The sequence below is a fragment of the Canis aureus genome, chromosome 33 (assembly GCF_053574225.1).
Source record: "Canis aureus isolate CA01 chromosome 33, VMU_Caureus_v.1.0, whole genome shotgun sequence".
Taxonomy (NCBI): Eukaryota; Metazoa; Chordata; class Mammalia; order Carnivora; family Canidae; genus Canis; species Canis aureus.
In genome coordinates this window covers 4669132-4813310 of record NC_135643.1, presented here as the reverse complement: position 1 = coordinate 4813310, position 144179 = coordinate 4669132, and the positions used below count along the sequence as shown (strand labels likewise).

The 144179-nt window shown below is 40.8% G+C and overlaps 3 protein-coding genes, 1 long non-coding RNA gene and 1 pseudogene across 8 annotated transcripts; 1 reads left to right on the top strand and 4 right to left on the bottom strand.

Moving 5' to 3' along the window:
* Positions 1–4806: 4806 nt before the first annotated feature.
* FGF5 (fibroblast growth factor 5) lies at positions 4807–27840 on the bottom strand. 2 transcript variants are annotated; one of them, XM_077882638.1, is made up of 3 exons: positions 27161–27838; positions 19232–19335; positions 4807–8069 (listed from the first exon to the last, which is right to left on the bottom strand). In XM_077882638.1, the coding sequence occupies exons 1-3, from the start codon at positions 27519–27521 to the stop codon at positions 7722–7724; spliced, it is 813 nt and encodes a 270-aa protein (XP_077738764.1). In that variant the 5' UTR covers positions 27522–27838; the 3' UTR covers positions 4807–7721. The 2 variants fall into 2 exon arrangements, with proteins under 2 accessions (XP_077738764.1, XP_077738765.1); XM_077882639.1 differs by lacking the exon at positions 19232–19335 and having other exon boundaries at positions 7915–8069; positions 27161–27840.
* A 57539-nt stretch (positions 27841–85379) lies between these two features.
* On the bottom strand, positions 85380–101243 carry PRDM8 (PR/SET domain 8). Of its 3 annotated transcripts, XM_077882635.1 has the most exons (7): positions 99938–101243; positions 93327–93569; positions 92737–92844; positions 92135–92270; positions 89636–89856; positions 88219–88450; positions 85380–87784 (listed from the first exon to the last, which is right to left on the bottom strand). In XM_077882635.1, exons 5-7 carry the CDS (start codon positions 89852–89854, stop codon positions 86142–86144), a joined length of 2094 nt encoding a protein of 697 aa, XP_077738761.1. In that variant the 5' UTR covers positions 89855–89856; positions 92135–92270; positions 92737–92844; positions 93327–93569; positions 99938–101243; the 3' UTR covers positions 85380–86141. The 3 variants fall into 3 exon arrangements, with proteins under 3 accessions (XP_077738761.1, XP_077738759.1, XP_077738760.1); XM_077882633.1 differs by lacking the exon at positions 92737–92844; XM_077882634.1 differs by lacking the exons at positions 92737–92844; positions 93327–93569; positions 99938–101243 and having other exon boundaries at positions 92135–92655.
* Positions 93037–143647, top strand: LOC144304172 (uncharacterized). 2 transcript variants are annotated; one of them, XR_013371123.1, is made up of 5 exons: positions 93037–93757; positions 94028–94181; positions 96035–97503; positions 106749–106921; positions 141508–143647. It is a non-coding gene; the product is annotated as an uncharacterized LOC144304172 (long non-coding RNA). The 2 variants fall into 2 exon arrangements; XR_013371122.1 differs by lacking the exon at positions 141508–143647 and adding an exon at positions 119113–121022.
* Positions 103332–106713, bottom strand: LOC144303909 (uncharacterized). The gene is made up of 5 exons (XM_077882321.1): positions 106671–106713; positions 106200–106577; positions 105571–105664; positions 104430–104512; positions 103332–103590 (listed from the first exon to the last, which is right to left on the bottom strand). The coding sequence occupies exons 1-5, from the start codon at positions 106711–106713 to the stop codon at positions 103457–103459; spliced, it is 732 nt and encodes a 243-aa protein (XP_077738447.1). The 3' UTR covers positions 103332–103456.
* Positions 135894–141461, bottom strand: LOC144304253 (small nuclear ribonucleoprotein F pseudogene; annotated as a pseudogene).
* Positions 143648–144179: the final 532 nt, after the last annotated feature.

The window sequence follows — 144179 nt, the reverse complement described above, 5'->3', positions numbered from 1 at the left end:
CTGCCTCTGGCTCAACACCCACCTTTACGCCCACAGTATGAAGCTGTGACCACAGAGGCAGATACTTGCAGGGTGGTCCTCTGAGCACAGCCTCAGGGCAAGAGACATGAAATATTTATTGACTGCAGGCCAACGTTAGAGGCACGCTGTCTGAAACCACTGCAAGGGTACCTCTGGAGCACTGAAGGTAGACAGCAACATTTGCCAAACCCCTCTCATTTGTCCTGGGGGCAGTTCGTTTGCACTAATCTAGCAGCCCCAAAAGCAGCAGCTGTTCTCAAAGGGGTCTGATATACTCCTTTGTTTAAGAGGAACAGTGGGGAGTAGTGTTTTCATTTTTTTTTAAGTGCTAAATTGTTAACAATTTTCCAGCTTCTTGCATACAGGTAGAAAGACAGCTGAAAAGGTAGGGCAGACTCAAGGCCACATTCGCTCCTTCATTGTGTAATCCACACACTTGTTCTAGCCTGTGTACATCTTTGTCTTGGGAAATAAATCAGACTCTGGCAAGCACAAGTCAGTGTTTCCCATTTTTGAGAAATCCCGAAATGAGATGGTCACTGACCTTCCAATCTTAGCTATCAAGCGAGGGTTGCTCATAGACCATTGAAATTTGAGGTCTCCCTAGAAAAGCCTACATTCCATTTTCATATGTTCTATCAGACTCCTAATTATCTTATTATGAACATAGAATAATCTTCATCTTTGTCAATAACCAGTGGAAAACATCCTATAAATTCTCAAAGGAGAGCCGAAGAAATTGGTGAAATACTTCCAAATTATGTAATATAACCTATAGCTTAAGCTTTTGAGTCCATTGTGGTAAGTGGTACTGTAGTGTATTAAATTCCTTTAACAAGAATAAGTGCCATTTAACTTAGAACTGGATATAATGCACAGAAGATATGACTCATTGCTCTGATAATATAAGCAAGAATATAAGTTTCCCCATCCACACACACACAGGTCCTTTATTTTAGTTTTAGCCCTGGAATCCAGAACAATGCCAGCGTACTGTAAGGGGTTAAATGAACATTGAATGTTTTTATTAGAGATGTTTTAGAGATTAGAGATTTCTGCCATAAATTATTAGCGACCAAGAAATCATTATTCTTTTAGTTTGAGTATGTAAGCTCCTTTGGACTGGGGAGTTTGCTAGACGGAGTTGATTTTCGCATCATTAAACATTAAACTCCCTTGACTGGTAGAGAGATCTTGTGGTCTGTGCTCTGGGCCAGCAAGCTGGGATGTGTGTCTCCTTCTCCTTTGGTCTCTTGCTCTCCAGGTAGTAAAGGCTAAGAATCTCAGACATGATTTCTAAAGAGAAAACTGACTCTCTCGGAGCTGACCCAATTTTATTATCCAGTGAAACAACTAATGTGGCAACACCAATGGGCATGACTTTCCCTCCTAATCCTAATTGACAAGTACTGCAGGTCTGGGGGGTGGGGGGATGGTGGTTGTGGCTATGACTGCTATTCTGCTATTCTGTCATTATTTTAAAACATGTTTTCACCTCTTTGTAATGCATCCTTTATGCACAAAACAGAATAGGCTGAGAACATACAACTTTCATGCTACTTTTCATTTCTAAAATTTAAACTTATTCTGTCCTATGCTTCATTAGGATGTGACCATTAGGGAGGTCTTTGTATACCCTTCTGGTCCATTTAATATTCTAGTAGGCAGTTACACCTACTCTCTGGGGCCCATTATTGAGGAGAATGTAGGACAACCAGCAAACTTTAAAATGTAAATATATAACTTGTGTCAAACTATGGAAACAGGTTACGGAATACACACATCCTACAAAGAGAACCCTATGATAAAATGAAATATTGCTGTGGAAGCAGAGACATAATTGCACTCCAGAGAGTAAAAAACATTGTGTTGCCTCCTCAGCAGAAATTTACCTCCTTTTATGAAAATCTAATGAATTTCCGGGTTTCCCACAGAGAAAACGACAGAGAATTAAATGAGAAACACGTTGGAACCAGACCTGTCACACAGTGATTATGTATTCGCTAATCTCTCTGTAGGGTACAGAGAAAGTCATTCTTCTCTGAGAGAGTTTATCTGAGTTAAGAGAAAAAACACATCTAGAAACAAATTACCAAAAACAAATGTCTTCACTCTCCCACTGATACCTACTGACACCTCACCGGACTGCTTGTTTGGCCTCCAAATAGCAAAACAGCAGGATTTGCACAGCAACATATTTGTAGGCTTACCAATGAAACTGAAGTTTTATACAATGAGTAATTCATTGTTACTTAAATGCAGCTTGCAAGTGCATATTTTTAGTTTGGACTCAGGATTTGTGTTTGAGAAGTACAAGTACAGTGAGAGGTGTAGCAGGGGTTCTTACTCTTGTAGGAGTATGTGACATTTCCTACGCCACATGAGCTTCTGTCGTCATTACCTTCATCAAATCTCAGTACCTATATTCATCCTACAAGCATTTCTGAGCACCTGACATGTGCCAGGAACCTATATGTAAACGCAATTATATACCAAGTTCTGGAATAAGTAGAATATCTCATAGGCTTCACGAAGTCATTAAGTCAGAGGGACATGTCATTCAAAATTGCTATCAGCTGAGAGCATTTCCTAAGTTCTTTTTATTAGCCTGAACTTGGGTTGGGCAATGTGCAAATGAGGGCAGATATATTTCCTCCAGAAATTCAAACCCAGAGTGTACACTGATGTTAACATTCACAAAAGAACATGCTGAACAAGTATTGAGCAAATAAAGGAATGTCTCACTAGTGTAGTGCTTTGTGCAAAGCAGGATCTCAGATTATGTTTACAGAATAATTGGGAAAGTAAGGGAATGATGAGGGAAGTTATGTCATGAGCTATATTTATTTGGAGGAGTTGTGTCAAGATGAGATTACATCATGAATTTCTAGAAGGCTTCATGGAGAAAGTGGGATCTTAGTCAAAACAGATATGTTCAAAAATTACATGTTTAATAAGGTCCTAAAACTATTGATTATCAATGAACGGTGATACTACTCTGACCACTCCCCCATGGAATAATTCAAACTTGCAAAATCCATAAAATGCATACCCAAAGTTGATCCCCATTTTGTAAATCTCTTGATCTAATCTCACACTTTGTTATTTATTTTTTAAATCAAAGCCAAGGCTTTTCAAAAATATCTATGTTTGGGGCATCTGGGTGGCTCAGTTGGTTGAGCCTCTGCCTTTGGCTCAGGTCATGATCCTGAGGTCCTGGAATCGAGCCCCGAGTTGGCTCCCTGCTCAGCGAGGAGTCTGCTTCTCCCTCTCCCTCTGCCCCTCACCTCACTCATGCTTGATCTCTCTCTCTCTCTCTCAAAATAAAATATTAAAAAATAATAAGCATCTATGTTTATCACCTTACTGACAATTTTTTTCATGTGGTTTTCTGGTATAATCTGGACATAGATTTTTAGTTTTATCTGAGAAGGAACCATGTCCTTTTTTTCCTACCTCAACGTTTTAAGACTCATCCAATCAATGATGACAAAGCTGGAAATGATGTTAAAGATTATATGATGGACAATGAAACAAGGGCTAGACAGTGACTTGTGGTAAATATATGGCAGAGTCAGAAAAAAAGATAATTTAATAAATAAAAAGTGTGTAAGAGCTCTTGATTTCTAATCCACTATTTTTACTACATAAAATTACATACTGATGGATGATTTGTAGGTCAATTGTCTCATGGTATATCTGAATGTTTGTGGTTCTTAAATGTAAAAGCGCCTGTATCAGCTCAGCTGGGGTTGGGTTCTCCTCCCTTCCCTCACCTGAGACTTTCCAACAGGCAAAGTCAGATGGAGGAGCTAAGTCTTTTCTTTGACTAATAAATTATATGATAATCTTATCTCAAAAACTGGCTAGTACAATTGGACTGACTACTAAAAGACAAAAGCTGATGAGTCATGTTTATTTAGCCAGAAGTTTCCTTCTCTCAAAACTTTTAAAAAAAGATTTCATATGATCAAAATTTAGATGTAGCAATGAAATAAATCTTAAAGGAAGTGTAGAATTCCTTTGATAGGGATCCCTGGGTGGCGCAGCAGTTTAGTGCCTGCCTTTGGCCCGGGGCGCGATCCTGGAGACCCGGGATCGAATCCCACGTCGGGCTCCCGGTGCATGGAGCCTGCTTCTCCCTCTGCCTGTGTCTCTGCCTCTCTCTCTCTCTCTCTCTCTGTGACTATCATAAATAAATAAAAAACAAAAAAACTTTAAAAAAAAAAAAAAAGAACTCCTTTGATAAATTATTTTTGTCTCTCAATGCAGCCATGCCAGCAATATTTTTATTTTTAAAATTAACTGTACAGGGGAACCGGGGTGGCTTAGTCAGTTAAGTGTCTGCCTTTGGCTCAGGTCATGATCCCATGGTCCTGTTCAGTGGGGAGTCTGCTTCTCCCTCTCTCTCCGTCTGCCACTCTCCCTCTCTCTCTCTCTCTCTCTCTCATAAATAAATAAATAAATAAATAAATAAATAAATAAATAAATAAATAAAATTTAAAAAGTTAAATGTACAAGCAATTTTCTGCAACTGTAAAAGTGGTGCCATAATTCAAGGTTTCAGTTTGTGCAATATTTTCATTCTGTTATTAAAAATGTGGGAAGCCGCAGCTTAGTCTCTCTGTCTTTTGGAAGGGTAAAAAATGTTAATTTAAGAAAATTATTTAATTTTCTATTTCAAGATCAGTTTTATAGAAAATTTACCTATCAGATTTATGGTGTTTTATTTTCACTTTCAAGGAGCAAAGTCATCTAAAACAATAGAATTATTATATTCAGAAATAACTTTTGTCGTTATCCTTTATTGTCATCACATGATTTTGAACTGCTGGCCCACTATAACTCAGCAAAAGAACGAAGATAATTTATATACACCCACACTCTCAAATTAGTTTCTTTAGAAGGAAGTGACAGTATCATTTGTGAAATAAAAACCACAGTGTTATTACATCTTATTGTTAACCTCTATTTATCTCTATAGATGTTCCAAATAAAGAATATCTTAAATTAAATTAAGCATAATATAATTAGTAAAACTGAATTGTCAATAGGAAGGTATTTGCCATCTCTCTCCTAGGCCCATTAGGTCCCTAAATTTTAATGCCAAATCACTGATGTTTTTAGATAAACATAATCATGATTAAACAACTTCATTTGATGTTAGGTGGGCCAAGTTACTTAAAAATTATCAAAAACAACATAAGCAAGGACCCCTCATCAAAAGTTCTAGGTAGTAGTAAGGAGTTATATTTATACATGTTTTCTGTACCTGAGTTCCTTCAATTAATTAATTTAGGTAACTTTAAGCTTCGGTGAGCATTAATTAAATGTACTTGTGTATGGCCAGTAAACTGAAGATACGTGTAACTTAGATTTTTAAAAAAATTTTAGCTTGCCTTTAAATTTTGAAATTAATGAGTCCTGACTTGCATAACATATATTTAGTAACTATCCTACTTTGAGTTTCATATACTAATCAAATCAAACTAGGACTACAAGATAAGCTATTATTTTATGGTTTAAACTACCAGCAGCATTAGCCTAATATAATATATGCATTAATTTAGTTTGTTGTTAATCATCATTAATACCATCTTTTCCTTGCCCATTTAGGAACTCATGTCTACTGTTCTGTTTTACGATTTTAATTTTTCCTGTGTACTAAGAACTTGATACATGGTGCACAATTCTTAACATATTAGAATAAACTAAAGGCTATTTTCAGCTTTGTACTGTGCATTTAGGTGATATGCCAGTTGGATAACAGTTGGACATATTCGTCTCCAAAATCTTATTTCATTTAACCCAAGAGAATTGTATAAAGAAAATTTTTGTAGTATTTCATTTTATATTTTTAAAAATCATGCATTAAATGCAAACAATGTTTAGTCAGATTATTGACTTTATAATAAAATATGATACTAGAGTATAGGCGTGATGTTTTTGCTGATCGGTGATTTCATATTATACGTGTATAGTTGGTTTCCATTTAAAAAAAAAGCAATCTGTGTAAGTAGTAGTTGGTTCAATTGTGATAAATTTCTACTGCACATTTATGCACCGAAATAAACCATACCTTAAAAAAATTTGTCAGGATCTTTTAAAAGAAGCGTCCTTAAATAGAAAACACAAGCTTTCTGTGAACTCTTGTTCTTCCTGTGAAAGACATACTTCTAAGCTTTAACTGTACTTTTTTTTATTGGCACATTTCTGAACGTAAACACTCACATTTTATAGAACTTCATAGAAATGATTGCCCAAGAAAACATATAAATTATGTAAATTCTCTCAAGTTAAATTTTCCGTGATTCATGCCCAATATTCAGTATGCGGGTTGAGAATTAAGTGCCACTTTCAATGATCAAGTTCCCAAATTAAATTCCCCATACCGCATGGCCAGCTTTTAAAAAAATCTACATCAGAAAGTATCTATCCTAAAGGGCTGTCTATTCACTGGAACGATTACCTTTAGGATAGCAAACTCAAAGGGCTCTAGTCTGAGTAATAAGAATATTTTTGACAATGGGACTCGATGTGCATAGCTGTGGCATGATTCATCTCCTACAGGTCTTCACGTTTTTCTGCTAAGTGGGTTGCTACCCGTGGATCTCTACAGTGGGGATAGCAGAGGGTCACACAAGAGGTATTTTAAAGCACTCTGGTTTCATAGTGTGTGCTTGATGGACAGAATAAAATGTATTCCTCCAGCTGTTCAAGAATGAGGGCAGGGTGGGTAGATAAAAGGAGAAATACAGGCAAGGCAGAATTAGATCCCAATAAATGCTGCAAACGTAGTGTACTTGTGCCTAGAATCCTTTTCCTTACCTCCAGATTGTAATTCCATCAAAAATCCTAATATCTTCTCCTTAACCCTAACCCGTTGCAGCCCAGCCACCAAAGGGGTAGGATTCTACATACTGTCATGAATTCACACACACACACACACACACACACGCGCGCGCGCGCGCGCGCAAGCGCGCACGTGCACACATGCATAGACCTAAGCCTTTGGTGCCGTTGAAGAGGATTTAAGCATTTTTAAGATGAAGAACTAAACTTACATTATCTGCGGTACGGTAAAAAAAAAAAATTATAATAATAATAATCAAAAGTGCAATAAATAAGAAAAATGAAAAAATCCACTTGTTACAAATGGGCTATAAACACATTTATATTCATAAACTGCATTCAAATGGTTATGTCATATTAATTAAAATAATAAAAGTAAGAAAATATGCTCAATGCAGAGGTACTTTAAAAAAACCAAAAAACAAAAAAAGTTAATAAAATATTTTATCTGCATCAAAATATTCTTTGGAAACCAAAAATAGAAATGTATTCATGTATGTTCTTTCGTGTTGATCTGTAAAAGCCAGAAAATCACATAGTCCGCGCTGTTTAACTTTCTGAAAATACAGAGCGTGCACTAAACCTAAAGCGAAACGTCTTGGCGCTCCCGGCATCAAACGCACAATTCCAGTGCAGTCCCCGTCAGAGGACGTTTTTGTTTCAGCCGCAGTGAAACGAACGGCCTGACTTCAATGCAGGGTAGTAGGTAGAGCTTGCGGCTGCATCCAAACGGTTCTTTGTGTTTTGTGTTGTGTTGTGTTGTGTTGTTTTTGCTCTTCTGGGAGCTGTAAAGACCCATGCAGCCTCCCGAGGGCAAGGCATGGTTTCTCACCAGGCCACGCGGAGTCTCACCCAAAGCGAAACTTGAGTCTGTATTTCACTGTGTTGGGACTTTTCCGAGGAGCAGACAGGGGAACCTTTGGCTTGACGTGGCTGGGTGGCTTCTTCTTCTCAGGGACAGTAACTGTGAAAGAAAGTTCTGGGTGCTCCAGCTGCTTGAACCTTGGCAGGAAGTGGGTGGAGACGTGCTGGGGTTTGACCCTCGGGCTGCAGCCCCGCTTAGCCTTGCCCCGCTTGTTGAGCGCCACGTACCACTCCCGGCCTGCGGGCTCACTTCGGTGTATTGCGGAGGCGTAGGTGTTATAGCTGTTTTCTTGAAATCGCTCCCTGAACTTGCAGTCATCTGTAAACTTGGCCTGGGGGGGAGAGAAGAAGAAGCTGAGGTCGTACCAATATTTCAGCATCTAATAAAATGAGGTCTTCTGCGGTAAAAGGAAACCCAAAAACTGTTCACCAAAGCCTTCCTCCCAGGCCTCCCCCCACCGCCTCCCTGTTCTCTTTTGCAAAGACGTTTGCTTCTTTCAAAAGGTTGCTTTAAAATACCGTGTGCATTTCTGTCCTCCTACTTTATTCATCCTGGTAATGCCGATTTCGGTTTACTATGTACTTAGTGAAATAGTATCAATAATTATATAAAAATGATAACAGGAACTGTGTTATATTGAAATTCTGTTATGGTTCTAAATTACTTTGAGATTGGCAGTAAAAAAAAATTGACTTTTAATATTTTAAGATTTTTTTCCCCCCTCTTAAGCCATCGAGAAAATAAATAGAACTGAATTACTAAGGAACAATTGCCTCGTAAAACAGGAATTCATGTTCGGAGAAATGGGGTCATATTATTCCTTTGAAACAAGAATACATTTTTCAGTGTTAGCAGTGTGATTCATGGTGCTGAGAGAGGGGTAGCATATGGCCCTATTAATATTGCATGTGTTAGAGTTCTTTAGGAAAAAATACATCTTCACACAGTGATACAGGAGAGAATATTGATGCCAAGAAGAAAAAATTTACTTTTGGAGTCACTAGCAATACCTCATCCAGATCTCTCTCTCTCTCTCTCCCTCTGCAGACACACACACACACACACACACACACACACACACACGCAATGTCTGCCCTTGAGGTAGCATAGAGGAAGGGAATCTAAGAGGATGGAAGTGACCAGGCAGAGGGTAGGGAAATCTCTCTAGAAAAGGTGACATCTGAGCTACGTTTTCAAGTACAACAAGATACTAGCAAGGCAGGTGACATAAGAAAGTGTTCTCAGAGCAGGAACAGTGTGTCCACAGGTCAGCACGACCCTGCTACAGGTGTTGACTTCCATATAGGATGTGTGGTGGGAGGAAGAAGAAGTAGGGCTGACCACGTGGGCCAGGAAGGGCTCTGAAAATCCGTAGTTTACCGTGCTTGCAATGCTGATGATTTTCTGTTTACTGTGTACTTAGTGAAATAACATCAATGTACATAAAAACAAGAGGAACTTTTAATATATTTGAATTCTGTTACTGTTTTTAAGTTACTTCGAAATTTCTAATTAAATTTTTAACAGACAATTTTGTTGAGGAATTAAAGGAAAATGTATGGAGGAAGAATATGAGCACGGAATCAGACCTACGATTCTGCCAATCAAGGTCTTAGCTTTAGGCTCCTTAACCACATCCTTATCCATAGGGCTCCTGTGAGTACCAAAATATTTTTCTAAGGAAAATATGGGTAGCTTTCATCAAATGCAAAAGAGGCCAAAACTCCCAAAGAATGAGAATTCCTATCCTAGGCCAGACCACCATGTTTCACAATTTCAAGGAGCACCATTGCCTAGAATTCCCGGGTTTGTGAATACCAAATATGTTGATGTCTACAGAGAAAAACACTAAATATATAGATGATATCCTTTTCATATCAGACCAAAAGGTACTGTACTGGAATTAAGATTTCTTTTTTTATCTTGGTTTTTCTAATTAAGCCAATCTTTTCTCCGCACAACGCTGTCATCTGAAAGTCAGAATGCTGGAAGGCAGTCTATGTAAATCTACTGTTGATGGTCACATTAATTTTTTGACTTGTGCAAAGTACTGACAATACTGGTAGACAACCAATTTCAGAGCGCTTCCAACAGCACGTTTACATTATATATGACAGTTTACCCAATTTATTTACATTCAAGTATAGTTCAATCAATAAAGCTCTTTACTTGAAGGCTATGGAGTTATATATATCTAGAACTTCCACAAGCGTACTGGTGATTTGCTGGATTTGATCTCTAGCAGCTGGAAGCGGATGTTTTAAAGAACCACCACCATGGCATCCCTCTCTTCCTAGCATACCCTACCAGCCTATGGCTAGGCCAAGGGTGCTGTGCTGACGTCATTATAGTAGAGTATACATTTACTATTCCTATTTTTTATTGAAAAGACTTCCTGTCAAATGTAGATGTTTTTATGGTTGCTTAGGTTTTAAAAGGACTTAAATGCTCTCCCACTTCATTCAATAATACTGAAGTTTTATTTTAAAATAAAACTTATAGTCATCTGTAATGTTTTCTGCTACATAAAACAATAAGCATTTTAGAAAAGGTATAGGAGGTTTCATCAGAGAGTAGCAGGTATATTTACCCTGCCTCATATTTTTTTTCCTCAAATGTACTTGAAAAATATTTTTAAAGATATATAATACATTATACCTTGACCTGACCTCTACTCTTGTTTTGCAAAAATCCATTTTCCTGAAAAAAGGATAGCAGTGATTTCTTTATTCAGTTTTGACAGGTTTTTTTTTTAAGTATACTACATTATTTAACCATTTCTTTACTGACACACACACACCATGGCAATGTAAACCTATAGCAATTCTATCTTAGAGTCTTCATACGGGTGAAAGTCCACCAACTCCACCTCCTAAAATTATTCCATCTAAAACCTTACTCTTTTCCTCCTTAAGATTTGTGTTAAGTTCTTTCTTAAGATTCAGGCTCTAGGGACGCCTGGGTGGCTCAGTGTTTGAGCGTCTGCCTTCAGGTCAGGGCCTGATACCAGGGGTCCTGCAATCGAGTCCCACATCGGGCTCCCTGTGGGGAGCCTACTTCTCCCTCTGCCTGTGTGTCTCTGCCTCTCTCTGTGTGTCTCTCATGAATAAATAAATAAAATCTTAAAAAAAAAAAAGAAATAGATTTTAGCTCTAGATTTTTCAAGGGTCACCTGTTACTGGGGGCAGAGATGTCCAGAACCTGAGGACCCGTGCATTACTGGCAGCCCCGCAGCCTTTCCAGCTCCTTCATTAGAATAGGAGTAAAGGCAGTCAGACTATTTTGGCTTTCTTAATTGACTTCTAAATTAATGTTTTGTCTGAAAAATTTGCCCAGCTGTGATGGAACAGAACTATTTGAAACAAACATTTCAATGAATTTTTTCATCAGGAGATCTAGTTTCTTCTTGAGGGATTGACTGCTTCTGTCACTATTCCTGCCCTTGTTCAGACAAGATGGTGACTCTAAGCAATGAATTTCTGTCCCTAATATCATGCATGAACCATTTTTGTAGCAGAGAGTCAGTAAGCAATATAGGTCTTAAATATACAGTTATTTAAATATATATACATTTACCATTACTCAGTTTTGGATAATACATTTTCCAAGCTACTTTTAATTTTTTAAATCTCCTGTGAATTGGGGCATCTGGATGGCTTAGTTGACTTAGCGTCTGCCCTCTGCTCAGGTCATGATCCCAGAGTCCTGAGATAGAGCCCAAAGTCAGGATCCCTGCTCAGCAGGGAGTCTGCTTCTCCCACTTCCTCTGGCACTCCCCACCCTGCTCATGCTCTTTCTCTCCTCTCTCTCTCAAATAAATAAATAAAATCTTAAAAAATAAAAAAATAAATCTGTGAATTGTAAGAAGTGCTTTGGCAAAATACATATTTTTAAATAATAGAACTACGTTATTTTTCTAGAAAAAGTGAGGTTGCCATGAAGACTTTTTCTGTTGTTAAGGTGTGAAGTAGAGAGGTGAATGAAATTTCAAATAAGCTACTGAATTCAGAACCCCCATCACCTCTTCCTGCTAGCACCATTGGCCACTATGAGACCAAACACTAAAATGTTCTTAAAGAAACCATACCTTTGTTTCAAATTTGTAGTTTACAAGTCTAATGACAGCTGCTTATTGATTATGTATCCCATGTCAGGGACTGTGCTAGTTGCCACTTTTACAATGAGAAACAATACAGACATGGCGCTGTCCATGTTCTTTGTTGAGTTAAATTATATGTTTTTCTCTTAATTTCTCCTTGATCTTGCAAGTGTAAAAACAAGTTACATTCAACAAATAATAATTGCAAAATTAAAATGAAATATCAGCTAACTTTTAGGTAATTTCACATAGTCCTGATGTAATTTAATATAGTCCTCATGGACCAAATAAATAAAACTTAAAACTATTTTTGCTTGGAGAGCCTAATTCTTCAGAGGAGGGAAAAGAATGCAATTAAGGAAAACAAGAAATTTTGGATTAGAAGGACACTGTGCCTTGATTGTACTCATCTCTTCACACAGTGAGAACTCACAATGGATGTTTAGAAGAAAGGTCAAATTCAGTTCAAAGAAACTTTGATTAACTGGGATATTTTAGAAAGGACTAATTCTGCTTAATTGAAATCTGAGGTTCAAGTAAGGCAAACAGAAAATTCTTTCTGAAACATTATTTTTTAGAAGCTTTCTAAAACCTCTTAACATAGTTTTGTTCCTTAGTAAATATCCTGTTGTGTGATGATTGAGGATCTTGTAGTGAATGAGTTAGGCTATGCAAGCAAGCAGCAATTCTCACTTGGTGCAACAACAGAAGTAGATAGGTAGTATATGCAAGGGGTATGGGGATAGGAGGGAATCTGGACCAACACCGGTACAATGCTTGGAGTTTGTGGGATAAATAAAAAAATTAAAATCAATTTCCATTCTTCATTTCACTTTGTTTTCTTTGATTTGCCTCCCTTTTTTGAAAAACCTTATGAAGAAATAATTAACCAAATACAAATAATTAAAATGTTATTGTGGGCTGTGATATTATTAAATAATTAAAATAAACTGTAATAAAAAAAACAATTATAAACCAAACTGTACTTTAAGCAAAGTTCCCTTACTGCACGCACACCTGCCTCCTTTCAGTGCTTCTTCCATCCCATCCCGACTCCCACATATGGGGCTGCCCCGCCAAGGTGCCTGTATCCTAGGCTGCTTTGTATCATTGTGGTGGATGTTCCCCCAAACAAAAACATCCTCCTTTGGTGGTGATTAAAAGCTAAAAGGCAGACCCTGCTCCAACAGCTTCCACACAGAATACCCCAATGCAGGGCAGCATGCGCCCAAAGGGGTGCCTTTTACTCTTGATTGCATAGGCTCCTTCTAGGGGTTGCAGCCATACTATGCTATCTTCAGGGCAGAGCCTACTTCCTGTTTGGCACTGGACATCTGTCCATTCTATGTCTCGATTCTTCATCCTGAGTGACCAAGGGAATATGCAAGCTGGATTTAATAATAAACCGACCTGAGGTAATGTAACGAAGAATACGAACCACAGGATTTCTCACCCTCCAAACTTTATGAATTGACTTAAAAGTACTCCAGGAACCAGTGCAAAATGCAGATTCCCCAGGCCCTACCTCCAGAGATTGTGTCTTAGTAAATCAAAGGCGGAGTCCTTGGAATTGCCTCATTAACCAGCATCCTGTGTGATCTGATGCAGGCAAGCTAAGAGTTTTCTCTCTGATGTTCTTCATAACTCAAAAAACTGAGCTACTGGGGGCTCCTATAGGCCAGGGATTTTACATCTCTTATTTCACCCTCACAATAATCTCATGACGAGCAAGGCACTATTATCTAATTCTCCAAGGCAGAGAAGTAAAGAAAACGATCCACGAAAGCCCGATGTTTACCAAGTGCCAGGTTGGGCACCTGTGACCTAAAGCTCCAATTTCCCAGTTTCCTAGGTTCCAGCTCTTTAACACCACACAAACCCAAGGGCATCTCCTAGACTTGTCTTAAAGTTGATCCATGTTAAAATACTGATGAAGAACAATACCATTCCCCCAAACCAATGAAGAACAAGAACACCATCCCTCATGTTGGGCTAAAATGGATCTCTGAAGCTACAAGTCAATGCATCACATCCAGATTTCCTCAATAAAACAGGCTCTCTAGCTAGATTAACATACTGTGAAATTAAGGGAAAACTGACATTTACTGTAAAGGCAGGGCCCTGAGCCCGTTTTTTTAGCCTACATTGCTGGACATTTGGTTTTACTATGTAAATTGAAAGCCCTTAGAGGGCAGGTAGAATTTCTACTCAAATGTCTTTATAGAACTCCTGGGCTCGACTGGGAGAGTGTAGTGCTTAATACCTTATTTTTTTAGAATGATGGTAAATATTGCTCAAGTCTCCATTTCCCCTTTCAGTAAACATGCCTAGCTATTAAGGCTGCATACTCTTCCTCACACTGCCCCCAGCGCAGGAAGTCCAGTCCAGACTCCCATTCTGGGCAAGCCAGCTGGCACCCTCTGAAACCAGGAAAGGAAGACGTTCTAGTCCTTGCTTAGGGCTGATCAAGCACACATTCCATGCCTGTTTCGTAAACTCTGCAATTAGCTTTCCTTCCAAACATGATCCCCTAAAACCCTGAGAAACAAAAATAATTCCACCACATGCTTCTCTCTGGACCTTTAAAATAAGCTAGAATGTTTTTTCCCAATAGGCAATGAGCTATCATGCATACTTTGTTAAAAGGCTGAAAAATGCATTATAACCATCTTGTCCAGGATTTACATTTTCTTTAGGGAAAAACAAAATGCACCAGGGCTTTAAAAGAATTATGAGATTATGATTGAAGAAATCTTTGCCTCTTTAAGAGCTTGCGCCTGGGAATTTTGCTTTCAAATTAGGCTCCTTGAAAAAAAGGAAAACTCTGGAGATAAGGGACTTCGTAGGCACAAAAAATTTGGACCTACACAAAAAAAGGTCAATGATAAAAAAGGATTTGGGGCTGGTCTAAATATCTGAGGGGTCACAGCTGTCCAACCCCCAAATCACAAAGTCTTGTTCTGAGAGAGGAGACTGGATCATTATACAGCTGCCTGAGAGCAAATTAAGGAAGATCTTTTTAAAATGAAATGCTGAATACTTTCCAGGCACTATGCTGAGTGTTTTATATGTATTATCTCATTTAAACCACTCAACTGGGCAGCCCCGATGGCGCAGAGGTTTAGCGCCGCCTGCAGCCCAGGGCCTGATCCTGGAGACCTAGAATCGAGTCCCACGTCAGGCTCCTGCATGGAGCCTGCTTCTCCCTCCTCCAGTGTCTCTGCCTCTCTCTCTCTCTCTCTCTCTCTCTCTCTCTGTCTATCATAAATAAATAAATAAATCTTTAAAAATAAATAAATTAATTAATTAATAAACCGCTCAACTATCACAATAGATTGCTCCTTTAGTTTTCCTTCTTTTTATAGTTGATAAAACCAAGGAAGAGAAAGATTAAGTAAAATGACTAGGTTTAATTTAACTAGATTGACGCAATCTGTGTTCATAACCACTACACTCAAGGTGTCTCACTCCTACATCTGAACCTACCTCAGATAAATCCAGAAAGGCTTTCTAGGGGGATTTTGATAGATAAAACAAACCTGAGGAGAGAGTAGGAACAGGGTGAGGAAGGAACAGGAACAGACAAGCAGGCAGAGAGACAGTGACAAAGAGAAGTAAGCTCATTTCCACAAGTACCTCAGCCCAGAAAATTGAGAAGGAGAGTGTAGGTCACAGCGAAGGCTCTGACGAACCCTCACAGCAATCAGGGAGGCATCTACTCCCACTCTCATTGATTCCCAGTACATCTTGAGAAGACCAGACACCTTCTTCCTCATAAAGAATGCTGAAAAAACCTGTTCGGTAGGAATCTGGCTGCCCTGTATATTTGGAGGATATTGGTAAAGACTGTAAGGAGAGCTGCATGTGGGTTGCTAGATTCTGTAGGCTGAATGAGTGCCGGAAGAAGCACACACAGAGATGAAGTTCTAATACAATTTCTCTTACTGAATTACAGACAGAAATCAGCACGAATGTTGCCTAAGTGTAATCATTCCGGGCTCTTATTTCTATCCACCATCTTTGCGTCTGCGAATAATGAAGCGTTTTCTAAATGAAAAATCTCAGTGAACAAAACAGAGCTCTCTTCTGCTTTGAAAGTTCATCTTGAAAGGTGTTCCCTATGCAACGTATCATCATATTGAATGACCAACGTGTAAAAGTCTGTGAAAAGTTCTGTGGCAAACAATCCCTCTGCTTCTCTAGACTTTAAAGTCAAATACCAGAGACACAGAAATAAATGGGAAAAAAAGAGTCCCAACAGAGCTTGGGTAAGGGGGTCCACAGCACAAGAAAAATACTGTAAGGACATACCCCAATATTTATTCTTTAACATGTAGTATGAAAATATTATTAAACTATGTGATTATTAATTCCTAGAAAACAATGTACCTGGTTCCAAACAAAACTTAGTGTCTTCTTTCAACTAGCTTTTCCCTAAAAAGCATTATAGCATTTACAGAGAAAGAGAAATTTAAAAGGATGGTTCTGGTTCAGTCACTTGTTAACTGTGTTAACTTGGGAAATGAGTTAACATATCTAAGACTCTTTCCTCACCTAATCATGTAATGAGATAATGTGAGTAAAAGAGCTTTTAAAGAACTGTGCAAATACATTGTCTGTGCCTAGCAACTAATTTTTAGCATTCTAATCATTACTATAAAACCGAGTTGAAAATCTACAATTATCCATTAATATTCTTCAATATACTGTGGGAATTACTTTCCCCAGAATTCTGGTTCATAATTACTTTTATAAATAAAATCCTATTTACCTTTATAAATAAACTCTATTAATTTCAAATGTTTCCAGTTTTGTTAAGATACAGTTGGCATATAACACTGTGTAAGCTTCAGATGTACAACATGATTTGTATATATATATATATATATATGTATATGTATATATATATATATGCTTGTATATACAGCAAAATGATTATAAAGTACCCTTTAAATGCCTCTGCACATATTAATTTATTAATTTAAAGCAGCTCATGGATTACACATTTAATCCTAAGAATATAAAGGTTTTCAGCCTTTTAAGTGACAATGCAATTTAGTGAAGATCAAAACTAAATCAAATAATTATATCTAAAGTTACAAGAACAATTTTTCAATGTGTTTAACTAAAAGAAAACAAGAAAGAAACCATCTGGGCATAAAACTGATAATTGCTAGGATTAATACTATTTCTAAATTAAACTTTATTAAAAATAAATCACTTCATAATTTAATTAGGTTTCCATCTAAAGAAAAAGTGATAATAAAAGCTCAGATAGGAGAAAGTGGGCTTGGACAATTGATTTAAAAAGAATCCACATAATTGTAGGGCTTTATTTTTTATCTACAATTCAGCTCAAAGTCATTAGAATGACTTTTATATCAAAGAGCTTCAGTGAGTGACAAGAGCAAGACTTGCTTTGTACTGTTTAAAAGTCATTATTCCATGAAATAACTTTAGCCTGCCAAGATGAGAAAGAATAACAGATGCTGTTTTTTCATTATCTGCATTATTTCAGCCAGCCATCCTTAAACATTTGGGTCAAATTTCTGAAAATTTGTTACTTGCATTTGACAGGGGAATCATGTATCCTCACCTCTCGGTGTGACCTTTCTAATTGGCATCCATTTGTAATACTTTGAGTAGTGTGGCAATTATCCTTAAGATGGCTCAAGTTTAGTCTATTTTTTGCATGTACTAGAGCATAAATCAGAACAATTTAAAAGTTAAGGTACTCACCCTAAACAAACCAATAAAAGAGTTTCTTTACAGTGCACTGCACTTTATGATGATGCTTAGGTTCTGAAAGTGTTTCAATTTTCTACAACCTTAAAGTAGGCTGTGGAAAAGCGATTGTGTTTAGATGTGTTTGATCATTGTCTTCTATTTTGCATGCTGATTTTTTTAAATCAAATTTTTTTAATAAAATGGCATGTCCTACTTTTGCGCAGTGATGCAGAACTTTGCCCCTTAAAATAAATAAATGAGGAGTGATTACCTTATGAAAACAATATTATAGTTTGCTGAATTACAATAACCACCTCAGAAGATAAAGCAGGTAAATCTTTTTATAATTCTTTTGATTGGTGATTAAAGAGGTTAGCAACGGTTCTTCATTTATCTCAATCAACTGAGATTTTAGTATCTATTATATTTAGATTACCAAATAATAGATAGTATATATTGAGCGCTTACAATGTACCAAATACTGTTTTAAAAGTTTTAAAGTTTTATCTAATTTAGTCCTCATATAATTATAGAAATAGCTTGAATTCTGCTACCCCCTCCATGAGATATTAACAAGTCACCTTTAGAAAAAGGGAAATTGAATGCTAGAAAAAGGAAAACTGAAATTCCTACACACTGAAGCAAGTGAAATTCTCAATGAATTTTTTTAAAGATCTGTAAGTAAAAATCATAAATAGTAAGTTTCAACTGATTACACTCTTAATTAAAAGTTCCTATATACTTCAAAAACCAGAAAAGTGATTATTTCTCCAATTCATTTAGTAAAAATCAAAGAGAATAAGAGTTAAATAATAATTGCTTGAAAAAATGATGTAATGTGACAAATCTTAGTACACTACAGAAAAAGCATACATCACTTTTTAAGTGCTGGGCATATGTACTAAATCAAATCTGTAAGTCATATCTGTGAGTAGCAAAACTAATCTGACATAGTTTATTATCTTTCAAATGTTTTAATGCTTCTCAACTAATGAGCATGTTCAGACAAAAATAGAAATCTGTAGTTTGTAAATTGATTTAAAAATGTAAAATAGCTTGAAGAAATTTTTGAGTGCAAAATTGTCTTCATAATTTTAAGAAGTATCGTTTTTGATGCAACAAAAATACAAAATGAGTCTTCAAATGGATAAATTGAATTTCCCTAAGAAAGATCAAAATCTTCTCATTATTGGTTTCTCTCCATACTTATTGTTGTGAAAATATATTACTTACACCTAATTTTTGAAATCATGAATCGCTTGTAAAATTGAACAAGAACCTGATCTACTAAGTATGCACAATCACGAGAAAAATGCACATTTTAATTGTTATGTAGTGTTATTAGTATTCTCATATTTCCCTCAGTTGGACCAATTTTAAGAAATAAATAATGGCGATCACTTTGAGAGTGCTATTTTCAAAATCATTTATTCTTAAGTTTTTTGTGGACTCTTATTTTTTCAAGTAAATGAAATATGAATATGATTACTTATAAAAACATGTATAATTAATTTGGTTAAGTGTACACATACTTTTTAAAAACCCAAGAAATCATTAAGTCCTCTGAGCCAATTGTTCATCTAACAATGTGGAAAATCATTTCATTCCATTCTACAAATGTAAAATCTCCATAACACCTTTAACAAATAGAAAGTGGTTCTACTTACACTTGCATGGAGTTTTCCTTTTTTTGACATCGCTAAAAATTTGTTGCTGAAAACTCCTCGTATTCCTACAATCCCCTGAGACACAGCAAATATTTCCAAAATACCTAGGATGACAGAAATCCCAAAATAAAACACAGACTCCTCTATAAATCATGGTGAATTCAATTTCTACATAGATTCTTTTCATTCTTTATAGCTGTAATTTAAAAAAAAAAACCCATAGTATTTAACATCCTTATTTTTCATGACCTTCATTAATGTTAAAAAAAAACAACCTAGAACACAAGTGTTCCCTTAAAATAACAAATTTTAAAATTCAAAAATTTAGTTCTGATTCATTAGTAATCCTTTTTTGTTACAAGTGATAAGTCACTTTTAGTAAACAATTTTTAAAAAGATTTTATGTATTTATTCATGAGAGATACTGAGAGAGAGGCAGAAATATAGGCAGAGGGAGAAGCAGGCTCCCTGCAGGGAGCTTGATGCGGGACTCGATCCCAGGACCCTGGGATCACGACCTGAGCTGAAGGCAGATGCTCAACCACTGAGCCACCCAGGTGTCCCAACAATATTTAACCATAGAATTTTTTCAAGTTGTAAAGGAATCTAAAAGAATTTCTTTAAATACTTTTCAAAATAATTCTCATCCATTGTTTTCTATCATCGAGATAATATACTGCTTTTAATATTAAAGCTCATAAAGTCTGACCCAAGACTAATATAAACCATTGAAAGCCAGAGACAAATTCTTTATTTATTTACATGAAATAAATCCCTCTTTCCAAATTATAATACCTACACAAGTACAAATCAATATACACCATATTCAATCATTCAATGAGTAGTTCATTTAAAGATTACACATAAAAAGATGTTGAAAGCATTATAAATAATTTTGGATTATTGGCTCAATGAGCATTTAACGCATTATGCTTTGAGACATCTTGCATTTTAAATGGCTTTCCTGGCAAAAAAAAAAAAAATAATGAGGTATTTCATTACATTATTGCTTATATTTAGTATTTCATAGTTAGCAATATCAAATCAATATCCTCTGTCTCCTATAATAATTTGAAAGTCCATCAACTGTGTCAGGAGAATCACACACCATAGTTCATGAGGTATGTGGGGGGGGGAAGAGAACAAAATAATGTACTTTACTAAAGCTATAAAGAGACTTATCTTAGGAAGAAAGGAAGGAAAGAAGAAAGGATGGAAGAAGGGAAGTAAATCTCAACCTTTCAATATACAATATTCTGAATATATATACTAATTAGGATATCTCAACAGTATTCTGTTGAATAGAGAAATTTACCAGAATTTTTAAAAATAGTAACCTCACCCTGCAATATTTGAAGTACATATAAAATTATTCAGTTAACAAAAAAGTAGTTCTGTGGATATACATGTATATGATATATATAAATACTTATATATGAATATTTTTATTAAGCACTTTTTTGTACAATGTGAGCTAGTACCTATAATCATAGCAAATACTGCTGCTTATTCAACCTGATTTCTTAAACACTTTGTCAGGAAGTTCATGGGGGGAAGGGGTAGCTGAAGAACTATTGTCTTTGTTAAAAGTTATTTAGTCCAGACTAGATAAAACACATTTCAAGGAAACTGCCACTACCACTTTCTTAGTGTATGTTTCTTGAAAATAAAACAAAAAATCCCAAAAAACTATTAGAAAGGAACTACTCTTGCTTTTAAGAAGAAACTCTGAAAGAAACATTTCCTCAAAATGTTTTCAAAATGCTCTTTTCAATATATTTGGATGTACAAATTATTTGGGTGTGTGATGCATACCCAAGGATTTAGAAGCATTATCATTTAATCAAATAGTGACAAAGCATACAGAATGCTTTGTAAAGTTAGATACAATAAACGATGTGTATATCACGATGCTGTGATCATGTTATTAATAAAGCATAAATAGAACATGATACAAAGTTATATTTCTATCACAATTACAGTATGATATTAAAACAGCATTAATGATTTTAGATATTTGGAAGATGGGGGACGTGATTATGAATGCTGTGTAAACGTGTTAAAAAACGAGACACAGAAATATGAGAAATTGTCTATGTGTGGAATAAGAGAAACACAAAAGGGACAATATGGAATTGGTAGAAAAGAAAAGTTGGTTGTATGTTTTCCCCCAACTTACTCATGATTCTACATTGCTAAAGAGTTTTTATTCCATTCTTTGGAAAATTACTTGGTTTGGCAAACGCAAACCTGTACAGACGTGTAAGTGAAAAAATACATGGTAGCATAAAAGATAAAATTCTTATTAAATATATCTTTTTACAGGTTAACATTTGAGAGGTCAAGACAAAGTCCCTTACAAATATAAATATTTGTTCAATGGGAGCACGACTTTGCCCATGTAAACTATAGCTTCTGACAAGTAACATATTCTATTTTTAAAAAACACATTTTGAGTCACTTGTTTGCTAGCACACTGTATATACATTCTGTGTGTATATGCTATGTAAAATTTGCATCATAACAAATTATATGAAGAAGAAATCATACATGGAAAGTGTTATTATTTTATTATACACTGCTTGGTTTCTTTTCTTGCAAGTTCCAGCATAAAAATGATATATTGCCTGGGAATTAATGGATTTTATAATTTTTTTTGGATTTTATAATTTTTAAAAATTAGGGGATCCCTGGGTGGTTCAGTGGTTTAGCACCGCCTTCGGCCCGGGGTGTGGTCCTGGAGACCCGGGATCGAGTCCCGCATCCGGCTCCCTGCATGGAGCCTGCTTCTCCCTCTGCCTGTGTCTCTGCCTCTCTCTCTCTCTCTGTCTCTCATGAACAAATAAATTAAATCCTTAAAAAAATGAAATAAAAATTATATTTAAGTGAAAACTTAAAAACATGCTTTTACATATATTATTCTATTTAAAATCATGAGGGATGCAGGAAAGATAAAGATGAGATCAGATGAAATAATTATTTTTTACATAGGCAATTTTGCTATGATCTTCTAAATCATGTAATTATGATGTAATATTGAGAACGGTATTAAGATCGTAATTTCCAAAGTAATTTCAACGGTAATTTCACAGTGTCTTTTTTACTAGAATGTTGGAGCAGATTCTACAAGCCCTACAATTCAACCTCCTGACTGCACCTCCAAGACATCATGCAATTATTGATTTTACCATGCCAAATCTCAGTAACTCACTAAAGAATTCTATACAGTATCTTATATCCACATGCATTAAATCACAAATACATAAATCCCAGAAAACATTTCTGTAAAACTAAATTTTTCTTAATTTCAATAATTTCCTGACTCTCATTAGAATCAGTAATAATAAACCTTATGAGAATTCACAATTCACATTATGGATGCCAAGATGGTATTCCTAAGCAAAATTGTGGAAGGCCAAAGTGTATCTCACAGATCAGACAGATAGTCAATGAATATTTGCTAAACTGGATTGTTTTCTTTGACCTTCTCACTACCTCTCTTTTGTCTTTCAGTACACCCTATGCAGCTTTGGCCCTCTCTCGCTTGGGGGATGGGGCATGGGGAGAGGATCAGTGTAATTGTTTCCTATTACAGTGCTAGTGACAATGTGTTATCTCTCCTAGGGTGTTAACCTGTAAGAGGATCAAAAGAAAAAACCAGCACTTAACAGAAAGAGCTATTTTCTCTTGGTAGAATTTGGGGGTTGACTTCCAGATTGAAGGAGGCAAGAATTTATACACAGGTTGTTTAATCCACCTACTTACAAGCATAGGCATGCATTACAAAGTAAGTTTTTTTCAGTAAGAAAATATATATCTAGGTGTTTACCTTAGTCCTTTCCATATTTTTTAATACAAGAATCTATTTATGATGGTCGATAAAATTATATAGGTGTCCCCCTTTTTTCAGTGAATAACATGATAACAGGTAATCAGAAACTCTCATCAGCTCATCTGAAAATCCTCAAAGAAAAATAATTTAAAACTGAAATTTCTCTACTAGCATTCACACAGCAACAGATATGCTGCATCTTTATCAAATCTGAGTCTTGAAATATCCAGTTTAGCAGTTTTCAGTGATTAAATTAGTAACAGAAATCTTCCATTTGATGTTTTCTATTCAGTTACAGATTCTGGTTTAGCTAGGCATGGGGGACTATATAAAGGTTGAATTTACATGACATCAACATTGATAGTGAATTTTGATTTTTAAAACTTGGTAAAATTGGGATCCCTGGGTGGCTCAGCGGTTTAGCACTGCCTTCAGCCCAGGGCCTGATCCTGGAGACCCAGGATCGAGTCCCGCGTCGGGCTCCCTGCATGGAGCCTGCTTCTCCCTCTGCCTGTGTCTCTGCCTCTCTATCTGTGTCTCTCATGAATAAATAAATAAAATCTTAAAAATAAATAAATAAAAATAAAAATTGGTAAAATTGAGGGTTCAGTTTAGTCAGAATATATGTCAGAATTTTCATATTTTATGTGAACACTTTGACTTGTGTAGCCATAGCTTCAACTTCTGTTCCCTGAACTGATAATTACTTGACTTCCTATTCATCAGTGGCCCCACGTAAGTCAACAGAAGCTCTGAAACTAAACATGAAAGCATATAAATTAAAATCTTTGTTTCAATTTAATAATTGGATTTTATTATCCATCTTGTCCATTTTTCTTCATCTTTCAGTAGTATTTTTTCATAATACGAGTGTATCTGCAATGAGCTTGACTATCTTTTCTGTCTCCAAAACTTGGGATAACTACTGTATAAGAGAAGCGAAGAACACATTGAGTGGTATGCCTTAACTAAATAAATTGTGTTTCGAAATCTATGACCAGGGTGTGCTTCTGATGGCGAAACTTAGAAAATATTCACAGTTTGCAGAAATTTTAATGTCAAATGATAGTTCTGAAACATATGAGTGTGTGTTTATCTTCTGACAAACATTACAGAAAATTACTGAGTTTAAAAGAACCTGTTAGAAGACAGTTTGATGCAAAGTTTTTATTCTTTTCTGAAGTAGCATCCTGAGCCCAAAGAGATGTAAGTTTTCTATTACTGCTAACTCATAGAAAGTAAAATGAGATGATAAGGTAAAACTTTTGGTGTATCCTCTATGGTCCTCTTTGGTCCCAGCTTTCAGCATCTCTTGTGAGACTTAAACAGCAAATGTTTCCTTCTGTCCTCTAACCAACAGCCCATGACCAATGCCTTAGTTTATGTATGTGTTGGGAAACTGTCAAGTGCTGCTTTCAAAGAGTTATATGACCACCCAATAATTAGCAGGCTTCTGTTTCTCTTTCACAGCTATTTAGGGCAGAAACTTATTTTAAATTTCCAAATTACATGCTTTCCCACTAAACATGACATATTTCATAAATTCTTTATCCATCCATGGTAATGAAATCGTAGTTAGTAGTATTGGACACTCCAGACATCACAAAGCAGAAAATCACCATAATTTAAATACTTAAGCTATGGTTTCCTCTGTGAGAAAAATCTATGGAAGGCAAAACAAACTAAAAAATCCTCCAACTCTCAAAAGTAATCAAAATGTCAAGCTTGATGATGATGCAGGTAGCCTGTTATGGATGCATGAATGAATGAGTGAATGATGGCAAGCCATATGAAAGATACAAACCAAACTCTGAAAGGCTATTCTAAACTGGAATGAACTGGGGACGGTTAAGGAGGTTTTACTTAGATGCTGTTTAGTAAACATCCCTATTCTTTTTTAGGTATCTTTCGAAGTGGATTTTAAAATAAAGTATACCTTGGAAATAGCAGATATTGGTCAATGCCTCCTTTAGCTGAATGTACTCTTTGTTGATCTGTTCTCATTTTCCTTCCTATGCTTTTCTATAACTTCCCTCTATGGCAAGGCCTAAGCTGCAAAAATCTTTGCCTTTTCCAAGAGGAGAAGGTAAATATCTTGGGAATGAGTCTGGTGTTCCGAGATCCCCAGTATACCTAAACCCACCCTAGATACATTCCTTTATCCTCCCCACCCCACCCCACCCCACCCCCGCCCTTACCCAGAGATCCAACCTGCAGCTTTTGCATCTAACTTTGGGTCCTCCCTTGGGAACACAGAACTTATCTAGTGCTGGTGCTGATTACCTGGATAAACTACAAGAACAGCACAGAAACAGTTCTCCTGTAAAAGAAAGGTGGAAAGAAGAAGAAGTGGGGAATGAGCTCTGGTGTCTGATGGAGTAAAGAGGTGGTGGTGGGGGGTGGGGGGGATGAGAAAGGCCAATGGAAACACTGAAGTGCAGGTGCCTCGCTGCGCCTGAAATCTCAGCAAACTCCCCTTCACCCTACCAGGCTTTGCCCTTCAACCCCAAAGACGGCGAGCTGTTTGAAAAGAGTGAAATGAACCTTGAAACCTGGAGAGAGGCTCCTCCGGGCGGCGCGGGAGGCCCCGGGACTCGCAGGGGGTCCCCGATGGGGCTCCAGGCCTCCCGAACCCGCGCAGGCGGCCGGCAAGCGGCCCGGCTCGAGGGCCCCGACTAGGCAGGGAGGCAGGGGCGGCGCGGACCGCGGGCCTCCTGCACCCCCGGAGGGGCCCGCCCGCCGCCCGCCGCCCCCCGCCCCAGGACGCGCGCGCCTCCAGCCCCGCTGTGGTGCCCGCGCTCCTCCCCAGCGTGGGGCAGCGAACGCTCGGTGGCCCGTGGGGCCGGTTTGAAGCGAAGCAAGTCAAGTACACCTGGGGCTACCAGGCTGACACACGACGGCCAGGTGACCCAACGCCGCCGCGCAACCTCCCCGCCACCTTCGCGCTCTTCCGGGACACCTGGCAGGCCTGTCTCCAGGACACCTGGAGGTCTGTCTGCTGGATCAACCCCTGCTGCATGAGCGGCCCGGCCCCGGCCCTACCGAGGGAAAGCCCCCAAGGTCGCCCCAGGGCCGCGCGCGCCCCCAGATCGTCTCCCCATCAGCTGCCTAGAGGCAGTGAGAGCAATCAGGGCGGCGTGATAGGCCGGGAAGACTAGGCAGATGGGGCGGAGGGAAAGAGGCCGTGGGCAGAGGGGAGAAGAGAGAGAGCTAAAGAGAAAGCTCCGAAAGAACATTTAAAGCTTAGCATTAAAAAAAAAAAAAAAAAAAGTACACAATACACCTGGAGGGAACTGAACCTCCTCTGAGTTCCTTCCAAAATAAAGAACTTTTCCTTGATTGTCCTTGGGGACCAAAGGCTGGCCGCTTCCTAACGAGGTAGGTGTTGCCATGGTCTCAACATACTAAACGTTGCTGAACCCAACTCGGAAATCAGTCACCCGAATGTCCATCCCGTATCCTTCCCCAAACGTGTCGGGTTTTCCAGATCACTGCCTTCCTCTACGCAGGGGATGTCTGGTCTCCCCTCGAATATACATACATGTTCTCTATGTATACAATGTGCAAATATGTATATGCAATAGACATAAACACGGATAAATATATGTATAATATATATTACTTTGGGGTTTCTGGTGGCCTTTGTGGGGGGCAGCATGTGAGACTTGATTCTTCTAAAAAAAAAAAAACTGTTCAGTTATGGACAAGGAAAAGGGATGCACTTTGATGCCTCAAGAGAAAATGCTAGTCTCAGTAAACAGAAGCAGGAGATGAACAGAAACCAAAGAGGCAGATTTTTGTTTCTTTGCTCCAGACACAGACAGGCTGGAGGCCCCTCGTGGGGACCCCGGGAACCTGGAGACAAGGTGCCCGTGTCGCGCTCCAGCCCCTGGCAGCGCACACGCCGGGAATCGCCTTTCCTCTTACCCGCGATGGGGAGACGCAGCCCCCCCTCCCCCCGCGCGGCGGTTTCGAGGGCCGGCGGGGTCCCAGGGCCAGGGCGGCCAGGGCGGCCAGGGTGCAAAACAACCGCGGTCCCTCCCGGGTCCCCCGCCGTCCGCTTAGGACGCGCTCTGCCGGGAGCGCGAGCAACTTACTTAACATATTGGCTTCGTGGGAGCCATTGACTTTGCCATCCGGGTAGATCTGCAGATGGAAACCGATGCCCACTCTGCAGTAGAGGCTGCCGGTCCGGCGCCCCGAGGGGCTCCACTGGAAGCTGCCCTGCTCCGAGCCGCTTCCTCGGATGCCCGGCGAAGCCCCGGGGGCGGAGGAGACGGAGGAAGAAGAGGAAGACGTCGTGCCCCCGCTGGTGCTGCTGCCGCCCGCGCCGCCCGGGTTCCGGCCGGTGGCAGCGGGTCCGGGTTGCCCTTTGGGGGCGAGGTGCTTCTCCCCGTGAGCCCAGGCGCTGAGGATCAGGTGGCTGAGGAAGAGGAGGAGGAGGAGGGACAGGCTCATTCTTCCAGCCGCGGGGGCTCTAAGCGCATCTTGTAGGGCCGGTTCTGGGCTCGGCAGCCCCCGCGCGGCTGCGTGCCTCTGGCGCTGCCCCCCTCGCCGCCCCGGGTGGACATAGCCTCGGGGAGGAGAGGGAGGGGGAGCGAGCGGGGAGGCCACTCGAACGGGGCTCGGCGCGGGTCCTGGGATATTTATACCGCCGGTGACCTCACCGCTCCGTGCACGCCTGCGAAGCTTCCCCTCACCCGCCGCTTTGTGTACTCTCCGGCCGGGGCCGGGAGGGAGCCCGGCGGCCCCGGGGGCGGGGGTGTGCAGGCGGGAGGGGATGGGAGACGGCGAGTGGGAGGGGAAGCGGGGAGGGCGCGAGCTGCACCCCGACGCCGGGCACGCGCAGACCCGGCCACGCACCCCGGCCGCCCTCCCGCGCCGCCCCGCGCCCCTCCCGCTGGGGCCAAGGCTGCGCGGCGCTCGGCTCCGCTCGAGCGTACGAATCCCCGGGCAGCAGCACCCGCAACGGGCCGGGCCGGGCCGGGCCGGGGTGGGGGGTGGGGGGTCCAAACGGGGAAGGGAGCTCGCGTCCTCGCCCACCTCGCCCACCCGCGTCCCAGCAACGCACTCCGCCCACCCAGCACCCAAGGTCCAGGTCCCCTCCGGTCGCCGAGCAGACAGCGCCTGCACAAGCCCTCCCCGGGAACCCCTCGGGAACAAGTCGGGCCGGGAGACTCCCAGCACTTCAGAGTGCTTGCAGCGGGGACCCCCCCCCCGCCCCGCCCCCGGGACTCGCAGTCCAACTTGGGAAGCCTTTAGTGCGCGCGGCAGGAGGAGGCTGCTGTGGCTGCTGGTCTCTGCTTTATTCAGCAGCTAAGGCACGGGTTTATTCGGCAGTGGGGGAGCCACTTTGAGTCTCTAGGCCACGATTCGAGCTACTTTCCTATTGGAAACGCCGGGTCGTGCTCAACGTTTTGCCGAATTTGCTTTTCCTTACGGGAAGCTCTCGGTCCGCTCTCGGCGCGCTCGGGAGCCGGGCAGGAGAGGCCGGTCTGGGCACCAGCACACGGGGTGACCGCCCGGTTGTCCTCTCTCCCCCCAGGATCCCCTTGGCAGGAAGGATTAGCCAAGGGCTCGCTCGGGCTGACTCTGAGCTGCAGTTGACTGAAGGACCGACCCCAATGAATGATTAATGATGCGCGCGCCGGGTTTCAGGAAACCTGAGAACCCGAGAATTTCCGCGTGTGCGGTGCCTCTACTGTCAATTATCTGAGAAATATACCTGACTTGCATTCTTGGAATGTTTGTCTGCAAACATATTTGGAGCTTTAAACTGCACTCTGATACATTATTCATTGGTCATTTTAATGAAAAGACTGTAACAGTGACCTATAAGGTCGATTCACATAAGCTGAAGTTGATGCTAAGATGTAGCTTTATCCATTATTGGATTCCCATTTAAGGGTTCCTATCTCACTAATGAAAAGCTTATAAGAGGCATTTAGGTTTTCCAGGATTGGAAATATTCCATGACTACAATATCTAACATCAAAGCAGCTGTAAAACAGAAAATCACCTGTACGGTCCAGTGAAGCCACTGTGGGGAAGAAAGGTCATATCACACACGACGTGCATAGCTTGGGCACATGCCCCTATTACACTATGTAAGATGCTGTCCTGGACTGAACACCCCTTCTCTTTCTACTCTAGACTTCTGGCTTTAGCTAGTGCGGGCAAGCAGAGCCTTACAAGGCAATCCTGAAAGTGGATATTTGAGAACAGACAGCAGTCCCTCAGAGCAGTATACTTGCCTGAAGTCTCTTTCCTGAGTGAATGATTGTGGGATGCTGACCTGGGCACTGTGCCTTCTGCAGGTGATGCCCTTGGTTCTGTGACAAAGCTGTCAGAGTTAAAGGCCCATAGGTAGGTGCCACTGGATGCCATTAATAAGTTCCCTTTCCTGTCACACAGTCTATCCCATGCCTCAGGGGGCAAAGATTTTCCAAACAAATCCGGTTGTTTATTTCTCTTCCTCTTCTCCCTCAGGAGTCCGCTGAAAGAGCAGAAGTACTTCCAGCCTCAGCCTCTTCCCCAAACCTGGGAAGCTGAAGACCACTTGGCTAAGCTTCTGGAGGCTGAGATTTGGCCTCTTGTCTTCAGCTTTTCAAGTCACACCCCCATTGAAACAACCGTTTTTTGTGTCCCTCTCTTCAGCTGCAAGAGTCCAGTAGAGGACCATACTTTTGTCTAGAGATGACCTAGGAAGGCCACAATATCAGCCTGGGCTTTAGTCCACCTCATCCTGGAGGCTGGCGAGGTGCACTCAGACTTCCTCTGGGATCCGAGGGCAAGATTTTAGGAAATGCCTTGTGTTCGCTAAGACAAGAGAAGTGACCAGCTCTCGCCGGCAGGGATTGAATTGGAACCCAGACCCTAGGTTCCTTTTCAACTCTCTTGGATACTGGGGCAGAGGCGGGGTTGGAGGGTGGTGAGTAGTGCGTGCTTGGAACAGAATCCTCCTGGTGTGCGCAAGCAAGCAGGGTGGGGCCCACTAAACTTTTAAAATCTGTAAGGAGAGTTAAACATGTGTGTGGCTATTTAAAAAAAAAAAAAAAAGACCTGCAGAAGCTGAACAGTGAAAGAAGACGACACTTCACGGGGTTCGCCTGCAAGCCCCTGGCACCGCAGCTTAGCAGAGCTGGGACCGCCCTGTGCCCCGCGGCGCGCCCGCCCTGTCCCGAGCCTGGTCCAACCCACCGAGCCGCCGACCCCGCTGAGCCTCTGTTCACCGCAGATGTGCGGCCGGAAGAATTCCCCTTTCCGCGTGGGGGCCACCCCAGGCTCTTTACTCCCCTAAACTCCACTCAGAGAGTGCCGACCACTTCTCCTCTGGTTACTTCTGGGATCATCGGAAGCCCCCTGGCTGGAGACGTCCCTGAGGCCCACCCCCAAGCCTCCGCAGAGCCGGGCCAAGGTCCCTGGGCGCAGGCTGACACCCACGCAGGGCCCGGGCGCGGTGCTGGTCTTAATTCCCCGCAGTCTCCCGGCGAGGACGCGAGGACCCGGAGAAGGTGCGTGCCACTGGCCACCTGCGGAGGCAAAGCAAAGGGTCCTCCAGGGCTAGTTTCCACTCATCGCCACCCGACAAGGAACCAGGAACCCGGAAAACGAATCCACAGATTAGTGGCCACCAGCCACCTAGGCGCCAGGTTCCAAGGGCAGGTGCGTCACGTCGCCCCCAACCCCCGCCACCCCCCTCCCGCGCGTGTACACACACACACACACACACACACACACACACACACACACACTCCCGGGTATACCTGCCGCCGCCCCCACCACCTCAGGCTCACCTCGCCTAACACCAGCACCTGCCTACTTCCTAGGCCTCTTCTAGTTCTGCCTGGGAAACCAGATGGCAAATTTCTCTCATGTCTTCAGTAGCTATGAGCCGGTCACTAGCGACAGGACTCCCAAAAGTCCAGGGAGAAAGAAGTCAGGGCCAAAAAAAAGTCAGTGACCACGCTTCCCTTCGCGGAAGGGAGATGTTCATGACTAACAACCTTCTCCTGATTGTAAACAGAGGCCAGAGGTTCCAGAGGCCAGCCGTGGGTCAGGCGGTAAGGCCAGTGCCTGGTCCATCCTATGTGCCTGGTGCAGGGACAGAGGGAAGGTAAGGAGGTAAATCGTGGGATAGGGTGAGCAACCCTGGGCAGTGCCAGCGGGAGGCTGCTGGGAGTCCCCGGAGGCTCTCCAATCTAGAAACCAGGCTGCTACTGAACCAGCAGATCTTGCCCAGGCTTTGTTCAGAGAGCCTTAGTGGAGCCAAATCTCTGGGGGATTTGGGGGTGCTCACATTCTGCGAGGTTTGCCCAGTCTGAGGTTTCTTTCTTTTTTTTTTTTTTTTACATTTTTTTATTTATTTATGATAGTCACACAGAGAGAGAGAGAGAGTCAGAGACACAGGCAGAGGGAGAAGCAGGCTCCATGCACCGGGACCCGATGTGGGATTCGATCCTGGGTCTCCAGGATCCTGCCCTGGGCCAAAGGCAGGCGCCAAACCGCTGCGCCACCCAGGGATCCCTAGTCTGAGGTTTCTTACACTTGAAAACAAGAACTGATTTTCATTGTTTGATCCAAGCACACAAGAGCCCAGAGGTTTTCAGAATGTTTTCCTGAGTGAGCTGCTTGAACCTGGCCCTATGGCCAGCCCTCCCTTTGCATTCCTGCCACCCCTTCACACACTGAGAGGTGGTATCCAGGTAGCAGGATCACTTTTTGCTAACCAGGTCCCTGATGACTTGTCAGTGAGGTCTTCTTCCATAGTTTGTAATGGAGGCACAGTTGTCTTGTGGGAGGAGGCAGGAGTAGACCCTGTTGGGGCCTTAAGTCCATGTTCTTTCCAGGACCCTCTATTTCCTCCAGGCCTGACTTCTCACCAGCCAAATTGGCAGCAACTACATAACAAATACCCTGTGGCTGAAAGAAGGCTGAATAGGCTGAGAAGGATGGGGAGAGACTGTGTGAGAAGGAAACAAAGACAATGCACAGACCGCATGGCAGTGTGTGATCAGAAATTCTGCGGGTCCTGAGGTTATAGAGCTCTTCCTCTGTCTCTAGCATCCGTTTCTTCCCTCTGAGGAGGCACTTATTTTGAAATGGCCAAAGGCAGCTGGTTTTCTCTATTTCATGTGGAGTCAGAAAGCAAAGCAACTTTTGCCAGTAGAAGTGGGTCTTTTGTGACTTGAATTGACTCAATGAAATCAGTGATCTTTTCTTTAAAAGTAACTCAAAGCTCAATTAAAGCTCAAATATATACCTCAACGATAAAGCTCATTTGGGTGCTTTTCAACTAACCTAGCAGCTATTTTGGTTTTCACTTCTGATAAATCTGTGCACTGAGTCCCAAAGCACTACAGGCTCCCAGGTACCTTAGCATGCAGTTTCCAATTCTAGGGGAATCACTGTTCTGAGAGTACTGGAAGCCTCTTATATAGTCTATGACTAGTCATAGAATATGAAGGGTGTGATTCCTAATGCTTATTATACATGAGTACAAAAAAATAGGTATATTTTTAAAGATCATGTCACCCTCCCTTCCCCAAACAGCCCTTTCTGCCCTTTGTAACAGGTTGTTCCTGGCACATTCTGTATCTAAGCATGTTTAGAGAGGTCATTTTGAGCATACGTGGAAAGATGTAGGTACTTCTGGTCTTAATTCCCCATTCGAAGTGTGTTCAGTGGTAAGAGTGGGGAATCAGAGACTTTTCTTGACTGTGAGAGGAAAAATGGTTGAATTAGAAATACTGCCATTGGAATAGCTCTAGCATTCTGGATGTTTGGTTTGTATCCAGAGAGGCCATAAGCAAATGGGCACTCATTCAAGAAAAATGAGGGCGGGGGGATAGAGAGAATGGAGGCACAGTGTCCTCTTCTAGGACATCCCTCTTGTGCCAAATGAGATAGGAGAGAAGAGAACAGAAGTGAGACCAAGTCTACTACCAGTGATAAACAGATAGGAAGCTGCTGAAACCCAGGGTACATGGGCTATCCATTCACCACCCCAGTCAAAGACCATTTGTTCCAAAAGTTATTTGATCAAAACTGATTTCTCAAAGTCTGAAAGCCAGTCCACGCAGACTAAGTTTTTCTTTCTAATAACAAGATGCTTATTTTTTTTTTCCAGTGTTAAAGGGACAGGGGGGCCAAAATCGGAGATGCAACTGTTGTCAGGGAAATACACAAAACCGTAAAGATATCTTTAGCAATAGCAAGTGGATGTTTTGCTTTTGTTTCGATTTTTTTTTTCCAAGAAAAGCATAGGTATCACATTCTAGAGAAATACTCCTTACATACTTTTCTAAAATCTGGAACTTTCTGAGAAGTCCAAAAAGTGATTTCAGCTTCACCAAAAGCTGTTTTAAAAAGACAAAGCAAAGGGCACCTGGGGAGCCAGTCTGTTAAGGGTCTGCCGTCAGCTTAGGTCATGATCCTGGGATATCCTTAGTGGGGAGTCTGCTTCTCCTTCTGCCCCTCCCCCTGCTCCTACTCTCTCTCTCTCTCAAGTAAATAAATAAAATCATAAAATCTTTTTAAAAAACACAAAGCAAATAAATAAATATAAATATAAATAAAACAAAGCAATGACAATGACAAAAAAATTTGTAAAATAGTATCCCATTTCTGTGACATCTAGGAGAATTATTTGTGAAAGGCCTTTTTTGTTCCTCTTATTTTTTTTTTTCCACATTGCAAAACTGCTAGCTCAAAAATCCTGGACCATTCTTTTGGTAACCACAGTATAAAAGCATTCAGTAATCACAGTATGTCACAGATAAAATTGAACTACTCACATGACTACCCCGAGTTCCCATGTAAACAAATACAAATGAGATTTAAATGAAGCCAAAGGACCTAACACAGATAATTTATTTTGAATATTGTGATTGTATATATATAATATAAAAATCATGTTGATAAAGTCCATGACTTTTTCTAATCTATCTGTGTCTTTACCATTGGCCCATACCAGACCAGAGCAGTGACAGGATCTTTAGCTCCTGAAAAAAAAAAAAAAAAGACTAATTCATATTCACAGTTTTTTTTTTAATTTGCATTATGCAAACTACTTTGCTATCTGCTCCCTCTTTGAAACTCCTGCATGATCCTTAAGTAAGAGGTTGAGGAACACATACTATATTATTATCAAGACTTTTCTTGGTTGTAGATGAAGCAGTTTCTTGCTGGAACCCAGAGGGGCATACAATGGAACTCGGTGCTGTGATGAAGGCCATGACCAAATGTATTGTGACTCAATTATTGCTTAGCTGTTTCACTTTTCTTATGGGTATAAATGGTCTCCAATAAATCATAAGTTCCTCAAAGGCAGCCTCCTTTCAGCATACACTGCCTTGTAATCCCCCAAAGACACAATAATGTGAATCCAGAATGAGGATCCTTATCAGAAAAGATGGCTTACTAATCATTTCCATTTATCATCAAAAGAGGCAGGAACATTAGTATTTTTTAAAGATTTTATTTATTTATTCATGGGAAACACAGAGAGAGAGAGAAGAGGCAGAGACATAGTTCAGAGGGAAAGCAGGCGCCTCACAGGATGCTGGATATGGGACTTGATCCCCAGACCCCAGGATCATGCCCTGAGCTGCCGAAGGCAAATGTTCAACTGCTGAGTCACCCAATAGTCCCAAGAACATTAGCTTTTAAAAGTACATTGTAGAGCAGCCCAGGGCAGCAGGGGTGGCTCAGCGGTTTAGCACCTGCCTTTGGCCCAGGGCGTGATCCTGGAGTGCCAGGATCCAGTCCGACGTGAGGCTCCCAGCATGAAACCTGCCTCTCCCTCTGACTCTTTCTCTCTCTAAAAAATAAATAAATAAAATCTTTTTAAAAAGTACATTGTATGTCCATTTGGTTTATTTTATAGATTCCACATATAGGTGAAATCATGTGGTATTTACCTTTCTCTGTCTGGCATATTTCATTTAGCATAATACCCTTCAGGTCCACCCATGTGGTTGTGAATGACAAGATTTCATTCCGTTTTGCGGCTGAGTGATATTCCACTGTGTATATATACCATCTTTTCTTTTTAAGATTTTATTTATTTATCTATTTTGGAGAGAGAAAGAGTGCAAAAGTCAGGAGAGAAGCAGCGGGAGAAGGAGAAGCAGACTTTGTGCCAAGAGTGGAGCCTGACTTGGGCTCAGTCCTACCACCTGAGATTATGACCAGAGCCAACACCAAGAGTCAGACGCTCAACCAACTGAGCCACCCAGGCACCCCATACCTCATTTTCTTCATCCATTCATCGAACAGTGGGCACTTTTAGGTTGCTTCCATATCTTGGCTATTGTAGATAAGCACTGTAATAAATATAGGGGTGCATATACCTTTCCAGATTGAAGTTTTCATTTCATTTGGATAAATACCCAGAAGTAGAATTACTTGATTGTATGGTATTTATATTTTTAGTTTATTATGGAAACTCCATACTGTTTTCCATAGTGACTGCACCAGTTTGCATTCCTACCAACAGTTCATGTTGGTAGGAAATAACAAGATGTAGAGAAAATTTTATTTTTTTAGTGGTTTCCTTCATTGTACAAAAGGTTTTTATTTCGATGTAGTCCCAATTGTTTATTTTCACTTGCTTCCCTTGTCTGAGGAGATAGATCCAGAAAAATATTGCCAAGGATGATGTCCAAGAAATTACTGCCTATGTTTTCTTATAGGAGTTTTATGCTTTCAAACAAACAACCAAGAGAAAAACAGACCCATAAATGTGGAGAACAAATTCATGGTTGTGAAAGGAGAGAGAGGAGAGGGGATGGGCAAAATGAGTGATGGGAATTAAGAAAGGAAAAACATCAGGGAAACAATAAATAAAGCTTAAAAAGTTTTTTAAAGTACATTGTAATGCTGGGAGATGTGGTCTGTGATTTCCTCTATCAAGAGGATGAAGGACTTGGGAAAGTGTAAGTGTGAATGTATGCATTTTTATTGTTTGCATCACTATAGCTCTTAATTACACTAATCATTTTCACAAATGGGCTTTGTTTTCTAGCTGGCTCCTTGGCTTTTGGCAGGCGGCACCAGGGAAACACCTGTTGTCTGGTTATACAGAGAAACACCTGTCGGTGGAGCCACTAAGTACTGACATAGGGGCTGTCATCCATAGTCTTGGGAACCTTTGCAATTGTCAGCAGAAAGGAAGGAGCACCTGCTTAGGGCCCAGGAGGACTGAATGATTGCTCATTGACTTTTGACAGAAGATGTTGATGAATCCAGTCCCCTTCCTCTGCCTACTCCCAAGAAATGCAGCCTGTGGCTGCAACATCTGTTAATTAGTAAATGAAGGTGGTCAGATTCAAGGAAAATTCTTTTAAAAAGGGACCTGGAGTTTAACACATATGAGGGCTTTGAAGCATCAAACTCTAAGTGGCTTCCATGGACAAATATCCAGTTGATAAGAATGGAGGAAGGGAAGCAAGAAAAAAAGAGAAGATAGAAAGAAACAATGGGGGATCCCTGGGTGGCTCAGCAGTTTTGCGCCTGCCTTCGGCCCAGGGCATAGTCCTGGAGTCCCGGGATTGAGTCCCACATTGGGCTTCTGCATGGAGCCTGCTTCTCCCTCTGCCTATGTTTCTGCCTTTCTCTCTCTCTCTTTCTCTCTCTGTCTCTCTCTCTCTCTGTGTATGTGTCTCTCATGAATAAATAAATAAAATTTAAAAACAACAAAGAAAAAATGGGGCAAAGAAGATTTTTTCCATATGATAATCTACTTCAAAAAAAAAATTACCATTTTGAGAGGCACCCAGGTGGTTCAGTTGGTTAAGTGTCTGACTTTTGATTTCTGCTCAGGTCATGATTTCAGGGTTATGAGAAGGCACACTGGACTTCCTGCTCAGCAGGAGTTGGCTTGAGATTCTCTCTTTCTTTCCTCTGCCCCTCCCCCTGTTCTCTCTCTCTCTCTCAAATAAACAAACAAACAAACAAATAAATAAATAAATAAATAAATAAATAAAGTCTTTTCTAAAAGAATACCACCACTTTGAGTACATTGGTGGTATGAGCCTGGCTCTATGTAGAAATTGGTATATCTAGTCTAATAGGATTTACTGGAAAAGTCAGTGCCAGTTCCTGAAGTAATCAGTTGTTCTTTGATAGTTAAGATATTTATATATGGCTTATACCCATACATGGAGAGGAATAGGAAAAAAAGTGATGAAAAGGTCTGGGAAGAAGAGAGGGAGAAAGAGAAAGAGAGAGAGATTGGAGATTTAAATCCTACATTTTTCAAAGATAGATTTTTAGCATCAATATTTATTTTTAAATTTCCTAACCTTCTGTTCCCCATGTCCAAGATATATAGAAATCCATACCAGCTCAGAAAGATATCTTGATCCTGATTCATCCCATAGAAGATTACCCACAGAGCTGGGCATTCTATGGATGGGGCCATTGAGCCTCTCTATTTGTATCTCTTTCTAGCTGGGGCTGTTACCCAGGATACTCCGTGTGAGGAGTTGCCAGTCTGAATTCCTCCTCCAGATGGAGTTTGTTTCTCTCTTCTACCCCACTGTCTCTCACAAAACCACCTCCTTTCCTTACGTTATGATTTTTCCTAGACTTAGGAGCTCTCTTGGCATGAGATAAATAATGCTGGAGAGAAGAGCAGAGGAGGGGGATGGATACAATTGTAGGTAGGAAGGAGGACAGATGGGAGAAGTCATTATGAGGACTTTTAATCTTGGATTCATTTTTTTTTTCTTTTTTTCCTGTCCTACACCCACCATATGCAATTTACCAAGGAACTCCTTTGGGTTTCATCTTCAAAATGTGTGCAGAATCCAAACATTTCTTATGACCTCCATTGCAACCACCCAGGTTTAAGCCATCATCACCTCTCATCCAGATGGCTCGTCTCCCTGCTTTTGTCCTTGCCTCCCTACACTTCATTTTCAGTATAGCATTGTAATCTTTCTAAAGATAAAAGTCAGTTTATGCCACCCGTCTTCTTATAATTACCAATCACTTCTCACTTCTCACCTAAAATAAAAGCTAAAAACCAGCCTTACGTGATCTCCAGGCTACCTCTGTTCAGACCCCATTGGCTTCTTTGCAGTTTTCCCAACTCAGCAGCCACATGCTCAGCTTAGGACTTTTACAAAGGTTACTCCCTCTGTTGGGATTGCTCTTCCGCAGCATATTTGGCTGACTGACTCCTTCAAGGCTTCCTTGTATATTTTTTCTCAAATGTCACCTGGCCAACCTGTATAAAACTACACCCTCTATGCACTCCCTAACACCCACATGCTTTTCTTTTCTTTTCTTTTCTTTTCTTTTCTTTTTTTTTAGATCTTATTTATTTATTCAGTGATGCTGCTTTTATTTCCCTCTGAATTTTTGCCACCCTAAGTTCCCCTTACAATTCCATCTACCCTCTCCACCCCGTATTTGGAATAGGTAGATGTGGGAGGGGGTGAACATGCAAAGGAGCAGGAGGCTCACTCTTGTTCTTACACACACATACTAAACACCAGCTAACCTTTTCAACTTTGTTTCCTGTAAGAATTTTGTAGTAATGGCAACTCACAGATAGAGAGGTTTGGAAGCAGCAAATGGGGACTATGTGACAGAAATGTGGCTGGTTCTTTGTGGTACCCACACTTAACAAAACAAAGCAAACCTTATACATCCAAATTTCTTAAAATCTCAGCACCATAGAGGGGAAACCTGTGGTGCTTCAAAACCTAGTTCATATTGTAAAGACACTGGGGAGGTGGTGGAAAAGACACTCTAATGAGAATCAATGTCTATGAATTCTGATTCTGCAGCTCACTTCTGCATATAAACACACACGCATGCAGAGTAACAGGGTAGCATTAGTTAAACCTGGGAGCCTCATTTTCATTCTCTGTAAAAATAGGGGTGATCATTTCTGTTTGATGTTCTTTGTTTTGAGAAGGAAATAAGAATACATGTGTGACTATGAATGTGAAATCATTACACAAATTTAATTTTTAAAAGATTTTATGTATTTATGTATGTATGTATTTATTTATTTATTTATTTATTTATTTATTTATTTATTTATTTATGAGACACAGAGAGCGAGGCAGAGACATAGGCCAGGGGAGAAGCAGGCTTCCTGCGGGGAGCCTAATGAGGGACTTGATCCCAGGACACCGGCATTATGACCTGAGCCAAAGGCCGATGCCCAACCAGTGAGCCACCCAGGCATCCCTACGCAAGTTCAATTTATAATTAAAATTACATAATCATAAAAATTGCAATTGTTTATGTTAAATTTGTCAATATAATGCATTTCCTTAGTATACCAAAAAAAAAGTCTGACTAATGTATGAGTATAAAAATATTTTAATTGTGGGCATCTGGGTGGCTCACTAGGGTAAGCATCGGGTTGTTGATTTTGTTGCAGGTCCTAATCTCAGGATTGGAAGACTGAGCCTTCTTTCCCAGCTCCAGCTCCACACTGGGGGTGAAGGCTGCTTAAGATTCTCTCTCTCTCCCTCTGCTCTTCCCCTTGCTTGCATGCTCTCTCTCTCTAAAATAGATGAATCTTTAAAAAAAATGTAATGAGGGGAGTCTGGGTGGCTCAGTGGGTTAAGCATCTGCTTTCGGCTCAGATCATGATCCCAGGACCCTGGGATCATCTCCTCCTCAAGCTCCCTGCTCAGTGGGAGTCTGCTTCTCTCTCTCCCTCTGTCCCTCCCCCTGCTCATGCTTTCTCTCTCAAATAAATAATAAATTAAATCTTAAAAAAATAAAAAAAATTAATGAGTTCATCTTGCCTTTGAAAAATGCAGATAGTAAAATAAATAAAATTAATGGTGCATATATCATACCTTGTGGCAGAAAAGCATGGTTTGGTCTGTGTTTACAAGGTTGGATTATGACTGCTGACAGGTTTTTCAGCAGCTGAAAGGCAATTTCAGTGAACATTTGTGAATTATAGGAGGAAGGAGGTTTATCTGCTTTATCCTGAAGAACACTAAAGGTAGATATCAAAGTGCAGAAGCCCATCTGCATTTTCAGCTCTCTTCCTCAAATAATAGTAATCCCTTTTATTGCTAGAATGATATGAAAGCAGCAAGAGCCCCTAGTGTGTCATCTTCTCTGACTGTGAGGCCTCCGGCCACTACAATGCAAGTTACAGGATGTAAGGATCTGTTCAAATAACTTGCCTCCCGCTTAACAGGAAAGCAATTTTGCTTCAGATTTCCATATCAGAATACCTTGGTAGCAGCCACCTGTTGCCATAGTGGTCAAAGCTATGGGTTTTAAAATCAAGCAAATAATCTCACAATGACTGAATCAAATAACCTCACAGTAGCTGAGGTGCTAGAAATCACTTAGAACAAACTCCAACCCATTTCCATTTCTTTTTCTCCATTAGGAAATCTGAGATACAAACTTGTTAGCCTAAAGATGGTTTCTCATACATGATTACATTTTAAATAGGAAAAAAAAAGTATTTTATGGCTTCTTAACTCCATTAAGTTTCATCTGTAATGTGCTTTGTTTGGAGAAAGATGAGCAACAAGATTGTATGCTTAATATAACAAAGCATTATAATCAAAGTTTTGGGAAATGTCTAAGATTAAAAATTTTAAAGGTCAATGTATCATAAGGTAAATAAAATCATAAAAGAATCATCTATTTCAAAGGCAAATAGATGCTTTGTTGCTTTGTAACCAAAGCGAGTAAAGCATCTTGAAACATTTGAAATTGTAATTAAAATATTGGTTTTATATGAATTAGTAAGGAAGGAAACTCTTGCCACTTCCCATTGTAATTGTTTCATACCTAACCTTGTGGCCTTTTCAATGGCAACACTGAAAGCCAGAAGAGAGATTGGTAACTAATCAAAACCCTGGGGGCTCTTATAGCTGCTGCTGCTTCTTCTTCTTTTTCTTCTTCTTCTTCTTCTTCTTCTTCTTCTTCTTCTTCTTCTTCTTCTTCTTTTTTACATTTTATTTATTTATTCATGATAGACACAGAGAGGGGCAGAGACAAAGGCAGAGGGAGAAGCAGGCTCTCTGTGGGGAGCCTAATTCAGTACTTGATCCCAGGACCCAGGGATCCTGCCCGGAGCCTGAGCTGAAGGTGGGGGCTCAAACACTGAGCCACCCAGGCACTCCCTCTTATAGCTTCTTAAAGGGAATCACAGGAAACCACCTTCAATGTAAATGTTAGGAACCAGATCTGAAGTTTCTTTTTTCTTTTCTTTTCTTTTTTAAGATTTTATTTATTTATTCATGAGAGAGAGAGACAGAGAGACAGAGACACAGGCCGAGGGAGAAGCAGGCTCCCTGCAGGTAGATCCTGGGTCTCCAGGATCACATCCTGGGACGAAGGCGGCGCTAAACCGCTGACCCACCCGGGCTGCCCAGATCTGAGGTTTCAATAAGAATTGAAACAAGACACAGGCATCTAACAGTAAGAAATCAGCATGGACCTAAACATGAGAATTAGAAGATGCTCTAGTGAATTACTCAGCATTATTCCTCTCTATGAGCACACTTGACCTTGGCACATAAAACACACAATCAACCTTCCACAACCAGAGCAAGGCTCAGAGCACTTCCTAGCTCTGCAACCTGGAGCAAGTTTCTAAACCTCTCAGGGCCTCACTCTCCTCATTTGTACAATAGTCATAATAATCTCTTCTGTTTTAATGATTGCTGTGAAAATCAAGAAATTACTGCATATAAAATTATCCATTCCTGGCACATTGGGTGCCTCCAGACCATTAACCATCAAAATACAATCTCCTTTTCTCCTCTTACAGAATCTGGAGAAAAATCATTTTGGAGGAGAGGTGGATTTACATTTTGGTGCTAGTCAACAAATGCATCTAAATGAACTTTTCTGAATCAGACTTCTTCAATTCTGTAAAAGGGAGAGAAAATGAGTGGTAAAAAAAAAATCACAAGAAGTTTCTTTTGTCATAAATATCAGAGACAATGTCATCAGATGACACGTGGAGAAATGACAGGCCTCCGATTGCACAACAATGGTACAAAAGTTTTGCAGACTATGAAATATGATCTTACATGTCTCCCCATTACTGGAGTGATGACATTCAGGCACCTATATCATGTGTTCTACCAGTGAGTGAAGCTGCATCTCTTCTAGATAACAAAGACACCTGTCATGTAATGCCAGAATAAAGCCTTCAAATGACACTCCATTTGTCAGATCATTATGTTACAAAACACATTTTTCTTCTAGGGATTTTTCAAAATGAAGGCCATATTAAAGAGTCCTTCTTGTGCTAAAAACAAAATATTCAGACAAAGACAAACAAAAACAAACATTCCAATCGCAAGGGGAAGATTACAATTGCCAGGAAGCACACATAATCCTGTGCACAATTGTGTGTTACTTTTGCTACTTAGCATGAAACCAAAGCAATTGTACAACAGTAGTCAATGCTCTATTTAATTTGTATTTTGTTTTCGTTTCTTTTTAAAAATCTACATACAGTAAAATTCATTCTTTTTGTGTACCGATCTAAGTTTTGACAAATGAACAAACATGTAACTATCACCACAGTCAAGATCTTAATTAGGTTTTAATTGGCCCTACGATAAATGCAATGTAATGTCATATACATGACAAGGTGTAAGTGATTCTGTCCTTTAAATGGAAAACACAAAGAAGGAGAGGGGGATGGTTCCTTCCACTTCCCACAATTTTCCTTGTCTAACTTCTTTTTTATTCCTTTATTTATTTTTAAAAATATCTCAGCTTCGTGTGAGCTGCTTTCTCACAAGGGCCTTCCCTGACTTATCTCCCAACCCAGATCCAAGTTAGGCCCTTCCATGATGTGTTTTCAAAGTATTCTATTCCTTTTAAAGTTTCCCTGTATGGACACAATGCTGTCCATGCAGCTTTTTTTCTACATAGCTTTTTATGAGTCTGATGTCTGTCTCCTAAACTGGGTAAGCTAAAAAAGTACTTGAGTGTGTGATTGGTCCTGCTAGTCTCTCCAAAAACAGCATTCATTTCAAAAAACATTCCAGGCACTAGCCTCATTCTTTCACCAAGGTCTAAACTACACTGTACAAACCTCCCTCCAGGGGTTAGGTAAAAGCTGTGAAAGTGAAGAAAGGTCAATGTGTACAACTGAAAATCAGCAGTTTGATTTATATGTGCATAAGCAAAGTTAAATTTGGAAGCTTTCTTGTATGGACTTGTTTCCAATCAGCAAATGGCACAAAAGTTGCCACCTGTTTCACTTCTCCTAGGATAAGGAGTTAGCCACACTTGGGAGGAGTTTTTGCTGGACAATAAACTGTAAGCCAGGATAGTCCACAAAGGTTAATCTGGGTTCAAATACTGGAAAGAAAGCCAATATGGATGCTAACAAAGGCAGCTTTTACTTTGTTTTACTAAAAAACAAGCAATCAAGGTAAGTAAAGATCATATACCATGAAAGTTTACAAGGGAGTGTATGTGACTGATCATTTCTGCTGAATTCCTCATGCTAGTGTGTGCAAAGGGGTTTGGTTTATTCAGTCCCTTAAGGAACCAGTCAGGTAAGAGGACCCCCAAAAAACATAAGCCTATTTCTGCCTTTTATACTTCCAGTCTGGGGGAATGGGCTACATAAGCAGCCAAGATCCTATCAACTAGGAATTCTTGCTATTCCACAATTAAATGTTCCCAAGTTCTCTTTCTTATGTCATCAACAGATATATAGCAACCCAGCTATGGACTACCATGAGCTCCATGAGGGCAGGAACTGTTTGTTTTAGTCGCTATTAGAATTTGCATGCATTTCCTAGCATGATGCCCGCAACTGAGAATACACTCAGGAAATATGTATTACACGAGCAAAGAAATGAATGAATGAATGAATGAATGAATGGGTTCTGGTTCTAGCCCTGCCATTTATTAACCTGTGGTTAGCCAAATTACTTACTTTATCAATGTTTCAGGCTTTCCTCAGCCATATGATGTAAAATCTGTAAAAGTGATTAGATTAGATAGTTACCAAGATTCTTATAAAAACAAGGCAAATGTCATAAACAAGATCAATAGGAAGTCACTTATCTCTATTCTTAATCTTGAGCTTTACTGACCATGAAGCTTATCTCAACTAAATTACATTAAAGGGCAGGAAGAGTATGTTTTAGTCCTGACGATGCTGATTATTAGACTGTGTCTCTGAACATATCACTTAAACTTCATAGACCTCCGTTTTCTTTTTTTTTTCATTTTCTTATATATGTTTATATATAAGAAGGATGAGAACATTTCTGACCTTCTTTAAAATCGCCAACATTTGATTAGTTTATTTATTTATTTTTAAATATTTTATTTATTTATTCATGAGAGACAGAGAGAGAGAGAGAGAGAGGCAGAGACACAGGCAGAGGGAGAAGCAGGCCCCATGCAGGGAGCCAAACGTGGGACTCGATCCCGGGACTCCAGGATCACACCCTGGGCTGAAGGCAGGCACCAAACCACTGAGCCACCCAGGGATCCCCTGATTAGTTTATTTAATATGTTTTGTTTAAAGTTGTTCCTTTTCGTGTGAAAATCCTTGAATTAATGTCTTTTGAATGCCCGATTTCCGATGATTTTCTTTAAACTTAAGTCAAATGAACAAGTCCTCTAAAACTCATGAAAAGGATATATATTATGGGAAAAAGTTACTTCTGAAAAAGACAATAGAAAGTAGGCATAAAACTGCGAGAAACAAAGCATAGAGGTATATGATACCCTAGGAGATACCCTGGGGATCATTGTGCCTGCAGAAGGATTAGGGGAAGGAAACATGATCAGAGCATCCTTGGGACAGGAAGAGGAAGAGTGCTCTCTAACTTACAAGAGTGGGTTAATCATCATTTCATCTCCCAAACTTTCCATTTTTTGTTCTCTTTGAGACAAGGATTTTCTACTTTCAGGCTGGGGGAATTCAAGCAGATTCAACGATTCAAGTGGAACAATTTTACTTCTCCTAGGACAAATAGCTTTCATTTCTGCAAGGATTTCTTTTAGTCTTTGGAAAAGTGCTAAAGATCCAGGATTTCTCCAGATTTCAATCACATTTCTGACACTGTACATCCAATAAGATAGGGCGTATGGACATAATGGTTTCCTAAAGGTATTTTTTTAAAAAGAAAGGAAATGAAACGTCTTTGTTACAACTCTTGGAGATTGACAAAACCAGGCAGGATCAAACTATCTTTTATTGTATATCTTTCACACTTTTTTTTAAAGAATGTTAGTTTGCATTTGATGAAAGAAAGACACAGAGAAGGTAAAGGAACATGCCCTTACTCAGTGCAATTAGATTGGGAAAAAGATTAGATGTGGTCTTAAGGCTAGAAACTCAAGAGGGACAGAGATTCTCTGAAAAGAAGCTAGACCTGTATATAGTTACATATAATCCATTTGAGGAAGAAAAAGATGAAGCATTTTAAACAACCTTCCTCTTCCATGAACTCAGGCTCTAAAAAAAATAGTAAAATAGGAGAAGGGGCATAGAACAAAACAAAAAGTAAATGAGTGACAGAAAGAACAATTTTTGGAAGGATAAAAAGCTAAGTAGATCAAGACAATGGAAGTTATTTATGAAATGACACTAATTTCTAGCTTTCTGGGGCACCTGGGTGGCTCAGTGGTTGAGTGTCTGCCTTTGGCTCAGGTCATGATCCCACAGTCCCGGAATGGAGTCCCGCATTGGGCTCCCTGCATGGACCCTGCTTCTCCCTCTGCCTCTGTCTCTGCCTCTCTCTGGTGTGTCTCTCATGAATAAATAAATAAAATCCTAAACAATTTATAGCTTTCTAAGGGACATCTTCAACTAACCTTTTCAAGAATTCTAAAGTTTTACATGTCCTAGATATCATTCAACATCTTTTTTATTTTTTATTTTTTAGAGTGAGGGAAGAGGAGAGAAAGAGAGAATTTTAAACAGCTCCATGCCCAGCATGGAGCCAGGTATGGGCTAGATCTCACAACCCTGAGATCATGACCTGAGCCTAAATCAAGAGTTGGCCACTTAACTGACTGAGCCACCCAGGTGCCTCTGATTCATTATCTTTATCTTAGATTTGATCAGAGCCTGAGACAAGGATTGGGTCTAGATAGTTTATTTGAAAGATGATCCTAGAAAGCAGAAAAGAGTCAAGAGAATGAAACCAGAAATGGAGAAAAGGCCAAAGAAAGGGAGGGGGTGGATTATTAAACTGGTTACCAGCATCAGTGGCTGGGGTTCAGACCCACTGGGGACATGATGAGCTTCCTTTGGAACCTACAACAAAATTGTCTCACACAAGTATGGGTAAGATGGAGCAATCATTCACTGATTCCACTTCCTCTTCCTTCCAGGCTGCATCTGTGTGCTGTGTGCTGTGTGCTGCCCATCCCTTAGAAGAAACACCTGAGATAGAAACACAGACAGGTATAATAGTTCCTATTTGGGATAAGACCCTGGCAATACACAAGAACTGCTTCTTCCAGCAGTGCTGAAATCATCTGGGCAAAGAAAAGATGGTGCAAAGTATCTTTTCTATTAGTATCTTCACTCCAAATTACTCCACCTCATATTCACTTTTTCCACTAAATTCAATCACCTTGTACTGAGTTATCCAAAGCAGAATGCTTTGCATAACATCATACATCTCCCATCTCCCATACTTAGTTTTGAGAAGTTTTGCTCTTTCCATACTTAAAAAAATTATGCTAAAACACACATAAAACTTACCATCTTAACCATGTTAAAGTAATATTAGTTCAGTAGTGTTGAATATAGTTACATTGCTGTGAAATAGACTTCCCAAAAATTTTAATCTTGCAAAACGAAACTTTATCCCCATAAAACAACAACATTTGCCTTTTATACCAAAGGTGGGGGAACAGGCCATATCAGTAGCCAAGATCCTTTCAGCTAGGAATTCTTGCCATTCCACAATTAAATGTTTCTTTTTTTTTAAGATTGTATTTTTTTAAAGATTTATTTATTTATTTATTTATTCATGATATATATATATATATATATATATATATATATATAGAGAGAGAGAGAGAGAGAGAGGCAGAGACACAGGAGGAGGGAGAAGCAGGCTCCATGCAGGGAGCCCGACATGGGACTCAATCCCCGGTCTCCAGGATCACGCCCTGGGCTGAAAGGCAGATGCTCAACTGCTGAGCCACCCAGGCGTCCCCACAATAACTATTTCTAAGTTATCTTTCTTATATCATCATTGAATACATAACAATTTGTTTAAAAAAAGATGAAGGTCATTTTAATATTTTTCCAGTTTTATTAGAGAAATAATTTACATACCTCATTGCAGAAGTTCAATGCATACACTATGATGATTTGATCTACATATATTATGAAATGATTACTACCATAGGTGCAGCTGCTACCCATCTTTTCATATAGATATGAAATGAAGAAAGAAAAATATTTTTCTCCTTGTGTGAGAGCACTTAGAATTTATTTTCTAACAACTTTGCTGTATATAATACAGCAGTGTTAGCTATTATCAAGTTGTACAATAGATACATCCCTAGTACTTATTTGTAAGTGGAAGCTTGTACCTTTTGAACACCTTCCTCCAATTCCTCCTCCCCCAACTCACCCCATCCCATCCTCCACCTCTGATACCACTTTGATTTCTTTTTCTATGAATTTAATTTTCTTTTTTTAAAGATTCCACACAGAAGTGAGATAATACAATATTTGTTTTTCTCTGTTAGACTTATTTACTAGCATAATGCTTTCAAGATACATGTCACAAAGAGCAGGATTTCACTGATTATGGCTGAATAATATTCCATTGTATATGTACCCCACTACCTCTTTATCCATTCATCCATTGATGGACACTTAGATTGTTTCCATGTCTTGGCTATTGTGAACAATGCTGCTAGGAGGATGGAAGTACAGATATTTTTTTGAGTTAGTGTTTTTCCTACCTTTGAATATATTTCCAGAAGTAGAATTTCTGGATTGTATGGTAGTTCTATTTCCATATTGTTTTCCATAGTGTCTGTATCGATTTAGAAATTCAGGGATAAATTTCACTTGATCACGATGAATGATACTTTCATTGTGCTGCTGAATTTGGTTTGCTGGTATTTTATTGAGAATTTTTGCATCTATTCATCCATGATATTGGCCTATGATTTTCTTTTTTAGTAGTGCATTTTTCTAGTTTTGTTATCAAGATAATGCTAGCTTCGTAAATTAAGTGTGGGAGTGTTTCCTTTCTCTGATTTTTTGGAAGAATTTGGAAAGGATTGATGTTAATCCTTTAGATGTTCAGTAAAATTCACCAGTGAAGCTATCTGATACTGGGCTTTTCTTTTTTGGGAGATTTTTTATTACTGATTCAATCTCCTTATTAGTAGTTGGTCTGTTTTCAGATTTTCTATTTCTTCCCGATTTAGTCTTGGTAAGTTGTGTGTTTCTGAGAGTTTTTCCATTTCTTCTAAGTTGTTCAACTTGTTGGCAATATAGCTGTTCATAGTAGCCCTTATGATCTTTTGAATTTCTATGGTGTCAGTTTCAATGTCTCCTTTTTAATAATTTTGTTGATTAGGTCCTTTCTCTGTTTTCTCTGATGGGCTAGCTAAGAGTTTGCCAATTTTGTTTATCTTTTCAACGAACCAACTCTAATGTTGGTTAATCTTTTCTATGGTTTTTCTGTTCTCTATGGCATTTACTTCTGCTCTAACCTTTATTTGTTTCTTTTGTTCCACTAACTTTGATCTCAGTTTATTCTTCTTTTTCTAAGTCCTGATGGCGTAAAGTTAGGTTGTTTATTTGGGATCCATTTTACTTCTTAATGTAGACATTTATTGCCATGAACTTCCCTCTTAGAACTGCCTTTGCTGCATCCCACAAATTCTGGTATATTGTGCTTTCATTTTTATATGTCTCAGAAAACATTTTTACTTCTCCTTTACTGCTCCTTTACTTCATTGATTGTTCAGGAGAGTGTTTTTTTTTTTTTATTTTTATTTATTTATGATAGTCACAGAGAGAGAGAGAGAGAGGCAGAGACACAGGCAGAGGGAGAAGCAGGCTCCATGCACCGGGAGCCTGATGTTGGATTCGATCCCGGGTCTCCAGGATCGCGCCCTGGGCCAAAGGCAGGCGCCAAACCGCTGCGCCACCCAGGGATCCCAGGAGAGTGCTTTTTAATTTCCATGTGTTTATGAATTTTCCAGTTTTCTTCTTGTTATTGACTTCTAGTTTTGTACCACTGTGCTCAGAAAAGATATTAGATTTTAATTATTTCAATATTCTTAAATTTGCTAAGATTTGTTTTGTAGCCTAATGTGTGATCTATCCTAGAAAATGTTCCATGTGCATTTGAGAAGAATGTATGTTCTGCTTTTGTTGGATAGAATGTTCCATTCATGTCTGTTAGATCCATTTGGTCTGTAGAGTTGTTCAAATTCACCGTTTCCTTATTGATCCTTTGTCTAGATAATCTACCCATTGTTGAAGTATTAAAGGTATTACTGGGATATTGAAGTCCCCAACTATTGCTATTGCTGTTTATTTCTCCTTTTAGTTAGTTTTTGCTTTATAGATTTAGGTGCTCCAATCTTGAGTGCATAAATGTTTACAATTATTATAGCTTCTTGATGTATTGACCACTTTATGACTAGCTTTGCTCAGTACCTGAGCCAAGAGGCAGGCAAGCAGAACAGATTACCCCCCAAGCAAAGCTAGTACTAAGCCTGGATGTTTCCCATGCTGGGCACAGGCAGGGGGATTAATTCATAGCCAAGTCTGAGGGTAACTTCCAGCCCCTTCCAAATACACAGCATGTTTGAGAAATTGAGACTAGTGTTCCACCTCCTTCACCACCTTCCCAAGGGGCTGAGACATACTTTTACATGCTGTGGAGAAAGACCTGCAGCCCCATTTGACCAGTTCCTAGAAGCTGTGCAGCCCAACAGCACTCAAGCCAAGAGAAGGGCAGACAGAGTGATGGCTTGTAGAGCAAAGCCAGTGGTTCTGTTTGGTCAGAGAACTTAGAGTGTGACTCAGCTGGAGTTAAGAAAACAAAGAGCTTTATCAATTTTAGAGCTGCTTCTCCCACTGCACCTGGGCAGAAAATCTAATTCATAGCCCCTCTCATCATTGAATACAACCTTTAGCCTGTCTGACAAACCTAACCAAAGCACATGGGAAGCTAGGCAGCCCATTCAATAGCTCTATCGATAGTGCACTTGAGCAGAGAATATTATCCATGGCTTCTTCCTCTGTGGAACAAAATCGGTGGCCCCACCTGACCAGGAACTCAGTGCATACTCAAGCCTGATTTAGGTCCCCAAACAATGAACTGTGCAAGCCCTGGACCCTGGCTTGCTGGCTTGCCAGGGTAGGAAAGCTAATTCATATCCCCAGCTACTACTGAATATAGTACTCAGTCCTGAGCATTTAGCAAGCCTGACCAGAGAATCCAGGCAACCATGGACCTCATGCTATAGCTTCACTTAAAAGGGGGAGATAGTGACATCACCAAGATGGTGAAAGAGATTGTCCCTGACTTTGCTCCTTCTCACAAGAAGAACAACTAACAACTATTAAAGAATAAGACACTGTGAGGTTGAAGTGACCCCTCATGCCCCATACCTCAGAGACCAGACAGACTGTATTAGGAGTGCAGTGCTATACAATGACCCCGTTGCCTCTCCCCCAGGCCAACGTAGCACCACTCAGAGAAGTCTCCCCCAAGCCACCAGTTCCTGCAGTGGGGAAAAAAATCAACCAGTCTCCCCCAGTACCGTGGGTCACACAACTTCCAGGAGTTTTTGCCAGCCCCTCTGGTCAAAGGGGGCCAGAAAATACTGTCCACAGCAGGTGGGGCTATGACTCAGTACCTTGGCTACACACGGGCAAACGGGGGTCTTGGGCAAGCAACACCCCTTGTTTGAAAATTCAAACCAGGCAGATCTGTACCCCACTGAATTCCCTAGTCAGAGTGTGCCCCCAACCTGGTTCTACAAATAAGCAAAGCCACAGGTGGAGATTACTATGTGGGCACTACCGGTATGAACTCAGTCTGCCAAGATCCACATACAGGTTGTTTCCAGCCTCTCCCCTCTCTCTGTCCCAGTCACATTTGCAGTGGTTGAGCCCTGCAGATTCCTCCACTCCCTATAGTGTGGGATCAGAGGAGGGGCTCCTGCGAAGTGACCCACGGTACTGGGGGAGACTGGTTGATTTTTTTTCCCCACTGCAGGAACTGGTGGCTCGGGGGAGACTTCTCTGAGTGGTGCTACGTTGGCCTGGGGGAGAGGCAATGGGGTCATTGTATAGCACTGCACTCCTAATACAGTCTGTCTGGTCTCTGAGGTATGGGGCATGAGGGGTCACTTCAACCTCACAGTGTCTTATTCTTTAATAGTTGTTAGTTGTTCTTCTTGTGAGAAGGAGCAAAGTCAGGGACAATCTCTTTCACCATCTCGGTGATGTCACTATCTCCCCCTTTTAATTTTTTACTTAAAATAACATAAATTTTCATTTGAATATAATTAAAGAATTTGTCAAGAAGCAGAGGAGGTCCAATCACTTATGATTCTAACACCTAACCATACCAAAGTCAATACGTTTGGTCTGTTTATTTTCCTTTTTTATTTATTTTAATAAGGAAGTGTATTTTTCACATAATGACAACAATATTGTATGTACAATATAGTTCCTTTTTATTTTAACATGGCAAACACAATCAAATTGAAAATAGATAAAATGCGATAAAACACATAGGTCAAAAAAAAAAAGATCAAGAGCTCAAGTACAAGATAGACATTAGAGGACCTACATAGTTTCTACTAAAACACTCACAAACATGAGGCACCTAGGTGGCTCAGTCTGTTAAGTGGCTGCCTTCAGCTCAAGTTCTCAGGGTTCTGGGATCAAGCCCCATGTCTGGCTTCCTGCTCATCAGGGAATCTGCTTCTTCCTCTCTCTCTGTCCCTGCCCCCTGCTCATTCCCTCTCTCTCTCTCCTCTCTCTCTCATAAATAAATAAAATCTAAAAAACAAAACAAAAACTAAAACCTCACAAATGCAATACACAAGTAAGAGATCTGGGGCCATTAATTTGCCACAACCTCAATATAAATCTCTACTGAAATAAGCCTTCTAATATCAATTGAAATATTGGGATACTTTAAGAAATAATAGATAAATATTTCCAAGGCAGGATAACATATTTTAAAATAGAAACAGAGTTACAACCAATATGGTGTAAAAGATCTGAGAATATTATCATTTGATCGAAAGATCTGGGGATGTCTAGCATAGAAAATAGAATTGGAGGACTATATATTTTTTTGGAATTAAAACTTTTTGACAGCATTTATTTGGATGTATTTCTGATTTCAACCTAAATATAAAAGTAAGTACATAAAAAATAAGTGGACTTATTGCCATAATTTTGTTAGAGTTGAACAACTCATCAAGATCTTTTAATGATTCATGTATGAAAACCTGGAGTTCCTTCAGTATGTTTGTCACTGTGATTGGGAAAATCAGCCCATAATTTCCAAACCAAATGAAATCCTAGAAGCACGTACAATTACAGAACTGCATAGATTGAACTTTACAAAAAAAAAAAAATGTTTTGTGTTTTTAAATATCGGATCATTTAAGTTAAAAGAGGAATGCAAACTTATTCAAGCAAAAGAGATGGATATATATTTTTTTAATTTTTATTTATTTATGATAGTCACAGAGAGAGAGAGAGAGAGGCAGAGACATAGGCAGAGGGAGGAGCAGGCTCCATGCATCGGGAGCCTGACGTGGGATTCGATCCCGGGTCTCCAGGATCACGCCCTGGGCCAAAGGCAGGCGCTAAACCGCTGTGCCACCCAGGGATCCCATATATTTTTAAATATATAATTACTGTTGATATGTGGTACATTCTACCATGCTTTTTAAATGCTATTTCAAACATTGATCTTCAAACATATATTTGGGTTGATTCTTGTTTGTTTTAAGAAATGAGATATTAGGGATTCCTGGGTGGTACAGTTGGCTAAGCATCTGACTCTTGGTTTCGGCTCAGGGTCATGAGATAGAGCCCCATGTCTGGCTCTGAGCTCAGCACTGAACCTATTTAAGACTCTCCCCTTTCCCTCTGTCCTTCCCTCCACCCCCCTGTGACAGGCTCTCTCGCTCTCTCTCAAATAGATAAATAAATCTTAAGAAAAATGAGACCTTATAATACATATGGTTGTGCTTCCCTCACATAAAAATATACCAAGAGTAGCTCCCTTTGACTACATATAGATCAACATGTGTAGATCTAATTAACTCCCTCAAATATTTGCCTTATGTCCATGGAATAATATATAATTAATATATATTTTATGGTTATTTAATTTTTCTAGTATTTTTTTACCATAACTACTCACAATGCAAAACATTCAAGTGTACCGCTTATTATATTTCTATGAGATAGATTCCCCAAACTGGAATAGCTTTAGATCAAATGTTATGTGCAATTTTTATTTGAATAAGTATTTTTCTAAAGATTTTATCTATTTATTCATGAGAGACACACAGAGAGAGAGAGAGAGGCAGAGGCACAGGCAGAGGGAGAAGCAGGCTCCATGCAGGGAGCCCAACACAGGACTCGATCCCAGGTCTCCAGGTTCATGCCCTGGGCTGAAGGCAGCGCTAAACCTGTGAGCCACCAGAGCTGCCCCTATTTGAATAAATATTGATTACTTTTCAAAAAGTAGTATAGCTCTCCACAGACCCCTCTAACAATGGATGAAACTTTTGACTCTCTAATTGTACAGAAGCATGGATATTCTGAATTTTACATTTTTGTAAAGCTGTCTTCAATTATTTAAAGGGATTTGCTAATAAAATAGAACTATTTTGTATAATTCTAGAGCATAGAACTAGTATAAATGAAATTAGCTTTTAGCTTGGTGTAATTTTCTAGCGATTAGAGCTGTTCATAAATGAAATAGATTGCCTTATTAAGAACTCAGTTTACTGTTTCTGGAAACTGTGCTTTGGAAATAACCTGGTTAAAAATAACCCTTACATTTGCATAGTAGTTTGTAGTTTACATAGCACATTCATATATTTTGATTTCCATTCATCTTTGGATCTCCATTAATCCATTCTATGTATACACAATTTTTTTTAAAAAAATCTTGTTTCCTGAAAATTTTTATTTATTCCCAAATATATTGTTTCATTTACTTTCTCTCTCTCTCATCCCCAATTTTTCACTTTGGCATTTTGGAAGAACAGAATATTATGGGGCACATCATTCATCCAGAAGTATGTGGTATTTCATCAATAACTTTATATTTTTACATATTATATACCAAATTAATATTCATTGTAAAATCTGAAAATTTAGGGATGCCTGAGTGGCTTAGCAGTTGGGCGTCTGCCTAGGCCCAGGGCGTGATGCTGGAGTCCCAGGATGCAGTGCTGCATCGGGCTTCCTGCATGGAGCGTCCTTCTCCCTCTGCCTGCATCTCTGCCTTGCTCTCTGTGTGTCTCATGAATAAATAAATTCAATCTAAATAAATAAATAAATAAATAAATAAATAAATAAATAAATAAAATCTAAAAATTTAATTGAGACGTACCCAGAAACATAATAGGGCTCTTTGATTTAGACATATTTCTATGCCCTAGCTAATGTCAGTGATACTGAAACCAGACTTTTACAATATATCTCTCCCTTCCTCTCCCCATAACTAAATTTTGATATGAAAATCAAGGAGAAGTCTTTAAAATCAAGCTAGAGTAGTTTCAATTAACAGCTTTTATTTTGGTAGAGGATGCAGTTCTTAGAAAGCCAAGGAAAGACAGCATTCGTAGAATAGTAAACACCACAGACCTCAGAATTTAGTGGTTAAATATCTTGGCAGCAATGAGACTAGTACACCATCTCAAGGACAGGTGACATGATATTTCCCAGATGTCACTGTTTAGTTGTGTCACTGTCCAGTAGCAGCCACTGATTCGAAAAACAAAAACAAAAAATCCTTCCTCCCCCTGAAGGAGCATGGCCAGCACTGAAGGCAGTAGGGGAGGTGTTGGCAAAGTACCGGAACAGGTGGCAGCAGCAGGTGTGATAGGCGAGAGCTGACAAGGGCACCGAGTGTGCTGTTGGCAAGCTGTCGGGAACCAGAGTTCAGGAACTACTGAGAGCAGAGAAAGAGCAGAGATGGTGGCATGGGGATAGAGGAGCAGGGCAGAACAGACTGTCATAGCAGGATGACAGGTACCCCCTGAACAAGCACAAATAGGGAATGTGATGAGAGTGGAAGTGGTGGCCCACAGCCCCAGACCGGCTTGGGAGGATCACACGGTGATGACAGCGAGGCCTGCAGTCCTCCAGCCGATGTGCGAGTCACCCAGAGCTCACACGGCAGAAGGCAGCCCGCACACGGCAGCCACCGCGGAGAAAAGAGAACAAAGAGAAAGGAAACTTGGTGATATTTTATTTTTCAATTACTGCTGATACTGCTTTTGTTTTTCCATCCAAGGAACAGTGATGTGAGAGGAGCATCTGGGGGTCCCCAAATACTCTAAGAACCCAGAGTTCTTAGCTTCAGAACCAGAGATTGAATATCTTGTTATGGCCTCAGTTCTATTTGCTCTATAGCCCTCTGAGACCAGCTATCATGATGGCCAACGATACATGATGGTAAAATGCCTTTCTCATATGATTCAATTGAATAAATATTACTGATGCCAGATTACTGCATAAAAAATCTGCACAACAGGGAGCCACTGAGGACTGCCGCTCTGCTGGATTTGGATACTGCCTTGACACTATGTAACTATACAGTGTGAAGACATTTAATTCAATGTGACAGAACTCCATCAATATTTTACTATGTCTGCTTTGACAAATTGTCTCACAAAAGAAGACATTCCTGGAGGAGGATAGTATTCCAAAGCGTTAATCCTGCTCAAGGGAGAGTTGAGTTGCAAAGCAAAGTTTAGTTTCAGTAGCTTACAATGTATTAATTTTTTTGATATACTTAATGATAATTTTAAAGATAGTGGTTTTAAAATTGCCAAGTGGTAGCAATGAAAATATTGGTTTATTCATTCAGAAAAAATTTTCCTTAGTGCTTACTTTGTGCCAGGTGTTATTCTGGTTGTTGGAGATGTCATAATAAACAACAAAACAGCCATAACCTTTACTGAACTTTCATTGCAGTGAAAGGAGGCAAATGATAAGTAAATAAACCACTAAAAATATTACATATGGTAAACAGGATGGAGATATTAGGTTGGAAGATAGAATGTTGCTATTTTATACAGAGTGGTCAAGAGCAGCAGCATTTTTTGACAAATTGCCTTTGGACAAGACAGAAAAACGAAGAAGCAAGCTGTACAGATACGGAGAGGAAAAAATATTCTGGGAAAGACAGGCTTGGTGTAATTCAGGAAGAACAAAGAGGTCAATGTGATGGAAGCAGTGGGAATGAGAGTGGTAGGAGGAAAGGTCCAAGGGGGATGCTTATCCTGTGTGGCCTTGTAGCTGATGGTAAGGATTGTGAATTTTATTCTGAGAGAAGGGAAACTGTCAAAGGATTCTAAGCAAAATAGTGTGATCTAAATTAATTTTCCAAAGGATCACTCTGGTTGTTGAGTACAGGATAGGTTGTAAGGGGCACAAAGGTTGGAGCTGGAAGTTCCAGTAGGAGGCTACTGAAATAATCCAGTGCTGGAATATGTGTCTGATGATGTGTCTTTGACTGACGTATTTTCAGTGGAGGGAATCGAAGTGGTTGGATGCTGGATACATTTTGAAGATTAGACAACAAGAGAAACTGACGGATAGAATGTGTGGATTATATGGAAAACAGAGGGAGCCAGAAAGCATGCCAGGATATTTGAACTAAGCAACTTAACAAAATGGATTTGCTATTAACAGAGATAGGGAAGGCTGCTGGAAGAGTAGATTTGGAAGAGAAAATCAGGGGATCCATTTTGGTTACCTATTGGGTAACAATGTGTTGATAATAAAAACCTGGAATTAGGGAGAAATCAGCTCTAGCGATATAAATTCAAAAGCCATGTGTATATAGATGAAATTTAAAGCCTTGGAACCAAATGAGATCACTCAGGAAACTAATGTGGAGAGAAAAGAGGTGTAAATACTTCAAAATGAAACTGTGAATAAAAAGAAAAAAAAAAAAAGAGATGCCAACCTCTGGCCAGTGAGCTGAAAGAAACACTGAGATAGGGCCGAGAAACCCAGGAAAGAAATGATTTCAAGAAGGTGAAAGTGATCAGTCGTTTTAAATGTCAATAGTTAAGTCAGATGAGAAGTGAGAATTGACCGTTAAATTTGATGACACGATACTCATCAGCGAAGGAAAAGAAAGCAAGCTTGATTGCAATGGGATCAGGAAAGAATGAGAAAAGGATTGAGGGAACTTGTACTCATTTATGAATTTTGTTTCTTAGGTGACCAGAGATATGGGGAGGTAGCTGGAGGGGAATGCAAGAATGAGAGAATTTTTTTTTAAGATGGAAGATATTGGAGCACCTGGGTGGCTCACTTGGTTAAGCATCTGCCTTCAGCTCAGGTCATGATCTCAGGTCCTAGGATCAAGCCCCACGTCAGGCTCCCTGCTCGGCTGGGACCCTGCTTCTCCCTCTCCCTCTGCCTGCTGCTCCCCCTGCTTGTGTGCTCTCTCTCTGTCAAATAAGTAAAATCTTTTTTTTCTTTTCATTTGTTTTTATTGAACTTCGATTTGCCAACATATAGTATAACACCCAGTGCTCATCCCATCGATGCCCCCCTCAGTGCCCGTCACCCACTCACCCCATCCTGCTGCCCACCTCCCCCTCCACTACCCCTTGTTTGTTTCCCAGAGTTAGGAGTCTTTCATGGTTTGTCTCCCTCTCTAATTTTTCCCACTCAGCTCCCTTCCTTTCCCCTATAATCCCTTTCACTATTTCTTATATTCCCTGTTATAAGTGAAACCAAAAATCTTAGGGTGGGAGATACTAATGGTATATGTGTATGAAGGTGGGAATGGTCAGATAAGAGGGGAAAACTCGTTGATATGAAAGAGGGAGGGGAGACATTAGTATTCATAGTAGGAAGATATGTGTTGGGGAGGCAGAAACAGTAGTGGGGAAGCAATAGCAGGAAAGAAGCCCAAAGTTATAGGATACGAACGTGCTCACTCTTTCTCCTTTTTGGGAACTGGCAACTCCCAGCCAAGCTATACCCACTGAAGGGAGTGACGAGGGGAAGGTATAGAAAGACCTTCGAGTAGGGAAATTGAACACCTAAGAAAGAAAAGGAAGGAAAGTGAACTACTGAGAGAGGAAGTGTGAATGTGGAAAGGTATTCCAAGCATTGGTGCATCTCCACTGAAGGAATGGAAAGCGAGCAGAAGGAAAAGAAAGATTTAAAATAGATAATGGTCATCAGAATAAAATTTAAAGAAGGAAGCAAGCAGTGAGACCTTTGTTAAAACTTACCCAAGATAGCTAGCTTAGAGGCTCTATCAAAATCTTACAATTATAGAGATATATTTATATATTAGATATTAGATATCATATAACCATAAACATTACAGTACATATATAATCTCCCAGAGAGTTGAACAGGTAACATGGTCAAAACTGGAGTATGTTGAGCATTCTACTAACTGTGCTGCTATGTGAACAGGGAATGTTGATTCGTTTGGCCAGCAGTTAAACTTAAACGGTTTTCCAGATTCTTATATGTTGCCATGGCAAGAAAGAATATTTGGCAGCCATTCTGATTTCAAGAATGAATATGTATAATTTAAATTTTGAGGAAGAAAATTTATTCAGTATTTTCAAGGAAATTGGGGGCTTGGGTTTGGTTTTATGATATGTTTGTACCCATGTTTTGTAACAACAAAATGCGGAGTTTTGCTTGACAACAGAGGCCACTACAAAAGGGCCAGGCCTGATTACTTATCCTCCTTTTTTACTACACTCTACATTTGACCAAGAAAGCAAGCACCTGGCAAATTTAAAATGAATAGGAATAAAGAATCATTTATTTTAAAGTCATTTTTTTTTTAAAAAAAGATTCTATTTATTTATTCATGAGAGACACAGTGAGAGAGGAGAGACACAGGCAGCGGGAGAAGCAGGCTCCCTGTGGGGAGCCTGACATGGGACTCCATCTGGGACTTTAGGATCACGCCCTGGGCCAAAGACAGGTGCCAAACCGCTGAGCCACCCAGGGATCCCTAAAGTCACTCTAACTGTGATTCAGACTAACTATAATAGACTACAAATGCAACTGACTATAACGACCCCCCAAATGGCTATTTTATTTGTTTGCAATGAAGGCCTGATATTCCCTCAATTAGAGACTTGGCAGTGGCAGGGAAGGGAGGGGCTAATGTATAATTTCCAAAGAAATTCTTTTAAAAGAGTCACTTGGGTGGCTCAGCAGTTCAGCATCTGCCTTCGGCTCAGGTCCTGATCCCAGGGTCCAGGATCAAGTCTCGCATCAGGCTCCCCACAGGGAGCCTGCTTCTCCCTCTACCTATGTTTCTGCCCTTCTCTGTGTGTCTCTTATGAATAAATAAATTAAACTAAAAAAAAAAAAGAAATTCTTATAAAAGTTTAAACCTAACAATAGGGGAATAGTATGCTAATATGCTATCTAATGTATTATATTGTTAACTTTTAAGAATAAAAATACATTTGTAGATCATTCTCAGGGTTGCCATGAGGATCAAATGAAAAGATATTTGTATGAAAAGTATGCAAAATGCTTTGGTAAATATAAACACTACAGAGGTTTTAACACTTATTATTCATAGTGCTCCTGAAATAAGTCATTATAAATGTGCCTGACTGATGGCTCAACTAAATGAAAACACTAAACGATAAAATACATCTGAAGAAAGATAATTCAGTTCCTACACATGTAGAGAGAAATGAAATTTAGAAGACATTACAAATATTTAAAAGAAAAAAAAAAGAACAAGGAATGTTGACCAATGATACTCTTCTAAGGAGATAATGACCAACCCAACATGGAAATTTATTATATTTACTCATGGGGAGAAATTTGCATAGAAATGCCTTGTATTTGTAGGACATATTTCAGTACAATTAAGAAAACTTGGGCAGTCCGGGTGGCTCAGTGGTTTAGTGCCACCTTCAGCCCATGGCGTGATCCTGGAGACCCAGGACCAAGTCCCACATCGGGTTCCATGCGTGGAGCCTGCTTATCCCTCTGCCTGTCTGTGCCTTTCTCTCTCTCTCTCTCTCTCTGTGTGTGTGTGTCTCTCTCATGAATAAATAAGTAAAATCTTAAAAAAAGAGTAAGAAAAATTGACACAGTATTGTTGTTATAATGAGCAATGTTAATAATGAATGGTTTTGTAGAGATGGGATAGGATGGTAAGCAGACATAGTGCCTCAAATAATTTATATGACTGGCATACAATGATGCTAAATAAAAATTAAATTAAAACAAAGAATATAAAATAAAGTAGAAGGTTCAATTGGCAATGGAAACTCTGTAGAAGATGACTGTAAGCAGTGAAAGAAGAGTTTCTGAGAAAAAACTCCTTGAAAGAATGAGGGAAAGGGGAAAGAACAGAACCTATTGGTCCCACTGCATACATAAGCCGTTGTAAATAAGGTCAGTTTCATGGGTATGACCTGTATGGTTGCACAGGGCTCGAGACTCAGAAATGACCTACATGGTTTAAAGCTATGCTATTGCCATCATGAAATTATTTTTTAAGATTTTATTTATTTACATGAGAGACAGAGAGAGTGAGAGGCAGAGACACAGGCAGAGGGAGAAGCAGGTTGATGTGGGACTCGATCCCAGGACTCCAGGACCATGACCTGAGCCAAAGGCAGATACTCAACCACTGAGCCACCCAGGTGCCCCATTTTTGGATATTCTTTAGTAATCATTTTATGTATATATTCATATTACTTTAGAAATGGTCTTAAAATTTAGAGGTAATTAGAGTGATGAACATGGTCATTTTGAACTCATTAAACAGTATTAAAATAACATGATTTTGTTAATACTCTTTTCTAATATAAAAGAAATTCTGTAATCCTACAATTCTTTCATTAATATCTCTAAAATACATTCTTTGTAAACCAGCTTGAATTAATTCTGCTTATTTCCTAAGTTAATTTCTTTAGAACATTAGTTGATGGATTTTTTTCTAGCCTATCAATCCTATAACCAATGCAAATATACCTGGAAAAGTTAAACTTCCATTTTATTTATTTTATTTTATTTTTTTAAGATTTTATTTATTTATTCATGAAGGACACACAGAGAGAGGCAGAGACACAGCCAGAGGGAGAAGCAGGCTCCCTGCAGAGAGCCTGATGCAGGACTCGATCCCCAGACTCCAGGATCATGCCCTGAGCCAAAGGCAGCCTCTCAACCCCTGAGCCACCACGGTGTCCCTAAACTTCCGTTTTAAAAACACCCATCATTTCTTCATTTGGTCGAGTGGGGAACTGAAGACAGACAGCTCTGCATGCCTAATTTCTCAAAGCAAGTCAGGAACACACTTCCAAGTTTTATACTTACTGCATTTATTACACTCTAATACTTAATTCTGCTTGCTCATTTCCACCCCAACTAGTTATATAACCTGTGACCCAATCCTGGCAAGTTGATACTCAAAATATCCAGGTAAGCCGAATTAGCCAAGATTATGTGATGTTGCACATACATATCCTTTGACTCATTCATTCCTTGACCACTGCAACACAACCATGAACACTGGCAATGCAATAGTTATTTATGTCTAAGTCAAACAGCTCTACTTATGAGCAATAATTTTTTAAGACTGTGAAAGAAAAATATTTTTGGTTCCCTCATTTGTAAGATAAAGTGATGCTACTTAACTAGACTAACTCATTGTGTTGTTCTGACGTTTGAATGAGATAATATGTGAGAAAGAGCTTTGCAAACTCCAAAAGAAGCATTTACAAGCAAAATAATATTATGGAAAATAAAATCACAAAATTTATAGTTACATATAAGAATGCTGAAAATGATAAAAATTTTGTATTTCATTGGTTTATAGGAGTAAAATAAGATTTGGTATTGTCAGACATTTTCAGAAAAATAAACTTGAATAAACATGTCATTGTATTATTTCCTGTGGTCACTGAATGATCTCTATTACTCTTCAATGTGCTTTCTCTCTGTCTTACAGCTAGAAACCTCTTAGTCAAGAGATAAATTATTTTATTTTTTTAAGATTTTATTTATTTATTCATGAGACACAGAGAGAGCGAGAGGCAGAGACACAGGCAGAGGAAGAAGCAGGCTTCCTGTGGGGACCATTATGTGAGAGACACTCAACCACTGAGCCACCCAGGCATCCCAATTATTTTATTTTTAAATCTTCAGTTAACTATTTTATCTCTTCAGGCTAGCCTCTCTGCTACCTTTCTTTCATCTTCTGAATCCACTATCTCCAGGATAAGACAGAAAAACTTCAGCTAAGAGTTGAGGAAGGAGTGTTAGGATTAGAAGTTTCATTAAATTTTCAACATTTAATGAAATAATGGATCAAGACAATGATCATCAATAGTCATTATCATTTCTAAACAAAACAACCTGACAAGTGACTCCTGAAGCAAGTCCATAATGCCACCTATAAAGAATTCTGGTCAAGTCTCTAGATCTAATTGCCAGCTTACAGGAAGTAAAAATGACAGAGAAATATAATTTTATGACACCACAATAAGCAATCAGAAAAATCTGCAGTCCATGAAATTTTATGACAAATGGCCCAGTTTTTTTTTCCACAAAAAAAAATTGCTAGGAAAAAAATAAATAAAGGTTTTGTATATTTTAAAGGTTTAAGAGACATATAAATCGGGTGCAGTTTAGATATTAATTCAAACAGATTGGTGGCTCAGTTGGTTAGGCATCTGCCTTTTGCTCAGGTCATGATTCCAGGAGCCCTGTGTAGGACTCTGCTCAGGAGGGAGCCTGCTTTTCCCTCTCCCGTCTGCTCCAGCTTTCTCTCTCTCCCCCTCTCTCTCTCAAATAAATAAAAAAAAAATCTAAAAAAATCTTCAAACAGATTGTAAAATCAGTTTGACAATTAGAGAGACTTGAACACCAATTTTGGTACTTGATGATGTTAAGAAATTATTCCTAATTTTTAAAAATGTAATTATTATTTTTGTTTGTTTTTAAAAGATCCCTTATCTCTTAGGAGTACATACTGAAATATTTATGGATGAAATGGTTTTCCATCTGGAACTTGCTTCAAAATAATCTATTAAAGGAGAGAGTGGAAAGTTGTAGATGAAAAAGAATTGGTCATCATTGGTAATCATTGTTGAAGTTAGGAGATAGTTACATATGAGTTCATTATTTTGTTCTTCCTACAAATGTGTATGTTTGAAATCTCCCATATGAAAAATGCCCAGAATTTAATCATCTTCTACCACCACTAGCCCAGGTGGAGCTGCAATCACCTCTCATCTGAATGATTGCAATGTCTCCTAATTGATCGCACTGATCCCATTTTTGCCTCCCTTTACAGTCTATACTCAACCCAGCTGCTAGAGTGATTATTTTGAAATTTAAATCAGATCAAGTTACTGAAGATGGCAAAGGGTTTCCGCAAGGAGAAGCCTTGGAAGGTTATTATAAATAACCCAGGTTTAAAATCATCGTGGCTTGGACCAGGCAAGTTGGTCGCAGCAAAGATGATGAGGTGTGCATTGTATTCTGATACACGTTGATGTAGAGCCAATGGGATTTGTTGATAGATTGCATGTGGAATCAAAATTAACTCCACGGGTTTTAGCATGAGAAATAGTTGTAATTTAATAGCAAATATTTTATGAAGAATAACTACACTTTCCACCACCAAAAATAATTTAGTAGGAAGAAAAGCATTGTTTCACATTTTTAAGGATCTCCTTACTCTCTGGGTTAAAAGAGAGCTGGATTCTCATATCCATATTCAGTCTGTTGAGATAGAGCCTGTCTTGTAGCCTCGGGAACACTCCACTCCAGTGTGAGAGACTGACATTATCAGGGATAGTATTGACATTGCAGACTCCTGAATAGCATCTCAGGGATCTCTGAACATCTAGAACTGCCATTGTATACCACTGTTAAATATTTAGTTCACATGTCCATTTCTACTTCTAGAACATGAGAATGACAATTGAATCAATTCCTCAGGTTTTCAGACGCATGATTTTCCTCCAAATTTCAATATTCATTTTCTATGCCTGGTACAAAATAAGCATCCTTTAAATGTTCATTGATTAAATTTCAGAATCCTTGTATTCTCATTAGCCATAAGCATTCATTATAACAATGTCAAGAACCAATATTGGAGTCCCTATTGGTAAATCTTAAGCACCAGTGTTCCTAGGAAAGAACTGGATGAAGTAATTATTATATAATTTAATATTGTTTTGTACTTGATATTTTAATCAACACCAGTGATATATTCTTTATATCTTTGGCAACAGATTTCACCAACAAGCAACCTTAGGAAAAAAGGGTTTCAATTAAAAGAAATTCTGAAGGTTAACTGTTTTGACTGCCTCTGAATATTTTTCTGGGATTAGCCCCAGCCTCACTCACATTGGGTGTTTAATGGACTAATTCATACTGTACGTAATTTATTTGGAGTACTGGGCAACAAAATAACCCATTATAGCTCAACACTTTGAAAACAGTAATTATTCCATATAACAAGAATAATATTTTACTATGTTATATTCAAATTTAAAATTAATGCTGTGTTCCCTAACTTAATAAAGGGTGACTATTTAAGCTTTAGCAAAATCATAATGACATATTAAAATTTTTCCTGTTAAAGCCAGTAAAAGACATAGATGCCCAATATTCCTTCTAATTTTGAACATTTTCAAAATCCTAATTAATGCAATAAACCAGAAAAATAAATAAGAGGTATATATCTCAAGAAGAAAAAAAAAGTCATTATTTGATGATGATATGATCATTGCAGTAAAAACCACTCAAGATGATCACCTGACAAACTCTTAGAACTAATAATTAGAATTAATCCACTGAGGTAGACAGACACAAAATCAAGCTTTAAAGTAGCTTTCAGGATACTTAAACAATAATTTTAACAATAAAACCATAAAAGAATGAGAAGAAAATACAAGATATTAGATAAATCCTTAAGGTATACATTTGAGGGTAAGAGCAATCTTCTTGAGCAAGATACCAAATTTTAGTCATATGAGAAAGAATTGATAAATTGACAGCATAAAAATAAAAAGTCTGGAGTGCCTGGGTGGCTCAGATGGTTAAGCATCTGCCTTTGGCTCAGGTCATGATCCCTGGGTCCTGGGATAGAGCCCTCCATTGAGCTCCCTGCTCTGTGAGGAACCCGTTTCTCTGCTCCCTCTGCCTGCCACTCCCCCTGTTTGTGCTCTCTCTCTCTCTCTCTGTCAAATCAATAAAATCTTTTTTAAAAAAAAATCCTTCATGACAGATAAATCATAAAGTTAAAAACCAAGAGATGGACTTGAAAAATATTTGCATGAATGTAACCAACAAGCACTTGATATTCAATATATAGAAAACCTCCTAGAGATTGGTAAGACGAAGCAAATGATGCAATTGTAAGGGGAGGGGGTGGAGTATAAATAAGAAATTCACAGAATACGAAACCTCAACAAATGTACAGAAAGATGATGAACCTAAATTGTGCTCATACCTAGGCAAATACAACTGCAAACACAAGAGGTCATAGAAATGACAGAAATGTAAAGTTTGATCCTGAATGCTAACCAGGGTACAGGGAGCCTACTACTCTCTAATTGTTGCTGGACGAGAGGACATTTTTGAAGACACTGGGAGAACTGGTTGATGGTGTCTATTAAAATGTTCAATTCCTCCTTTTCATGATTTCTCAATGCTCTTCACAATACCCAGTCTAGTGAAACGCTTGATCGTGTGCATGACAAACACAGACAAATTGCTTCTAAGAGGGTAAAGACAGAAAGAAACTAATAGTACTTCCCAAGGAAAATGGGTAAATTATGGGTATGTCCATTCTCAAAGACACTGTGCCCTAGATCAGAAGAATGAGACAGATTCATAGAAAGTGACATATAAATAACTTCAACATCTATTATTGAATAAAAATCCAACAGAAGGGAGAAGAAATGTGTGGGAAATATCAGAAAGGGAGACAGAACGTAAAGACTCCTAACTCTGGGAAACGAACTAGGGGTGGTAGAAGGGGAGGAGGGCGGGGGGTGGGAGTGAATGGGTGACGGGCACTGGGGGTTATTCTGTATGTTAGTAAATTGAGCACCAATAAAAAATAAAAAAATTAAAAAAATAAAAAAAAGAAGTGACAGAACAAATTGTCCAATATCACATATATCTATTTTAAAAACACACATGTGCTTCAAACTGAATAGTATGGTAGATATTCTAGAAGTACACACATTTGAATGTAAATGCTTACCACAAGGTATGGGAAAATACACAAAAGGAGTTACCTTTGGAAGCTTGGAGGTTAGGGCTGGTAAGCAGAAACCTGCAGCTGATCTGCAGTATTTCAGTATTTTCCATGGGGAAATGATTCACGTATTACATCTGTGCATGAAAATAACTTTAATAAGTAATACTATTAAAATTAGGTATCATGCTTATAATTTAAAGCACACCTGGTGTTTAAATTTTTATTTTGTTTTCAGATATTAAATATTTTCTATGAGAAAATCTTTTCATAAGTGGTAGAAATTATACTAAAGCATCCCTGTTATAGTGTATTTAGACAAGTTAGTGGTACATGAATGGTATAAAGAGATAGACATTCTTTTGGAAAGCAAGAATAAATTCCTACGTGACTTCTTTTTAAAGATCTCCATTTCATAGAGAAATGAGGTATTGCACTATCTCTGAGTTTTAAAACTGCCTATTTGGGGTAAATTTTAAGAATAGCTAAAAAATATTTTAAGATCAATACAGTCACAGATACAGGAGAGATGTAGCGGGCATTTTTTTCAATGGGAAGCCAGAAATCATGGTCTTATTCCAGGTGGTTTAATAGGAAATACACAGGACTATGAATACACACACACACACACACACACACACATATAAAATGCCTATGTTTGTCATTTTACTTCTTGTCTAGGAGTAGTGATACTAACAATATAAGAGCAGCATGTGAACATTTTTATGCTACTCAAACCCTCAAGCATAAGGAGAAAAAGATAAGCCAAAGTATATTAGGCATCCAGTTAGATGAAGTATATCAGGCATCACATTTCAGAGCCATTGCTTTTCAGAAAGTAGTTCAAAACATAGCTAAAATGGATTACAAGAGAAATTAAATCAAGAAAGATAAAACTCAGAGATTTATCAACAAATATTGATGTTGGATATTTTTCATCAGTACTAGTGTTTATGGCAAGGAGAAGAAATTGAACGGTTGCTTAGTCCTGAGAAGGTGTACATCTCTGGTTCTTTCACATTAATACATCTTATAAAGTCCATTAAAACTTTAGGAAATAGGTGTGCCTGGGTGGCTCAGTGGGTTAAGTGTCTGCCTTCGGCTGGAGTGATGATCCTGGAGTCCTGGAATGAGCCCCATGTCAGGCTCCCTGCTCAGTGGGGAGTCTGCTTCTCCCTCTGCCTCTGCTCCTGTCCCTCTGTTTCTTCCCACCACACACACATGTTCACGCTGGCTCTCTTTGTCTCTCTCTCTCAAATAAATAAATAAAATCTTTTTAAAAACCTAGGAAATAGACATATGTTGCTAGTGTTCAAATAGTGACATTAAAACAGAAGAAAAATATAGACCTAATTAGGTATCCAAGAAAGTCATTAAAAATATCACAATAGAAACTATATTTGATATATAAGAATGTATGAGCCCAGAATCAGAAAGATTTCAGAAAAAAAAAAAAAAAACTTGAGGAATAACAGAAATTTTCCTGGGAGAAAGCAAAATTTCCAACAGTGGAAACAAAGACATGACAAAAGATTCAATGACAGGAATCAAAGTGAATTTTTCCATTTTTAAGGGAAATAAGTTGAAAAGTGACCTCTAGTGGACTCTTAGCTTCATGTATAAAGCTGGCTTTTTCATTGTGAAAAAGAATACAGGTTTCTATAATGAATGTAAGTTGCTGAGGACATGGAATATGGACAGTGTATTTAAAAACACAGTAACATTATGTATTTATTTTGATAGCATTCAAAATTTTTAAACATGATTTCAAAAGAAGTTCACAAATTCCCCTGATATAACATTATATATCTAAAAATAACATAAACTTTAGAAAGTACTTTTCACATATGGAACAGAATTTACTGGCCAAAAAAGCATTTCTAGTCAGCTAGGATGGACAGTTTAGATTCAGGAGATGTGAATGGTGAGAGCTCATCAGCACATGTATTTGTGGGCCTTTTAGTTCATTTCTTTTACCTCCCACATTGCTGGTCAATGGCATCCCCTGCAAGACCAACCGGACAGCACATTGCTGGTTTCTCACATTCTAGAATCAGGCTAGGGGATGTGTCGGTGGCTCAAGTGGTTGAGCGTCTTCCTTCGGCCCAGGGCGTGATTCCGGGGTCCTGGGATTGAGTCTCACATCGGGCTCCCTGCAGGGAGCCTGCTTGTCCCTCTATCTATGTCTCTGCCTCTCTCTGTGTGTCTCTCAGTAATAAATAAATAAAATATTTTTTAATGTAAAAATTAAAAAAAAATAAAGGAAAATCAGGCTAATCCTTTGTAGGAGCCCAGATCCTCAGCTGAACAAAGTGCCTAAGCCAGTACCAGTTGTTTTCCAAGGTCAAGATCTGGAAGGAAATTTGTTAAAAAGTATATTTTGGAAACAAAACACTATTTATAGTAGTGTAATGTAGTAAGTGTAGAAGTCCTCACCAAGTTAAAGATGAGATTTTGTTTGAAAAGCACCATAAAATATAATTTTCTTAAAAAGATATAACCATTTTTTAGAGAGTGAAAAAAATGAAAATGCAATTCATTAATAAAAAGAAAATGTATTCAGAAACCATATATCCAAGTAAACAGAAATTCTGTGCAAGTTCCAAAGAGCATAGAAAATTCCATGAATAATCCTTTTACTCTTTCTAACCCAAGAAAATTGTCAAATCAGTAATTATCTTGAAATTAGAAGCAGAACTTTATAGGTCTTTCTTAATAATATAAATTATAATAACTATTATAATTATAATTTTTAAACAAAATTATATTATTTTACAGGACTAATGAGATTTCAGTAACTGTTGAAAATCTGCTTATTCAACCCCACACCCATTCAGAGAAATATTAAATGGAATGAGGTGTCTAAGCTTAGTATTACTTTCACTTACTTTTCATATCCTCTTCGAACTTAATTTGGGCTGAAACTGAATTACACAAGGATTGGATTTTACCCTCTGATATGTGTTCTGTTTTTTTTTGTTTGTTTGTTTGTTTTGTTTTGTTTTTTCTTTTTACTCAGCTGTCTTAAAAGGGAAACCACAGAACCTTGAGTTTTCCATCCATACTGGCTAGAATTCTTCTAGCACCTAGGTAATTTAGAAACAAAGAGAGCTGAGAGGCTCTTTAAAGAGATAGGGTAATTCTTTTCCAAATTCAAACTTAGATATATTTTTTAAAGACTTTATTTATTTACTCATGAGAGACACACACAGAGAGAGGGGGAGACACAGGCAGAGGGAGAAGCAGGCTCCATTCAGGGAGCCTGATGTGGGACTTGATTCCGGGTCTCCAGGATCACACCCTGGGCTGAAGGCGGCGCTAAACCGCTGGGCCACTGGGGCTGCCCCAAACTCAAACTTAGATATTTGAAAATGTTGTATATAGAATCATTTTTAGGGCTCTGATAGGATAATGTTAATAAAAATCCATGCTTTTGTTCCTTTTTTGAATACAGACTTTGTAGTGACCACTCAGCAATTTGTCTCACCAGTGTGTAGGAGTGCTCAGAAAGCATCTTGGGTCCTTAAGTAGCCAGCTTATCAGGACCTCCCACGCTGCTCACGCCAAGCAAGAGTGAGCACACAGGTCTGGTGCTATGCCCTACAGGTCAGCATTCCTGGGCTCCATCAGACCACCAGGGAAGGGAGCTCTCTCAAGTGGTAGTTTCTGAAAGAGTCTGGAGGAGTGGATTTTCCCCTGAGATGTTTAGGGGAGATAGGCCATCTATGCCGATGAGGGAGGAGTCTATGGTTGAGACTCCCCTTCATTTGTCTTATCTTCTCACCTGCAATTCTCAGGAAGAGAAACAGTCTGTATCCCAGGATATCTCCTTTCCTAGTTTTCCAGCAACATCCTCTTCTTATAGAAAGAGGGGAGGAGATGTCTCCCTTTATTCACGGAAGGGAGAAAAGAGTTGGTAGCCCTAAAGTTGAGAAAGCACAAGATTATGGAAAATTCAGAAAAGCCTATAAATGGGAATTATGAAAATGATCATTTGTATGTGTCTAGTGCCTACTATGTGACTTGGGCCCCCAGACTTTCATCTGCAATCTTTATAACAACTCCATATGGCCTTCAATATTCCACTTTACAGGTTCAGAAAAGCAAGGGGACTTGCCAACAGTACACATCACAACAGTATACTACTGAGTGGTAATGTCAAGGCTTTTCTGAGCCCAATACTCCTTTTTCATGCCCCACCTCCCAATACAGCCTAGAAAAGCAAGGAAATGCAGTGGTCATTCCTTAAGTCCTCAGTAATCTCAATATCTGAACGATCATTCTTATTAAATGCCTAGCCAATAATTCTGAATCCTGACTTCAGTTTTATTCCACCAATGAACTAAAAACAAAACAAAACAAAACAAAACAACAACAACAACAAAACCCAACCAATAACAGAACAAACTAAAACAGACTTTTCTCAGGCCACTTCAAAACCAAATACATCCACTTGAGTACACAGAGGTATTAAAATATCAGATATAAACCCCAAATGAAGGCTCTGTCTCTAAGCTACATATGGAAAGCATTCAGGTACCTGGTTTAGCCTGTCACTGAATACACTGTTTAGAGTACAGCAATATACAGGACAAAAAAATTGTCATGATTTGAGATATTGAAAAAGAAACGAAGACTTTGAAACTCTGAGGTATTTGTTTGACTCTTAGAACACTAGAATATTCTAGGCTGCTTGCCAAATGAATGTTTGGTTAAATATAAATAAGTTTATTATCATGCATATGTATAAATGTATACACTAGAATTGAGGGTTAATATGACATTTTAAACCTATACAGACCAATGTTTTATCTGAAAGAATCATTGCTGCTTTTCCTTACATTTCTGAGATAGTTTTCCATCTTAACATTCTCTGAATTCTAAGTACCAGCCATACTTCCAAATTATTTCATTATATTTCAGCTTCTTTCATTACGAGCCATAGAAAAGTATGGAATTTAACATGTATGACGTTAGAAATCCCTTCTTGTTTATTGTACAAAAACCTTTAACTTTCTTAACTCAGCTTCCCTGGAATGTGTATCCGATGAACATGGATTTGGATAATAAAAAGAAAAAAATCAATGCAGTCAAAACCAAGTTACCCTATAAAGTTTCCTTTCATAGGCCTGTACTCAGGATTCCTCCTTTCACTGAAATGGAATGTTTTAATTTTATTACTAGAGAGAGAGAGAGCTTATCTAACCATTACATATGCTATTTAGTACTGTTCCACTACAATACCGGGAAAATGCTATCTTAAAGAGAATAATAGTAGTCATCAGTTGACAGATGCATGTGATCAAAAAGCAGATATATTAAATTATGCTGAAATGTAAGTGGTACATCAATCTTAAGAGTTTTTTTCAAACCTACAGAAATTGCTTCCCTAGTGACAGGTGTCATGACCCTTAATTTGTCCTTGTCACATCCAACTATTGTTTCAGCACGCAGTACCCTCTTTCATATTTTATTGCTCAAGCTACCTACCTACCTGAAGAATAAGAAGATACATAATAGGTTGGCAACACTGATAATGAAAGTGATGTGAGGCAGCCATATAATCTGATAGAGTAAAGAACGTCTCACATTATTAACTGAATTTTTTTTATCTATGCAACTAGGTAGATCTGGTTATTAGGCTATTTGTATAAAAAAAGCAGTAGGGGAGAAATAGTTGTTCATTCTAAGAAAGCAGGTAGTTTCCAGCTTTGTATTCGATACCTAGGACATTGTTTTTCTGCTGTTTTGCTTATTTAAAAAAGAAAGTAAGTAGTAAAATGGGCAACAAACACCATAAAATGTATCTGAGAATAAATATTACTAAACAGAACATACAAAGAGTTTCTAGGAAGAAAAAAAATGGGACTCTAGAAGTCTCTGTTCCTCTCAACTGTCAAAAGCAATTCTCCCAGACTTTATTCAGAATAAATATACTCTGGAGACTAACCATTTCTCTCTCTTTTGTTCCCTTTTCTTCCTTCTTTCCTTCCTTCCTTTCTTCCTTCCTTCCTTCCTTCCTTCCCTCCTTCCCTCCTTCCCTCCTTCCCTCTTTCTTTCTTTTTCTCCTCCTCCTCCTTCTCATTTTCTTCCTCCTCTTCCTTCTCCTTTCTCTTCCTCTTCTTCTTCTGTGGGGATAGGACAGAAGAAGAGAAAAGAAAAGGAATTTACTAGAAATAATATAATAAGCCTTCCTGAGTACCTTAGCCCTGGACAAAGTCTCAAACAGAAGTTTGATATCAATCTTTTCTATGTCCTCTAACCCTTTTATTAGTGCTTAGATGAACGCCGTGCCTTACAACTAATTATTTAAAAGTTGAGTGAGTATAGTGGACTACCTACCTGTAGTATTTCATGACACCTACCAATGTAGCACACTTGTATCCTATGTCCCATAGACACAATGACATTCTCACATGAAACACATCCTATTTGAAAGGGAAAGACTTCTGTCTTAATGCTGTAGAGAAAGAAATTGTATCCAAGAATGTGATATTCAGTGTGTATCTAAGTCAAACAATGTGATAACTTAAGCTCCTCCAAACTACATCCTTGGAAATAGTATCTTTCCAGGGGGCAGACACATAGTAGTGTTAGCTCCTAAGGCTCATTGCGTTCTTGGGACTTACCAAGGGCTACAGAAAGGGAAGTGTCCTTAAACTCTCCTTTCCTTTTCCTGGCCTATGGTAAGAAAGACTTAAAGAATTACCAAGTGGTTAATACTGTCCTTCATGCTTACTTACTAAAGGTCAGCAACAGCCACTCAGTTAATAGCAACCTTCTAAAAAGTTTAGGACAGGAAACAATAAAGGATGCTATCACCACATAGAAGTGGCCAGGATAACTTAACTGGATAGAATGTAATTGCTGAAGTTAAAATTAGCCATGTCACCTTCCTCTTGGGGGGAATAAAACCCTGGGAGCCTGGCAACCAAGTAAATAGATAGGAACTTCCTTTCCATTAATAAGCTTCTTTTAGTTCTATGCTGAAATGCTACTCCAAAGACATACGCCTGTTAACTCACCAATGCAATGCTACTCTCTAAACTAAGTTGGGCACTCACCTAATTATTAAAAAGACCCTGGGCTTGATAGAACTATAAGTGTGTGTTATAGATATATAATCTGATCACATTAGAATTGAAAATAGCGGGACGCCTCAGTGGTTCAGTGGTTGAGCATCTGCCTTCGGATCTGGTCATGATCCTGGGGTCTTGGGGTCGGGGTCCTGGGATGGAGCCCCACATCAGGCTCCCTGCAGGGAGCCTGTTTCTCCCTCTGCCTGTATCTCTGCCTCTCTCTTGAATAAATAAATAAAATATTTTAAAAAATAACCGAAAATATCTAATCAGTTATGTAGTTCAACACCACTTTTTCAGATGAGGACACAGGTCCAGAGCTGTAATTTGCCCAAGCTCCATTGGCTATAGTTATATCAGTTGTTTGCTATACTTCTGGTTTTCTGTGGATAGTAAGCAGTCTTTATATTTGCCTGTAAATACTTTTGTCATTTTAGCTAGATGTCCTTGAGAACAATTATGTTCAACTTTATCACTCAGCATATAGCAGTAGCATATGCATATGAGTATATACTAAGAAAGAATAAAGAACACATAACTTAAAAGTAAAAAATGACATGTCAGCTAAACGTGGAAGACATCATTTGATTAAAGCATGGTTATTCATGACTGAAGAACATTTTTAAGCATTTCTTGTACTAACCATTTTGTGATTTAAAAACTGAATGACAACCAAATGATTCTGCCTATTTTCCACTAGGTGGCAATATATCTTTTTCTTTATAGTCCATGTTTTTCCAGGGTATGATGAAAATCCTTGGATAGTTTCTCTGAGTAGTTCCAACTGAAAATTAAGATTAAAGAAATCTTAAGAAAGAGGCATGAGAAATTAGGCATGTATTGGATAGGTAACAGGGTTGTCTTATAAAACCCAGAATTAAAATTAAAATAATAAATTCCATTTCATGTATGCTTTTAATTAAAATTGACATTAAATTTACATGACCACATCAAAAATTTGGTAGTAATTTATTGCTTAATTAAAATCAAGCTTGGGGATCCCTGGGTGGCGCAGCGGTTTGGCGCCTGCCTTTGGCCCAGGGCGTGATCCTGGAGACCCGGGATCGAATCCCACATCGGGCTCCCGGTGCATGGAGCCTGCTTCTCCCTCTGCCTGTGTCTCTGCCTCTCTCTCTCTCTCTCTCTCTCTCTCTCTCTCTGTGACTATCATAAATAAACAAAAAAAATTAAAAAAAAAAAATAAATAAAAATAAAAAAAAATAAAAAAAAAATAAAATCAAGCTTGCTACTTCTGATTGGTAGCAAAAAAACCCTGGAAACTTTCTTAGTCCTATCAACTTAAAACATTGTCCTCAAAATTAGATTATAGTATTTTAAACTGCATTATTTCCGTAGTTTATCTTTAGTCAGGACTTTGAAAAAAATACTCATTAAATCATTTTCTTCTGGGGGGCACCGAGTGGCTCAGTGGTTGAATGTCTGCTTTGGCTCAGGTGGTGATCCCAGGGTCCTGGGATCGAGTCCTGCATCATTTCTCCCTCTGCCTGTGTCTCTGCCTCTCTCTCTGTGCCTCTCATGAATAAGTAAATAAAAATCTTTTTAAAAACTCATTTTCTTTTTTAAAGTTTGTGTCCATGCAAGATATAAATTGATTCTGAACAATAATAATAGATACCATTTTCTTTAAAGTCAGTCAGGTTTCAGAAAACTATTCAACCAATGTCTTAGTTTTCCTAGGGCTGTCATGACAAAATATTACAAACTGGAGACAGCAAAGATTAATTTTCTCACAATTTCAGAGGTGAAAAAGTCCAAGATCAAGATGCTGACAGGGTCAGTTTCTTTTGAAACTTCCATTTTGGGACTACAGATTGCCACCTTCTCCTTGTATCCTCACATTGTAGTCCCTCTGTGCTGTCTATGTCAAATGCAAATTCTTACACACAGGCCACTGCCCTTTCATCCCGAATCTCCAGAAATGGGGCCAAATCGATTTGTCAAGTGCCCTAGTAATTATTATAAACCCTAAAGTCTGAGAAGCTCTGACCTAGTCTAACCATCTCATTTTACAGGTGAGAAGACTGGAGCTTGAAGAAATTAGTTCATCCAAGGTCACACAGCTGGGAAATGGCAGAGTCAGAAGGAGATTATGTGTTAGGTCTCCTGAAATCTGATCTCTCTCTCTCTCCCTCTCTCTATCTCTCTTTTTAAGTAAGATTCTCTGTGCTAATGAAGAACTGTTTGGACCTAAAATGATCTTATAGTTCTGGCCCTGGTATTAAGCTGCACCTACCTTTGGATTCAGGCATGACCTGACAAATCTAGAAGCCTACTAGGACAAGATTGTTATAGTTACCTTTACATTTTTAAAAATTCCAGGAACCCCTATCCTGTTCAGGGATAATGGGCAACATCAGAACTGATGGGTTACAGTGAATGCTGCACTACATCTGGTGCTGCCAGGCTTTTCTGGCCCTACCCCTCAGACTTAGCTCTGAGTCCCTAATGGAGATGGCAGTACCAAGTTAGCAAATTCAGTGAGATGAAGCCAGTGGAGGAGTGGTTGTTTCCATGGCACCAGTAGCTTCTGCAATCTGAGTTGGTGGCTTAGACTCACTCACCATCAGAAAGTGGCAGTCTCTGTGCAGACACTGCCATCAGAGAAACAGCAGTGGTTGATTGGTGAACCCAAACAGGGAGCAAACTGATAGCTTAAGAGATTTTCAGTTCTGTTGCTATTCTCCTTTGAAAACCGGTGGGTAAAGCGAGCTCATGGGAGGTTGTTATGTCACAGCCTGATTGGTGAAGGCTGTGAACACAGAAAAGCAAATAAGTTGTGACACAATTTTAGAAAACCCAAAGTATCAAAACACACACACAAAAAAAAATAAAAAGCAAATCTCTCATGGGGTGAGGATCCACAAACATTTAAAATTTTTCCATACAGATTTAACTTAAAGATTTCTTAAACAGAGGCTCTCTTATGCATTTATGTATTTTGTGGTTGTTGTTGTTTATACTAATGACCTGGGCCTGAATGGGAATGAAAGAGCAAAATGTTGACATGTTATGAATCACCAGAAATTGAAAATTGATCTGAAACAAAGATTGAGCACCAATAGAAGATTTTTTTTAAAAACTTTTACTGTATATTTGTAACACTATAATTTCAGAAATATAGCAATTTTCTAGACTGAGGTACTCATATATTTTAATTTGTTTCCATAGGGCTAATTTCTGCTCTAAGCAGAAATTAACATTTCACAATGTTTCTCAGAGTGTGGATCAAGAACTATTTGCTCTACAATCACCTAGGATGATTACTTAATTCACAAGATCCTGGGCCCATAATGAGATCCACCCAATTTCTGGAAATGCATCTCAGAATCTGCATTTTTAACAATTAGCTAGGTGATTTAGAGAGATCTCTTCCTCAAGGACCCCTATAGCATCCAATGGATATTAATGCTTTATTGGGAAATATTACTTTTCTATTATTACTATTAGCTCTTAATATCTATCATTTTTTAAGGTTTTATTTATTTATGTGAAAGAGAGACAGCACAAGCAGGCAGAGAGACGGAGGGAGCGGGAGAAGCAGGCTCCCCACTGAGCAGGGAGCCCAACATGGGGCTCGATCACAGGACCTTGGGATCATGACCTGATGAAGGCAGACGCTTAACCAACTGGGCCACCCAGGCACCCCAATATCTATCATTTCTAATGAATATTTCTGAGAATGAGATTTGGGGAAAATTATCTCCTTTTGGAGTTGTTTCCTTAGAATCAATGAAATGGTGACGTCATTATCAGAGGTCCTCACTTTTCATTATCTTTATCTGTTTTTCCAGCTGGCCATGTTCCTGGATCCCTGAGCAGGCTATTGTGAAGAGCTGATATGACAGAGACAGAGACTATACATATGAAGCTTCAAATTTCTCCTCCTGCAATGTATTCAAAGGAAAGCCACCAACCCAGAGAAGAGAGAAATGTGTGCTATCTGAAACCCCAAGTCCCTCTTTCTGAGCTATAATAAAAGTAACTTTTTAAAAAATATATTTTATTTATTTATTCATGAGAGACACAGAGAGAGGCAGAGACACAGGCAGAGGGAGAAGCAGGCTCAGGCTCTCTGCAGGGACTGGATCCCTGGACCCCGGGGGTCACGCCCTGAGCTGAAGGCAGAGACCCAACCGCTGAGCTGCCCAGGCATCCCTAAAATTAACTTAATACTGGGGTGCCTGGCTGGTTCAGTCAGTAGAGCATAGGACTTTTATCTTGCTTGGGGTTGTGAGTTTGAGCCCCATGTTGGGCATGGAGCTTACTTTTTAAAAAATTGGCTTAATACCAAAATAAGTGTATTTTGAATATTTAAAGGATTTAAGAAATTCAGATGTGAGCTGCTAGCAGTCATGTAACTTGATGAAACTTGTCTTACCATGCTATTATCTTTACTATGCATGGAATTCAATTTTTGAGAGGTAAGTTTTCTAAATATCTCCCTGGTTTTATGTTTAGGCATGTTTGGAAGCTTAATAAATACTTTCAAGTGCAGCCTCAAAATCAAAGACTTCAGATTTGGAAGTAGTTTTAAGCATTATCACCCCAGGAGTAGAAGAACATCTGCATACCAATGCCTCATCCTTCTTTAGACTATTCCAAAATTAGAAATGAAGCTCAAGAAAACAAATGGAGGGGGAAATGTCTCCAAGTAAATTCAAATGTTTTTTCCTTGCTATTTATTTATACCAGTGGGAATTTTGTATACCACCCCTTTGCTGGAGGGGAAAGGACTAAGGGAGACTTAGGAACTAAAGGCAGAGGCAAATGAAGATGGAAGTTCTGAGATGGTATTCAGAGAGCAGATTAAATGTCCATGAGAATGAGCTTCATGGTATTTACTGTTTACCTCTAGCAGCCCAGCTAAAGCAAGTAGTTTTACCTGGACTCTCTCCAAAAGCATTCTATCATTTGGCTCCTCCACTGAACTCCGGAGCCTAGAGACGTGTATGGATACTACTCCATCCCAGGACTCCAGGATCATGCCCTGGACGGAAGGCAGGCACTAAACCGCTGAGCCACCCCGGGATCCTCCTGGATACTAGTTTTTTAACTGCATGATTTGCATTGATTTTTGGGCTGGGTGTCGCTGTTTGGCTGTGTTTGTCTTTCTCAAAGACCCAGTGAAATCTTGCCAGAGGGGGAAACAGATCTTAATTCATTTGTTTGTCTGTGAGAAAAGAAGCCATCAAAAGCTTTTCTAAAAAAGTTTCACACTTCAAAGAAAAGTAACTAAACACAGAAAAAAACTACTTGGAGTTCAGTAAGCGATAGTGTCACACTGGCACACCCATGCAGAGATGAATCCTCATGAAGGACTATAATCGTGTTACATTTTTTCAGATTTCAACCTCCAAAGCAGGTGTGCTCTGGGATCCTGTTCAAGGGTGGAACTATTTTCTGGATTTCTCCCCTGGAAAAACCCTCATACTCACACTCCTGCTTTTCTTCAGAGAAGATTAAAAAAAAAAAAACAAAAAAAAAACAACGATGAGAAGAATTGGAATTGGTAGCTAGCTGAACATCTGAAGAGAAGTAAAGAGATAAAGAACTGTTAATTAAGTTTGTCCCATGATTTTTCTTTCAAATCTCATTCCTTTCTTTGGTTTACAAAAAAATCTTAATATTTCTCTGAAGAATTTCCCTCAAGAATTTGGGGAAAAGAAGAAGATACTGTATATCTTCTTCAAATCTCCTTAAAAGTCAGGAAATGTATAATAAACTAATGTATTGTAGCTTGAGGTCCATTTAAAAGCACTAAAAATCTTGAGCTGGAGTCAGGGGTCCCTGGCAGATCAAAAATCAAAATCAAACCAGCTATTACTCCCACCTCTGCTTATAAATAAGTGAAAATCACTAATGGAAGTTAAGATCACATAAGATATCTTATAGAGGTAATAGAGCATCCCAACCACCTGAGAAAGGTAAGTTGAAGCTAAAAGCGTATCTCTTTCACCAGCAGGGAAGACAATCATGTATAGAAGTGAAAAGCTGGGATCCCTGGGTGGCTCAGCAGTTTAGTGCCTGCCTTTGGGCCAGGGCGTGATCCTGGAGTCCCGGGATCTAGTCCCAGGATCTAGTCCCACGATCGAGTCCCACATCAGGCTCCCTGCATGGAGCCTGCTTCTCCCTGTGTCTCTGCCTCTCTCTCTGTGTGTCTCTCATGAATAAATAAATAAAATCTTAAAAAAAAAAAAAGTGAAAACCTCCTACGTGAATGGTTTGGTTTGCTTTTCAAGACACAGCTGTGTAGTAAGACCAGAGGTGGTATTATTCACAAGTTCCAGTAAAATAAGCTGAGACCCATGCTTGAAAAGGCCACAAATTTTGGAGCAGGCCTTCTGACTTAGAAGCCACTATTCTTTACATTACCCCGTATGATATCCATCTTTCTGTTCCAAGATGACAGCTGTGCTAACCACACAATCCTAAAACACAGAGGAGTGGGGCTCTCTGTAGGCTTCTTCTTGGGTAAGTTGTGAGAATTAAGCCAAATCAACAAATAAAAAGTACTGAGAATAGTGCCTGCCAGTTGTGTGCCTGTGTGTGTGTGTGTGTGTGTACTAAAATGGATATGTACACTTGTATATGTAAATATATATCTGTGTATATAATATACACTGTATATATCTGTATATATGCCATGTGTGCAAACATGCATACATATATATTTCAATACACACACACACATAACTTGAAAAGGGATAAGTAAATAATAATTAGTATAACCAGGTTAGCTATTTAAGTAGGATGCTTTACCAGACTTCTAACTCTATAGATTAAAAAGAAGAAAGAAAGAAAGAAAGAAAGAAAGAAAGAAAGAAAGAAAGAAAGAAGGAAAAGGATATTTTATTTTATTTTTTAAAGATTTTATTTATTCATGAGAATACACACACACAGAGAGAGAGAGAGAGAGAGAGAGAGAGAGGCAGAGACACAGGCCGAGGGAGAAGCAGGCTCCATGCAGGGAGCCAGATGAGGGACTCGATCCCCGGTCTCCAGGATCAGGCCCTGGGCCAAAGGTGACGCCACCGGGGCTGCCTGAAAAGGATTTTTTATTTTTATTTTATTTTTTTGTTTTTTGTTTTTTGTTTTAATTTATAAATTTATTTTTTTATTGGTGTTCAATTTGCCAACATATAGAATAACACCCAGTGCTCATCCTGTCAAGTGCCCCCCTCAGTGCCCGTCACCCAGTCACCCCCACTCCCCCCCCCCCCCCCCGCCCACCTCCCCTTCCACCACCCCTAGTTCGTTTCCCAGTTAGGAGTCTCTCATGTTCTGTCTCCACCAAAAGGATTTTTTAAATAGAACTTTTTCTTCATTTATTACTACGGAAGAAGAGATGCGTTTCTGAAAAGTTCTAAGTTCCAATTTAAAGTAAGAAAAGCAAAAGCTACCTTAGGAATGGGGTCTGTGAAGCAGAGAGGCAGAGCATCCTTTCTCCCTGCCCAGCCAGATTATAAAGCCAGGAGGCATTTGGGCCCACTAGTCTAAGACATACCTTTCAGGGCAACCTGGGTGGCTCAGCGGTTTAGCGCCACCTTCAGCCCAGGGCGTGATCCTGGAGACCCGGGATCAAGTCCCACGTGGGGCTCCCTGCATGGAGCCTGCTTCTCCCTCGGCCTGTGTCTTTTCTTTCTTTCTTTCTTTCTTTCTTTCTTTCTTTCTTTCTTTCTTTCTTTCTTTCTTTCTTCCTTCCTTCCTTCCTTCCTTCCTTCCTTCCTTCCTTCCTTCTTTCTTTCTTTCTCTTTCTTTCTCTTTCTTTTTCTTCTCTCTCTCTCTCCTCTGTATGTGTGTCTCTCATGAATGAATAAATAAAATCTAAAAAAAAAAAAAAAAGCCATACCTTTCCACCTCAACATTGTAGGCCTCATGGCCTGCCTGCCTGCCTGTCAACCAAAATGCACGTGGAAGAGAAAAAGAGGTGGCCCAGCGTCTCACTCCATTCCCAGTTCTGCTTCTGGCGCTAAATTTCTTTCACCCCGTCGAGGTGCTTTTGCACCTTCCGAAGACGACATTTCCAAGCAAGACCAAAAGCAACATCAGTTCAAACACCAGGCCAGCTGCTTCCTTTCCGAGGAGGAACTACCTTAGAGGCGACTGTGCGTAAGTCTGGAGGGAACTGGCGCTGCCTCATTTCCAAATCCCTGGGCCAGGTGGGGGAAGACCTCAGTGCTCGGTTCCGACGGTGCAGTCCTGCGCGCGGCTGCGGCCACCACCACCGGGAGTCGGTGGCCCGGGGGGCAGGCTTCCTCCTTAAACCCAGCAACATCTCAGATCTTCAGAAGCGCTTAAGAGGCGTGTTGGTGAGGAGGGACTGAGGGAGGGGAAACGGGAGAGAGCACGGAGTGAGCCAACAATGATTTCCAGGGGGATTGGACAAGGAGAGAAAAAGAAAGAAAATCTCAATCTGCCCCCCCCCGCCTCGCCCCCCCCCACGCGGGACACCTGCAAGCCCCCCCCCCCGCCCCCGGCTCAGTCTGTCCCCGCGGTCTGCTCGGGGGACCCCTCGCCGGCTCTGCGCACCGTCCCGCTGGCGGAGCTCCGCGCCGAGAGCGGGTGGAGACAGAGCCCCTGGGAGCCCCTGGGAGCCCCTGGGAGCCCCGGACGCCCCCCCACACACACACCTAGCCCGGCTCGGCCGCTCTGGGGCTCGGGCCTTCCGGAATCCGGAGAGGCGGGGGCGCACCTCCAGGCGGGGGCTCGGGTTTGTCTGGTCCTGGGTGTCCAGGGTTTCCCCGCTCGCGGTCGCGCTCCTGGCGCTGGGCGCCTAAGGGAGAAGCTGCGGGGGGCGGGGGGGCTTCACGGAGGACGGGAGGCAGGCGCACCGCCGCTCGGAGGTCGATGCTGGAAGCTTCGGCCCAAAGCACCCGTCTCCCGTCCTCGCACCCCGCCCAGTGCTGCGCGGAACGGCTGCCGCAGATGCGCGCCTGCAACCGTCCGAGGGGGCTGCGACTGCAAATCGCGGGACCTTGGGCCTCCCAGGGCAGCAGAGCCTACGGGCGGGCACGCAACCTTGGGAACTTTGTCCGAGCAGGTCAGGCGTCGACCTGCTCTCAACAGCTCCCGCGAACAGGTGCGGGGGTGTGAGTGTCTTCTGGGGCCCTACAGTTGCGCAGCCTACGAGGGTAAACTATACCCTGAAAGCAGATCCTGGGAAATGCAGCATCCCTCCCCCGCCCCCCACCCCGCTCCTACACACACACACACACACACACACACCCCGCCCTTAGCCTACCCCGCACTGACAAAAGCCAAAAGAGGAGAGGGATTCGGGATCTGCTAGGAGAGCCCGCTTGGAGAGCGGAGGCGCTAGGCACCCGGTAAGTCGAGGCATTCCGCCCCGACTGAGACACAGCAAATGCTAGAGCGGCAACCCGTTGCTTTTCCATTTCCCCAGTCTTTACCACCGGCGGCTACCGGGCTGTGAGCTCAGGCCACCAGTCTAGACTTCACCAGACCAAGACAGCTGCAAATCTGCATAACCCTGTGACCTTGCTACCTCCGCAGGTGTGTGCAGACATCTATGGCCGTGGCCTCAGCCAGCGACCTCGGTTAGCTGGGTAGGTGGGCGGGGTTACGGAATCTTAGAGAGTCTCATCTGAGAACATTCAGACATGGAGAGGGTTAAGATACATCCGAAAGCTTGAAAAGGCAGCATTACAACAAAACATTTCAGTTTGCCTTGGCTGAAGGCAAAACTAGCTCTGGGCACCCTTCCCCTACTAATTTCCACCAAAAAGGTCTTGTGGGCTGATTAATCAGCACAGGGGCCTAGCCCTAAAGTGTCTGCCACAACACACCTACCTATGGGGATTGTCTGGGCAGTAGCTGAGCCAAGATTAGTCTTTCTTCCTGATTGTGTGGCTAAGTTAATGACCACACAAAAGAAAACACAAGCGAAATCGCCTAATATCCTTCAAATTATATGATTCCAAGCTTTACAAAAAGGAGCATCTGCTTACCTTTTTCTAGATCTAAGTTCATCTCTGAAACCCCAACAGGTAACGAAGCCACCTAGTGAAGAGGAGATTCTGGACAATTGGGACGGAAACACAGGGACATTTAAGTTTTGGCGATTTTGTTTGTTTGTTTGTTTGCTTATTTTGGAAAGTTAGGCCCAAGCAAGCTGTGTTGTTGGTTGGTTGACTGGTTTTAAAGACACTTTTGCTCCAGAGATTCACTAGTATCCCAGGTATGGACAATTTAGTTGGCCTCTCAAGCATTGTGATTTAAGGCTCTCTTAAGTCCATCTTTCATTTACCCCCAAATATCTTTCTTACTTCTTGCCATCAAATTTACTTCATGACCAATCTCGGTATTTTCTCTATACATCTCCTTTTAGATTTAATTGGGGCCTGAGTAGCCCATTGCAAAAAACAATTCCCCAGTGCTGGGGAGTTTCAAGATAGCAGAATCTGTCTCACTTATTGTATAGATTGGAAAACCAAAATGCAGCTAAATCAAATGATGCCAGTAATGACACAGAGTGATGTCAGTCATGAAGATCAGTTAAAACTGAAATTTTGGACCATTCTCATTCCACTTTGCTGGGGATTAGTGTTTCAGATCATTGAACTGTTGCCTAGGAAAACTCAGAGTAGGCCTCAGAGAAATGTAACAGAGAAAGCCCTTAGATGATTAAGTCAACCTACTTTTTCACCAAGCGGGGGTCACACCATGGAGACATCTCTTTGCCCTACCCTTGGTCTTTACTTGCTCCATGCCCTAATTATAACTTGTTTGGTAGTCGCCTTAAGATAATGAAGGTTTTACAATCCTTTTAGAAGGGAAACAATTGAATGCCATCATTGAGACAGTGTGCAAGTTCCCCATTTCAGACTTTCTCACAAGTGTCCTCCTTCCAGTAGAGCACTGGCAAGATGTGGAGGGGAAAAAATGGGAAAGAATAACCTCCTGTGATAGATAAATCAGGGTAGTGTCTATTAGTAAAGCAATTATAGAATGACTCTGAAGAGAATGGACTAAGTGCATGCTACTGTAAGACCCAAAGGATCACATGTTTATGGTTTTGCACCTAATGGTTGCTGAACAACTTAACTAAGAATTGTTGTCAGTGTATGAAGAGTACAGAAAGACTTTCCATAGGAGGAGGAACAGGAAGAGGAGGAAAATTATCAGGTTCCTCTGTATCGTATCATAATGCTCTAGGACAGGGTTTTTTTCCAGAGCCCGTGCGGCTGCTCAAGCCTTTAGAAGGAAGGCTGGGCCCAACATTACATAGACTATCATGGTCATTTCACCTTGGTTTCTAAAGAAACTCCCCATTGGATCTCTTAATGGATAACAACAGAATGCTGAAGTGTTCCAGAGCATAGAATACTCCTCCATGTAGGTATCACCGTAGAATTAAAGTGGGCTTCTCATTTAGCTTTTCTGATCAAGGCCCGAGAATGGTGTCTGGCTACTTGTGAAGCTGCTAACTATCCTGCTGCTGAAAAGAATGCTGACATCCCACGGACAGGTTGGCTTCACCGCAGGCATCTTTGTCTAAATGATCTGCCCTATGATGAAGAAGCCCAATACTTTCCCGCTAAAGATTTTATAAACAATAATCAAACTTTGTCGTCTCACTTTTAGGTTCCATATTGGCTTAGAGAAAATAAATGTATGTGGGACAAGGTTTATTACCCCTCTCTTCGTTCCAGAGATTCAGTGAAAATAGATGGTATCTACTCAAAGTGTAGCCCTTAGCTACAATATATATGTATCTATACTTAAAAACACTTTCCACATAATTGCTTTGAAGAAAATAGTCATTTATTGTCAAAGCATCCAACATACCTGGATAATCTATAAAGTTTAATAAATCTTTCCAGGGATAAAAGAAACACATAACTATTCAGACTCCATTTCACTGGCACAAAATTACACTTTGTATTAAAAGGAAATACATATTTACATAATGATGACATTCTTCATTGAAGTCCATAATCATTTCATGATACATGCACTTCCCCCTGGAAACTTAAATTGAATGGTGACCCCTTTTTCTTCTTTTTATTTGTTTTTGTAAGAACACAAACTGTCATCAAGAAATGCAGAGAGCATCTCACCCTCCTCCTTTACTTTATATCTAAAATAAATTTTGCCCTTACATAGAATTATTACATCTAAACCGTAAGTGCTTAATAATTTAAGTAGAAACGTATGACAAATGCATCAATATGTTGCAATATATGACATTTCAAAAAATGTACCTTTATTTTTGGAAAGTGAAAATGCGTGCATTCAAAAGAAAACCCCTCGAACAACCCACCCAATCAAAAATCCACCATCCTGTCTTGTGTGTGTGTGTGTGTGTGTGTGTGTGTGTGTGTGTGAGATGCAGGTCTCCGGTAAACGTGTAGTGCCAAGGTCGGGGTGGCGCGTGTGTGTTCCTGTCCGTCTCCGGGTGCAGTGTTTCAGGTCCCAAGCAGGTGGTGGATGTCCTCGCGTGCTTTCCCCGTAGGTGGCTTGGTTGTGAGTGTACGCGCGTGGAAAACCAGGGTCCTTTCCGGTCAGTTGTGCGAGGTCATGTGCCTGGAGAGGTGGTGGCGCTCCCTGAAGGACTCGTTGCAGATGGGGCACTTGAGCTTCTCCTCGCGCCGCCGCTTCACTAGGGGCTCCATGGCGTACTCCTTTTTGTGGTGCGACCGCATGTGGTACACCAGGTCGGAGGTCATGCGGAAGGAGGCATTGCACTTGGCGCACCAGTTCTGCGCGGGCAGACACAGCGAGGTGAAGGAGGGCGGCAGCAGCGTGAGCGCCGAGGGCAGCTGCAGTTGCAGGGGCCCCGCGGCCGCCGCCGCCGCCGCCGCCGCCGCCGAGCTCTTGGGCCAGAAGGCGGTGGCGTAGAGGAAGGGGTTCTGCTTGGGCAGCGCGCCGCACCCGCCGTTCAGGTCCGCGGCCCCCTGGAGCTTCACGGCCAGAGGGTCGGCGGCGGCGGGGTAGAGTCTGGCGGGGCCCACGCCGTCGCCGGGGTGGCACGGCTCGAGCGCGCTCAGCTTCTGGCCCAGCACCAGCGGGGGCAGCTGCGGGAAGGAGCGCGCCGGCTGCGAGAAGGCGCTCTTGCGCTCGTCCGACGGGGCGCCCTGGCCGCCGCCCGCGCCGCTGCCGCCCGACGCCCCCGCGCCGCCCGCGCCCGCGCCCGCGCCCGCCCCGCCCGCGCCGGTGACGCCCGCGCCCGCCCCGCCCAGCTGCGGCACCGAGGTGAAGGCGCTCCCGCGCGCCGGGCTGCCGCCCTCCAGCCGGCCGGGCAGCGGGGCCCCGGGCCGCGGCGCCAGCAGCGCGTCTGCGCCCCCCGGCGAAGCGGCCACCGGCGTGCAGGAGCCGCCGCCGCCCGCGTCCTGGTCGTCGCCGGCCGCGCCCCCGCCGTCGGCGGCCGCGTCCTCCTGCAGACCCGCCGCCCGGGCCGCCTTCTTCACCTCCACGAAGGCGCTGCGCTTCGCCTCGCCCGTCTCGGGGCTGGGCGGCGCGAAGAGGCGGCCGTTCTCTTCCAGGCTGAAGTAGCTGCCCGAGGCGCGGAACTGCTGCGGCGTGCACACCAGGTCCTCCTTGGAGGCGGGCACCGGCCGCTCGGCGAAGCGACCCCGGCCCCCCGCCAGCCCCCCGCCGCCGCCGCCGCCCCCGCCGCCCCCGCCGCCGCCGCCGCCGCCCTCCGCCGCCTCCTCCGCGAACTTCCTCTTCCCCTTGCCGCCGCCGCTGGCGTTGCCGTCGGGACTCAGCTCCGCCTCCTGGTGGCCGCCGCCGCTGCCGAGGCTCCGGACCGGGGAGCAGCTGTTGCCTCCCCCCGAGTTTTCGAGCTCCCGGGCCAGGTTGTGAAAGTCCGTGGAGGGCTTGGCGCCGCCGCCGCCGGCCGCAGGCGGGTTACTGCCCTCGGGGGAGGGGGCCGGGTAGTGGGGGATGGGGCCGGCTTTGCCGAACTTGGGGCCGGGGCCCAAGGCCGTCTCTTGCTGCTGCTGCTGCTGCTGCTGCTGCTGCTGGTCCTTGCCCCCGCCCCCGCCCCCGTGATCCTTGGCGCCCACGCCGCCGCCTTGCTCTTCCTGGGGGCTGGCATCAGCGCTGTGAAGTCTCTTGGGGCAGCGGAAGCGCAGATGCGCCACATAGGGGAACTCAAACTGGAAACGTTGGCTGCATTCCAGGCATGTGTAAGGGGATGACCCTGCTTAGTGAGAAAACACCAAACACACGCGCACGCGCGCACACACACACGCACACACACACGCGTGCGCGCGCGCACACACACGCACACCACATGATTATTAAGCATCGTCTCCATACCAGTTTGCCATCACCCTCTGTAAAAATCCACCTTCCATCTTTCAGGACCTGAGCGCCTACAAAAGAGTATCCTGTCCGACCTGAGCTAACTTTCCCCCCTCATTTGAGGGGAGTGCAGTAATCACACCAAGTGTCCCCCCCCCCCCGATTTATTCTCATCTATCTGTCCTGGCTTCATCCCAGACTATACCTCCGAAGGTTCCCAGCAGATGCCCTAAGGGAGGACAGGCGCCAGTGCGCCAGAGTGAGCCCCCCCCCATCCCTATGTCTCCCCCGCTAGTCAAGGGCCCGGTCGCAGGTCTCGAGCCAACCTACCATTCATTTTGCTGTGGGATCTAGAGGGGCAGAGCAAGAGTAACTCAGTCAGTTCTTTCCCATACCAAACTAGTAACTCCTCGTCTTTGGCAATCCTGCGGAGAGAGCGGTAAAACAGCTGTCCGTTTTTTATATAGGCTTCAAGGTTCTGCTCCTCTTTATCTCTGGCTGATTGGACGAGTCGCAGCCACATTAGACCTTCTGAAGAACCATTTGCCGCTGAGGTGTCTACCTACAGTTTAGGGAAAAAAAAGGATACAAGAGGGTAGGGGCGTGGGAGGAGGGAGACTCTCGTGAGGGTATGAAGCCAGGGGAACCAGGACCATTTCCTTTTTGATATTCTTCTCCAAAGAATTATCTGAGATCAAGCTTAACCATGACTTAACGTGGCATCCATCTTTGTGTTTGTAACCAGCAGACGAGATAGCTGTCCTTTGAAACACTGTATCAATCATATAGATTAAGCTTGGGTTTCATTTATTGGTTGAATATCAAATAAGGAAATTTCTCCTTACAATCTAATTCGTATTAACCTCTTGAGAATTCACTTCTAAGTTATCCCACATTACAAAAGTGTGAGGAATTTTGTCTGCCTCGGAAGTTAAAAAGCAAGCTTAGATCTTAGAAATTATTCTGTGGCATCCATTCATCTTCCTAATTTTGCATTAAACAATTAATAGTTTTTCTTTGTGAAAAAAGAAGAAGAAGAGAGGGTGCCTGGGTGGGCTCAGCGGCTGAGCACCTGCCTTCGGCTCAAGGGGTGATCCCGGAGTCCCAGGATCCAGTCCCTCATCCAGCTCCGTGCATGAAACCTGCTTCTCCCTCTGCGGGTGTCTCTGCCTCTCTCTGTGTGTCTCTCGTGAATAAATAGACTTAAAAAAAATAAAAAGAATAGAAAGCGGGAAGGCTTATATCTTGAAACTCAAACATATGAATTTAATGATATTTTATTGTCAAATCATTAACATTTTCATTAAATACAAATTCTGGACACTAGCTAGCTTCCTAGAAAGAGTAACATTTAGGGGAAAGGAAAGCCTTTGGAACACAAATGCACTCAATTCTTATAATAAAAGTACTTACAGAAAGTATTTAGCATGCAAATGGCTTCTACCCTAGTTGAAATCTCTCAAAGAGTTAAGGAAGTTGTGTTCATCACCAGGAAAGCCCAGAACTGAGGCAGCAATTTAGATCTACCTGGCATTCAAAATCAAATTTTGTCATTTATTCCAGAAATCAGTTGACAATAATTTGAATTTAATTTTCCTTTTCTATTTTTTATGTGTGATATAGGATGTCTCTCATTTTTTCACTTTCTACATTCAGAACAGTTCTCAGCTTGTCAATAGAACGATCCTTGGTCAGTTTTCAACATGGGATTACCCTCATACCCTATGCAGCACTGGCCAAGACTTACCCGGAAGATATAGGGGACTGTTCTCTTGTCCGTGGACTTGAGAGCTATGAAAGCTATGCTGTCATACAGGGAAGTATGGCTCAGGATGCAGGGACCGAATATAGCATTCTCAGGGATGTCGCAGGTGGTGTAAACACTGGTAAAAATATCTGTCAGGCATTGCTGGACAGCCTTGGCATCTCCATCCCAGATGCCTCGCTGGATGCCTGAATCCTCCATCACTGGTGACAGATACACAGGACAAGGAAACAACTTATATTACTCCTTGTTTATACTCCTTTTGCCTCTATGAATCCAAGCAGAACATTTCAACTATTAGACATTATTTTTCTTGAATTTGCCTACTTTTTGCAAAAATAAAGCCAGTGGCAGATTAAATCTGGCATATTTTGAAAATGCCAACTGAGGAATACTCCCCCCGCCGCCCCCCGCCGCCTTTTAAAAATAATTGGAATCGTGGGAGCTCAGAGCTGACCGCTTTTGAGAAGGAAAACGGGGCTAGGAAAGACAGACCACTTTTCTGCATTACCTTAAGGGAGGATGGGCCAGAATTTGGGGAATAAGGGTAGGGGAGAACAATAGGATTTTTTTTTTTTTTTTCTTACTAGCCTATAGACTTTCCTGACTGAAAGAAACTTCCAACCCTTGGGAGAAAGCTCCTCTCCTCTCTTCTTCTGTATTGAACTGGGTGCCCAGGAGTTGATTTTTTCTTTCTTCCAAAGAGGGGAGCAGCCTTAATAAGCAGGCAGAGACAGCGGAGCATGGAGAATGGATTTCAAGTAGAGTGTCAGGGCCACTGATTCTGTGTCGGCTAACCTTTCTCTGCAGCCTACGGACCTACGTCTGTTCATTACCATAATCCAAGACTGTCCCTCCGAGGCTTTAATTAAAAGCAGCAAGCAGAGGTAATTATTTTTTTCTCGACATGCTTATTTATGGATGAGGGTGAATCCCAGTTACCTTGTTATACAAGGGGGTGGATTGAGTTGCATGTGCCTCATGAAGTGAGCAGGTACAGGGCAGGCCTGAAGTGTCCCCTGATTGAAATACTGCATGTGTAGTGACTGGTGTGTTCTCACTCCCCCACATATGACTCTGTGTGGGCAAGAGAGGGCAGCCCCACTTGGGTAGACCTCTGTGGGCTCCCTGACTATTTAATCCACAGCAATTTAGAATGTTTAATACCTTGATGGAGGGCTCTATTAAGCTGTCACAGACATTTTTTTTCCTATACCACTGGACACCCTTACAAACTCGTTATTTATAAAAAACAAAGCAGGTATTTAAATTTTAAACTGGCTTTGAACAAACTGCATTGTTAACTCTGGCTGATTAAAAGACTCCCCCAAGTTGGGTTTTCCCTAGTAACGGTGCGATAGGCAGTAATTTATGTATGCTTTGTATAAATTAAGTAGCAGGAAAGAGTAGACCTAATTCTTTCCTTGAGAAGCTGTTCATTATGGAATAATATTAGTAATGTCCATTTTTATCTTAATGTCTATTAACCAATTAATCTTGCAAATGTGATTACAAGGTAGAGCTTTTTCCCCCCCCTCTTTTCTAGCTAACAGAGCATAAAACTTTGGTCAGTCTCTTTTTCCATTCACTCTGCTACATCCTCCAAATGTCAAGTATTGAGCTGTTTCTTTCTGCCAGACAGAAATAAGAGAAAATATCCATAAAGTAGAAACTTACTTTATTATATTACAGCCTCTATCTCTGGGTATTTTTACCCCCACACAAAGTAGCCTTTCTGATCTCTAATTGCAAATTTAAATACGTCAAAAGAAAAAATAACACAACCCTTCAGAACCTCTCATCTCCTTTTCAATGGATTCCTATTCTCTCCTTTTCAGTTTCCTCAATTCAGCATTTTATGCCTCAATTTCTCTCTTCCCTTTAAAAGTCTCTTTCACACAAGCGTTTCATTGTGCCGGGAGGTCGCCCCGTCACTTCGGGCGACAGCAGGGACGCAATCATTAACATGCGGTTCTACCTAACAATACGGTGAAAAGATCCTCGCTGCGCCGCGCCGAGAGGGGTTCGCGTCGCCGCGGCGGCCGCCCCGAGCCTCGAGCTGGCCACGGTAACCGCGGGCCGGGCCGAGAGCCCGAGCTCGCCCACCGGCGCGGACGCCCCCGCCGCCCAGCCCTTCGGAGCTCCGCAGCCTGCCGCAGGCCCCGGCCCCCGCCGCGCGAGGGACCCTCCCCAGAGCCCCTGGGCTCGCCCACTGCCCGTCGCTGCCGCCGGCCGCTCGCCCTCCCCGTAGGCAGGCATTGTCTGGCGGCCGCGCGCTCCCCCGTCGCTTGCTCCTCTCGCAAAGTGATCCCCACCCGCTCCTCCCTTTGTATGATCCTATTGCCAGTAGCGAGAGATCCCCTCAACAATTATGCTCCCCTCTCTCCTGGTTGATGACGAGACGGACGACAAAATCGTCCACTCTCCCTACCAAGCCTGCCTTCCTCCCCATCCCCCTCCCACGGCAAAGCACAGACTTACCGGGAATAAGGTCAGGAACGAGTCGCCCAAATAAGGCCACTGGAACCGAGAGATGCGAGCGAGCTTTTCTTTTGCCTATTGTATCAGTGCATTTCCATGTCAAGAGGTGTTGGTGTAGCGGTCTCGGAGGCTGTGCCTAAAGAGAGGAGAGGGAGAGGGAGAGGGAGAAGGAGAGAGAGAGAGAGAGAGAGAGAGAGAGAGAGAGAGAGATGGAGAGATGGAGAGATGGGGTTGGAGAGATGAGGAGAGAGTAAGAGAGAGCGAGACAGCGAGAGCGCGCGGAGAGAGTTGTACAGATGGACCCGATGCAGTGACTGACTGGCACGCAGACACACACTTTTTGTTTGCTGCACATAATCTGCCCAATGACGCGTGACAGCCCACGTCCCCTCCCTTTAACTCTTTGCTGGGCTGGGCGCTCCCTCCGGCGCCGCCTGCCTCGCAGCGGTCTCTCTGGCCTGCCCGCGCCCCGCAGGTCCTGAGCACCTTCCCCAAGTGGCAAAGCCTCCCTGAGCGCGGCCCGGCCCGTCTCCTCCTAAAGCTTCCGCCCTCTGGGACTGCGAGGAGGGGGAAATCCGTTTCGGGGTCGGAAAGGGAAGTACCAAAAGAACTGGAGCGGGCCTTTCTCCGTGTCTCTTGGCACTTGGAGAACCTCTGGCAGAGAGCTGGCCATCCAGCGCGCCCTCGGAGCCGGTGCGCAGTTCTCGAGTCTGAGTTCAGTAAAGGGGTGGGCGGTGGGGGGTTGCAGATTAGCCTAGAGGGATTCCCTGGCCTGTGAGCCACCGCTGATTTGCGCAGCCAGTAGCCTGAGGGTGATAAGCCGGCGCCAGCTCTCTCTCTTAGAGCGTTCACCCTACCCAGCCCTTCCGAGCGAGATTCAGAAAGGATGCGCTTTGGTGAGAACTTGGCTCAGTCTTCCCTGGGACCCAGAGATGGGGTGAGGAGGATGGAGCAAGGATGCCGCCTGACCTCGGCAGGGGATTTACTGGGGTCATCTGGTCCCAGAACTCGAGTACCTGGGCGAGGGAAGGGTGAGAGGAGGTGGGTGGCAAGAACCCAGGTTACTAGACTCGAGATGTTGCTGCCTTTCCGCTCTCTGCCAGGTGCGTTGCTCGTAGTCCCCGAGGAGGTCCCATGTTGGGGGCAGCCCGTATTCTAAGACCTCAGAGGGGGGCAAAGTAAAAATTATTACCAAGATGGGCTCCAGAGAGCAATTTACATCCAGGCGGTGGTGGAGAGCGGAAGGGGTTGCGCGGGAGTCTCGGGAGCCTCGTTTGTGCGCTAAGCCACTTAGAGGCGCTGGCTTGCCCCTCTAGTGCAGCAGCTGATGCTAATGACTTGAAGACTTTTAACAGCCTGGAAGTTGACTCCTTCAACAGGGGCCGCAACACATTTTCGCTGGGGAATCTCTGGGTTCTTTTTCGCCTTTCAACTCCTAAGGAAAGAAAGACCTTTAAGTGTGTAGAAGGCTCCACTCTCTTAGCCCCACCCACACCACCACTTCTTCGAAGAGGACAATCTTAGCTTCAGGATAAATCGGATTGTGTAGCCCGCTGAAGTGGACCGAGCAGAACCATGACTTAAGGAGGAGACAGTCTCGTTTTTATCCAGTGTTGAAATAAGGTGAGTGGTTTGGGGGTTGGCAAGGAGCGGCTTAGAAGGAAAAGTTGTGCACAGTGTTGCTTTGATCCCCTCGCAACTGTGAGACGCCCCGCCCTCCGGAACCCAGTGGGGCAGGGAGGGGCGCTCTTCCTCGCCGCGCCCGCAGTCCAAGGAGGCCAAGGAAGGATTTTGCCGAGCAGAAATAAAAATGTGGGAATAATTTCCCGCTACGTGAGTTCTCCTCTTGATTTCTCTCTCTCTCTTCCTCTGTTTCTCTCCCTTTATTTTCAGCCAGTCTTGGTTAGCTCCCACGTCCCCACTAAGTTTCAAGTTTTTCTGATCAGACGGACCTGCTGCCTCGGTGTAAACCGGGATTCCGCAAAAGAAGGGTTGCAAAATCCCCATTTATTAGGGAAGAAGAGGGCAATTTTCTCTCCATTTCCAGGTTAGCTACTAACTTTTCAAAGCTTCTTAAACTGCAATTGTCTTTCATCTTAACCTATCATTTCTCTTTATGCACATATGAACACTTTTATTTGCCAAAGGGCGATTCCAACCAAAGGTCAATGCTGAGGACTCTCACATGTCTGTATATAAGAATCTTGGAGTGTTTTAGCCACTAATTGTTTGATGATTGGATGCTTCATTCATAAATCCGTGCGCTCTCTCTCTCACAAGAAAGTATTCCCACCCCCATCACTTGTTTCAAGAAAGGGTGGGAGAATTAGAAACGTCAAAAGAATTGCCTCAAACATCTGAAAAATAACCCGCAGGGATGAAGAATAGTGGTCACTTAAGTGAATTCAGAGAAGTAAAGGAAAAAGAAGGGCAGAAGAGGCACAGGTGTAAACAACAGCAGATGAAGATAAAGAATTAGCCATAAGAGCGTTGAGGTCCCCTAGAAACTACAGCCCGATAGAGCAACAGTGTGTGTGCAGTGCCTATAACCTTAGTTCCATTAAACTGTTGAACAGAGCGGATTGCTCTGTTCAACAATTTAATGGAATTAGAGATTGTGATTTAGAGAATAGAAAGTTTGCCTTTCCCAAGAAAAGTCATCTGTCTATTTAAGCCACTTAAAAAAAATACTTCTACATATTGTAAATATAAAAGCATCCACTCCAGAGTGTGGGCATTTAGATAACCTTAAACTTTAAATGGGACACATTTTTCTTTACCCTGGCCTTTCTTTTCTTAAATACACAGGACACTTACATTGTCTCCTTTGAGGTTCTGAAATGTAGACTCCAGATTGTATAAAATTAAAAATGCTTCTGATACCTAAATTGGGGGTGGAGGAGTTTGACCCTTCCAAATCCCAAGCAAGAAAATAGGTAAGATCCTATACATCAGTGAGGGGAGAGACATATTGAGAGTCTGGCCATCAGATATTTACTGTTTCTCTTTTCTGCCCCCTGATTAAGATTTCCCCTACTGATTTCAGGTAAAAACACTAAATAAAAGAATTTCTAACATTCTATGAATCCAAACCAACTCTTTGTCTAATGTATTGAATGACTGCTATAACAAAAAACAAATATGGGTAAGATTAAGCTTGACATTCCTACTTTGAGGGTTTTCCAGCATTTTAGGTGATGCACATTTCCCTGGTAATATAAATGATCTTAATGACTATTATTAATAGGATGTAAAGAAAATATACAAATTACTTTTATTTCTCTAGAAATTTATGGGCTAAAATGGTGCATAAACTACTTTGAAATCACTCTGCATTATTCCTTACTGGAATTCACTGATACTAAATGAAGAATTGAGGCATTTTTATTCAGTTTCAAACAGTACTATAAAAATGCATCTCAGTCAATAGTTTTATCTGGTTCACATGGAACAATGGGTTTATATTTGGAGCTCTTTTCCCTGGGATTTTATTTCCAATTAAATGATTAGGGAGATAACAATGAAGAGTGGAGGTATGTTCACCTTGCTCCACTTTAGCAAGGCTTCGCGCAGTTATGGTAAAAAAAAAAAAAATCCACATGTAGACAACTCCTATTGTTTGGGAAGAGAAGGCTGGAGAGAGATTGATGAATGATTCCCAAGGTGGTGCCTTTTATGAACTAAGTGAGAGGGTGGAGAAAGGGTAAGAAAAGAAATCTGATTCTTAGTGAGTATTAGAATGGGAATGCCCTTTCTCCTCCCAGGGTAGGGAAGTGGGGCCTAAATACCTCAATTTCTGTGATAGGATGCTGGTGAAATCTTGAAGAATAACTTATTTAGAAGAATCATTACCCTTTAAGAATGAAAATACATTGTTTTTCTTTCTCTCTTCCTTTCCAGGTCATGGTTCATCCCCCTCTCATCCTACTTCAAAAGCTCTACACCAGCAAAGCCTCAGCTGTCCAACTGAAAAATAGAAAGAAAGAAAGAAGAAAAAGAAAGAGCAACTCATGGTGAAAGAGAGAATGCACTGGAAGACAAGAGGACGGCCAATGAAACAGTGTGTGGAGGCTTTTTCCTAAGCTTATTAATGTCACATAGGGAGTCTCTGGATGGTGCCCTGAAGGTTGGGGGAGGTAAAGAATGGAACTTCACAGAGGGTTGTTGCATTGCACCTTGGAGAAGTGAAACTTTCTTAGAGAATAAGAAACTTTCTAAAGGATAATTTGGAGACAACAAGGGACAGCCTTGCTGAGCTGGATAAAAGTTTACAGGGAGGGGAGCATGGCAATCTCAGTTTGGGTCTATTCCTTGCCTAAGTATTACAGTTGGTTCATCCAGTGATACATAAGTGAATGTTTCCTTGGGTTGGTCCTGGGATAGCCAGACTCTCAAAGGATGGATAATTTTGGAGTCTGGGAAAAGGGACCCCAGTGTCCCAAGTTCAGGGACCATTACTCCTGATTCACATTGTTCTTGCTTCAGCTTTTCCTGTTTCTCAATAAATGCTAGCAGTTTTTAATGCTGCTGCTGTACTACAATGATTGCCATTATGATTATAACCTACCTTTCTCAAGTTTATAACTTTCTCAATGAGGAATCGCAAGTTCCACTCACCCTTCTTTTGGGAGTTCAGCTGTGAGCTGGATCATCTTTGAAGACTGTGTAGTTCATTTCCTCTCCTGGATGGGAGCTGTAGTTAACTGACTTAATGGCTTTTGAGTATGACTTCCGGCAGGCCTAGCAAACTGAGGTGATATTGAAGACAACTACCACAAATCTGATCAATGTCTCATTGTCACCTGTGTAAGTGTGACCTGTGAACCACAGATCCAATATCCAGCATCCTGACCCCTTAGATTCTCCCAGCTTTTATGCTACTCTCTATACAATATCTAGAGAGCTGGCAGGGAATATCCTGGTTTTGTCAGATCTGTAGGTTAGAATGTTCTTCCCAGACTCAGACACCACAGCTCCTGAATAAGTCTCAGCCAGAGGAGTAGGGTGGACAGAAGGAAATGTAAGGGCCACAGTCAGCCACTCAGAGCTTCCTCACCCTCTGAGTCAGGCTTTCAGGGCAACTAGGGACCAAGGGCTATCCCCAGTTTCAAATAAGAGAGAGCATTAGATTTTAAGAAGACTGTCTCTAGGCCTTAGGAATGTCACCAAGTTGAGAGGTTCTACATCAAATTTCTTTACACAGCCAGGAGAAGGGACATTATCCAAACAGTACTTGAGTTCTACCTCTTTTTCTCTCCATTTTAGGCTGTGTATAATTCCTGTGTTAAAAAGACAGGTGCTGATTGACATACACTGGACTCATAATAGGAAGACTACCTAGCATCTGATCCCAGCTAGTTCATTCTGAGGTATGGACTTTGCTTTTAAATTGGGCTGCTGGGGGATGAGCAGCATAGAGCATTCCTCTCCTGGGGAGGGAGTCTAGGGACAGTGCACACATGCCCAGGACTTTCTAGCTTGGAATTTGTCCATGGCATACTTTCCTGAAGGCTGAAGAGAGAGACAGATATCTGATTTTCTCTGAGGAAAAGAGAGGCAGAAAAGAAAAAAAAAATGAAAAGGATTTGAGGAAATAGATATCAATCAGTAACCAACCACAGCACCAGTGATTCATATTGCTTTGTTAGAGCCTTGAAAATATAGTTTGATTTCTTCACAAACTATGCTCTCATACCTAACCTACTCCCCTGATCATATCACATATTGGACTTTTTGATTGCAAACCATCTTTCATGATTTCAACTCAAGTGAACTGCAAGTGTTTCATGATTTAATCCAGGCATATTAATCTAGCATTCATGAGGGAATGTCTCCCCAAGCATCATATGGAAAGCCTATAACTTTTAGTGGATTTTCATAAGCACTTATAAGCTACCCATGTAAGTCTTTCTTCAATTCTAACTGAAAAAGTGGTCTCTCAGAGAATTCAAAGATCAACTTGTTACAAACAATAGTAACTGCATGACTACTATAAACAATACTACTGTATATACATTATAAAATGTCAGAAATGCCCTTTCACGAAGATGGTGCAGAAGGTGAAGAAGGAAACCCCTGCCCCTCCCAAAGCTGGAGCCAAAGCAAAGGTAAGAAAGCTAAGAAAGCGGTGCTGAAAGGCGTGCACAGTCACAAAAAAAAGAAGATCCACACGTCACCTACATTCCAATGATCCAAGACTCTGCGTCTCCAGAAGGCAGCCCAAATATCCTTGAAAGAGATCCCAATCCCCCCCCCCGCCACCCCCCCCCCAGAAACAAGCTGGATCACTATGCCATCATCAAGTTCCCCTAACTACTGAGTCAGCCATGAAGAAAATACACACTTGTGACAACAACACACTTGTGTTCATTGTGGATGTCAAGGGCAATAAGCACCCGATCAAACAGGCTGTGAAGGTTAACACCTTGATCAGGCCTGATGGAGAGAAGAAAGCATATGTTCGACTGGCTCCTGACTATGATGCTTTGGATGTTGCCAACAAAATTGGGATCAACTGAGTCCAGCCGGCTATAAATCTAAATATAAATTTTTTCACCGTAAAAAAAAGTCAGAAATAACAGGCAAGAGGATTGAAAGTTACATTTGTTCTCTTGAACTTGCTGACTGGAAAGCCAGTTCCCAGATTGATTCAATAGTCTTCTGGTAATTTAATATAAAGGTAACCAAGATATAATTTATAATCTCTTCTAAAGTTCTGAGGAAAATTCAAATTTTAAAAAATAAATAATATCCAGAAATATAAATAAATTATTCACAAAATTCCAAGAAAAATAAACATATTGAATATAAAGACCCGGATGTTGAGATTTCCTGAAGACCTAGAATTCAGTTTAGGTCTGAACAATTTTTAAACCTAACCAGGTATGGTCTTTTAATGTGTGTGTGTGTGTGTGTGTGCATGTGCATGTGCGTGTGCGTGTTTAAGCAGGTTGGGAGTGAATAATGTTCAGGTAGCACTTTAAAAAAAACTTTCAAGACTGTCATTTTTCTTGGCTCCATGTTTATAGAGTAGTCAGTGCTCCTTGTTGTATGTTTTCATGTAGGATGGTTTTGAGAAAATAGTTTGTGTGAAGTCCTATAGAAGAGTAATTGTTCCTAGAGGAGCAAAACTGAATAGCATTCTAAAGAATATATTTCCCACATGATTTGAGTATCTACTACCTTGTATGTGTGATCAGATGCCTCAGCTGTTATCTACATTTTAGACTCAGTTTACCTGAGGCCCTAGGAAGTTAATGTTTCTAGATAAGTGGGAATCATCTGAATATGTGAAAATATCTTGGGAAAAGTCAATGTACTGAGAGTATGGCTGGTTCCATTCTTATATATGCTACAGGCAGACAATTTCTAATGTCTGGAGTCCCTGGTGTTGATGTTTCAGTAAAGAGTTCAGTGACAAAGAGTGCAGACAAGGCCAAATAACAGTGATGGGCTTCAATGTGGGTATGTGGGCTAATGAGGTCTCCCTGGGAGAGACTAAGGAGGTTTCCTCTGGGTATCACAGTATCACCAGGGGCAGATACAGCTCCCACTACGTTTGGGATGAGTCACCAAAGTGTAGAGACCCAACACTAGACAGGACCTGGGCAGAACAAGACTAGCCAACTTCAGAGAGGGTGCCTCTCTTAGAAGCAGCCAAAGCAAACCTTAAACCTGGCGGGGGGGGGGGGGGCGGCGAGAAGAGGCCACGAGGTGTGCCCCCCATACTCCTCGGACTAAGCAGAGAGGAAGTGCCACGTTTTCCGCGTTCTGCAGCCTCCTGCCCCCTCCCAGAATTATTACCAACTTCTGTCTCCTGCTGAGTGCTGAGCGCCACTTTCTGGACCGAAAGGCGTCCTGAGGGCTGGGCTTCAGGGAGCAGCGATGCTTTGACTGATTGCTTGATTGATTTTTTACCACCACCACCACCATCAGCACGACCACGACCACGCTCCTCCTCCCCAGCCCCTTCACAGGTCCTCTTGCAGTAGGTCCACACCGCCCCCTTCCCAGAGGTGTGGGCCTATGTTCTCATCTTTTACGTGCTGGACTGCCAGTCACCTCTCCCAGGCTTGGTTTTTCTCCTCAGCAAACTAAGGCTGGAAAGAGCTGCCTTCCGGGTCGCAGTGAGGACTGAAAACGAGGGTGAACGCGTTTAGGAAAGCCAGTTCCTGAGCAGATGGTAAGGGATTGCTTCCAAGAGCTGGGGTTAGTTTTATTTCAGCCTTGTGCATCCCAGAGAGGTCTTAATGCCTTTGTGAGGGAAACTTCTTCTGACTCAGATGTCTGGAGAACTGACCCTACAAGTCAGGTTCACACCCCGATTCAACCCCGGGGAACTAAACTCCCTGGGTTTGAATCCTGGCCCCTGACTGACGCCCGGGCAGGTAGTTTAACCGGCCTGTGCTTCAGGCCTTCATCCCAGAACCGAGGAGCAGGAGTGGTAAAGGAAATTCTCTTCATAAAGTCGTCGTGCGGCGTGAGGTGGTATCTAGCCTGTGCAGAGCACAGTGCCTGGCACCTAGTAAATACGGATCGGGTCGCTGTTGTCGTTGGCACTGCCTTCGCTTCTCCTTTTTAGAAAATCTGGGAATTGTAGCGAGTGCCCTCGCTTTCGAAGCCACTCAGTGAAGGCTAAAGGATTTCTCAAAGTTTCTAGGGAAACCAGAAGGTACTGGACGACGAAGGAAGCAGGAAGAACGTGTTTAGATGTTCAGGGACCCCTTCTACTGCCAAAGGGAGTGGAATGTTCCAAGCACAGGCGGCAGTCCCACTCCTTCCTCCCCTCTTCATTTCAGGAGAGGCAGCAGTTTCGTGCCGGGGAGGCCGACTAGACTTCTATTCCTCATCTTCCAGAGTCCTTCCGTTGGAATTGACAGCGGCGCCACGTCAGAAACGCCCGGAAGTCAGGGCAGCGCCACCGCGCACGCTGGGCACGGAGGTGAAGGCGGTGGCCAGGGAAACCTGCGGAACCAGGCCGCCCGCCCTGACGGGGCTCAGGACCTCCGAGCGCCCCGCCCCTCCTCTGCCTCGCAGCGGGCGGGCCGGGGGCTGAGGCGGCAGCAGGCCTTCGCCTCCACACGCAGTCCCCGTCCCGGGAGCGAGGCGGGAAGCGGCGCCCAGGCTTCGAGCTGCGCACGTTCCCACGCCGCCTACCCTCGGCCCCGCCCCCGACGCCCGCACGCGGGCTGCGCGCGGAGCATTGTGGGCCGCACGGCCGACGGCGCCCCGCGGGAGGCCGGGGCTGAAGGGCGGAGCTTCCTTCCGCGCCCCCACGCGGTTTCCGCAGCCCCGAGCAGGCTGTTACGTTTGCCCACGCCTAGGGCCTTCCGCTTGGCGAATCTCGGGCCCAGACGGGTGCTCTGTAGCAGACGTCAGTTGGGGGGCGGGGGAGGCGGTCCTTATTGCTCTTCCTTGTGAAGGATTCGAGAGGCGGTGGTTGAGAGCCCCGAATTAGGGATCCTAATTCGAACGTAATGTTCGAACGCCCTGATGTAATGTGATGAACGTAACGTTCGAACGCCCAGATGTAATGTGATGAACGTAATGTTCGAACGCCCAGATGTAATGTGATGAACGTAATGTTCGAACGCCCAGATGTAATGCGATGAACGTAATGTTCGAACGCCCAGATGTGCAGTCGGCTAGCTGTGTGTCTTTGAGCAAATCACCCGACCTCTCTGAACTCCAGTTTCCTCGTTTGTAAGATGGCAGAGGAAACATTTATCTCAGTGACCCCGTGGCTACGGGTATTGTGAGAACCACCCTGGGTTCAGATGCCAGCTGGACTACTTGCTTGGGTTAGCTGGCCTCTCTGTGCTTCCGTTTCCTGTGAAGTAAGGGATCGGTGAACTAGGGAATAATGTTCGACTCAAAGGGTCATAATTATATGCAGTAAGCCTGGAAGAGCTTTCAGTCTAACACACTATAGGAGCCCAAACAGTTAATTATTTAAGGTATCTCAATGTCTGCCACTTTGAAACCTAGGTAAATGTCAGCTCTAAGTCTAGGTTTTCCTGCTCCACTTTTTCTCCTCTTGAAAGAGAAACAACGCACAAAGGTGTGTGTGGCTACGTGGGGGTGATAGTGCCTGCAGAATTGGGAAGAACTAGCTTGTGGCAGAAAGTTAGAGGACACTTCTGGATGCTGCATGCCTTTCCTTCTAGCCTTTCCGCTTCAGTTTCTAGGGACAAGGTAAAGGAAAAAGAATAGGAAAGGCAGGAAAAAGGAGCATACAGCATGAAAGATTCTGAACAAAAGTTTCTTGACTAGAAAATGTCATTCCAAATATTAAGGAGACAGGGAGTCTGTCTGAAGTGGAATGGGAGAACCAGGATTGGAACTGGCTTCCATGTCTCTGTGCCTGGCTGCCAGTAGGCATGTTGGGAGCATTTCTGTGTCTTTAGTTATGGCCCCTAGGAGGGGAAGCTGTAAAGGGGGAGATGGAAGAGGGGGTGGCACTGCTCTAGGGGACAGGTTTTGGGAATAGAAGGGGCAAGGGGGTGCAGACTTCTGCATATGCAGGAGGGATGCATTCCTGCAACAGATATAGGGCATATCTGACTCTTGAGAAGTAAAACTCTGGTGAAGGGAAGAAAAAAGATGTAAGGGTCAATTATCTTGGGGTGAATTAAACCTTCAGTGCAGTGTTGGGAGTCTGTATAATCTTATAAGCTTGAAAATTCTATTAGGAGTCCAAAAACTGACATTCACAGACATCCCCTAATCATCCTTGCAGCTCAGACTCTTTCAGAGTAGAGGAGCATACCTACATCACCATATGCCTCATCAGGGCCCCACTTCTTCAATACCAGTGACCTTCTCTGATTTTTCGGATGGGAGCACTTACATTCCTTTTTGTTCTCTATAGATAATAGGATAATGGAGGATGATGTTTTACCCAGGAACTAACAGGACATCCGGGAAAACTGGCCCCAGACAACGTTCAAGACTATACCCTTCTATTTTACTCCCCCCCCACACACACACACTAACGGAGCAGAGAATGCTCATGCAGCAATGGTCACCCAAGTTATGCCATAAACTTCTAGCTCTTAGTCTGCTCTCCCCTCAGACTCTGACTAAAAAAGTGCTATTAGTAGAAAAGAGAATAAAATAAAACCAATTCTTCAGTAGTTCCACCTCCCCGCCACCCCCCCCCCACCACCAGCAAAAGAGACAACTGGTGAGAAGGAGCCACAACTTGGAAAAGATTTATTTTTCCTGGCCATAAATCTCACCCCCTTGTTCCTCTGCCCAGCGAAGCATGATAAAGTCCTTTTCCATAAAGTATTCAGTATTAGAGCCACAAAGCTCCCCCAATCAGTAGCCATCTGCTTCTACCATAACTGCTGCTCCCGAAGCAGGGAAAGCAGCAGCAGAGAAAGGGCACCACTGTGAGGCTGCTGGACAAATGAGGAGACTGAATAGCTTTGGTTTTCCTTGTGTATCTGTATCTATAGAGACAGGAGAAGAAAGGCCGCATTATATTGATACAACAATTGTAAAACAAAACACGGAAGAGGCATCTAAAGGGCAGTATCGCATGCATCAGGGGTCCCCAGATAAAAGGGGAGCTAACAGATTTATAGAAACCTTTAATTGGTTTTCAATTGAAAGCTAAAGAGGCTGGGGCGAAGCTGTGAAGAGTGGCAAAGTGCCCTACTTCAGCTGTCTGGGAAGCGTGATCGATTTCATGGAGGGAGAAAAGAATACTAAACCGTCCTGCGCCTCTGCCAGAGCAGGGAGGGACTCCGTGGTACAAGCATTTCTCTTTGGCCAGGGAGTTATGATATGATCATAATAATAGAATCTCCAAATCTTTTTCTTTCTCTCTCCCCCTCCCTATCTTCTTCCCTTCCTCTCACTCTCCCTCAGACGAGTAGGCAAGTGGAGAGGGAAGGAAAGGATCCGAAAGTAAATCTAGAAAGTAAATCTAACGTATCAATCTCGGGAAGAAATAGACCCCAGCCTAAAAACACCCAGCTTTAAGTCTGTTCATCTGCCAGGAGGGAGGCCTCTTTGACAGAAATAGGAGTCCTACTCTCACCCCACCCAAATCCTTTCCTCTCTCTTGCTCTCTCTCTTGTTTTTTTTTTTTTTTTTTCCTGCACTCAAACAGAAAAGCTAAAAATCACAGGGGACTCTCCACTTAGTACGGTGAGAAGTCTTTGCTTGCACCCACTGGGGTTATTTCAGAGCAGACGCTCCACTCAGCCGACACCCAGCGCCTTTTCTCAACCCTTTCCTGCCCAGCTGGAGGCAGCCCCCACCAGGCTCCGTTGGCAGTACTCACCCATACAACCCCATCCGTCTGTCTGCATCTCCATCCCTGAGGCTAATTTATTGGCCCGACCCTTCACCATCTTTTTCGATTTCCTAATTAATCACAGATAAAAGGCAATGGTGCAAATTATGATTATGAAGGACTGGAAGATAGGTTTGAACAAAATGGGAGAAGGGAAATATGATTAATTGAATATGATGGTGAAATCTCAAGTGTGAGGAACAGGCCTGGGGAGGGGGGAGTGTCAAACCCTGACCTCTGCGTAGCCCGTCCGCCAGCCCTAGCGCCTTCGTGAGGAGGCAGCCGCCAGATTAGGTCACTTGGGGTGCAAGCCTGTGGAAGGAGGAGAACTGGGTTCCCTCTCCCAGCCTCCTCAGGTGCCTGCCACTCAGCTGACTCGCCCTCACCGGCCCTCACCCACCTCCTCGTCCTGGAGAATTTCAGGACCCCCGACCAGGGATTCCACTCCCCGGCCCGTGCGCCTTTTGGCTCAAGCGCACCACATCACTGCATCGATGCCCCTCAAGTTTCTCACAGCTTTCTGACCTTTGGGCCTTCCTCTAGTGAGACCGACTCTTCGTGAAATTTCAGGAAGACAAGTCTAGTAGGTCAGAGATTGTATTTGTTCGTGGAGGGGATTAATAAAACCCCTTTCCGATGCCGCTTTCCAGAATTACAGTCGGGATTAAACAGCAGACCCGGCACGGGCACACATTTCGCATTCACTGCTGGTTGTGATTAATGTTTCCGAGGGGATTTGTGCGCGGAGCTTACGGGGCGCGCTCTGGGGGGTCTGATGCCCGAGGCCCGCAGGGCAGGGCAGGGCAGGGCAGGGCAGGGCAGGGGCGTGCAGAGGGTCTGCGGGCACGCGCCGGGACGCGGGGGATTAGACAGAACCTCAGACGCGCCCCCCCGCCCCCTCCCCCTCCCCCCGCAAAACTGCTTTGGAGGAGAAAGTGGGAACCTCCCGGGAGCGAGGCTTCTGGCGTGTGGGGATGTGTGTGAGGGGACGATGCCCTCGAGTGGCCTGGCTTTTGGGTGGATGAAAGGAGCCCAGGACCAAGCGTCCGAATTTCACACAGGCGTCCTCCAAGAGGCGTTAACTCCCGACGGCTTGGGGGGCAAGCGCTGCCCCGAACGCGTCACTCACCGGCACGTCAGGGGGCGCCCGCCCGGCCTGTACGGGAAAGGCCACAGCCCGCGGGTCTCAGGCCGTCTACGCGGGCACTCGGAGAAGCGTCCGTCTGTGGAGCGGAGCCGAGCTGAGGCGTGGGAGGCGCGCCCCCTCCCACCACGCCCCAGTGGGCGGACAACCCGTTCCCGAGCCAGGGAGGGGGCGGGGAAGGTGTGGAAAGTTCCAGAAGGTTAGGAGGGACACGGCGAGTAGGGAGGCCGGCGAGAAAAAAGAAGCAAATAGGAGAGGAGAGGAGAGGAGGGCGGGGGAGGGGAGCGCGGGAAGCGGGGCCCGGCGGGCGCATTACCGCTCTGTGGCAGGAGGGGGCGCCCTTCCGGCCCGCACAGCCTCTGGGCAGAGCCCGCCTCCCAGCGCCTCCCAGCGCCTCCCAGCGCCTCCCAGCGCCTCCCGGCCCCGGCTCAGGGCAGCTGGGCGCCCCCTCCTGGCGGCTGCGCGGCCGCTCCCCGCCGGCCTCGCTCGGGTGCTCGGGTGCAGCCGGCGCTCGGCCTGCGGCGCGGGGAGGAAGGTCGGGGTCAGAGGGGGCGGGGCGCTGTGAGGGCGGTCAGGCTCGCCCCCCGTTCCGCACCCCGACTCGGCTGCCTCACCTGGGCCTGCGGGGCTCGGCCCCCGCGCGCCCCGCGGCCGCCCCGCCCGGAGCCTGCCCTCGTGCACGGCGCTCGGTGCCCGTCGCGGCCGCAGCAGCTGGGGGGAGGGAGGGCGAGGCCGCCGGCTGCTCTGGGCGGCGTCTGGGGGCCCCGAGCCCCACGCGAGGAGCAGCCATCTGGAGCCTCGGCGGCGGGCGGGGTGAGGCTCGGCCTTTGCAAAGGGGCAAAGGACGGGGGTCTGCGGGCGGGAGTGTGTGTGGCGGAGGGTCGGGGGTGTGGCTCTCGCCGAGCAGCGGCAGGGGCCTGCCCCAGGCGAGCCCGCAGTTCCGGGGGCAGCTCCGACCCGCAGGGGCCTACCGGGCAACCCCTTCGTCGCCCCTGGGGATGGGAGTGCGGCGAGCCGGGCAGGGGGGCGGGGTGGGGGCGGGGCGGGGGTGCGGGTGCGGGGGCGGGGCGGGGCGGGGGCCCAACACCCGAGCGCTCGCCCGCTTTCGGTGAGAAGCGGTTTCCTCATTTCCCTTTCCTCCCACTTTGCACGTTTCACTTCAGGAGCCGGTCCTCTCCAGCGGCGTGGATTTGGGGACGCCCACACACTGACTACCCAGCCAGAACGTGGGACGGGCACTGACAGGATATCACTCTTGGGGATGAACACACTCTAGTTTCCAGTGGACAGTGGAAGAGGAAGAGGATGGAGTGAAGAAAGCTCTTGCACCTTTAGGGTAGGGAAGGAGAGAACGGGGTGGGGGTGCGGTGGGGGGGTAGGAAGTGTGGTTTCTTCCCACCCCTCCTTTCATTTCAGATCCTCCTGCCAGTGTTTTTATATCTTGAGCTTAAAAAAAAAAAAAAAAAAAAGAGAGATCCCTTTCCCTGAGTTCGAATGGAAGAGTGGACCAAACTCAAGGAAGGAAAAAGGTGTGAATATGGAAGAGAGCCAAGGGATCTATCTGTTCAGGGAGCTCAAGCTCTCCAGAGAGGCCCTCGGCCCACTGTAAGGGAAGCTGATTGGGTGTATGGGCGGTGGCGGGAGATCTGAATTAAAAAACAAAACAAAACAAAACAAAAAACAGACCCACTTCCACCCCAAGGCATTAAAATATATTCCCCTCCCCCAGCTGCCTGGTGTCCGGCAGAATGGCATTATGTAAAAGATCTGGCATGTCACCCAGTGGCACATCTGGTAGGTGTAGATGGCATTCATTAGCACAGGGCTCCTACTCTGCAGCATGCCAAAGCCCTGACAGAGATACCCGCTGCCAATCATTCATTTGCTGCCAGCGGCCGGGCGGGATGGCTCCCTTCCACCCTGGCACCAGGACTGCGGGGAAACAATGTGTTGCGATATGAAGAGATGAAAGCAGAGCTGAGGATGCAAGGCACCCAACAGATGTATCCCGTGAGGAGATAACGGTGCAAAGAGTCATTTAGCAAGAAAGCATATGCAGGATATCAGGAGGGAGGCTTGGGCAGGGGTCTGCCTGCCTAGGTCTGAGCTGAGACAGGGGCAGGGAACCCCCTTGGAAACCCCAAAGTTCAAGTTTGTTCTCTACATACAAACACCAATCTCCCCAGCTCTAACTGTAAGACCCCCTCCACATCCTGTGTGTACCTCTGTTTATATAACCAGCTCCAAAAAGGTGAACTGTGGTCCTCCTCAAGTCTTTATTACCAATTTAAGAGAACTTTTAAAACTGCTGATTTTAATGTTGCACCATTCTCTTTGCCTTGTAATTTGAGAAGGAAAGGAAACTGTCAAGCTGTCTCCTGAATTCTAAAATGATAAAGTGTGTTGGGACTAAAGTGTTTCATACAATAGCAGCATGGTTGGAGACAAAAAAAAAGCTAAAGGTCTTGATTCCTAGCCTTTCAAAAGGGATAAAGATGAACAAAAGAAAGCAAAGAGGATTATTAAAACGGCAAAAGATGGATAAACATAAAATCTAGAATAAAGCTTGCCTCTGAGGTTGTCCTTTTCCTTAGGCTGGGTGGCGATTACCTAGCTGGTTAGTGCATTGTTTTTCATTATATAATGCATATATTTTATAAATATTCTTTTTATCCATCCAACATATTTAAGCAACAAGAAAATTCAGAGGTTTGAGGGTTTGCAGAATGAAATTTTTATGTTAAGTCTGCCAGTTATTTATTGAATATGTACTTGTACAAAATTATAATACTGTTTTTAGTATAAGTACATATTATAAAATATTTTGGGCATTCTTATACTGGTTCATGGTCACAGGATGACTGCCATAATTCCAGACATCACACCATTGTAATAAGCATGAAGAAGGGGACGGGGCAAAAAAAAAAAAAAAAAAAAAAAGTTATTTCCTTTTATCAGTAAAGGAAAAAGTCCATTTTTCATTAGCCACACCTGGGTCATGTGGCCACAGATACCCACGAAGGAGTCTGGGGGAACTAGCCTTGAAGGAGGAAAAAGATAGGGATAAGGGAACTGAGAATGGTTATTGAGTTGTAGCCCAGACTGTTAGCCAAAGAATTGAAGGCAAAGAAGACTTAATGTTAGCACCAGGCAAGAGCAGATTATCAAGTTTTATCATTGTTTTAAATAAGAGTCTCTTGTTCTCACTATAGTCATTAAAACTGATCAGTTAGGGATGCTGTACTTGAATTTAGCAATTTGTGAATTTCATCAAATTCTATTTCAGAATAAGGACTCAAGCTTAATCAATATAGTCATAATAAAATAGCTGACATAAAATATGATTTATATTTAAATAAAGTCTTTGGAAAAAATAGAATGTGTATACAATTATTTATTTATTTATTTAAAGATGTATTTATGTATTTGAGAGAGAGTGTGTGAATGCACACAAGTTGAGGGGAAGTGCCAAGGGTGAGGGAGAGAGAAACTCAAGTCGACTTTGCACTGAGCATAGAACCCAATGCAGGGCTCCATCTCAGGATCCTTAGATCAGACCCCCGCTGAACCCAAGAGTAGGATGCTTCAACTGACTGTACTACCCAGGTGCCCCTGTTTACAAATTTAAATGAAATAAGGAAAATGGCTTTTGTTAGGACTAGAGTTTTATTTGTTTTTTATTTATTTATTGTTTTTAGGACTAGAGCTTTAATCCTAACTCTGTGGTTTACTAGATGTGTGACTTTGGGCATTTTACCCATCTAAATCATGTGTCCTTACCTGTAAGTGTGTAATAATGTTAATAAAGTCTTACAGGGTTATGGTGAGGTTTAGAAATAATGTCACACATAGATTTTAAAAGATAGTAATTATTAAGGACCCAGAAGGAAATTGAATGAAGTCCTAATGAAGAGACTATTTACAAAGATGTGGTCATGGTTATGGGAATAAATGAGATGATGAAGCACACAGAAACAGTTTATCGAGAAGGTCTCATGAGAGAAATTAGTGTTTCTAGAGCTAAGTAAGAACTAGAACCTTGGAGGGGCCAAGTGAGAATCATAGAGACACAGCTAATGCCAGAGAAGCAGTAGTATAGCAAGGAGGAGACAGGGAAGAATACCAATCTCTCTTTTCAAACCTTCCAGTTTCATGTTGACATCTAGCATTGGCCAAACCCAATTGGAAACTAGGTGGTAACATGTTGGAACATGGTGAATGGTCAATTCTGCATGGGTCAGCTTCTGAGGACACAAAGCTGGGCATAGAAGGATGGAGAATAGATCTCAAGGAGACAAATGGAGAATAGCACACAACTATTATTATTCATAAATAAAATGCTCTGAGAATCCTCTCTGCAAATATATTTTTAATTCACATTTCCAACTGAAAGCAAAAACTTAGCAGGCTTTGTAAACTTAAGCAACCAAGTTTTTAAGAATCATCTCTCAGAGTTCTTTGGCTGAAAGGGTCCAACTAGCACTCATGAGAGATTTCCAGAGGTCCTGGCAGGCTTTGCAAGCCAAGACCTGGGAGAATTTGAGAGTACGCTCTATTAACTTCCTTTGGGTATCCCCAGATCTCTCATCATTTTGTGGCTTCCTGTGTCAAGATCAGTCTTGCTAGGTCTGGTTAGTCATTTGCTTACTGTTATTTTCAAGGAAGCCAGCAAAGCTTCTGCAAAAGGTGACTACCTCATAACAAATCAACCCCACAGCAACAGAAAGTCCTACTAACGTCTTCTCTTGAGTTGAGAGTCTATGTGGACTTCATATTGAAGTAACTTTTCCTCTTTCTAACTTTGCCATCCCTATCTTTTCCTCCTAAACCTGAACTAAACCATAGATAAAATGATGAAAGAGGACGGTAGTGGAGGAACACGTTTCTTTCCTCATTTTAGATAAATTTTATAACTAGAATCAGTTTTGAGTGTTCACTCTAGATATTAACATAAAAGCTTCATTTTGGAATTTCTAGAAACTAAGAGTTTAAGAAATTGAGTGTACTGGTATAGATTTAGAAGTCACCATTTTAAAGGAGAGAAGCAAGTTAACTCTAGAAAAATTAGTGACAAGCAAGGATGAATACTTCTGGACATATTATGTACAACTAAACAATACAGCTAATGGAAATTGATCAACTTCTGTCATGATAGCATGGGGAGCTCTCCTGAATCGCCCCCCCCCGGGAAATTAGTGAAAATTATATATTTGCAAAAGATGGTCATTTAAAGCCTCTGGAAATAGCCCTGAAGGCAAACAGCAAATTAAGAAAGGTCTAAGCAAGAAAATTTATGAAAATTTGGTAAAATGGATGAAAGTCTGTGGTATTTGAGCCAAGACCACTTTCTTCCTACCTCTTCCTAACTCACTGGGCATTGACTCACTCAGACTGTTGCAACCAAGAACATAGGGCTCCCTTTATCCTCCAGGTCCTTACTGGAGGATTTTCTTTGCAATGGGAGCAAGAGTTCTGCTTTTCTAATCCTGCCCCTAGCTACTTGTTGCTGAGGTTAGGTCTCAGGTGAGTGTGGTTAGGAGATTCAGAGCTTCTTCCTTAAGACTAACCCTTACTTGTGGAATAGAGGTTCTACTTTGGGTATGGCACATTGGGAATCCCTGGATCCTGAGAGCCCTTCCCTCAGTCCTTGAGGGAAAGATTCTGTACCAGGAGAAGAAGCTGAGAGGACTGCTGGCTGCTGCCCCTTCCACCCCCACAAGCACTCATCTCCTAGGGTAGAGGTTTCACTCAGAAGCTTGTCATTGTTCCTACCCCCAAAGCCCTGGCTCAGAAATTTTGACTGTGGGTAGAAGGGGAAAACCAGGTCTTAAAGCAGATAGCTACTAATCTCTTTCTGAAAAAAAAAAAAAAAAGATTTCATTTGCAACAGAGTGGGGAAGTTTAAACCTAAGAATTACTTTCGAAGAACAAGAACAGTAGAGGTTGTAGGGTGCCTGGCTGGCTCAGTTGGTAGAGCATGTTACTCCTGATCTTAGGGTTGTGAGTTCGAGCCACAGGTTAGGCAGAGAGATTACTTAAAACAAACAAACATGTAGGTTGTGATAAAAGGCAATTGGAAAGGGGATTTAGTATAGCCTAGACTGTAAGTCAGCTAGTTTGTATGAATTAACTGCAGAATAAGAGTTCAAACACTGATCTCAGAAACAATTCTTTCCAAGGAGCCACAATATGATTGGATTAGTTTGTGGAGAAATTCTGCTCCTGGGAACTGTTCATTTTTCTTTTTTTTCCAGCTTTATTGAATTAAAATTGACAAATGAAATTGTATATATTTATAGCACATATGGGAATGATTTGATATGCATATACATTGTGAAATGATTATCATAATCAAGTTATTAATGCATCTATTACCTCTTAAGCTTACCTTTTATTGGTGAGAATACTTAAGACCTACTCTTTGCAAATTTCAAGTATATGATACAGTATTATTAACTGTAGTCACCATAATGTGCATTAGATCTTCAAAAGTTAATCATTTTATAACTGTAAGTTGGTATCTTTGACGAACAATTCCCTATTTGCACTTCCTCTCTCCCCCCCCCCCCCAGCCCCTTCTGTCTCTATGAGTTTGGCCTTTTTCATTTCTTTAATATTTATTTATTTATTTATTTATTTATTTATTTATTTATTTAGGAGAGAGAAAGAGAACATGTGTGAGCAGGGGGAGGGACAAAAGGAGAGGGGCAAGCAGACTCCCCACTGAGCAGGGAGCCCAATATGGGCTCAATCCCAGGACCTTGAGATCATAACCTGAGTCAAAGTCAGATGCTTAACTATCTAAGTCACCTAGGCACCCCTATTTCTTATTTTTTTAAAGATTTAATTTTTAAGTAATTTCTATACCCAATGTGGGGCTTCAACTCAAAATTCAGAGATCAAAAGTCATGTGCTCCACTGACTAAGCCAGCCAGGTGTCTTGGTGTATTTTTAAATGATCTAAGTGAAATTATACAGTATATGTCTTCCTATTTTGGTTTATTTCACTTAGTGTAATATCCTCCAGGTATATTGTACCAAAGTGGTAGGATTTCCTTCTGTTTATGGCTGAATAATATTCTGGTTTTGTGTGTGTGTCTGGTACCAAATGTTTTTATCAGTTCATCCACTGACAGACTCTAGCTATTTCCATATCGTGGCTATTGTGAGCAGTACTGCAGTGAACATGGGAGTGCATATTATCTTTCAAGATACTGATTTTGTTTCCTTTGGATATACACCTAGAAGTGAGATTGCTGGATGTTATGATAGTTCTATTTTTAATTTTTTGAGGTACCTCTATACTATCTGCCATAATGGCTATACCAATTTATATTCCTACCAACAACATGCAAGTGTTGCCTTTTCTTCACATCCTTGTCAGCACTTGTTATCTCTTCTTTTTGCATAATGGCCATCCTAACAGGTGAGAGGTGATATCTCATTGTGATTTTGATTTGCATTCTTCTGATGATTAATGATATTGAGCATCTTTTCATGTGTTTGTTTTTTAGCATCTTTTGTGTACCTGTCTACTTAGGTGTTTTCTTCATTTTAAAATCAGATTATTTATTTTGTTGCTATTCAGTTGTAGGAGTTACTTTTTTTTTGATTATTGATCACATATCAGATAAATGGTTTGCAAATATTTTCTCCCATTCCATAAGATACCTTTTTAATTTTTTTTTTTACCTTTTTAATTTTTTATTTGTTTTCTTTGTTGTGCAGAAGATTTTTCGTTTCATATAGTTCCCCTTGTTCATTTTTGCTTTTCTTGCCATTAGACTTCAATACCTGAGTGTGGTCAGGAAAGGGTGGTAGAGAATCTTACTAGCTAGCACCATTGTCATCCCAGAGTGATTTCAGGATGTGCTTCCTGATCACAGAGCATTAGAGACCTAATATTGTGTGTGTGTGTATGTGGGAGGGATAACAATAACAAACTTGAGTCAGGGAACTAATCCCAGAATTGCCACAATGTAGTGTGTAAGCTGTTTAGTTCCCAATAAAAAAAATTCCAAGGCATGAAAAAGAACAGGAAAGTATGACCTATATACTTGATAAAAAGCAGGCACTGAAAATGCCTATAAAAATGACCAGATATCTTATAAAGGGCTAGTATCCAAGATCTATAAAGAACTTACCAAACTCAACATCCAAGAAGCAAACAATCCAGTCCTCAAATGGGCAGAAGACATGAACAGACATTTCTCCAAAGAAGACATACACATGGCCAACAAACACATGAAAAAAGTGCTCCACATCACTTGTCATCAGGGAAATACAAATCAAAACCACAATGAGATACCACTTTACATGGATGAGAATGGCTGAAATTAACAAGGCAGGAAATGGCGAGGTTGTGGCGAAGGTGGAACCCTCTTATACTGTTGGTTGGAATGCAAACTGGTGCAGCTACTCTGAAAAACAGTGTGGGAGTTCCTCAAGAAGTTAAAAATAGAGCTTCCCTTTGACCCAGCAATTGCACTACTGGGTATTTACCCCAAAGATACAGATGCAGTGAAACAATAGGACACCTGCACCCCAGTATTCATAGCAGCAATGTCCACAATAGCCAAACTGTGGAAGGAACCACAATGTCATTCAATAGATGAATGGATAAAGAAGATGTGGTCTATATATACAATAGAATATTACTCAGGCATCAGAAAGGACCAATACCCACCATTTACTTCAACGTGGATGGAACTAGAGGGCATTATGCTGAGTAAAATAACTCAATTGGAGAAAGACAATTATCTTACGGTTTCACTCATATTTGGAATATAAAAAATAGTGAAAAGGACCATAAGGGAAGGGAGAAAACTGAGTGGGGAAAAATTAGAGAAGAAGACAAACTATAAGAGACTCCTAACTCTGGGAAACAAGCGAAGGGTTGCAGAAGGGGAAGTGGGTGGGGGGAAACCACAACTCAACACACTGAAAGTGTGGAACGTTTCCTGATGGGGTTTTCACTGTAGGAGAGAGTAAAGAGACACTTGTGGTAATATATCTACATTCTGCTTGAACTGATGAAATATGCATCCTAAGTAGGCTGTGAAAAAATGACTATCTTATAATCCTTAGAGCAGTTGCTAAAAAGTTAAGTAGAAATATAGTGAAAAACATAATGGATAAATTGAATAGTCAAAATGTTTACATAACTGAAAATAAGTCAGGAAAGGGAAAATAGAGGAACAAAAGTCAGATAAATGAACAAAAAAGGAATAATAAAATTTAAATTTTAGACCTAAATTTAAATATATTTAAATATAAAATTTAGACCTAAATTTAAATATATTTAAATATAAATTTTAGACCTAAATTTAAATATATCACTAACTACATTAACTGCAAATGGTCTAAACACATCAGTAGAGGGATGCCTGGGTGGCTCAGTGGTTGAGTGTCTGCTTTCGGCTCAGGACGTGATCCTGGGTCCGGGGATCCAGTCCCACATCGGGCTCCCTTTGAAGAGCCTGTTTCTCTCTCTGCCTATGTGTCTGCCTCTCTCTCTCTCTCATAAATAAATAAATAAATCTTAAAAAAAAACACATCAGTAGAAAATACAGAGATGGTTAGAATGGATTAAGAAAAAACAAACCATAAACCAAATTTATGCTCTTACAAAAACAGTCATTTTAAATATAATGATATATATATATATAGATTAAAAGTAAAAAGATAAATAATGCCTGAAAACAATCAATAGAAAGCTATAGTGGCTATATGAATAGCTTACATAGATTTCTTAGCTAAAAAAGTACCAGGGATAAAAATTATCACTTATCATAGTGAAAAAAGGGACACGTTATCGATAATTCATAATAATCTTAAATCTGTGCACCTGATAACAATGCTTTATGTTACAGAAAACAAAACTGATAGAAGTGAAAGGACAAATAGGCAGTTACACAATTATATTGGAGACCTAAAAATTCCTCTCATAGTAATAGTAGAATGAGTAGAAAGAAAATCAACAAAGTTGTAGAATAATGGAACATCACCATCAAACAGCTGGATTTAATTTTTAACTTATGGAACACTTGACCAAACAACAGTAGAAATATTTCTTTCCACATGCACATATACACTTGCCCAAATACATCATATCCTGGAACATAAAACAAAGTTAGCAAATATAAAGTAATCAGAAAAATCTTAAGTATGTTCTCTGACCATACCAAGCAAAAATCAGATATATCAGAAAGATAGTAAGCAAGAAACAGACATCAGAAAGTTAATAGGAAAATTTCCAGACGCTTAGAATTCAAATACATATCTAGACACTTTATGCATCAAATAAGAAATTTTAAGAGAAATTATAAAATATTTTGAAATGAAGGAAAAAAATATCAGAATTTGTGGAATATAGCTTAGGCAGTACTTAGATGGAAATATATAACATTAGATGTTTATATTAAAAAAGAAGAATGATCTCAAATCAATAGCCTAAGCTTCCATTTTAAACTAGAAAAGGGAAAATAAAGTCAAAAGAAGTAGAAGAAAATAAGATAAGAATAGAAATAAAAGAAACTTTAAAAAGAAACAAAATATAATCAATGAAAACACAAGATGGTTCTTTCAAAAGATTGATAAAATAAGACACCTCTAGGAAGACTGACAAAGAAAAGACACAAATTGCTAATATCAGGCATGGAAAAGGAGATATAACTACAGACTCTGGATAATAAAAGGATACTAAGCTAATACTATAAAAAACTTGACAAATTCATGAGGTTAGATGAAATGCCAGTGCTGTGACAACCATAAACTACCAAAACTCACCCAAGATGGAATAGATACCCTGAATGGTCCTATAACTACTAAAGAAGCTGAATTCATAATAACAAACAAAAAAAAATCATTTTGAAAAAGAACTCTCCATGCTTATATGGCTTAAGTGGTGAATATATCAAATGTTTAAAGAAGACATAACAGAAATTCTACACAATTTCTTCCAGAAAATAGAAGAGAGGGAAATATATCACAGTTCATTTTGTGAGACTAAGATATGAAACCGAGACGAAGGCAATACAGGAAAAAATTTCACAGATCAATATCCCTCATGAACATAGACACAAAGTCCCTAGTAAAATATTAATAAATTGAATCCAGCAATATATAAAATGAAAGTGACACTAAAGAAAAATGGATTCCTGGGACACCTCGGTGGCTCAGTGATTGAGCATCTGTCTTTAGGTCAGTCATGATCCCAGGGTCCTGGGATTGAGTCCTGCAACAGGCTCCCTGCAGGGAGCCTGCTTCTCCCTCTGCCTATGTCTCTGCCTCTCTCTCTCTGTGTTTCTCATGAATAAATAAATAAATAAATCTTAAAAAAAAAAAGAAAAATGGAATTAACTGGACTCAATTTGCAGGTTGGACACCAAAACGATGTAATTTGATGTGGTATCATGTCCAGGAGTGAACAGTCAAGAAAGAATTCTTGAGATGTTTTCAGTGCAAAAAAGGTAGTTTTATTAAAGCACAAGGACAGGATCCAGGAGCAGAAAGAGCTTCACTTGAATATTTCCTATGATTGGAAAAAGGAAGAAATGTCCACTTTTATTGTTACTATTGAACATCATTCTGGCAGCCTTAGCCATTTCAATAAGGCAAGAAAAAGAAATTAAAGATGTATGGTGTGGAAAGAAAGAAATAAACTGTCCCTGTTTATAGATGACGTTATTTCCCCACATAAGTAATTTCTAGAAATTTGTTTTCAAAATTTTAGGACAAATATATATGTTAAGCAAGGTCACTGGATGCAACTTCAAAAGATAAGTACACAAAACAATTGTTCTGCAATGAACAATTAGATACCCAAAGTTTTTAAAATTAAAGAAGTTTTGGACAGAAAGGAAAATACCTGCAAATAAATCTAACTGAACTGTGCAGTATCTTTATGCTGAAAACAAAATGCTGACAAAAGAAATCAAAATTTAAATAGTAGATATTCCTTAATTATTAATTGGAATACTCAATATAGGAAAGTTGTTAATTTTTCCTAAATTAATACATAGATCTAACATGATGATTAAAGTTACATAAGGATATTTTGTAGACATTTTGTAAAATATTTATAGAAAGACAAAGGAAATAGAGCAGCCAAACCAATTTTGAAAAAGAAGAATAAATTTAGAGAATTTACAGTACCTGAATTCAAGACTTACTATGAAACTACAGTAATCAAGGGAGTGTCATCTTGGCAAAAGAACAGACAAGCAGGGACGCCTGGGTGGCTCAGCAGTTGGGCGGCTGCCTTTGGTTCAGGTCGTGATCCCGGGGATCTGGGATAGAGTCTCGCATTGGGCTCTCTGCAAAGAGCCTGCTTCTCCCTCTGCTTATGTCTCTGCCTCTGTTTCTCTCTCTCTCTCTCTCATTCTCTCTCTCTCGAATAAATAAATAAGTCTTAAAAAAAAACAGACAAGTAGATCAATGGAACAGGATAGAAAATACAGAAATAGATCCATACAAACACAACCATTTGATTTTTGGCAAAAGTACAAAAGTTAGAGAAAGAACAGATTTTTTGACAAGTAATGTTGGATGATTGGATAATTCATATCCAAAAAAGACCTCCAAAAGAAAACAACTAAATTTCACACTTTATACCAATATTAATACAAAATAGATCAGCTCTAAATATAAAGCCAAAAACTATAAAACTTTTAGAAGCACATCCTAATGAACTGGTATTAAGCAAAGAGCTCTCAATCATAATGTCAAAAGCATGAGTGATAAAAGAGAAAAATAACTTGGACTTAATAAACAAACGGCCTTTATTTGGGCAACACTTTGGTGGGTTTGAGTGTGAGATGGTCCAGAGGCCACACTTTGAGGGCTACCACTCAAAAGGGAGAAGGGTAAGGGAACTTCTAAGGGCCAGGAGATAGGAGAGGTAATGTTGCTCAGCATCCCAACAGGATTCTTTAGGTCAGAGAATTCTGTAAAGCAGCAACAGTTTAGTATGTTTGTCTTATCTATGGCTAATACATGTTGTGAGCAATTTTATGGGATACCAAAGCAGGCAGGCTTGATATGGCTAAAAAATCTGCTTATTTGGGGTAAGTTTAAAACAATTGGTTGTATAAAAATTTGAGTTTGACTCTAGTGGGGTTTGGAACTAATGAGTTTCAGCCCGTTAAGAAGTAAGTAACATAGAAGACAATATACGGAGGCCATCTCTGGCTCATGTATATAACAATTGGGTAAAGGGCAGTGGCTGGAAAACATCTGAGCACATACTAGAAAAAGTCTAGATTGCTTTGAGGAGACTGTTGGTAGAAATATGGATGCTAAAGGCAATTCTGGTAAGGACTCAGAAGGAAAAGGGGAACAGATTATTGGAAACTGAAGGAATTTTATATATAACTGAAGGAATTGTTATATAGTGGCATAAAACTTGGCTGCATTGTGTTCTGCTGTGGTGGAGAAAACAGAAATTGTAAACGATAAAATTGAATATGTTGCTGAAGAGATTTTCAAGCAAAGTAAGATTCAGCCTGGTATTTTCTTTCTCCTTAGTAAAATGCAAGAGGAAAGAGATAAATTAAGGAAGAGACTGCTAAGCAAAAAGGAGCTAGCACTTGATGATATCTGAAGTTCTTGGCCTGTCGAGATTTCAAAGGATGCTAACATTAGGAAATTTGCTACTACGGAAGCATGTTCTAGAGATGGCTGGATAAACTCTTGCTTAAACAGTTAGGGTATTACAACCCATGGATCCACTCGATCATCTCAGTAGAAGACAGGAGAGATGGGGTTATCCAGAAAATATCTAATGCTGTAGACACCTGTGACATACATGAGAGACCCACATGGTTTTTGAGAATGTTATATCAGCAGGAACACTGCTAACTTGGATGGAAAGGGACAGAGACAGGACATAATGAGAGAAAGCTGTTGGGCTTTCAAAATTACTCAAGCAGGAAATTACAACTGCAAACATATGCTACCCTTCAGAAAAAGTAATAATGATTCCAAGGGTAGAGCCACTGCAGGTTTACAGAAGCCTATGGAGTCTCAGTGGGCAGAGCATTAAGTCACAGTGTATTATTCACAAGTCTTAAAATTTAACAGAATTTTTCATTATGTATTTCAAACTTACCCGGGACTGGTGACCTCTTTATTCCTTCCAGTGACTTCTTGACTCCCTTTGGAAATGGGAATGTCTACCCTGTCTATGTCTAATATCTATACCTATCTCATCATTATATTTTAAAATTCAATAACTTGTTTTCTTGTTTTACATGTCCGCAGAAGAAAAACTTTTGTCCCAGGTTGGATCATCTTCAGAGTCTAACCCATACTTGATGTAGATAATGAGATTTGGGACTTTTGAGCTGATGATAATTATATGAGGTTTGGGCCTTAGAGTTGATGCTGTAAGGAATTGAGACTTTGGAAGAGGTTGTTGGGATAGAGTGAATGTATTTTACATGTGAGACAGATGTGAATTTTAGGGGGCAGAGGGTATACTGCAGTATGTCTAACAGTGCCACTTTCCAAAATACATGTCCACATTCTAGTCCCTAGAATCTGAGAATGTGTTCTTATTTGGAAAAAGGGTTTTGTAGAAGTAATTAAGTTAAAGATTTTAAGGTGAGATCATTCTACATTACCTGAACAGACTCTAAATCCAATGACAAGTGTTCTTATAAGAGACACACAGAAGAGAGACATGATACAAGACTGTGAGAAGGGCATGGGAAGACAGAGGGAGAGACTGGAGTTATGCAGCCACAAGTTAAAGAATGCCTGGAGCTGTCAGAAGTTGGAAGAGACCAGGAAGTTTCCTCTCTTAGAGACTTTAGAGAGAGCAACACCTTGAATTTGGACTTCTAGCCTCCAGAACAGTGAAAGAACTCGTATCTGTTGTTTTGGTACAGGTTTATAGTAATTTGTTATGGAAGTCCTAGGAAACAAATATACCTACCTTGCTATGGCTTTAGGATTAGGAGGTCTGTTAAGGGAGGATCATGCTAGCATTACAGAAGAGTCTTGATGTACATTTGGTTTCTTTGTGTAGGTGTGGGAGCCTGAGCTTCTTGGTTCTGGAATGACTAGGACATGAAAAATATAGCCCTAAGTTTACATAGATCTCTTCATAGACCTCATACAGAGCAAACTCTTAGGAAAAAACTTGAGGTTCTATGTTTCATATAATTTTGCATCTTACTGGGCAATATACAGTTCTTCTGGAAAGGGTATTTGGTTACCAATCTTCCAATTTGGGGAAGGATTACTTCTAGAATAAAGTGTAATTCCAATGTATAGTTAAGACATAAGAGCAAGAAAACAATCTGAGCTTGTTTCCTCATCTGTTACATGAGAAAGCAGTGATGCCCAACTTGCAGAATTTTGTTTGTTTTGTTTTTTACAATTGTTTATTTTTAGGAGAATTAATAAAAATGTGCTTTTAAACTTGTAAAGTACTACTTGTGATGGTTAATTTTATGTGTCAATTTGGGTAATGGGGTACTCAGATTAAACACAATTTCGAGGTGTGTCTGTGAGGATGTTTCTGGATGAGATGAGGTAGATTCAGTAAAGTAGACGCCTCCTGCCATACAGATGGGCAGCCTTCAATTGGTTGAACAGAACAAAAAACCAGGAAGGAAGGATTTCTTCTTTTCTGCTTGCTCAGCTGGGATATCCATCTTCTCCTGCCCTTGGATTAGAATTTATATCATTGGCTTCTCTGATTCTTTTGCCTTCAGACTACGGCTGAAATCACACCACTGGCTCTCCTGGGTCTCCAGCTTGCAAACGGCAGATTGTGAGACTTCTCAGCTTCTGTAATCACATGAGCCAATTTCTTATAACAAATATATCTATCTATTTTGGTTTTAGTTCTGTATTCATCCTGTTTATCCAGAAAACTCTAATATACTACACAACTCTGCTTTTAAATTATTAGAAATTATTAAAATTATTAGATAATTTTTAAGTCAAAATATTACAACTTTTATGCTTTACATTGTTGTTTTGTTTTTCTCCCCTCTCATACCTTACTCTAGTAGGCTTACTCATTCAGTCACTGAGTCAGGTAGCCTAACCCCTAGAGGTTTCCACAGTTTTGAATGATGTGTCTATTCCACACCAAATTCAGGCTAAGAATTTTGTGGAGGTTTTTTGGTAATACTAAAAAGAATAAGCTGTCTTTGAAAAATTGTGAATAAGCAGTTTTCTCCTGGGATTAATATATTCACCAAATCATTCCCAGTGGTCTATCACTTACCTATTACATATTAGAGCTAGTCAGTTATTTTGATGTTTTTCTTATTGGTAAAATATTGGTCTTTCAGGTTCCTGGACCCAATTCCTCTGTGTGTGTGTGTGTATGTGTGTGTGTAGGCTTCCCATAACAAGTAATTGTTATGGGAAGCCTACACCAGCAGGATGTCTGAGAATTCAGCTTAATTCTTACACTACCTACTTGGAGATAGATACTATCAGATTCCATTGGTAAAGGGCTTTGTCCCACAAAATGCCTTCTACTTCAGATGCGAAGTGCAAGCCAAGGTTGTTACCTTTACTTCTGAACTGACTCTAAGTCAGAGGTTCCCACAGCCCCTTCCTCAATTTTCATTAATTTCTAAAACAGTTAATAGAAGTCAGAGAAATATTTTACATACTAGATTACTAATTTATTACAAAAGATATTAAAGCATATGAATCAACACTCAGATAAAGAGATAAATAGATGAGTCTTCTTGAGCAAAGGAGCTTCTGTCCTTGTGGAGCTTGGGGACTGTCAATGGTGGCATGTGGAAGCATTCTGGTTCCCCAACCTGGAAGCTCTCTGAATTCCTTTCTTGGGTTTTTATGAAGCTTTGTTATGTGGGAATGATTGATTAACTCATTAGCTGTTGGTGATTGATTCAGCCTCTACCTCCCCAGAAATTAGGGGATGGAATTGAAAGTTTCAACCCTCTAGTCATGGTTGGTTCCCCTAGAAACAGTCCCCATCCTGAGGTGATTTCTGCGAGTCACTTTCATTACCATAAATTGTGGTGGAAAAGGGGTTTGTATGAATAACAAGACACCAGTTTCAGCTTTGTGGCTCTGAAGCAAATTCAGGAACTGAGGCTAAAAGAACAAATATAATAAAAGATGTTCCCATTGCTCTTACAGCTGAGAAATTCTAGGGGTTTTGGGAACTGTGAGCCAGGAACTATGGATGAAGACCAAATATATATGAGAAATATATTTTGGTCATCTGAATGATCAAATGTGTATATTTTTTATAAATCCCAATATCACAGTTGACCATGAGGTTTTGTTTGTTTCTCTGTTTTGAGGGAGCTAAGTATTCAATTATGTTAACTTTAACTTTAGAGTCTTTCCGTGTCTAAGAACAAAAACAAAAAAACCTAGATGCTAGCTAAAAATCTCAGTCAAAAATCTAAATAAATATTGCAAAATAATGCCCGATATTTGAATTTTCTGTTTTAACCTAGCTTTTAGATGTCACTGACTATAGCCTTCATGTTAATTAACTTCAATCAAATGGAGACTATGATTTTAGCAAGAAATGTCAGAAAGAATAAGATAAGAAAAATATGTCAGCTCTCAGTATTCATGTTGCAGCCTTTAGCTCCAAAATAATAGAATGAAAAGCTATCTAAATTTATTCATGCAAAACAATTACTTCCCATATCTGATTCATTACCATATAGTCATGTTAACTCATGGTAGATTCATTTCCTTTATTTGCTTTCTCTGAAGGCATTTTTTTCACTTTACTGTTTACTGCTTGTCCAATATTTTGTTTTTTCTACTATTCTTTGTTCAAACTGCAAAAATCTGAAATAGAAATATAATATAGAAGTATAGGCATCAGCTAACATTTTCTATGGCATATGGTACTTCAGATGCCATATGTACCAGTGTTTAGTGATTCTGGCAAAGAGGCATAGAATGGTGAAATCCAACTGCCGGGATTGCTGAAAACAAATATGTAAATGCTCCAGGGCTTTTGTTATTCATAACATACCTCTAACACAGCACATACAATATGCTGTTCATTCTGTAACTAGTATAACTAATAAACCACATTTTCCTCTCTAATTTTTTAAGGCGTCTCCAAGTTTGTGTGGTCCTCTGCCTCTAACCTTGAATCCCATGATTGAACTCTGCATTTCATGAAGCTCATATTAATGAAAGAGGCCTACGGGAATACATCCATCCTTTTTCAAGGGCATTTATTTATTTTTCAAATTAAAATCCAAAGTCTTCTTTAGGCTTCTTCTGTGAAACAAAGAAAATGCACTGGGCATGTTCTCTAGACAGTCAGCAGCTAACACCAGGAAAGGCAAATTTGGGCAGAAGAACAGAACAGGAAAAGTGTTTTTTTTTTTTTTACTGTAAGGCTGTTTCATGGTCTTCTCAACAGCAAAGCTCTATAGGATATAATGTGAGAGGAGGCCTGAAGATATAATTATTTTTTAAAAAGGGCTACAGTGATAATTTTAATAACTTTTAAGCTGCCTCATGCATTCAAGCCCATGTAAAATGATCACAATTTAGAGAGTAAAAGCTGACCTTGTTTTGTTTTGTTGGCTTATTTCTGATGATTTAGACATAGCTGATGAGAGGCACACCTAATCTCCTCCTTTCTGTTTCATAGATAGGCAATCCACACAAAGTGGAAAGAACGGCAGACTAGCAGCCAGAATCCTTAGAGGTCATTACTTTCCATTTGTCATCAGACAAGCTGTTTAACCTCTTTGAGCCTGTTTCCATATGTACAATGAGGATAATATCTTCCCTGGGGATATTAGTGTGAGGATAATATGATATAATCTTCATGGAAGTGCACTTATCTATTATTATTATTATTAAAAAGAAAACATCTGTAGATTTACTAGTAGTTTAAAGGCCTAAGGAGGCTTGTACTACTTACCACTGAGTATTTTTCTGTGTACATAAAACCTAGAAGAAATTGGAAATAGAAAGTTGTGAACATGCCAATAAAATGGTCAGCAATGAAAATGACTTTTTCTAGGTTTAACTTTTTTAGGTTGAATCAAATGAAATTGCCATTTTTATGGGTCAAAAACAGTCTTAACATAAGAATTTTCCCTTGGTTCTCCTTAGCTGTTTTGATGGCTTCCCATGATAACACACACACACACACACACACACACACACAAACACACCCACCTGACACCCTTTCCTTTCAAGCAGTAACTAATAACTAGAAGAAGTATTTGATTTCTATTTCTGCTTAATAGCTTTTCCCCTTTCTATTACCCCCCAGTTAGGCACCAAATTATTTTGATCATAACTCTGAAATGCCTCACCAATGTGAACCTCTCATTTCCACTGCCATGACTCAGTCCAGGTCTTCATTTCTTGTTTAGATTGTTGAAATATTCTTCCATCTAACATTCAGCCTAGCAATTCTCTGTGGCAGCAGCAATGATGATTTTAGGGCATAGGGAATGCAGGATCAGGAAACTCTCTCCAGATTTAGTCTGAGATCCAAGATATAATTATGAAGAGATGTAAAGGACATTAACAGAAGGTGGGAGGAGAAACAATACTGAGGAAGCGGATGCTATGAGCTCTACAAGAAAAAGATAAGATCAGGAATGAGGGAGCTCTAGGACAAAATAACAGAACCTGCATTAGAACAGTTATTAATGGGTTAAGCATCTGCTTCGGCTCAGGGCATGATCCTGGAGTCCCCAGATCGATTCCCACATCGGGCTCCCTACATGGATCCTGCTTCTCCCTCTGCCTGTGTCTCTGCCTCTCTCTCTCTTTCTGTTTCTAATGAATAAATAAATAAATAAAATCTTTTAAAAACCCAGTTATTAATGGGATGCCTGGGTGGCTTAGCAGTTGAGCATCTGCCTTCCGCTCGGGGTGAGATCCCGGGATGGAGGATTGAGTCCCACATCAGGCTCCTCCTCGAGAGCCTGCTTCTCCCTCTTTCTGTGTCTCTGCCTTTCTTGCTGTGTCTCTCATGAATAGATTTTTTTTTTTATAAAGAAAAAGAACAGTTATTAAAATTGCCTGTCCTAGGGTCTCACTGTCAGCCATTGGGATTAGGGGATAAACCTCTTCTTATTTACAAGTGAAAACTGATAGGAAAGTTTTCTCAGGAAAGCTTGAGAACATGGTCTTTCAATCAGAAAAGTAGATAGAGTTATGCTAGAGGACGCTCCATGGAAATATTCCTAAATGGGGCTCCCTGAGGTCCCTGAAATGCTAATATGTAATAATAACTTTCTTTCCCATGGAACTACAGGTAAGACTGGTAAATTCTATATTTTTTCCTCTTATTATTTACTTATTTAAAATTTTTTTTTATTGGAGTTCAATTTGCCAACATATCGTATAACACCCAGTGCTCATCCCGTCAAATGCCCCCCTCAGTACCCGTCACCCAGTCACCCCATCCCCCCACCCACCTCCCCTTCCACTACCCCTTGTTCATTTCCCAGAATTAGGTGTTTCTCATGTTTTGTCACCCTCACTGATATTTTCACTCATTTTCTCTCCTTTCCCTTTATTCCCTTTCACTGATTTTTATATTTCCCAAATGAATGAAACCATATAATGTTTGTCCTTTTCCAATTGACTTATTTCACTCAGCATAACCCTACAGTTCCATCCACGTTGAAGTAAATGGTAGGTATTTGTCTTTTCTAATGGCTGAGTAATATTCCATTGTATACACAGACCACATCTTTATCCATTCAACTGTCGATGGACACCGAGGCTCCTTCCACAGTTTGGCTATTGTGGACATTGCTGCTAGAAACATTGGGGTGCAGGTGTCCCGGTGTTTCACTGCATCTGTATCTTTGGGGTAAATCCCCAGCAGTGCAATTGCTGGGCCGTAGGGCAGGTCTATTTTTAACTCTTTGAGGAACCTCCACACAGTTTTCAGAGTGGCTGTACCAGTTCACATTCCCACCAACAGCGCAGGAGTTTCCCTTTCTCCACACCCTCTCCAATATTTGTTGTTTCCTGTCTTGTTAATTTTCCCCATTCTCACTAGTGTGAGGTGGGATCTCATTGTGGTTTTGATTTGTATTTCCCTGATGGCCAGTGATGTGGAGCATTTTCTCATGTGCATGTTGGCCATGTCTATGTCTTCCTCTGTGAGATTTCTCTTCATGTCTTTTGCCCATTTCATGATTGGATTGTTTGTTTCTTTGGTGTTGAGTTTCATAAGTTCTTTATAGATCTTGGATACCAGCCCTTTATCTGATACGTCATTTGCAAATATCTCCCATTTTGTAGGTTGTCTTTTAGTTTTGCTGACTGCTTTGTTTGCTGTGCAGAAGCTTTTTACCTTGATTAAGTTCCAATAGTTCGTTTTTGCTTTTGTTTCCCTTTGCCTTCATAGGAGAACATGCAAGAAGTTGCTGTGGCCAAGTTCAAAAAGGGTGTTGGCTGTGTTCTCCTCTAGGATTTTGATGGATTCTTGTCTCACATTTAGATCTTTCATACATTTTGAGTTTTTCTTTGTGTAATGGTCCAGTATCATTCTTCTGCACATGGCTCTCCATTTTCCCAGCACCATTTATTGAAGAGACTGTCCTTTTTCCAGTGGATATTCTTCACTGCTTTGTCGAATATTAGTTGACCATAGAGTTGAGGGCCCATTTCTGGATTCTCTATTCTATTCCATTGATCTATGTGTCTGTTTTTGTGCCAGTACCACACTGTCTTGATAATAACAGCTTTGTAGTACAACCTGAAATCTGGCATTGTGATGCCCCCGGCTCTGGTTTTCTTTTTTAACATTCCCCTGGCTATTCAGGGTCTTTTCTGATTCCACAAAAATCTTAAGATGATTTGTTCCAACTCTCTGAAGAAAGTTCATGGTATTTTGATAGGGATTGCATTAAATGTGTAAATTGCCCTGGGTAGCATTGAAATTTTCACAATATTAATTCTTCCAATCCATGAGCACAGAATATTTTTCCATCTCTCTGCATCTTCCTCAATTTCTTTCAGAAATGTTCTGTAGGTTTTAGGGTATAGATCCTTTACCTCTTTGGTTAGGTTTATTCCTAGGTATCTTATGCTTTTGGGTGCAATTGTAAATGGGATTGACTCCTTAGTTTCTCTTTCTTCAGTCTCATTGTTAGTGTATAGAAATGTCACTGATTTCTGGGCATTGATTTTGTATCCTGCCACACTGCTGAATTGCTGAATGAGTTCTAGTAATCTTGGGGTGGAGTCTTTTGGGTTTTCTATGTACAGTAACATGTCATCTGCAAAGAAGGAGAGTTTGACTTCTTCTTTGTCAATTTGAATGCCTTTTATTTCTTTTTGTTTTCTGATTGCTGAAGCTAGGACTTCTAGTACTATGTTGAATAGCAGTGGTGAGAGTGGACTTCCCTGTCGTGTTCCTGATCTTAGGGGAAAGGCTCCCAGTGTTTCCCCACTGAGAATGATATTTTCTGTGGGCTTTTCATAGATGGCTTTTAAGATGCTGAGGAATGTTCCCTCTATCCCTACACTCTGAAGAGTTTTGATCAGGAATGGATGCTGTCTTTTGTCAAATGCTTTCTCTGCATCTATTAAGAGGATCATATGGCTCTTGTTTTTTCTCTTGTTGATACGATCTATCACATTGATTGCTTTATGAGTGTTGAACCAGCCTTGCATCCCAGGGATAAATCCCACTTGGTCATGGTGAATAATCTTCTTAATGTACTGTTGGATCCTATTGGCTAGTATCTTGGTGAGAATTTTTGCATCTGTGTTCATCAGGGATTTTGGTCTATAATTCTCCTCTTTGGTGGGATCTTTGTCTGGTTTTGGAATTCAGGTGATGCAGGTCTCATAGAATGAGTTTGGAAGTATTCCATCCCTTTCTGTCTTTCGGAACAGCTTTAGTAGAATAGGTATTTTTTCTTCTTTAAAGGTTTGATGGAATTCCCCTGGGAAGTCATCTGGCCCTGGACTTTTGTGTCTTGGAAGGTTTTGATGAATGCTTCAATTTCCTCCTTGGTTATTGGCCTATTCAGGTTTTCTATTTCTTCGTGTTCCAGTTTTGGTAGTTTGTGGTTTTCCAGAAATGCATCCATTTCTTCTAGATTGCCTAATTCAATGGTGTATAGCTGCTCATAATATGTTTTTAAAATTGTTTGTATTTCCTTGGTATCGGTGGGGATCTCTCCTTTTTCATTTGTGACTTTATTAATTAGAGTCTTTTCTCTTTTGTTTTTAATAAGGCTGGCTAATGGTTTATCTATCTTATTAATTCTTTCAAAGAACCAACTCTTCGTTTTGTTGATCTGTTCCACAGTTCTTCTGGTCTCTACTTCATTGAGTTCTGCTTGGATCTTTGTTAGCATTCTTCTTCTGCTGGGTGTAGGTTTTATTTGCTGTTCTTTCTCCAGTTCCTTTAGATGCAAAGTTTGCTTATGTATTTCAGGTTTTTTTTTTCCAGTTTTTTGAGGAATGCTTGTATTGCGATGTATTTCCCTCTCAGGACTGATTTTGCTGTATTCACAAGGTTTTGAATGGCTGTATCTTCATTCTCATTAGTTTCCATGAATCTTTTTAATTCTTCTCCAATTTCCTGGTTGACCTTTCATCTTTTAGCAGGATGCCCCCATGTGTTTGAGTTTCTTCCAAATTTCTTCTTGTGATGAGTTCCAGTTTCAAAGCATTATGGTCTGAAAATATGCAAGAGAGAATCCCAATCTTTTGGTATCTGTTAAGACCTGATTTGTGACCCAGTATGTGGTCTATTCTGGAGAAAGTTCCATGTGCACTTGAGAAGAATATGTATTCGGTTGTGTTTGGATGTAAAGTTCTGTAAATATCTGTGAAATCCATTTGGTCCAGTGTATTATTTAAAGCTCTTGTTTCTTGAGATGTTGTGCTTAGAAGACCTGTCTTTTACAGAAAGCACAGTGTTGAAGTCTCCCAGTATAAGTGTATTATTATCTAAGTATGTCTTCACTTTGGTTATTAATTAATTGATATACTTGGCAGCTGCCACATTAGGAGCATAAATATTCATGATTGTTAGGTCCTCTTGTTGGATAGATCCTTTAAGTATGATATAGTGCCACTCTGCATCTCTTACTACAGTCTTTGGGATAAACTTTAATTTATCTGATATGAGGATTGCTATCCCTGCTTTTTTTTTTTTTGAGGACCGATTGAATGGTAAATGGTTTTCCAACCTTTTATTTTCAGGCTGCAGGTGTCCTTAGGTCAAATTGAGTCTCTTGTAGACAGCAAATAGATGGGTCTTGCTTTTTTATCCAGTCTGGAACGCTGCGCCTTTTGATGGGGTCATTAAGCCCATTCATGTTCAGAGTTACTATGGAAAGATATGAATTTAGTGTCATCATAATACCTATTCAGTCCCTCTTTCTGTGGATTGTTTCTTTGGATTTTCTCTTTCTTTTACAGAGTCCCCATTAATATCTCTTGCAGAGCTGGTTTGGTGGGCACATATTCTTTCAGTTTCTGCTTATCTTGGAAGCTCTTTTATCTCTCCTTCAATTCTGAATGAGAGCCTTGCTGGATAAAGTATTCTTGGCTGCATGTTCTTCTCATTTAGGACCCTGAATATATCCTTCCAGCCCTTTCTGGCCTGCCAGGTGTCTGTGGAGAGGTCTGCTGTTAATCTAGTACTTCTCCCCATATAAGTTAGGGATCTCTTGTCTCTTCCTGCTTTAAGGATTTTCTCTTTATGTTTGGAATTTGCAAGTTTCACAATTAAATGTTGAGATGTTGAATGGTTTTTATGGATTTTTTTGGGGGGGGGGTCTCTCTGTCTCCTGGATCTGAATGCCTGTTTCCCTCCCCAAGTTAGGCAAGTTCTCAGCTATGATTTGTTCAAATACACTTTCTGGTCCTCTGTCCCTTTCGGTGCCCTCTGGAACCCCAATTAAATGTAGATTTTTTTTTTCTTCTGAAACTGTCATTTATTTCCTTTAAGTTTTCCTCATGGTCTTTTAATTGTTTTTCTCTTTTTTCCTTAGCTTCCTTTCTTGCCATCAACTTGTCTTCTATGTTGCTCAGTCTTTCTTCTACCTCATTAACCCTCATCGTTAGGACCTCCTGTTTGGATTGGATCTCATTTAATTGGTACTTAATTTTGACTTGATTAGATCTAAAATCTGTAGTCATTTAGTCTCTTGAATCCTTTATGCTTTTTTTCCAGAGCCACCAGTAGCTTTATAATTGTGCTTCTGAATTGGCTTTCTGACATCGAATTTTAATCCAAATTCTGTAACTCTGTGGGAGAGAGTATGGTTTCTGATTCTTTTGTGGCAAGTTCTTCTTTCTAGTCATTTTGCTCAGTTCAGTGTGGCTAAAAACGAGTTGTACTGGAAAAAGGAAGAAAAAAAGAGAAAAACAAACAAATAAACAAAAAACAAAACAAGGAGGTGTATCCTCTGGTTCTATATAATGTAAATCCCTTGACATCCCCTAGAGTTTCCCAATGCTGCTCAGTCCAGAACTTGCTCTTCCCCTGTCTTTCCAGCTGGTCTTCTGGGGGAGGGGCTTGCTATGCTGATTCTCAGGTATGTTCACTTGGGGTAGCTGCCCCACCCCCTGCCAGGTGCACAGCTCAGTGGGAGCTGTTTATCCTGTGAGGCCTCTGTTTCCTGGGGCCCCATTCCGTCCCAGGCACAGGGTGACACCAGGAGGAACGACAACAGTGGCGGCGGCCAGCTTTCCAGCCCTAGAGTCAGCTCCCTCAGTAACTACCACAGTCTCCCAGTCCACCCTGGCCTGGATGATCCCGGGGTAGGGACGCTGATCTGCACAGGTTGGGGTGCCCAGTGGCAGGAGTGTCCTCACTGTCCTGTGCCCTTCCCGCCACTGCCTGTCCTTAGGGGAGCACAGGATCCTGGGCTGTGTCTTCTGGCACCCTGGGATCTGGGGACCCTACTGCTGGAATCTGGCTCCCAGGGCTGCACAGCCCCATCTGCCCAGAGCTGCCGTCTGAGCTGCTCCCGAGGCCCCACCAGGCGCACTCCAGCCATTTACCAAGCTCCGCTGTGGTGTGGGTGCTCTCCCTTGGGCTCACATCCTCTGTTAGTGACCCTGGGAACCTGGAGGCTCCACTGCCCCTCCTGGGATCCTACCTGAGTTCCCTGCAAGCGCCTTTCCATCCAGGAAGAATCCAGTGTGGATTTTTAAAGCTCCTGCTTCTCCAGGGCTGGGCTTTCTTGTCCTGGAGGCTTTAGCTGCCTGGCCTTAGCCCAGCTCCTCACGGGGCCCCTCCCCAACCTGATTCTTTCTTTCTTTCTTTCTTTCTTTCTTTCTTTCTTTCTTTCTTTCTCTTTCTTTCTTTCTTCCTACCTTGTTAGAAGGGCAAACTCTTGTCTCTGTAGTATTCCAGCTGTTCTCTCTTTAAATCTCAGGCCAAATTCATAGGTTTTCACGATTATTTGAAAGTTATCTAGGTAAGTTGGGGGGGACAGGTTATTTGGGGACCCTACTCCTCCACCATCTTGCCCTGCCCCCCCCTATTTTTCTTAAACAAAGTGACTCAAGGTTGCTGGGCTCCTTTTTGAAATGTTCCATCACTGAATTGAAAGAAAAAATGAATAAGATTCCTTTCTAAAGTTTCCTTTGGTTAGGAACTATACTTGATTAGTATTTTGATATGTATATATCCTCATATAAAAATAAGGAAAACCTTGTCTCTATCTTCCAAACAAAGCAAAAGGAAATTATAATTTTTACTGTAGGAGAAATAGTTCCTAATTTCAGCCTGGAAAAACTATAAAAAATCATAAATATAAGAGCACTTTTTCTCCTTCTGGGTATGGCATATTGGACAAACATGCAGAGAATCAGCAATTAGGAACAAGTAATCCCCTATCATTGGGATATAATTACTGAGAAAATAATGTTAATTCTAGGACCATTAACAATTAAAATGTTTTATCTTCAGACAGAGATGTCTGGCTTAGAGAGGAAAGCATTCTCAAATTCAGCAGAAACTATGACAAATAGTTAATCCTGATTTTATTATTGACCTAAGACTTATTAGAGATATATGCTCTGCTAGAGAAGTCCTTTGTTAGGAAATAAAGGTACTAGTGGTGATGAAAGTTTTCAAAACAACTTGTCTCTGATTATTCAAAGCAACCAACATAATGTAAACATACTCCAGCGAATACACCATTGATGATAACAATTCTCAAGTGAGACTAGATTATGATGTCTGCTTCAATCTTAGGTAAAGAAGACAGACCTCAAAAGAAGTACAAAGTAACCTCATGAAGTTTTAATAAACACATTTTGTAAAATACAGAAAGGACAGAGATAAATGCTTCATAATAAAGTAGGGCTCCCAAGAAGAGTAAAGAACCTAGAACACATATGTTCATCAGTGGATCAATCAATTAATTAATCCAATACACTAAAACCATCTCCTATAAGAGGCACTGAAGATGGAATATAAATATGACACAGTGTCAACTCTCAAGGAGCTTATAATCTAATAGAAGAGGAAGAAGAGAAAGATCAAAGACTATAATGGACTCATAGCTGTGGTAAAAGGTAGGGAGTGATTTTGCTTGGGTGGTCGGAGGATTCACAGAAGAGAATTATCTCAGGTTGATTGTTAGAGATGAGTAGTAGTGAGTAGTAGCCTGCCAGAACAGGAGGGAAGACACTATAGTCAAAGGAAATAGCATGTAGCAGTTTGAAAGCTTGAAAGAGTTATATTGGAAAAAGCAAGAAAAAAATGATTGAGATTTATATAGAATATGGATTAGAGAAAAGATAACTAGGCAGATGAAGATAAAATAGAGATTTGGTATTTTGGAAAATGCAATAATTAGATTTGATTAGTAATTTGTAAAGTAAGGAATTATTAATGGCCCAGTTATTGTGCTCACTCAGCTAGTAGGTACAAAGCATAAATTGACTTAAAATTGGAACAAATTGGGTATGCTCTTAAATGACAATAGATAGTGAATATAATTCTGAGTTTTCTTCCACTTCTTTAGCCCTTCACTCCCTTCATCTCTTGACCCTTACCTGACTACATATCTCTGTAGCTATTCTGTATGGTACTCTGGCATGGTTAAACAGCTGGGGGTTTGGGAGCATCTAATTTTATTGCAGATTGCTGTGCATGATTCCAGGAGTTACACCAAGGACTTTTATTGGATGCCTTAAGTTGCTGATCATGCCCTTACTCCAAATTCATTTTGCCCATTCTTGAAATGACCAAAGTGAGCAAATAAGCAGGTGAATTCCAGTCAAGAGAAAATACGAAGAGGAAGGGCAAAGGTATTTCTTCATCAGATGCAGAAAGAAAAGAATTGAGTAAATCTTTTGATCATCTACTGGAAAAATAGAAGCTTCTTAATATTCTTGTATTTTAAAACATCCTTTCTGTGTACACTATGACTGTACATGTTCTCATGGGTCATTTTCTTCTATGACATCCAGAATTGATGCTGAAAAGTGCATTTTAAGTATATACTGTAGTAAGGAGGTAGTATTTTAGCATTATTCCATCAACATTATGTATTTTCTAAGTATATAATAATTATTATTTTTAAAGATTTTATTTATTTATTCATGAGAGACACAGACAGAGAGAGAGGAAGAGACAGATGCAGAGGGAGAAGCAGGCTCCCTGCAGGGAGCCAGATACAGGACTTGATCCCGGGACCACAGGATCACTCCCTGAGCTGAAGGCAGATGCTCAACCACTGAGCCAGCCAGGTGCCCTGTAAGTATATAATTATTTAACATTATAATAACTCAGACACAAATATTGTCATTAAATGATTAAGAAAATATTTCTATATATTCATCTATGTCTATATATTTTATAGAATATTTACATATATGTGCGCATGTGCACACATGCACACATATATGCAAATACACCCAAACATGCACAGTGTAATTTAGAGAAGAGCCAAACCCCTTTATGATAAATTTGCCAACAGAATAAACAATCTTGAATATAATGAAAAGCTTGCCAAGTCCTGTCAGAAAACTCTTGTGGTTCAGTGCAATTCTCGGATGGTGAAGAACCACTAAAATAACCCTTTCACTCAGACTCCTGTGATTCGCTGCAGGGAGCTTTCATTGCAGTTGTCACTGAAAAAGCAATCAAATTTATCATATAAATACAGGGAGTGAAAGTATGTGAGTGAATAAGTGAGTGTGTGTGTGTGTTCTTGTGCATGTGTGCGTGTGTATGTATACAGAGGGACAGTTGAGGTATTTCCTCTAATACAATGTATATGTATAAAAAATGTACATGAATAATTGGCAGAATGAGTCTGTTAGGATTTAAATATCTTTATTTCTCACTCAATAGAGTTCAAACTTTCTTAAAGCTAATGGAGGCTATCATTCAAGTTATAGTAATGGATTTTTAAGTCCACACATAAGCCAAAATAGTCATAAAGAACAGTACTTTTCAAATGATGGGTTGTGATCTATTAGGAGGCTATAAATCAATTAATAGGATCGTGATCACCATTTTATAAAATGAAGTTGAATAGAAAACTATGAGAGAGAATGTGTGTGTGTGTATATAATATATATATATATATATATATATAAAACATATTGTGTTTTTTTTTGCGTGTGAAATATGCGTGTGTGTGTGTGTGTGTATGTGTGGTCATGATCTCTACTTTATAATGTGGGTTATAATTTAAAAATTGGCATTTGATAGCTGTATTGATCTGTCCAGGATGCCCTGACAAAATACTATAGGCCAGGTGGCTTAGACAATAGAAATTTGTTTCCATACAGTTCTGTAGGCTGGTAGCCCAAGATCAGGGTGCCATTATAATTGGATTCTGATGAGGGCTCTCTTCTTGGCTTGTTGTCAGTTGCTTCCTCCCACAGTGGAAAGAGAGTCAAACTTTCTGATATCCCTTTTGAGGGTATTACCCATCATGAGGGTCCTCATGGCCTCATCTAAACCTAATTACCCTCCTACGGCCTCATCTCCAAATATCATATTCTGGGACATAAAGCTTCAACATATGAATTTGAGGGGGCATACAATTTAGTTCATAGCATTGACATAGGGTTTATATCTCAATTTTGTGTTGAGTTGGAGTGGAAAGATGCAGAAGTCTTAATCAATTGCATTTAAAATATTTTTCTACTGGCATGAAGGAAGACATAGGCAAATGGAACAGAATAGAGATCCCACAAGTAAATTCATGGCTATACAGTAAACTAATCTTTGACAGAGATGCCAAGAATAATGTTGGGAAACACATGATGTTGGGAAAACTGTATATCCAACATGCAAAAGAATGAAGTTAGATCCTTTTTTATTTTATTTTATTTTTTTCAAGTTGAAAAAAATGTTTATTGTCTAGAAATATATATAAAAAACATTCTCCACAAAAGATGCTATTCTCCCATTTCTCCATCTTCTTCCTCTTCTTCAACACCCCTGATATAAAGGACATTATTACACCTTATTAAAACTTCACCCAAATGTCCAGACAACGCTCCATCTATGTATTCTTCTGTGTTTGCAAGCTGCATATTCATATAGCCATCTACAGATTCGAGGTAACCTTGGTACTCCATTCCCCACTTCAGTTTCACCCTTACTGGCTTTCCTGTTAATCCATTCGGAAAAGGTTTCGGATTGAGAGGCAAAACAAGCCAATGCGGCAGGCTGCTCGCCGCCCACCCAGCTGTAGCCCCTCCCTCGTGACAGGAGTAACTCCGGCCCTGCGCGAACCGCAAAGCTTCCAGAGAAATGAGATCCTTATTTTAAACTGTAAACAAAAATCAACTCAAAGTGAATTATTTACTTAAATGTAAGACCTGAAACCATAGAACTGCTAGAAGAAAACATAGGGAAAGCCTTTTTGACATTGGCTTCAGCAATGATTTTTTTGGATATGACACCAAAAGTGCAGGCAACAAAAGCAAAAATAGACAAGCTTCTGTAGAACAAAGGAAATGATCAATAGAATGAAAAGTAACATATGGAATGAGAATAATATTTGCAAACCATATATCTGATCAGAGGTTCATACCCAAAATAAATAAGGTACTCCTACAACTCAATAGCAAAACAAAATAAAACAAAAAGCCCCAAAAACCAAATTACAAAAGGGGCCATGGATTTGAAAAGACTTTTCTCTAAAGAAGACATACCAATGGCCAAGAAATATGTGAAAAAGTGCTTAAATCACCAATCAGCAGGGAATGCAAATCCAAACCAAATGTGATACCATTTCATTAGGATACCTATTATCAAAAACAAAGAAACAAAACAAAACAAAACCCCAAAAATATAAATGTTGATGAGAATGTGGAGAAACTGGAAAACTTACATTGTTGGTGGGGATGTAAAATGGTATAGCTTCTATGAAAATGAATATGAAGGCTCCTCAAAAAATTAAAAATAGGGGATCCCTGGGTGGCGCAGCGGTTTAGCGCCTGCCTTTGGCCCAGGGCGCGATCCTGGAGACTCGGGATCGAATCCTACGTCGGGCTCCCGGTGCATGGAGCCTGCTTCTCCCTCTGCCTATGTCTCTGCCTTTCTCTCTGTGTGACTATCATAAATAAATAAAAAAAAATTAAAAATAGAACTACTATATGACCCAGAAATCCTACTTCTGGGTATATATCCAAAATAATGGTCTTTTTTTCCCTGCCACCTTGGAGCCTATGGAGGCCTGCTGGCAACAGGACTTAGGTGTTGTTGTTGTTTAACTATTATTTCTCTTTCTTTCTTTCTTTCTTTCTTTCTTTCTTTCTTTCTTTCTTCTTTCTTTTTCTCTTTCTTTCTTTCTTTCTTCTTTTTTCTTTCTTTCTTTCTTTCTTTCTTTCTTTCTTTCTTTCTTTCTTTCTTTCTTTCTTTCTTTCTTTCTTTCTTTCTTTCTTTCTTTCTTTCTTTTCTTTCTTTCTTCTCTCTTTGTTTCTCTTTCTTTCTTTTTCTTTCTTTCTTTCTTTCTTTCTTCTTTCTTTCTCTTTCTTTCTTTCTCTTTCTTTTCTTTTCTTTTCTTTTCTTTTTAATTTGCCAACATATAGTACATCATTAGTTTCAGATGTATTTTTCCATAATTCATAAGTTGCATATACCACCTAGTGCTCATCATATCATATGCCTCCTTTAATGCCCATCACCCAGTTACCCCATCCCCCACCCACCTCCCCTTCAGCAACTCTCAGTTTCTTTCTCAGAGTGGGAACAGAACTTCTAAATGACAAATATATCTGGAAGGCAGTGGTTCAAGGCCATTTTTGCTGGCTGTAAGTGGGGTGTCCAGAACCAGAGGGAGCATAAAAGTGAAGGTGTTTATGTTAGAGATGAAACTGAATTCTATCTAGGTAAGAAGATGTACTTATGTGTACAAAGCAAAGAATACCACAGTGACTCCTGGTGGCAAACTGAACAAAATCAGAGTAATCTAGGGAAAAGCAATTCATGCTTATGGAAACAGTGGCTTGGTTTGTGCCAAATTGCAAAGCAACCTTCTTGCAAAAGCCACAGAATCTGTGTGATGTTGTACCCCTCAAAGGTTTAAATTTACTGAAAAATAGTTAAAGGTGTAGATTTGAAAAACAAAACAAAACTCCTGAAATCAAGATCTTGAAGAGATATTTGCATTCTTTTGTTCATTGCACTATTATTCACTTAGCCAAGATATGAAAACAGCCTAAGGGTCAATTGAAAGACACTCAATAGGAAATGTGATATATGCAGACAATGGAATATTATTCAGCTTTAAAAAAGAAAGAAATGGGGTAACTGGGTGACAGGTACTAAGGAGGGTGCTTGATAGGATGAGCACTGGGTATTATACAATCTGTTGGCAACTTGAATTTAAATTTAAAAAAATGTAGCTAAGAAAGAAAGAAAGAAAGAAAGAAAGAAAGAAAGAAAGAAAAAGAAAAAGAAAGCCTGACTGAAATCAAGAGGACAAGAAAAAACTGTTGGCAATGATGTGTAGAAAAAGGAACGCTCATGCACTGTTGGTGGGAATGTATATTGGTGCAGCCACTGTGGAAAGCAGTATGAAGGTTCCTCAAAAAATTAAAAATAGAAATACAATATGATCCAATAATTCCACTATTGGGATTTACCCAGGAAAATGAAAACAGTAACTCAAAAAGATATATGCACCCCTATGTTTATTGCAGCATTATTCATAATAGCCAAGGCATGCAGGCCACCTAAGTATCCATCAATAGATGAATGGATGAGGAAAATGTGGTATATACATACAATGAAATGTTACGCAGCCACAAAAATATGAGGTTATGCCATTTGAGACATTTGAGACATGGGTGGACTTAAAGGGTATTAGGCAAAGTCAAATAAGTTAGACTGAGAAAGACAAATATCATAGGATTCCATTCATAAATGGAATCTAAAAAAATGAATAAACAAAAAGCGAGTCAGAACTATAAATACAGAGAACAAACTGATGGTTGCCAGAGGGGAGAGGGGCAGGAGGTGCTGGGAAAAATGGGTGAAAGAAAGTGGGAGATACAGGCCTTCCAATATAAAAAATGACTAAGTCATGGGAATAAAAAGCAGAGCATAAGGAGTGCAGTCAATGATATTGCAATAGCAATCTAATGGGCCAGATAGTAGCTATACTTTTGGTGAACATAGCATAATATATAAACTTATCAAATCAGTAGGTTGTACACCTGAAACTAATATAGCATTGTGTGTCAACTACAGTCAAATTAAAAAAAGATGGAAATCCTGCCACATGTGACAACATTGATTAACCTGTAAGACATTATGCTAAGTGTAATAATCCAGTCACAAAAGGACAAATAGCTGCATAATTCCACTATATAAGTTATCTAAAATAGTCGAAGTTAGAAAAACAGTAAATAGTGTTGATAAGAGCTGGAGGGGGAGGGAAATGGGGAATCATTGTTCGATAGGTATGAAATTTCAGTTATTCAAGGTGAACACATTCTAGAGATCTGTGCAACATGGTGCCTAAAGTTAACAATTCAGTATTGTGCACTTAATAATTTTTTAAGACTGTAGATCTCATGTTATTACCACAAAACAGAAAAAGAAAAGGGACGGGAGGAAACTTTTGTAGGTGATGAATAGATTTATTACCTTGATTGTAGTGATGGTTTCTTAAGTATGCATATCTCCAAACTCATGAAATTGTATACATTGTGTTCCACTTCTCATATATTAATTATATCTCCATAGAGGTGTTTAAATTTTTTTTTCAAAAATTTTACAAAATATATCACCAAAAAAATATATTTCTAAAGTTTCTCTCATGAGCTTGGAAGGGGTTCATGCAAGGGAGGGTCTTGAAGCTTAACATTCATTATCTTCATGGGAAATCCATCTCTGCTTTTATTGGATTTAGAAAAGGAACATTCATTCTTTTAGTATATTTGGTATAATTTGTTATGTGACTGATTGCTCAACTACATATTCTTTTCATGTCGCAGCAGGATGGAGTCTCTATTTGCTAAGGTCTACATATCATTATGTATGTAATTTTTCTCATATAAAAAGTGTGGCTGAGATGACTAACTATCCACCAAAGAACCATGCTCTCTTAAGTGTGGATTATTTGCCTGTTTGCTCTTGCTTGCTCTGGTCTACATTGCAGGGGCTCTATTTCTTATCAACTGAGAAATGCATACTTTACATATAACATCTCATTTTAATAATCTCAACCACTCTGACATAAATGTCATCATATTTTCCATTATATATATGAGGAAACCAGGTATTGGTGAGTAACTTGACTAATGTAAGAATAATTTGTCCAAGTGAATAATGAAATTAGAATTTAATCACACACAATTTGACTCTATGTCTTGTTCTCTTAATCATAATGCTCTGCACTAAACGTTAATCTCTTATAATAAAAATTATTTTAAAATTATATGTAAATGTCAGGATTATTAAGAAACCGACAAAATGCACAAAGCAAATATTAGTTTCAAGTCTTAGCATTTCTAATTAAGCCAGTAGCAATTATCAGCCATGCATTTTCTGGAGTTGAATGCCTTACTTATGATGAGTAATCACTGAACGGAATTTTCAGGCATTCTCAGAAGATTTCTACAAATGTTCTTTCCAAATCTTATAGAACATACTTTCTCTCTGCCATGGAGGTTTTTTTCAAAATTGTTTTGTTTATTCTAGTTTCTTTGCATGACTACATACATTCTATTAGAATTAGAAATTGTCAGTTTAAACAGAGAAGACTATTGAGATGTTGATTGGAATTCAGTTGAATATTTAGATTAATTTGAGGAAAATTGACATCTGAACAATAATTGAATCTTCCAGTCTATGAATATGGTATATCTATCTAATTGTTTAGGTCTTTTAAAATTTCTCTCAGCAGTATTTTATAGCTTCCTATATATAGGTTTTGCACATTTTTTGTCAGATTTATCCTAAAATATTTCCTATTTCTGGATACTATTGTAAGGGGATTGTTTCCCTAATTTCAATTTCCAAATGTGTCTTGATAGAATATAGAAATAAAATTGGTATATGTAGACTGGCCTTTTATCTTGTGACTTTGCTTAGCTCACTTATGGAAGCTAATAGCTTTTTTGAGATTCCTTAGGATTTTTCACATAGACCATGTGTCTTCTATTAAAAAATGATTTCCCCCCCTTTCCAATGTGAATGACTTGTATGTATGTATGTATTTATTTTAAAGATATTATTTATTTATTCATGAGAGACAGAGAGAGAGAGAGAGAGAGAGAGAGAGGCAGAAGGAGAAGCAGGCTCCATTCAGGGAGCTCGACATGGGACTTGACCCGGGACCCCAGGATCACACCCTGGGCCAAAGGCAGGTGCTAAACCATTGAGCCACCCAGGGATCCTTGACTTGTATTTATTTTTATTGCCTTATTTCACTGGGTAGGATCTCCAAGGTCATGTTGAATAAAAGTGCTAATAGTGGTCATTCTTTCCTCGTGTTACAGGTAAAGTAACCAGTCATTCACCACTAAGAATGAACCAGTCATTCACCACTAAAAGTAAATATCTATCACCATTTAGGTAGGTTGAGGAAGTTCCTTATAACCTATAATTTGTGGAGGTTGTGGAAGTTCCTTTTTATCTATAATTTTTGGAGAATTTTTCATAAATGGGTGTTCACATAGATCAATGGAACAGAACAGAGAATCCAGAAGAGAACCCTCAACTTTATGGTCAACTAATATTCGACAAAGCAGGAAAGACTATCCACTGGAAGAAAGACGCTCCCTTCAATAAATGGTGCTGAGAAAATTGGACAGCCATATGAAGAAGCATGAAACTAGACCATTCTCTTACACCATGCACAAAGATAAACTCAAAATGGATGAAAGATCTAAATGTGAAACAAGATTCCATCAAAATCCTAGAGGAGAACACAGGCAGCACCCTTTTTGAACTTGGTCACAGCAACTTCTTGCAAGATACATCCATGAAGGCTAGAGAAACAAAAGCAAAAATGAATTATTGGGACTTCATCAAGATAAGAAGCTTCTGCACAGCAAAAGAAACAGTCAACAAAACTAAAAGACAACCTACAGATGGGAGAAGATATTTGCAAATGACATATCGGATAAAGGGCTCGTATCCAAGATCTATAAAGAACTTATGAAATTCAACAGCAAAGAAACAAACAATCCAATCATGAAATGGGCAAAAGACATGAACAGAAATTTCACAGAGGAAGACGTAGACATGGCCAACAAGCACATGAGAAAATGCTCCGCATCACTGGCCATCAGGGAAATACAAATCTAAACCACAATGAGATACCACCTCACACCAGTGAGAATGGGGAAAATTAACAAGGCAGGAAACAACAAATGTTGGAGAGGATGTGGAGAAAGGGGAAACTCCTGCATTGTTGGTGGGAATGTGAACTGGTGCAACCACTCTGAAAACTGTGTGGAAGTTCATCAAAGAGTTAAAAATAGAACTGCCCTATGACCCAGCAATTGCACTGCTGGGGATTTACCCCAAAGATACAGATGCATTGAAACGCCGAGACACCTGTACCTTTTATAGCAGCAATGTTCACAATAGCCAAACTGTGGAAGGAGCCTCGGTGTCCATCGAAAGATGAATTGATAAAGAAGATGTGGTCTATGTATACAATGGAATATTCCTCAGCCATTAGAAAAGACAAATACCCACCATTTGCTTCGACGTGGAGGGACCTGGAGGGTATTATGCTGAGTGAAATAAGTCAATTGAAAAAGAACAAACATTATATGGTCTCATTCATTTGGGGAATATAAAAATCAGTGAAAGGGAATAAAGGGAAAGGAGAGAAAATGAATGAAAATATCAGTGAGGGTGACAAAACATGAGAAACACCTAATTCTGGGAAATGAACAAGGGGTCGTGGAAGGGGAGGTGGGTGGGGGGTTGGGGTGACTGGGTGATGGGCATTTAAGGGGGTACTTGGCGGGATGAGTACTGGGTGTTATGATATATGTTGGCAAATTGAACTCCAATAAAAAAATAAAAATAAAATAAAAAAAAATAAAAATCCTCTGTAATAAAAGAAATAAATGGGTGTTCAATTTAGTCAACCATTTCTTTTGCACATAATGAATGATCATTTCAACAACTTGATTGTTACGTTTTGGCATGTTTTTCTTCATTTGAATGTTCTGCTTGGGGTTCATTAAGCTAGATTTGTGGGATCAGTATTTTCATCACATTCAGAAATTTTTAAAAAAGATTTTATTTATTTATTCATGAGAGACACATGGAGAGAGAAGCAGAGATATAGGCAGAGGGAGAATCAGGCTCCTCACAGGAAGCTGGATGTGGGACTCGATCCCCGAATTGGGATCACGCCCTGAGCCAAAGGCAAATGCTCAACTGCTGAGCCACCCGGGCATCCCCAGATTTAGAAATTTTTTATCCACTATTTTTTCAAATATTGTTTTGTTTCCACTTCCTTCTCTCTTTCTGGGGCTTTAATCACTTGTATATTTGATCAGAGTGCAAATGCTCTTTGCATTAATTTTTTCAGTATTTTTTTCCCTTTGGTCTTTTGTTTTGGAATGTTAGTATTGTTATGTCTTTAAATTCATTGATATTTTCTTTGCAGTGTCTAACCCACTGTTGATTACATTCTATCATTTTTTTTCTTTTCAGGTATAATATTTCTACATCTCCAGCAGTATAATTTTAAATATATACCCACTATTTCTCTCCTCATCATGGTTAGTTTTCTTTACTTTCTTAAATATATGGAGCTTACTCATATTAACTGTTTTAATATTCCTGTCTGCTAGTTCCATTATTTATGTCACTTCTCTGTGTGTTTCTATAGTTTGATTTTATTCTGGTTATATGTCATATTTTCTTATTTATGTGCATTGCATGCCTTGTAATTTTTTATTAGATGCCAAACATGTATAAATGTGGTTGGCTAGAATGCCTGGGTGGCTCAGCCATTGAGTGTCTGCCTTATGCTCAGGGCATTATCCTGGGGTCTGGAATCCTGGATCTAGTCCCACATCGGGCTCCTTGCAGGGAGCCTGCTTCTCTCTCTGCCTGTGTCTCTGCCTCTCTCTCTCTGTGTCTCTCATGAATAAATAAATAAATAAATAAATAAATAAATAAATAAATAAAATCTTTAAAA

Coding starts and splice junctions, on each gene's coding strand:
- FGF5 (XM_077882638.1), bottom strand. CDS start 27,521: ATGAGCCTGTCCCTCCTCCTCCTCCTCTTCCTCAGCCACCTGATCCTC. Junction 19,336..27,160: donor CCACGAAGCCAATATGTTAA/GTAAGTTGCTCG, acceptor CTGTCATCCTAG/GTATTTTGGAAATATTTGCT. Junction 8,070..19,231: donor AAGGAAAACTCCATGCAAGT/GTAAGTAGAACC, acceptor TCTCCCCCCCAG/GCCAAGTTTACAGATGACTG.
- PRDM8 (XM_077882635.1), bottom strand. CDS start 89,854: ATGGAGGATTCAGGCATCCAGCGAGGCATCTGGGATGGAGATGCCAAG. Junction 88,451..89,635: donor CAGTCCCCTATATCTTCCGG/GTAAGTCTTGGC, acceptor CCTAAACTGTAG/GTAGACACCTCAGCGGCAAA. Junction 87,785..88,218: donor ATCCCACAGCAAAATGAATG/GTAGGTTGGCTC, acceptor CTCACTAAGCAG/GGTCATCCCCTTACACATGC.
- LOC144303909 (XM_077882321.1), bottom strand. CDS start 106,713: ATGAGGAAACCGCTTCTCACCGAAAGCGGGCGAGCGCTCGGGT. Junction 106,578..106,670: donor AAGCGGGCGAGCGCTCGGGT/GTTGGGCCCCCG, acceptor TCCCATCCCCAG/GGGCGACGAAGGGGTTGCCC. Junction 104,513..105,570: donor GGGCGCCCCCTGACGTGCCG/GTGAGTGACGCG, acceptor GTGATTAATTAG/GAAATCGAAAAAGATGGTGA.